The following is a 144,179-nucleotide window of genomic DNA, read 5'->3' on the forward strand; positions in this document are numbered from 1 at the left end:
CATCATCATGGAAGCAATGAATGAACATAATTTCCTTTTCCAAGGGAAATGGTCGCTGCAGTAGAGATAAGAGGTTACAATTATAATGACAATCAATTGAGATGATTTGAAGAGAATGTATTCAAAGTTAAATATTTCTGAAGTTTCTGTATTTTACATATGTGAACTGTGGAAGTACTTCCTGAGCTTGCCTTTTCTCCATAATTAGAAGCAGGTTACAGTGCTTCTGGTTGATAAGCCATTAGTTATTAGTACGGTGCTAAATTTGCCCTTGTATCAAATGACCCAAAGGGGAAAAGCTGTCTGTTTGATTACAATAATAATAGCTTTTAACAATTGGATTTACTTAGCTAGATGTTAATTGATCCACTTACAACCTTCTGCAAAAAGAGTTTGTGAATGTTACACAAGACTGCAGGGAGCTGCAGGCAAAAATTAGAAGATATCTGGTGAATTAAGGGTTATGAACTGCCAAGTTCTATTGAAGGAAAACTGCATTTCAAAAAAGGTCTCAGTCAGTGCTGAACACTAAAAAGAATTATGCAAAGTTTAATTGTGGATAATGGTGTGAACCATCTCTTTATTGTGTAGTTTCAATTTTCACATGAGAAGGAAAATATAGGTGGTGTGAAAAAATTAAGATCTGTTATAAATGAGAAGTTGGAGTTCATTCCTAATTTTCCATTGTTCGCTTGCTTTCCTTGGGGCTGAAGAGTGGAGAGATATCTGGAGGGTGTGCACGGTTATGAAATCAATAATCTGGAAACTTGAAGGAAAGAAGTTTCCATGTCCAATAATCTTTCAAGAAAAACAAATGACTGACGCACTGAAATTTGGCAACTGGGATACCCACAACCTTGTGTAAGGTGATAAATAACATTTTAAGTAGACAGCTATTTGCAATTTCACTTAAGCAGAGCAGTATTTTTAACCGAAGATACACAGATTTCTGATCCTTTTCCCTCCCCCACAACCTTTCTATCTTATTTAACAGTAACCAGTTTTGACCTGTCCCACTCCAAGTACAAGCAAACTTAATCACCATTAACTGCTGGTCTGTATATTGATCAGGAGGGATATTAATTTAGCTATGGAAACACAGCTAGATGGCTAACACACTCTTCCATGAGAGAAAAACAGCTTCTGCATGTATCTGGTTGACTGCTCAAGTATAATTCCCAGAGTCTTCCTTAGGCATGAGTATTACATAATGCCAAGAAAAAAATTACAAGGGAACTTAAAGTAAACAATTGCATTACATATGTCTGTAATTCGAAGTAGTATGAGCCACAGCTTTTGCAATAGTAACACAAGAATTTACATGGAGAGGGAGTATTTTTCACCTGTTTATCACGTGGGAATGCTTAAGTCTTCATGGATAATATTTTCTGTGTACTTTCTGATGTAAAGTAAAACCAAAACTTTACAAAATTGAATTAGATGTCCATTACATCACATCTGGTGTTACACTCACAATATATATAGTACGGTTGAAATACCATAGTTCAGAAAGTTTATCATCCCTGCTGTACTAACTTTATCGTTTACAATGACTGTTTCTGAACCTCCATTTCTTCATGTTAGATCAGGCTGCTAGCTCTTCTAAACAGGCTTAATAATAGTGCATATTTTAAAACCGTCTCTGGTCAGTAGAGAATGGTGGCATTTGTTCCCATTTACATGTCTAAAATTTCTGTCAGTCTCTGCGCTGGGTTCCCAAAGAAGGCAAAAGCAATGCTCTGCACAGGAGTTGCAGCAGAGTAGGGAAAGGTATGTTCACACTTTAGAACACCTCAGACTCTGCCATAGCAACTTTCCCACTGATAAAGTCCCTGAAAATGGCTAATAACAGTTGTTATAGGAGACACTTGTAATGCTGTGTCACGTGCTAAAGGTCTGATCCAACCAGGCACCCTCTATCCTTGTGTCTTTTTGAACTTGATGTGAAGTGGTGGTGCTAATTGTATATCCGGTGTGTTGATAGACTGAAAATATGACAATTTGGTTTGCAAATTACTATAACTAGTGATTAAATCAGTGTTGGAAACTGCGAGGCCAATGCTTTGTTATGCACTCAGTCTGCATGAGAACATGAGGACTATGATGGGTCGTAAAAAAATCTGCAAATGATATTGTACAAAGCAATGCTAGTTGTATCTTTTGTGTGGTGTGTGTACAATTATATACAGTTTCTAGCACTGATCTTACTATTAGTTTCTCCAGAAGAAGAAAAAAAAATGAATGGGCGATATTGGCTAAAGCATTTAGAAAAGAATTGCCCCTTGGCCATGCTTCTGTAAGTACTGTTTTTTCAGACTGTTGATCCATACCTTGACTTATTTTGAGAAATCAGATTTTTATTTTTGGTGGAATACTTTCAGTGAAGTACTGCTCCATTGGAGCTGATGGTAAAATTCTCACTGGCTTCAGTGAAATCAGTGTAAGTGTAAGCCACATACTACAGCTCTCATTTGCTTCCCTACAACTACAATTCAACATCTGAAAACAAGACTACCTGAAGGCCCCTTGCTAAGGCTGTGGAAGACTGATTTCCATTGTAAATAAAAAAATTAGCTTACAAAGTCTTAAACTCCAGTATCTTGTTTTATACCACACAGTCCTGTTTTGTTGTAGTCAAGAATTATGGTATGCATACATTTATAGTGTTTAGTATCTTTAATTGGCATTCTAAAAACAGTTTTATTCACAGTTACTTCTTTAAAAAGATTTGTTAAAAATATTTTATTCTAACTATACAGTTCTAGTATGATCTTCATTTCTGTGTTTGCTCTTGTCACTGATGATGTTCATTACTAGCATTTGGAGATTTGGTGGTAAGCCTGTAAATTCTACAGTTCTTCACTTCTGTATCAGCAGTAGGCTCACTGTACCTTCTTAAAGACCTGCTTACACTTGACTCCACACACTCTTATTTCCTAGGAAGAGAAAATAATTAAAAAAATACAACTTTTATATAGGACACATGCATTATACATTCATGTGTATGTCCAGCTTAATTTGAATCCACAATTTTCTATCAAATTAGATTGGGTACCTTGTACATATTTTAGCCTATTTTTAATTCTTAAAGAAACCAGCTGGTTTGGTTTGTTTTCTGGTGAAAGGTGGAGTAAGAGAAGTTATTTTGGGATCTTAGATCTTAAAGGGCCAAATATGTTCCTGGTGCATTATTCTCTATTTGCAGTGTGTGCAACTGCTTAGGTCTTTGAAATGAGCATTCTCTATTTTGGACACATAAAGAAGTTATTTGGGGATGGATTTGAATAGCCAGTTCTGAATCTGTATGTTGATGACCAGTAGTTCAAACCTACAAAACCAGAAATCAGGTGAAAGCCCACTCTAGCAACACAGTGATCATCGCTAGAAAAGGACAGGTAGTTGTGTACAGAAGATTTGATCTAGGTCTATAAATCACAGCACAACAGTGAGTTTTGACTGAACTTGACCATACTGGATGCCCAATGCTGTCTACTGTTCCTTTGTGTTCCATAAGAGCTTTTCAAAAATCCCTACTTGCTAGTCATTGGATCACCGTGAGCTGCGCATAAGCAGGTGCAATGATGTTTACATCTTGGGCACTGATTTGTGAGGCCTACTGTGGTTTACCTAATCTCACTGAAGATGCAGTTTAATCTTTTCCATTACTGAAACAGTTTAAGTTAGACCTTAGAAGCGCACACAGTATGCGTGGGGATGTGTGGAGGTGTTGACTGGTTTTGGTGAAAGAAGAAAAAGTGGTGGAACTTCTTAAGGGACATAAAGACAAAGGTTATGTATGACCTAGCAAAAGGGATGTACTTTCTATTTCAAGATAAGACTTTTAATAAAGCTGTCAGAATATTTTGAGGAAACAGGAGGCAGAGTTTCCTGGGAAGTTATGCACATTTTCTTAGAGGGGGGACTTTGATAAAATGACATATTATAAAACCTTACACTGAGTCAATAACCTTATTGGCATATGTTGCTAGTCCCTAGTAAGAGAAGGTGCTTCATGATGAATTGATGAAACAAGGAGACTGATGCAGTGATTTTAGCTAGGACCTGTTTTGTTCACTTCTATATAGGTAACCCGGAAGAAGGAGTGTGCAATAAGGGCTAAGAGATCTGCTGACAGTGACAAAAACCTACAGAGCAGAAGCAATCAATACAATAGAAAAGGGCAATAAAACTCAAAAGGAAATGGAGAATGGTCAAATAAGTCACTCACATAAAATAGAATCTAAGGAGGAAAAAGAACTACAAAGTACAGACCATAGAATGAAATGGAGAAAATAGGAGGCGATAAACTACTAAAGGATGTGGTACTACTCTCTACAGAACTGCGGAAAGAATTAAATTAACACTTGGCTCATTGTGTAAAGTTCAACAGGATCATAAAGCTATCGAAGTATCAATTTTTTAGAGGTAACTGCCCATTGTATCAAAGGACTCTCAAGAGTACAGGACCTAGTAATCTTAGCTGGTCAAAAATAAGATACTAAATGAGACTCTTACTCTGTGTTTAATGGAGAGAGTTACATTAACAAGGATTCAGAGAAATAAAGAGGACATCTTTTGAAGTTCATGAAATATAAAAAGTGATGAAATAATTGAAATATTGGGGACTGGCCTCTAAAATACTGGGTTACCTCCTTTGCATGAAGTAATTTTGTACTGACTGTTGTCTACATGAGAGACAGATTGTGATAAATTGTACAAGTGCCAATGAGTGCATGGATGCCTGCATGAGCCAGCAGGTATGATACAGGACTCTTCACAACCTTCTGAAAAAGCAGCCTCAGATCAGTCAGGTTACCTTGGGGTACCTAAAGTGGCACTAGACACATATGTTTGAGCAACTGAATCTGAATTTATGACTTCTAAAATCAAACTCTTGACAGGGTCAAGTATAGAAAGTGGTCTGGCCTGGATGCCCATGGCTAGGTCGTATGGCCAAAGCATGAATCAGAGCAAGGATAGCAGAAATCGGGGCTGAAGAAATTGGTGTTGGAGACAGGAAATGGCAAGAGATAATGACTGTGGAGCTGGCAAGGGACAGAAACCAGGATGCCAATACAGACAAATCCAAGAGCAACTAGTGCTATTGCCTCATATGAGTGCACATATGTGTATGATTGAGTGCAGCAAGGTATATGTTGAACTTCTATGCCAGACATTGTATGGCTAATTGCAACCTGTTTGCCAGCAGAGAATCTGAAAGGGCTGATGCTTGGTGTCATGGCACCAACTGTGAAGCTGGCAGGTAGTGTGGAAATACTGTAGCGTGTTTGTGTATAGATAGAGGGAATATGTGCACACAGGAAATTCTGGAGTCTCCTTTTTATTGTTTCCCCCCTACTTTCAGTGAGCCCATGACCTCAGCTATAAAGTGATCACTTACACATTAACTTTCTCCCTACCTGCATTGTATCAAGTATGTAGTCCAGATGGCAAGATCTGTTATATACATTCCTTTCCCAAACTGGTTTCTGGGACTTCCAGTACCTCCTGAAAATTGTGTTTAGTAATAAGGGGTTTGGGGTACTTTTGCAAAGATTTCATAACTCTGGTACTGATTTGAATATTTAGAGAACATCCATTTAGACTGCTGAATGCTAATAGTACTGAACAGTGAACAGAAATGGAGGTTGGATTTTATTATCTCAGCAGGAAAGCTGCCTTTTACCCACATTGATGAGAGAGTGAGGATGCTATAAAGAGCTATGTGAGAAAAGAATAGGCATCTTCTTTCAGGTCCTGTTAACTTAGAAAGATAAAAATGATGATCTGAAAGAACATGACATTTCAAAAACTTAATTGCTGTTTTAGTTCTCTAGGCTATAATGCAGTCTGGCCTGTAATTATTTTAAAAGAACAATGGTGTATTTTCCCCTTACGGCTTATTGTTGGATGCATAATTTCACCAGCTCCCATACTGTGTATTTCACAGACTGTATGAAGGACATTCCGTTAAATGTCTTCCTCAGTGTAAACATTTCAAACTGGTATCTCTGGACAGACAGTTAACACAGAAAGAGTACTGCTTTGAAATCAGGCAGTCTTTGTAAGGGACATAAAAGCATAATGGCTCCAAATGAAATTGTTGTTTTAGAAACAAGTCAAATGCCGCCCCAATACATAATTATGTCAAAGCAAGCCACGATAACATAGCACACAGCCTGCTGCATTACATCTAACCATTTTAATAGAGTGGCATTTAAAACCTGTTACATGATCTTACCAGGTGCATTTCATCTCCTTCAATCCACTGGGTCCAACCACGACCTTCTTTTTCTCCATTCTGTACACAAAGAAGCTTATCTCCATCCCAAGATACTGTAGTCTAACAAAATAGACATGTTCAGCGTTACTGTAGTATTCTCTGATATTATGATTAGTTTCCTTAAAGCAAAACTCCTCTCTAATATAATAAATGATTAATGTATCTCATAAGAAGAATAATTGTAGAGTGTTGTAACACTTAGGATAATTACAAAAGAAATGAGCTTAAATAGAAAGTTGCTGCCCAACTGCCTGTCAAAACCTGGAAGGATGAGATAAAGCTGTTTAAATGCAAGAAAAATATCATAAAAGTCATTGTGTAAGAGTGCACTCCTCTCTCCCTGCTAACAAATACAGCAGCAGAAGGGATGTGCAGCCTAACACTGTATTTGCAAAAGGAGCTGAAAACTTGAGATTCAGTTTGTGTTTTCCACCATAAGGATTCTCCAGCTGCTCTACCTCAAAAAAGTACCCACCTACTGGCAGCTATGGATGAACAAGGCTTTTAAATGCTGAGCTGTTTTTTCCCCATGTCTTAATCTGCCTTCCGTCATTGAGCAGAGTGGTTTGGAAGTATCAGCAAATTGGTAACTGCCAGCATCTTGCTTTGTGTAACTGTAGCTGGAGAACTACTTGAGCCAGGACTGGCAGAGTAAGAGTGAGAGTAAGGTGTTGCAGGATTCAACATAACACTTTTGTGAATATTGGTGCTGTCCTGAGTAGTTCAGTAGAACTTGATTCATAAAACTACTTAAATGTATGAGGGTGCATCCTACAGCTTGTTACTCTGGTTAGTCTTTACTGACAATTTGCCTTTCATGTCTCCCTAAGGTAAAGAGAAGCAATACTCTGTAAAATATTTAAAGAGGGAAGGGGAAGAGCAGTGACAATTTGTGCTCCACGAGGATAGTTTAACATCAATATTAGCACATGGCTTTTAAACTAGCTTGTTCGAAGTGAATCTGAGGACTACATACAGAATTACTGTCTACCTTGTAAAAGTCTTCAGCCACTGCCTGTATGAGTAGTCAAATATGGAGGGAAGATGAATTCTCATCTATCATTAAAGGAAAACTTACTGCATCCATCCTGTGTAGTTTCTAAGAAAAGAAGTCAGCCTACATTTGTCATTTTGGGAACTAAAACCAGTTCAACATTCAAGAACTATGCAGCCCTATTTATTTGTGTATGTCACAAACAATTAATTCTTAAATGATAACCATGATAGCTATCTTTAAATGTACAGCTAGCAGTCTCCACCCCCGGGAAGCTTTAGACTAAACAAGCATGGAAAATGAATCACTAGAAAGAGTGTCAGCATAATCATAGGCAAAGCATTGTTATTGATCCCATATAGTCTGCACCATATGGGCTCTCTGAAAGACAAACTCATGTATCCTTGCTGAAAATCTCTCTGATTTGGAAAATGCATTCACAAATTCTTCTGTTCACTCTTGTAAAATCACGTATTTAAACCAAGTAGCAGATCACATTTTAAAAAAGCCATATCCTTTTAATGTATAAAATGCTAATGCAGGATGGAACAATACATTTGGGTAAAGCTGTTGTTAATGTGGTCATCATAGTTTAAATCCTCTTCCATATCTGTTTTGAAACTGCAGACGTCCAGTTGGAGATAGAAGATAAAAAATAATACTAGCCGAAGTGAAAAATGTTTAATTTATAAGTTAACATCTCTAAGAATTTCTGGTGATTCTAAAAAATGAATATATCAGAAAATGAACATTATTTCTACCGATGACTTGTGGATGTGAGGGATACTGTGGAACGAAGTGTTTGTATATGCAACTTTGCTTAGTAAATGCACTTATTTTTATCCATTGAGTATTAGCTCAGCATAGTTTAATCATTAGACTAGCTTAATAGTTAAATTTTGTGGGTTTACATGTGAATTCAAAGGCAATATACTATGATAAAGTAAGATCCAACTTCATTAGTACTACTAATATTCAAAGTCAGTTGTGGAAGTTATTAGTCTTGATAATACTCACTAGCTTAGTATACTTGGGGGCAATTGAGAAATGTTTGTTGCAGCACAAGGAAATGTTAACTTTTCAGCTTCCAAGGGTGATTGAAATTGTTTCATCTCAGAAAACGACACACTTTTTTCTCTGGCTTTCTTTTTGTCCAGTCAAGATGAGATAGTGCTTTTGGCAATTTGGTGATAACCACAAAGAGTATATAATACCACAGACCGTTAACCAAGCTGTTTTATCAGCCAATATTCTTGGTTATCATCCTCTGCCTTCCCTTTGAGAAATACAAATACTGAAGGGATATGAGTAAACCATACACTTTCTGATTTTTGTATTTGCTATGAAGGTTATAAAGGACAGAATATATTGCAGGAGAACATAATGTCCTCTTCTTTGTTAGCAGGAACAACCACTTTATGACAGTAAGATTAATCAGTAGCATTTTTATCTTTTCTTTCTTTAGGTCAAATTGTAATGTCTCATATAATAAAAGACACAACTAATACAGAAGATAGATAGAAACTTCTCTTTTAACTCAGATTGAAATAAGTTCTTCCATTCCAAATATCTCTGAGACACACATTGAGTATTAGTTGAGGTTGGAGTTGCTAGGGCTGTTATGTATGCACTGGCTGCTGCTAATAGTCCACCCTTTACCAACAGCTAAGATACAGCAATGCTTGCCTTCAAACATTTCCGAATATTTGAGTCAGAACATAATAATAATAATATTCTAAAAATACCACTGTAGGGAAAATGTTGGTAAATATAATCTCTTTTGTTGTATACAAGAGCAAAGATTTATTTTTAAAGATTGGATCAGGATATTGCCATTGTATAATTAGGAGTCAAGCACTTGAATAGACTAGTAAGGCAGTTCTGTATGAACCTTTAGTTGCTGCTGTTTTCCTCTCCTGGCACACACTTACCATCAAGATAAAGAAATGCTTTACCTTTTACGTAAAGCGACTTTTCTTAGAAAAGTAGGCTTTTATAATTAACCTTGTTTGCCACCATTTTGATAATAGCATTACCTAAGGTTTGCCTGATTACAGAGACTGAGCTGCTGCCTCCTATCTGGAATGACTGAAAATCTTTGCCAGGGTTTGGTGAGCACCACATCCCTGGGCAGACAGTTCCTATTCTTCATCTTCCTCCACAAGCAAGAGGAGGAGGAGTAGACAAACTTAGAGGACACTGGAAAGCTGCAATTTCCTGATGGTAACAGAACCAGCTAGATGAAAATGTGGTATTTCTCTAAAACTGAAAGCTCCTGCCTGTCTGAGCATCTTGTACTACCAGTAGGATAAATGGAAGACTTCATTTATTCCTTTCAACTAGGTAGTACATAATCTAGATTGTCACAAGCAACCTTAAGTTTTTCTTACTTACTACCTGATCATACTTAAACCTAAGATGAATACTTCTTAGGTCAAATGCATATAATTCTGTAGGAAACTTCAATAGAAAATAGTGATTAATGCGATTAGTCAATAGTGTGATTAAAAATACAGAAGGAGCACAAGAAAAGTTAATGGAGTGAGATAAATAAGAGTGAGTCTTGCCTCAATTTAACTTCTCTCAAAAATTCTAACCACCAATATTGCACATCTTTCAGATTATATAATCTTTGTTCTTGAGGTGTAATAAGAGAATGGAGCTCCTCTGGGAGGTGAAGCAGCCTTTGAAGCTTGAGAACACAAAAAATGCTCAAATTTTCTTTAGTTTTATGATATGATTTCTGTAGTCTTACACTTTTTTTGTGTACTTAGGTATTTTCCTTTTATTACTTGGCCATTCACATACTTTTGTTAGTGATTTAATCTCTTTGTGTTATGAAGATTTAAATACATGTGCATAGCAACACCATCTTCCTGAAAATTAAAGCTAGAAGAAATGATAAAGTATTCTCATTACTGTTTTTGGTTATGAGACAAGGTAGATTTATTAAATGAAATATTTAGTAAAAGCAAAACAAATCTATTAACTACGTATTTGCATTTTCTCTAGTAGCAGTAACAGTAGAGAAGTCTTGCAGAATTACAATAGCTATTACTTCCAGCTTCTAGTGGCAAGTCATATTGACCCACAAGCCAGAGATACTGACTTTTGTAATTTACTGAAATAGTCATCAAACTATCTTATCTGAAAACTTTGCATTTCCCAGTGACGTCTAAGTGCAAAACCATTTGATGCCAGCTCTGCACAATCTTTCTCATTCCCATGTTGACTATTCCTAGTGTGCTTGCTTGTGTCAAGTGCTCTGCAGTTGAAGATACATAATGTATTTTACAGGTGAATGAAAGAAAAACCTTTTTTTTTAAAGTAGTCCATGAACATTTTTTGTTAACGCTACATAGATTTTCGACACATTGCATTTACAAATATTAATTGCAGCTACCACCTTTCATCAAAAATATGTTACTGATTTCCCACCTGTAGGAGAAACACAGCAGTACCAGTTTATTTTTCTTCTACTTCCCTTCAGACTGTTGTCTCTATATTATGGTGCAGCAAATGACTGCAATGCTCTAAAACTGCACAACATACTCCATGCTCCATCTCAATCCAGTAATTCTCTGCTTATGAGAATGACCAGTCATTTTACAACTGTAATTATGATTTAAGAAGGATTAAACAGCGGAAAGTAATTGTTTAGGTCAGACGACACAGGAAAATCCAGTTTGAACTGTGTCCTGTATTGTGTTTACAAATAACACCAAAGAAAATATCCTAGAATTTTTGGTCAAACATGGCAATATATGCAACAAGATATTTAATAGCTTCTCAAGATAAAGCATTTTCATCTGTACTAAGTATCAAAGTGATATAAAAACCTCTGGTAAGCAGTCTGCAAGGGAAATTTTTGTCAAATGAAGTACTGATGGAATAAACTAATGTTGGTATCACAGACAAAATCTAATGTAACTGTGAAGGGGCATTCTGTAATGTTGTAGTCACTACCTATGACCTTCTGTGTAGGAGGCATGCTGCACACCGCTAACAGGAGGGCTACAATCATGTCCAGGGTTTGTCATCTTTCCATCCTGTAACTCCTTTTATCTCATCAAATGTGCATTTGGCACGCTGGTGACAGACAAACTACTGAGAAAACAACAACAAACCCAAAAGAAAAATTAGTGGTAGGATTCCTGGACTTTATCTCAAGATACTGTTGCTGGACAAAGGTTATACATATGTAGCCATCCTGTAGCTAGGTCAAATGATAAAGTCTATACTAACCCTTCCTTCCTTTACTAACTTCAGTTCAGCCCTGTAGAAGCACTTATAAATCCAATCTCCCATTTCATCATTCCTGTTTTTTAGCCATGCAGCAACAGAACTCCCAAAGTTAACTCCTAGCAAATGGTTGGTAGTACAAGACAACTCATTTCTCACCTGCTTGTGGGGCTGGCAAATGTGATGTCTCGTAAGAGGTATCTATAACTACAGGACTCTGAAATGTGTTCATGACATTACAAACTTGCTCAGATGATTGTTATTGAAAGGCAAGCTGGTTATAATGTGGGCATTCTGTACCTGACTGATAAGCTTACTGAAGTTCACTGTAGTCAAAAGATGAGACACTTCTAGAAGCAGTATTTTGCTTCTATGATTGTCAGCATCTCCATTGCTAGCAAAGGGGCTTAGGATTGGCTTGACAAATTTTAGATCAAAGGGTAAGCTGCTGTCAGATAGGATCAGATCTTAAATGTTCAAATTCCTTATTTTGAATCCTTTCTCATAAGAGCAATGAAGGAAAGCAATGACTAGAGACATGTTTCAGGGAGTAGGAAAGTAAATGTGCCAAAGCTCCAGGCTATGCAGGTGACAATATATGGGAGGAGGAGTAGAATCAGTATCTTGGACAGTGCATAATGTTTTATTTCTTAGGAATGGTGCATTTTTTTTTCTTACTGAAATAAAATTGTATACAAATAATACAAAAATAGGAAGACTTGTGTATATCCTATGCCAGGAAAAAAAGTACAAAACAGCACATCCAATTCACTTTGTGCAAGGATCAGAATCAATTCTAAGACACTTACCGTTTCAATTAATGTGTATAATTGATTTATCCTCTGTGTAATTTTAGCAAGATGCAATTGTACGTAACACTAATGGTTCGTCATTCAAAATTGGATTTGGTAAGTCTGGTTCTCAGGTTTTCAGCTGATTCTTTCTGATTGCACTTTCTGTATTCATAACTCTCGGAGCTTTTTAGGATTCACAAAAAGCTGAAATGCTAAGCCATCCAAAACCGCCTCCCCTACAAAGCTTCAGTATGTTAGCAGTAGTTTTGTGAATAACTAGCTCAAAGCTTCTGATCAGTCTCAGGTTTTAGACATGAATCCAGCACTGCAAAATTTGAAGTTAATGACATCTTAAATTATATGGCAAAAGATTCTAGAGATCTCATTTGATATCACCACACAAATGTGCTGAGCATATCACTTACAAGTAATAAGCAGTAATGCCAAAAGAGCACGCAGTGTGAAACAACGCAGAAAAAAGGAAACAGCTCCTCTTTACTGAGGCACAGAGACTGAATGAACCAGAGTTTTAGAGAACCTGAGACAGATCCAAGAGTGGACCTCTGTTCTCTGGAGCCGCAGCAGGGTTGACTGGAGGACTGTTCTTCCTCACTTGTGGACAGCAGTTTGTAAAAGGTCAGAAGTATCAACAGAAAACTACATGAAGATTACCTCCTTTAAATTAAACCCCCCCAAAAGTCAGAAGTTATTCCAATGAGGAGCTGGGGAATTTACAGTACTGCAGAGAGGGAGGGGACTAGATTTGAGAAAAGACTAGTATATACACACGGGCAATGACATAAAAACACCACCCAGCAACAGTCATTCTAGAACAATGCTTGTTCCAACAAAGTATATGAGAAAATACTTACAAGCCAAAGAGAAAAGGACAGCATTTGAAGAGGTGAAGAAACAAAATAGTTGAATCAGAGGGATCAAGTAAAGACATATTGCTGATCTTGCATCTTACTAGACAGGCACAATTTATCTTGAGTCTTCTCACCCTGTGGGGGATCCCTACTGAAATTCCAAGTATTGGAATGTTGTTTGTTGGTGGTTGTTTTTCTGGCAGCAAAATCTTCATTCCAATGCCTACTCTAACTAGATTAACAGCTGTGAATTCCATTTGTGGAACAGAGGAACCCTGCCTAAATAGTTAAATAAGCTTCATGAGCCATGTGATTTTATAACAGGGCTTTATTCTGACCTTGCAGCAGTACAAATCGAATTATGTTCAGAACAACTAAACTTCATAGCATTTTTCCTGGACACAAACTAGAGAGGAATCAGTTTCACACTAGGCATGTTTGTTATTTAAAACAGAGCCATGATCAGTTTCAAACAACTTACCTCCTTTCACTAGGATACGGCACATGTAACTAGCACTGGTTTGTGTGACAGAAGGATTGGTCAGGTGCCTATGAACAATCCTTATGTGGCTGTCTTAAACGTTAAATGACTATATATTTTCAGGAAGATACTTCATATGGTAAGATGCATGATAGATCTGATGAGTGAATTCTGCAACTCCCAAATCCCCCTCACCCTACCCCACCCCAGCAAGTCTTAACAATGACTAAAAGTTATATTCGTTCCAACAATGGAACCCTAAACACCCATTTGATAACTTATCCATAGTTATATTCTGCCTGTATTCTGGTTTAGTTAACTAAATGGTTAATATGTAAAAATTCCCACCTTCAGTTTCAAATTCTTGCTGTTTTCTCCATTTACCAGTCCCCAGTCATTGTCATTTCCTTTCCCGCTTCAACGTAAGAAGAAAATTACTATGCCAAAGAGCACAAGGCTCTGAATTACTGAAGCATCCTTCACTCGCTTAGCCAAATATTCAATTCTAATGCAACTAATGCTGCTTTCAGTTATCCAAGAAATTCCACTGTTCTATATTTAGAACAGAATCTTCCCTGATTTTTTAAACAGATCACTTGCCCTTAGTCTCTGTCAAAAGATAGATTTATTCTGGATAGTGTGAGCTAAAGCAATTCAGGCTCATTCAAATACTTGAACAGCTGAGAAAAATTATAATGCAAAAACTTTCTCTGACTTTAGCAGTAAAATTATTAGAAAAGTAAAAATTTTAGGGAAGTAATTTTTGCATCTGAGCTATCCCATTCTCAATCTGCTTTGATTCATTGGATGCAAAGACTTGGAACATGAAACTTCAGCCTTTGTTTCAGCCTTTACGTTTTTTCAGTTAACTTTTTTATAAACTTTTGACTGATGTACTAAGCAAATACACTATGAAGGCACATAAGGCTAACTTTTCTGCTTAGTGTCAGATCCTGCCCTGTTCTTATGTTTACTGGTACATATTTCACATCGCAGATGTTTCCTCAGCTTCACCGTTTATTACTGATGGTGACAAAGGGAGGCAAAATTATCTGGTGATGAATGAGACATACTTTTGGAGATGGTTTTCAATGAATTGTTGTTTCAATAAGGTCTTGCCTCTTCTGTGCACAGTAAATTTTTTCCACAGTAAAGTTTACGTGCATGAAACAAAGTTTTATACTTAGTGCAATACCTGAGACGCTCACTAAATTAATCACAACTAGAAATTACAGAATTTATTTTTAAAATTGGGGAAATTTCATGATGAGACTGGAGCTTCACTGAGAATGAAGACAGCAGGATCAAATACTCAGTTTAGGAAATACCAAAGCCACAGTTATCCATTTGACTTTAAATTTCTGTCTTTGTACACTATGCATCTGATATATGTTACCCATTAAAACAACGAACAAACTTGTCAAAGTAGTAGAAACTTTATCACATGGTCTGATTCAAACTTCGCATCATATGAGAAATAATGTAATACAATATTAATGTTCTAAACTTCTTTCTACACCATCTAATATGCACCTTGTAACATTTGCAAAAAATAAAAGATGCTCCTGAATACGTCAACTTTCATTTTACCTTTGTAGCTCAAACTGCCAAGTTTTTAACAACCCTAAATATTAAGGATGATTAAACTCGCAGAAACACATCTTTCACGGAATTGCCAAACAAACAGAGAAACTCTTATTTAACTTTTATCTAGGAGATAAAATCTCTGGGGAAAAGCTCCAGGAGAAGCATGATAGCATTATGGAGTTAAGTGAATGCAGATGTCTTGTCTTGTCTGCGTTTCTTAAGAGACCAGGCTGAGCTACATCTTGCTCCATACAAAGTTTCAGTAACACTTAGAACACATTGAGTATCAGCTGTCTTCTTGGAAGTACCCTGCACTGCCATTAGTGATCTCTCCTGTGTCTACACATCTGTGTGGTCAACTATCCTGATTTTTGGTTTTACAGAACAGAGAAATTGCATCTTTAACTAAACCAGCAGGGCTTTTGAGTTTCTTCAGATTCCAAAGTAGCAAATTTTCACTTCCCAACAGAAACAAAATCTTACAGGAACTGATGTCACCAACTGCTGTTACCTATATCCCTTAAGAAAACAGAATCACCTAAAAACATGTTGCATACAAGAAAGCGACAGTTAAAGGTCAAAAAAAGGGCAAACTGAAACTGCTAAGGTTTATCCAGCTCAATTAACTCACTGTTCCAGAAAGTTCAGACAGGCTTCCAGGAGTGACCAACTACAAAAATGAAAAAATCCTAACTGAAATAAAGGAGGGGCCCTATACTATCACAGGAGTATCAATTCCTACTGTCGAATCTTCAGCTTACTTCTAAAATAAGTATCAGCAAAACTTTTTAACCTCTACTCATCACAGACAGTATTGATTTGGAATTACTGTAGTTACACTCTACCCCGACTGACTCAAAGACATGTTTTACAACTGAAAGGTGAACACAATTTCAGTGAATTATACACAAGATCTAACCTGTTCACCATGCTAATATTATTTTTGCTGATAGGTTAAGTCTAGTTAGATGATATATTCTTCATTAAAAGAAAAAATGATCTATACCTATTGGATGAATTACTTCTAAGGTTATTTTTCCTGTCTCCTGATGATTGCTCTGCTATACAGATTAATGTTTAATGTGTAATTTGTCTTATCCATGTTACTTTGTACTTCTCATACATTGAGCTATTTGGATAAAACTTGCACAGTGGTCTGCTCAGTCCACAATATAAATAACAATAATTGATTCATAATCTCTCCCATTACACAGGTTGACTATTAATGATTAAGCCATTTATGACATGCAGTTTCGCAAGCTATAGATGAGAAAAGGAAACACCAAGAATGATATTCAACCTTTGCTTTTATGGTGGTTCTCTTCATAACACCACTCAGGGAGTGGTCCAGTATCTCTTGTATCACCTCCATGACCCTTCTCTCAGGGGACTTTCTGGACTGTTGGAGTTACTTTGTTGCTTAACAACTGCAAGTTTTGCCTGACATTATGGTTATCAGATTTGGGCTGAAGTGGCTTCCGAAAGACAGCTCTTGTACTGTTTTGCCTTTGAGAAAACTGAGGTCTCATGTAGAAAAGAAATCTTTAATAAGAAAATGGAACTATAAAGTATGATACATTGCTACAAGGCAAATAGAAAACCAGTGATCAGTGACCTTAACTGTACAGCTGCAGTTGGTATCTGTTGTTGGAGGCCATAAAGGGACATGGAGGATTTCTGAAAGGTTTTGTGGAGTTACGTGCCCAAGTCATTCTTAACAAAACAAACAGTCAGGGCTAGTGACTACCCCTTGGGTTTTTTTGGAAAAGGCAAGGAGATGCTGGTACCTTCTGCTTCGAGGCTTGAGTAAGCATTTTGCACTAAACAGCCAATAGATAAAATATTTAAGCAACCCTTGGAAGTATGGTGAACTAGGTTCCACTCCAAATCAAACAGCTGTTGTAATGACTAGAATAATCTTTCTCTGATTTCTTCTTTCTGGTTCAACATTTTGAATTCTTCCCCATCACTCAATTTGGCAAAACAGGGTAGAGAATTTTGGCCTGTTACAAATAATGAAATATTTAGGGTATTTGTCAGGAAATTAAGAGTTGTGTGTTAAATCTACTCAGCATTTCAAAAGCAGGACTAGGCAAGGGCCACATTTCCATGTCTTCTGAATCTGATTTTTCAGCACAGTGGTTGTCTGACACATTTTGTAAGAACCCATTGCAGGTACATGCTAGACAGCCTCAGAGCACAATTACTTCTTTCTGCCATGTAGAGGATGTTTTAGTCCTCCTTTAGATGGAGTTTAATGGTATTTAAGTACAGATAATGCTTAGATGGAGACAGTTCTGTACACACGCAAACCAGTACTTCACTGACTCAAACATTGAGGACTTCAGCCATTTTTAGCACTCGAGTAGATGTTTTGAACATTGCTATCTTTGACAGTAATTTAGCCAGCTAAGTCTAAGTCTTTCTTTGGGCTCCTAAGTATTCAGTGGATCTGGACCTCATTATCCTGACGAAGAGCCTTCCAGCAGTCAAAAATGCATTATGACATTGGGGCACTTTCCTATACACAAATACACATTGCTTCTGCCTTCTGTGAATTTTGATTCTAAACTCTATCATGCTTCTACCCTCTGTAACAAGGCGTACAGAAGGATTAGTTGATGCACTTGCTAGCTAGCCATTCTTTTTTTCTGATTTTCACCATCTTTCCTGCCATCACCAGAGCAAAAGCAAATTTGCATATCCTAGCATTAGAGAATAGTATCGGTTTTAAATGGCACTATCTTTCTAAGAATGGAAACTTATTCATTCTCTTTTATGTGATTTCTCCTCTATAGTCCCTCCTGAGATAATTTTCTTTTGCTTATCAGCTTCTTCACGGTAGGATATTGCAGGTGTCATGCTTTCAAACCAACAGAAAAGAACTTGGTATTTTCAAGTTTTTCCCCTGTTAATTGGTATTTATCAGTCATATGTTAGAAAATACTGTCTCTCTGGGAAGCAAAAAGAGCTCATAAGGCAGAGTCCTCAGTGTTTGCTTATTGATTGCAATAAGATTTGTTCCAGTAGGCTAATTAACGTGTCTGCTCTAATAAATACACCCAGGAAGGAAGGAGCATAGGAATAAGAACAAGAAAGAAAAGCTGCAATTTCTAAGCACTTGGCCATTCTTACACAGGGGAATAGTGCCTGACCCTGCAATCAGTGGATTTCCTTCACTGTAAAACATTACTCAGTGAAGAGATTCTGAAAGTCTGAACCTAAATGTCTTTTTGACTAACAAATATCCCAGTATAATTGAGTAACGTTTCACTGAAGTTACTATTCATTCATTGATAAAATTGTTTTGTGTTCCTGATTAAAATTAGCACTCATTGAATGTAAAGGGATGCTAAAAACTATGTGCACATCTTGGCAAACTGAGAAGTTGTCACGGTTTAACCCCAGTCAGCAGCTAAGCACCATGCAGCTGCTCCCTCACTCCTGACCCTGCTCCCAGTAGGATGGGGAAGAGAATCAGGAAAAAAGGTAAAACTCATGGCTTGAGATAAGAACGATTTAATAACTAAAATAAAATGCAATACTAACGATAATAATAATGATATAATAATAATAATAATGAAAAGGTATATAACAAAAAAAAAGAAAAAAAAAGAAGAAAAAAGGGAAAAAAAAAGAAGAAAAAAGGAAAAAAGAAAAAAAAGGAGGGAAAAAAAGGAGGAAAATAAAAGAAAAGAAAAAAGAAAAAAACCCCAGTGATGCACAATGCAATTGCTCACCACCCGCTGACCGATGCCCAAGCAGCGATCTGCCCCTCCCAGCCAACTCCCCCCCGTTTATATACTGGGCATGACATTCCATGGTATGGAATACCCTTTTGGCTAGGTCAGGTCAGCTGCCCCGGCTCTGCTCCCTCCCAGCTCCTTGCACACCTGCTTGCTGGCAGAGCATGGGAAACTGAAAAGTCCTCGGCTTAAGATAAGCACTACTTAGCAACAACTAAAACATCAGAGTGTTATCAACATTATTCTCACACTAAATCCAAAACACAGCACTCTACCAGCTACTAAGAAGAAAATTAACTCTATCCCAGCCGAAACCAGGACAGAAGTACAGAAATAATTTTAAGAATAGCCACACAAAATGGTTAACAGATGTGGGCTGTGAAAGGCCTCAGATTATTAGTATTCTTTTTTTTTTGTCCATTGTTACGGTTCTAATTCTTACCATGCATTTGCGATCATCCACCCCAGCTAAATCCTCCTCAAACTCCTTTCCTACATCAAATTCCATGATGTAGTTTCTAAAAGTGCTTAGCGTTTTAATGATCATATGATCCCCCTTCTGAAGGATTTCTTTGTCAGGTTTTAGCAAGTTTGCTATTTTTCTTATAGCAACATTTACATCTGAAAAAGAAAAAGAATTATTTTAATCCAAAAAAGTCTACCACAAAAAGAAGCTTGTAGCTCTTGGGAGAACTAAAATGAACAAAGATAAATAAATGTCCAGATCTTTCAGGCCAGCTTTCTCATCAGGAAAAAGTCCATAACCTAATTCTTTTAACTTAAATAACTTAATGTTTTCATTTTCTGATTATGTGGAATCCTAAAAAATACCATTTGTATTTGACAGTTAATAAGGACTTCAATATTCCTATAGAAATATTAGCACTTTACATCAAATGCAAACACACAAAATTGCATTAAATACATTACTGTCTCTTTATGACACATAAAAATTCTGCTCTTTTTTAAGTTTGAAATCTGCCACCTACCTCTTCAAGCTATGTAGTTTAATGTCTGTTAATGTAAGCTTCAAGACGGTAAAAAGTAGAGGCTGCCTAAGACAAAACAATTTTGCATAAGGCAATTCCTAAAGTGCATTCCTGAAAAAAATATTTCTCAGAAAAATGATTTATGACTGTACAAGAAAAAATAGATTCATGTAAAGACTAAGACAGGTTGCATTTATTGATTATTTATTAAAGAAACATGAAGGGAACCTTACCCAGTGCTTTCAGATACTCCTCAAAATTGTCATTGCTGACCATTTTCCAGTAACCATTGAAATCTGCAGGCATCCCTACTTTAGGTAATTGTCAAAATCAAAGTCTCAGAACAGTGTGTTGATTCTGCACCACACAGCTCACTGCCTTTCTTTGTGGTGAGTCTGAACTCTGGTTTCTTTTATCTCTTTTTTAGACCATGTAGCTATGCAAGACCTTTTAATCCGATTATTGTTGAAGTGTTGCCTTTAAATCCTTCCACAAGGCTGAACCTCTGAGATTTCTAATGACAGCAGGATAACTTGATTTAAACAAAATGAAACATTCACCTTCGATATAACTTCTGTAAGGCTACTGATCACCTGGAGATCCATTTTAACCATATTACTCTTCATTTTTCATGCCACTCAGAAAAAACCTTTTAAATAGCTTTAGTTTAGGATATTACCCAAAGCTATACAAGTGCTTATCCTGTGTGTTTTTTGAGGCGAATCCTTCTTCCTTGAACATGTTCCAGCTACTTTATGCCTTCTTTTCAGAAAATGATCATACAGACTCTTTCAGTGAAAGCAATTTGTGTCTGGCATTACTTTAACTTGTTTCACAAGCTCCTTAATTCTAGAGAACTACCAGTGGAAGCTGTTTGGCCAACTGACGCTCAAAAAGCGCTGGTTAGGTGGAAACTTGTATTAAGAAGCAGTGGTTAATTCTGTATATTGATAAATGCTACATCACTACTGAATACATGCTTTCAGTTAATTTAAGGAACATTGAAACACAGAAGTAGCACTTTATAGAGATTCTATATTTTTTGAAGGTGTCTTCTGTCAAAAATGAGAGTCTGAATCAGCAGAACAGGCAACCAACATAGAAGAGAATGGATTTTTTCTGGCTAACATTAGGGCTCAAATACTGAGACAGCCTCTTAGCTATTTTTATTTATTTTCCACTGTGTATTTTCAAATGGTACAGCTGAAGTTCCTCTTGGATATGTTATCTACTCCAGGGCTTTGGCAATTACTTACTCTTATAGAAGACTCTGGATCAGAGAAGCAAAGAAACCCACTTTAAATCTGGGGATGCGGACTGTCTGTCATTCGTGAATCTAGAGGCTTAAAAATGACATGAATGGTGCATGCACTTTTAAGTGCTTGCATGAAAGAAAGATTTATTTCCATCTCTTGTCCAAACTGCCAAAACACAAAAAGTTATTCAGGGTCCTAAAAAGTCAAAGTTTAGCAGTAATATGTATTTAAATATATAAAGAAAAGTTATGGTTCCTTTTATTTTCCTGCTTCAGAACAGTAAGGCATCTTCATGCTAAAACTGTCTGTAGGATTACAGAATTACAATTCAAGAAAGTACTATGTTTGACCCTTAAGTACTACTGGAGATTAAAATTTATTGTTAAGATCTGATTTCTTTTATTTTCACAAGGAAGCTGTTCTTTACACATTTTAAGCTATGCAGCTGAGCATCCCAATTTGCTTAAGTGCTACCACACACAAAAACATGAACTTAAAACACCACATGAATTCAAGAAATTTTGGACTATGTACTTTCCCCTCATTAACAAGAAACAACTTTCTCAAGAATGTTACATGAAAAAATACCAGGTCTGTCCACTTCACACACTACAGACATCAGTCATTTAGTGGGTTTAGTGTTGCGTTATGCAACTTAAGAGGCTGAAGCAAGTCACCTTCATTCTTCTGCTCACTCTCTTCTGTGTAGATATTATGGTGTGCAATGTAGGATATAACAGAATCTGGTACGAGATATTTTACACTTAATCCTCTGCACAATGCATAGCGTATCTGTGTTGCACTGATTTCATTCTGAATCCATTCTTTCACCAGAAAGATATTGTGCTGAAATTTAGTTAAAAGGTCTGATTCATTGATATACTGAGCAGGATCAGAGCCAGCACGGCTAATACAGACCAAACCAAACTTTTCCACTATTTCTTTGATGTGTTCTTCCTTCCAGAGATTGGGTGTCTTAAATGTCTGTAGAAAATCAGCCCCACAGAGCAGCTTTAATTCTGGTAGAACTGGAAAGACAAAAGGAAATGAGAGATTTCTATACTTGCTTGGTTTTCTAGGAAGTTTATGCTTAAAATTGGTTTTAACTCATCACTTTTTTTTTCTTTTTAAATCATTTACCTTTACTCCAGTTTTCTTTCAAAAGGTTGCAAGAAAAATTCAGCTTGGATTTTGTGTGTCTGGTCACAATTACTTTATCACCTACCTCATCATCACTCACAGCATATCAAATATTATCTGTACAATGTTAAAGGAGAATTATTCCTCCGCTCAAGCAAGCCAAAAAGGGGAAGAAGCAAATAAAGAGGAGAATTATTTTAGCACAAAGACTAGACTTGGTTGAACCTGGCTACTACACCCCAGCCTGCACTGCTCGCTTTGCTCAGGTACTGCGGGACCAACCCCAGCTAGCAAGGCCCTTGCCTGTCACTGTGGCCATATGGCTCCCCATCCCTTAGGGAGTGGCTGCCCTACTGCACTCTGGCACACAGACACGATGTTTGCATACTGTCACGTTAGCCAGAGAACAACCTAGAATTTCACCTGGGTTTGTGCATCTATCATCTAAAACATGACGGACTGTATCTAATCTAACTACCCTTACTGGTGCAATAAGCTAGTTAGTTGACCTACTAAGTTTAATTTTATTTTTAGAGAAATTTGAACCAGCAGAATATTATACAGATAATATTTCGTGTCATGTGGCCATGGCATTTTTGTTCTAGTACAAAGAGATCTAAAGCCAAATTTGCTGTACCCTGAATAACGACCAAGAAAGATACTTCACTAGTATAATTTTTTTGTTTGTTTTCTCTCCATTTCTTATTTGCTGTCCACTGCCTAAGCCTCAGTACAGAACTATCTCTTTCCTCCAAGTCTATTCTACAGCACCCATTGTTATACCATCTGAGTATTTTACAAACATTGAGTAGGTATTTTCACAGCCTTGCATTCATATGAAATGAAGGGGAAGGATGGAGGTATTGTCTCCATTCTACATTTATTTGTGGTTGTAGATGGTTAGCACATCTGCAAGTCTTATACAAACACTTTAAACCAGCGATTTGAAAAATAAGAAACCTACCAGTGATGATGTATGAAAGGCATACCTTAAGTGCCTTAAGATACACTCAGTTTTGCAGAGGTTTAGTATGTACCATTGAGGTAACTATAGCAAGCATTTCTTCTCTTCTTACACCCCTCACTACATACCTTCTGACCCCTACAACAAAGGCGGCAAGGGTACTGCACTGCACCTTCATGTGCTCTGACTGCAGCATTACTACAGAAGGAGGACTCTACAGGACAGGGCTATCTTGAAACATTCGTGCATGACAGAATCACCACAGACTGTCTACATTCTTAAAAATGTAATTCTGGGGGTTTTTTTAGAGTTTATAATTAGTGTATTTGGTAGGAACGTGAAATTTTTGTAACAGCCCCCTTCCCCACAAACCACCCAGTAAATTTTATTTTGATACCCACATCTGCAAGGTTGGACCCTTTGGATTCAATGCTCTCACCTCTGACACTTGAGCTAGTGCAGAAGTACCTGCAAAAGTTGTCTGTGATCCCTGTGTGGACTAGGGCTACAGGAGTATGAAACTCTGAAAGAATGTCCCAGATACTTCTGACGGCTAAGAACCTTAGGATTCACACAACCCTGGAAGCTCTATCATGATAGAGCTGATCTTTTCTGCTTCATCCCTTCCAAGCTGTCCTCTGCCTATCTATTTCCTCATGCCAGTTCCAATCTTCTTGTCTTTCCACTCACAGATTCTACTCTTCCCTTCCAGTTCCCTGTTCTCAGTTCCATGTTTAGACTGTTTCCAGTCCAGGGCCTTACCTGGGTTTCATGTCACAGCTTGCTTTTTACTTAACAGCAACCTCCACAATAAAACAGTACTATGTCCCGAGCTGTATTAGAGCTAATATTACACCAGAGCTTATAGAGTGTTGATGGGTTTTCTCTGGATGTACATGCATGGCAGTTCTAGGTTACTAGAAGCTAAATTAACAGATTGCGGGCTTTACAAAAAGGCTGTCAATTTTACAAATACATCTCCACACATCCCCATATCTTCTGTGCCAATGAGAAAAATGTGTCTTTGGCCTTTCAAGGGCACTTACTTCGCTAAATGATGATCTGCAGCTTCCACTATAGATAATGGTATAAAACCCAAATGGCTGCTGCAATGCTCCAATTTTTGATAAGTACAATAGCCTTTATTTCAGGCCATGGTATGTCTGGATCAGGGAAATTTTTGCTTGTTTTTGATTGGTGTAGCTCAGTCAATGATGGTGGACAGAAATGAATTGCAATTCTTTCAAGTGTTGTTCAGGGAAAAAGGAGAGGGTAAGCTAAAGGAGAAATAACTATTAACACAAAGGAAGCAGCTGGATTTAAGGTCTAATTAAGGGAGACTGCTGTTGGACTATGCCAGGGAAAAGCATTCATGAGGTGACAACAAAGTTGTTCATGTAAGGCAACTGAGAGACTTGAAGTGCAGGGGATTCAATTAAAAATGAAATGAAGACAATCAACCATCTCTTGTAAGTAGGAAAAGAAATATTGCACGTGAAGCTATATTTGGTGAATCAAGGAGGGATGACAAATCCCTGGACACTGAAAAACAGAGAAAGAGAACTCCGTAGTCTTGTCTTTTTCATCTTCGTCCAGAATGACTAGCACCAATAAGCTATTCTAAGTTTATTAAAACGGCAATCATTTGTCTATACCTGTCCTCAGTGAACCTTTTTATTTTCAATATATATTAGTGTGACCTGATTATTTCATGTGTAACAAAATCGTGAGGTTCAGCACCATGCAAAGAAGTCTTACAGTTTAGTAGGCAAACATTTAGTAGAAAAATAGTATATTATGGACTTTTGCCACTGCTGAATTCAGCCATCAAGCTGATCTTCGTGAAAGCTTCCATTAAGTGACTAAGCCTTTCTACAAACTTCACAGAAAACCCCAGTTCAACAGATTTCATTGTTGGGAGGGGTTTTTTGGGGGGATGAGGGGGGAAGGGAGGAGGAATTGGGTAACAGTTGCCTGCCATTAGAAAGTTTGTACTAACCAACATTTATTTATGAGAAAGGGGAGGAACTCTATTCTGCTCTGGAGTTCTCAGTAGCTCTTGATCATTCCGCATGCCCCACGTCATACCATGCTAGTGATCAAAGGAAGTGGGAAGAAACCATTCCATTCCTTCTTGGTGGGCCACATGTTTAATATAGCCAAATCCATATCACTGTCCAGTCAGTCAAAGCACTGAAGGCAGAAAAAGTAAGTAACAACAGGATGCTAGCCTTTCTCTGTTCAAACTAATGAATTGTTCTTTGCGGACCGCTGCCAGATAGAATTAAATAAATAAATAAATAAATAAAAAAATCCAGCCACTATGTACTAGACAGACAAACCTATTTCTTGCCCGTCCTCCATCTCACCCAGTTTTTCTTATGCCTTTTTTTTTTTGACTGTAGAGGAATCCTGTGATGATGACTGATGAATTCTAAACTAAGAATCTTTATTGGGAAAGAAAGACTAGTTTTAACATTTGTTTTCTTGACCATTTTTACATAAAATGCTATAGAGCTTGAAATAACTACAGAAAATAATAGCCAAAAGAATTTTTTGTAATGGAAAATTAAAATAGTCTTTACTACTTTCACACTAATTTTCCTTAGTGTGGCAATGTGGAATAATCTGACTTGTCACTTGCCAGCAATCATTAACCCTATGAGACACAAGATTCCACTGCAGTCCAAATGCCTTGAGACTTTTTTTCCTCTACCATCTATAAAGATACAACTACTCATCTTTTGGAAACTTTGTATAACCATGAACAACTTAAATGTATTATTCATGTCCAAGAAGTGCTGCAATACTACAGGAAAAATGTAATGTATCAAAAATCTAGCAGCATCCTAGCAAGTCGTAGGGCTAAGGAATGTGATAAAATAGGAAATCCAAAACTGACAGTGTTTCCAGAACCTGCCATACTTCTAATGTCAACAGAAGCTTTTCTGCCCAGAAATGCAGTAAACACCAATGCATCAGCATCACTGGTGTGGTATCCATATATTTCATCCATTGTCTAACACTAGAATTACAATTCTAAGTAATCCCTATACTTTTTGATATTTTTTAGTCATATATTCTATGCTTTGCAAAACCAGCAGGGCCACAACATACATCTCTGACACAGCTAAAGAGATGCTTATAAAACCAAGAATTAATACAACTCCAAAATAAGTCTCCTGTCTATGTGGGAGTCACTACAAAATAACTGCACCAGCAGTCATGCTGGCATTTGGCATGGCTTGTTTTTGGCAGGCAGCTCCAACCCTCAAAACTTACCAGCTACTATGTTCAACTTTTTCGTCAATTAGTCTAGTTTGGTAAAGCTGTATTGTTTTTAATGCTAAACAAAGAGTCATGTTTACAGTTATGAACCAACCTGAGTGCTGGTAAGAAAGGGAATCCTCTGTAGATCTTTCTATGGGCCGTTTGTTTTTCATGAATTCCTTCTTGGACTGGAGCAATCTGAGTGATTCATTGTAATGGTGCCTGCATTTAAAATAAAGGCTTCTGTGTGAGGTAATCCTCTCAGAGATGCACAAAGCGATTACCTGGCACTTTCAGATTCAAGAACACAGCCTGCTTTTATGCACTTTAGATTTGAATACAATTTGTTAAGAATTTAGCATATTCATTCTACCATGAGATTAGTATCAATGTAGTTAAAATTTTGCAGAATTCACCAGCAATCTCTGTAATGGCATTCTGGTTTTCAATTCCTTTTTGAAATTCTACCATTATGGTAATTTTGGTAGCAACATTACATTTAAAGCATTATGGAGGTTTTTGCTTGAAACAGGATTAAATCACACTTTGATCACTAGATTTAATTTCTTGATTAAATACAACCCCTCGTGATGATGTTTCTATAACGTGTGCTCAGTTTTCAGCAGGAGACATTCTTGTTCTCTCTCATCCTCTTTTCCACAAAAACATGTTCCTTGGGTTTTCACCTTGTGGTTTTCCCTTTCATTTTAATTAAAAGAATCACAATCCTGAGAAACTCAAAATATACAATTCTCATAAGATTTTTGACATCTGCTATGCTTCTATAATTACTGAGTTCAGATCCACGAAGGCAGGCAAGGACCCTTTCGTCAGTTTTTCCAGGTTTCTATTACTTTATTCTGTTGCTGCTCCTGATCACTGGTGCCCCACTGCAATACTGGTACTATGACCTCATGGTAGTGGCCCCTTCTTTGATCATGAAGGCAAGTGCCAGTCTTAGATCCAAACACCTAAACTCCCTTCCTTCCAAATCAGCATGGCCTTGCCTGTTTAGAATAGTCCCTGACTTGCAACATCCTGAGCCATGCTTAGGCATTGCTCATATTGGCACAAGCCAAAATAGTTTCAGGAAACAAGCTCACGGTTAAACAGGACAGGTAGACACAGATGCAAGCCAGTGTCCCATCTCTGTCTGGTACATCTATAGCCAAAGTGACCATCAGGTCTTATATAACTGTATCAAAGCAAAGATTATGAGTTACAAGGTACAGTCTGAATTCAGTACATGTACAAAGCCATAAATAACCCTTTGAATGTCTGGCCTAAGGAATGAATTTATAGTTTAGTGATTTAAATGTACACGCTTCAAATCATGCAAATACTTTTAGCCACAGGAATAAGTTGCACAAGTGTCAAGAACCTACACCTAGACAGGCTGCATAACAATCTCCAGTCATTTTTAATGCTCAGCCACTGGCTGAAGAAACTGCATGGACAACAGGTGAGGGACATACGGCGGTAGAGAGTAGGTAGCAGTAGCTTGGACTGTGCCTTCCTACATTTCTGTTTTTAACCCTGCCTTGTTGTAAACATGCTGATGCTATGTATAGTCAAGTACACTAACTTCATAGCATGGACTGACATTCTTGGGCCATGATTCAAAAATAAGAACTCTTGGCAAAGAGCTCACTGCAGGACTAATGTTACAAGTACTGCAAAATCGTAACTGCCAAAAGGTCTGTTCAGCAGGCGTTTCAAATGCTGGGGCAGGGAGGGTTATGTTATTTTCAAGATACACCAAAAAGGACAAACCAATCTGTCAGTTTATCAAGCATTTTCTGAACTGTGTATGAAGCTTTGAATAACTATATAATTAAATCACAAGCACAATTCAACGAAAGTTGGGTAAGATAGATCTTTGCCAATTCTAAATTAAGTCATAGTATATCTGTACCACAATCAAATCTACAGTACAAGAGGAATGAATGTAGTTCTTTGGTTACTGACAATACTGTTTTCTTGTCTAGGAAGAATATTCAGGAACAGCAGCTAAGTGGGAAATAGCTCTATCATGTTCCCTCCTCTCTAAAAAAAGCCTTGAGATAGTCTCCAACATTTCCATGCTCACTTAATGTGACAGGCAACTAATAGCACCACCACAAGTGGAATATGAGCTTTGCTGCTTAAAATTCTTTTATGTCATAACTATTTGGGAGCCTCTGCAAAATCCACAGGTTTTGATGAAATATGACAATTTCACTGCACTCAGGTAAAACAAGTACTGTAGGAAAAGGCCATTCATGTGTCTCAGGACACAATGTTCTACTGCAGTTAAGTGTACAATTCAAAATACTGATAAGAGGAGGCATTTAGGTACAATAATATTTTTTGCCTTTGCCTTGCAATAGCAAAATCTCTTTCTATTGGTACTGAAGTTTCCTACCTGAGGAAGCTTACAGTGAAGGCAGCAACTGGTTCTTGGTTCTTTAACCAGGGAAGAATCTATAGATTAACCTTCAATGCTTGTGAAGAAGCACAACTACACAATAAACCATTGCCTATTTATACTTGGTAAGGATCTAGCCCTAAAGCCACCTCTTTTTTTAATATTCATGTGTGACAGTTAAAATACAACATAAAGCCAAAATACCTACATGTGCTATTTCATCAGGGTGCTGCTTCTGCATTCAAGGGACAGGGTTCAGCATTAGATTATGGCACTGGTTCAGCTCATTAATACAGGTCATCATTTGGGAAAAAATGCTTTAAGCTCATTTCGCTCCTTAACAGGCATCCATTTTAACATTTTGTGAATTTATTTATAAAACTAGAGGTTCACTTTCTAGAGCGGCAGGAAGTTGGGCTGTTCATACCACATTGATACTACTTTCCGTGAGCAGAAAGTTATACATACAGGTTTTATTTATTGTACCTCTTATACTAAAGGACTCTGAAGTGGATTTACAATTTACAAACCCAATCTTGCAAGCAGTACTCACTTCAGCTGGAGCTGTGCAAGATCAAAGCCTTTGTAAGTAGGATCACCCGATCTGTAAGATTTGTGGCTGCTTCTCTGGAGGAAAATAGTTTTACAACACTGAAGTTTAGGAGAAAAATCCCATACCCGACCAATACTGCAGGACAGACCCTTTGGTGATTTCTCACACTGGAATATACAAGCGTGATTACAAAAAAGAACAGAGAAGTTTTCTGCAAAGACAGGGTAGTGTTGCTACCCTGTTCTTCCTCCCACCCTGATCCTATTCTGCTGGCTGGAGGGAAGAGGCAAATGAAGCAACTGGATGTCTATGTTCACTCAGCGAAGCAAATAAAAGCAGAAATAAAAGGCTCTACTAGGTTTTTTTGTAAGTATGTAGGGTATTCTTATGTATGCTTTTGTAAAGTAACAGGTCTGGTTTTTAATTGCTTTCACAGAGCCATAAGAGCTTTCTGGGCAGTTGCTGGAAGGCACATTTTAGAGCCTTAAGCTATACAAACAACTGTTTCCAGTTAGAAGGTAACCTAGAAAATGTAGATAGAAATGAACAATCATTGATAGTTCTTACAGCACACTTGCTTTCTTGAAAGACATCCTTTCACTTTAACAATATCTGTTGACTTCTCCAGCATCTACGTTTCCAAAAAGTGGCTAGCACAAGAAGTTTGTATTTTCATACCTTGCCCCATAATGCATTTATTACCAAGACCAACCATATGGGAAAAAGGCATGTTTTAACGTCCTTACATCAAGTTAACAGGTTTTGGACAAATTGTTTTATTTTTCCTTCCAGCACAAACCCACAGCAAACTCAGTGATTTTGAAGAAAACATGAGCAGTTATGGGCTTGGGTTTAACTTGCCATTAGAGTTAATAAGAAAAGTTTTCAAGGTTGTGTGAATAGATAAACCTGCAGGCATAATAATGCCAACATAGCTAAGCTGGAATAGGGATGCTCCTGAAGAATAGGTTTGTTTGTAAACTCTCTTACTTTCTGATTAAGATCTCTATATTACATGCTTTGAGACTTAAAAACAAGAGAAATAACATGAGAGCCAGGAACTTTGCTGCAGAACTCTTTCAGTTACTACAATTTTGCAAGACCCTTTCTTGGCAGAGGCTTTCCACATGCATCTAACTACTTAAATGGCACAAGTGCAGTACTGTGGTGTATTGCATACATCTGGGGAAAGCCTATCTGCTTTGCACTAGGAAAGGAAAGACTCCAGATGGGGAATACTGACTATGCAGCCTTTCTGAAGGAAAGTGATGTGAATTTTCATTGCTCACAGATCTAATACTTTATCTCATAGCAGATGATGCCATAAACAGACATGTTCTGCTTTGCTTGGGTGTTTTACATGAGTGAGTTCTGTGCATTGATCTGGTAGCCTGAGAGATTTTTGGCAATCAGTAACTTCATAAAGAAAGGGGGGGGGGGGGGGGGGAAGTAATTACCTTAATACTTTTACTGTCTCTGTCCACGTCTCCTGCTCACTCTCCCATGGATCAACTCGAATCCAGTCAGATGTCTCCAGTGCTAGTTTAGCCATTGCTATCCGGTGCCTTGCTGAAACCAAGCCTTTCTTTCTGTAGTCATCATTAACAGGAGACATTATGCCTTCAATCACCTGATACCTTCCTTTTGAAAAAAAGAAAAATAAGTCATCTTCATGGAATCTTGAAAATTTAGGGTGGACGGGACCTTGGGAGCTCATCTAGTCCAACCTCTTCAAAGCATGGTTAACTTGAAAGTTATAAGAGGCTACGAACAAGCTGATCTAGGTATTATTTTTAATACAGAAACAGCAATATACAAAATTAAAAAGCAGCCTTCTTGTTCCTCTGTGAACTGCCCACAATTGCCATCGATGTTTATCCTATTAGATGATTCAAAAAGGAAAGCCGGATGAACATACAATTTTCAAGCAAGTAGAGACGTTTATAATTTATGATGCAAACTATCAAAATTGCTAGTATAATTAAGTTTTATATTCCAGTAAGTACAGCTTTTATATAGCCAGAGCAATGGATGACTTAACTGACCACTGCTTTGTTCTTAAGCATCTGATGCTTGTTATTTATCAAAATCACTGTGCCTTTTCATTGTGTTAAAGCAAGAATTATAGCATATTACTGCAGCTGTGATTAATGTGATCCAGACAAATCAGAAGATTCAAGAAAAAAGATGGGGCTAATGGAGTCTAAAATGAGACTTACAGCACTATGCTCCAAACATCAGCTTAGCAGCCATTAAAGACCCTTTCTATCTGGCTGATCATGTTAATTAAATTTGAAAATATGCCCATATTTTTCTACTCCTGTAACATAATGTAATCATTAACACAACAAGCTCTTTTTGTTAGACTTTGCAGTTCTGGCTTCAAATCGGGAAACAAAAATGTAGCTCTCATTTTAATAAATCAACAGGGAAATAAAGCGCTGATATGAGCTGCATCCCTCAAGAAACAGAGAGGAGAGAAAGGGTGTTTCAAATAAACAGAAATGAAACAACATGATTTCTAATGTAACATATGCATTTTAAATAACTATGATAAACATGATACCAAAGGGGGAAAAAAGCCTCTTCCTTTTTTCTAATTCAATTGTTTCAACAAAGAAACTTAAAGAATGCAGCAAGTTCCCTCTATTGCTTTGTAATGAAAATGATACCCCTGGACTCATAATTTCTGGTACTGGCACACGACAATTTAATATTCTAAAATGACAACTTAGTAACTTCACATTTATTTTGATGTAATAGGGTAAAATTTTCAGAAGAACTTAAGCGAGTTGGATTTAAAAAACAGCATTAAAATTCAATGAGATTTACAGGCCTGTCTCCTGTTAAAATGTCAGTCCAAACTATCCTGTATTTCAAAACATTTTCATTATAGGCAAAATGGTCAATAGAGCAAGATAAAATTTTCCAGAAACATGCAAAGATGTGTACATACATCTCTTGATCTGAAACTGGAAATATTACCACTTGACATATGAACAATTATTCTCTGATACTTTGATAATATACAATGCGATAACAAATTCTATTTTAAAGGGAAATTACAGTTTGAATTCATTAATGTTACCCTTATTAAAAGGTTTTTCTTACATAACAATTTTCTTTTCCACATTTCAGTTCCTTTCTTTTCAGTTTCTACAGATATAAATTGTTCCCTTATATTTTAAATGAACATATTAAATGTAAAAATTAAAATTGTGTGAGATCATGCTAGCCAAGAATGATTTCAACTCTGCCATATCCTTGAGAGCTGTAAAGATTTCAGTCTCTAGTCTGGCCTAGAACTGCACAAATTGGATGAGATAAGAGCTTCTGATGCCACATCAGCTTGTTCCAAAGCAGAAATGAAACCAAATGGAAGACAAAAATCAAGGTTGCTAATACTTAAGGTACCAAAAGTCAAATACAATAACTGTTTGAGATGACTTACAACAACTGAGTAACCCAGCACTATGCAAACATGATGCACATGAGAACCTTCCACCTAAAAATACAAGATTTACCACTCAAAATACAGGAGAATATTTTATTACTGGCCCTAAATAACTTGTGTCCTCTACAGTAATTTAAAAGTTCACCTATTCAAATAGGTCCCTCAATTTTGGCAGGCATACAAAGAGGAAATAATTAAATTCTGCCATCTTGGGTGTTTTTTAATTTCCACTGCAATTCTCTTCTCTGTCCCATAAATTATTACAGGTACTTTCAAACCTTGGTACAGAATTATCTTCAAATTCTATTCCTTTGGAATGCTATTTGTTTTCATCATGAAGTGTGTTATCATTGCTTGTCCTAAGTAAGTGTAAAAATCCTCCAGGCCCTTAAGTGGCTTTTTTTTTCAAAACGTACCTATCAAAAGCAGCAAAAAATTTCCTCTTGCTATGAACTTACATCCTCTAAGAACTACTTAGGATAACTGCTTAGAAAACTAAATATAACAAAAGTAATGAAACAAAATATGTCCCTCAAACATGTTAAAGTAGTATTATTAATTAAAACAGGTATTTAGTATTCCGTTATAAAGGTCACTGTAAGTTGTCACAAACACTAACACAAATTGTAATGTTGAATTAGTTTATTAATATTAAATCAAATTTATCAGATGCCAATTTCATATAAAATTGTATGTGTACTTTGGTGGGGCTTTTAAAGATATAATTTCATCTAGTAGTAAGTCTGTGATTTACTATGAGAAACTATACAAAAAGTAAATAATAAAAGTAAATAACCACTATAGAAAACCAAATAAAAGAAATACTTCCATACATTTAACTCTCGCCCACTACTTATCTTCCTCTCAGTGTCACAGGAAAATCCACAACAGACTGGAAAGTCCTGCAGCTTTATGGTGTTATCCTACCCAGCGAGCAGGAATGACCCCATTGCTGTTCCTCCTTCTGTCGTCTCCTGAGCAGGTTGCAATAGGACTTTGTGCCTGAGTGCTGCTTTATTTCACCCCTTTTCCAAGATGCTGTTAAATAAGTGTTATGAAATAGTACTGTCTTAGTATAAACAAAGTTTGTATAAACTTTACTCCCTGCAGAACAGTGCCTACAAAACGTAAGCCTCTTGCATTTCTATGACAATTGAGAATTAGGCACATCTGTTTATCCAGCCTGATTCTTTATACCACAGTAACTACCCCAAGTAGTATCTTCTAGATAAAAGTTTAGATTTACAGCACATCACTATGAACAGGCAGTACCAATGTACATTAGTCATAAGCAATGACAGTATCAAAAGATGCATGTTTCATGCTAAGTTTACCATGTGGAAGATTTTATGGTTTCATATGACTGAAAACAGCAGATGAGCCAACACACTTATTTTAACATAGTTTGGTACCTTCCTGTTAAAACTCCAAAGCTTTAAAAGTTTCACTGATGTAGACTTACGTAAAAATATTACAGACAAATGCCAATCTCATCTCTAGGTTACAATGAAACTCCTTATCATTCAGTATTCAGCTCTCCCAACTTATACTTTATAATAGAAAAAAAACAGAGTTAGACTTGCTGGTAGTTTCTATGACATCAATTAAATGTGACACCAACTCAAATATGCAAATTTTCCCTTCCTGCAGATAGGGACATTAGTTTAAAGACCATATAGCTCTCATCCACAGGGAAAAAAACCCAAAAATCAACACCTCCTCCCAAAACCACACCTGAACACCAGAAAAACCCCAAACCACCAAACCAAAAAACCGCAAACACCAAAAAAACCAAAACCGAAACTACCTCAAAGCCCAAACACCAAATAAACCCCCCAAACCCCCAAAAACCCAAACACCAAAAAACCCCCACCAACACAAACACCCCAGAAAACCCGCCCACTGAAAACCAAACACCAAAAAACCTCCCCGCAAATTCCACACACGTTAATCATGATGACAGTTTTTAAGTCACTGCCTATCTAAGGTTTCTGTCCTATGTATCCAAAGTCTGTAAGCATGAGCCAAAGAAAATTCCCTGGGCTTTATGTTGTTCTCTGGAGACTGCCCCAATTTCCTTTTCAGCACTGGACAAGAGACTAACTTCTATTTAGTAGAGCATTAATGTGAACAATTGCAGGACATGGGATTACAAATTTTTGGTTTGAGTTTTGGAAGGTTTGTGCAGGAATAAGCCTGTTCTCTGCTTCATTAAGCCTGTTCTAAGCACATAAAGTTACCTATATATCTAAGATTTAACAAAATGAGGCTGATGAACAGTTCAAATTTTACTGCATAGTACGTACACAACATCAAATACATAAATAACAAAAATCACTTTGATTGCCGAGGAGTCAGTCCTCCTTCATGAGGGAAGTGGCAGGTATTTCAAAATGTAAAATGATGTAAAACTCGCTATCAGAAGTGAACAATGTTGGAAAATAGTTACAATACAATCTCATGTTCTAACCAGCTAAGATGCAACAAGAGCTTACATTAATGTAAGTTTTCATTTCTTCACTGAAACAACCAGTGGCACATTTGCTTTTACAAATATGGTTAGTTAACTGCATTATTTAATTTCTTTAGAATCAGCCTTCTATGTGTGACTATGCATACATTAAAATCACATGATAACATTCTGTATTGAAGTAATAGTAATAGTTTCCTTTGAACCCACAAGAAATCAACAGTTATCCTCCCAGAACTCTCAGCCTACTAATGCTAGGAAAACAAATACAAGGATTTGTCATTGTTCCATTTAAACCAAAATGTTAATTTTATTTATAGGTTATAATTGACTAGGGTGGAGGGAGGGATATCTAACATCTTTGTGCAGATGCCATGTAGGGGAGAAAATGAAAACAAAAACCACCACGTAATGACTAGATACAAGTAATCCCAAATATTTGAGTTGTTCAAAACGATTTACAGACTAAATATCAAAAAAATACCATCCTATGCTTACCTTCCCATGACATGTATGTAGAGATTGCTAAGCATGAAAAAGGAAAAGAAAATGGGCAAGATTTTTTTACTTCATGTTCAGTCACCTTCTGCGAGGGGAATTCCACAAAAGGAAAATCAAAGGTGTAAACAATTCAGCAATCATTGCATTGAAAGGCAGCATAAACAACAAATATATCAGAGCAGTAATGGACAATCTTTTCGGATAGCTCTCTATAGGATGGATGACTTTACCTTCACCACTTCAGAGTGCCTGAAAGATGCATTCACTGAATTAGATGAGGTGTGCAAAAATTGTAGTGACAGATGCCATACGAGTACCTAGACAAACATAAATCATATCCACCTGGTTGAGTGAACTACAGGGCCTGAAGATGCAGATTTACCTCTGTAGTCAGACAGCCACTCAAATACATTGCGACTTCAGGAACTCTCCTCAACAGCTGAACTGAGCATGCACAATGATCAGTCCTCAAATAAAAGCTGAATGATCTCCACACATCACATCCATAATAAACGTTTCGTATCAAGACCTCAAAATACAGCTTCACTTCTATAGAGTTCATCGGATTTGGACAAAAAGAAGGAAAGGCAGTTTCTTGACAGCTATGAAAATTATTATTTCCTCCAGAAAGGAAGGCTAAAACCACCATCTTGAGAGTAACAATGTGAATAATAAAGTATTGTAGCTCTACTCACAGGACACCTTATTCTGAAATGCTCTCATCCAAGCTGATTTCTGCCATGTAACATGACTGGGAAGCAATGGTTCTCTTCAGAGATGCTACAAAACAGATGACTAGGATTCCAAAGTCACACACAGGGCATAACCCAAATACCACTGCAAGCAGGGGATGTCCACCCCTTATTCCGCTGGGTTTTAGAGTAAGACAACAAAACTTGTGGAACAGAAAGATGCCTACACTTCTTCCACTTTGAAAAGCACTCCTTAAATTCCGAAAAAGGTTAGGACCTAAACTGTATGCACTGATAACAGTATTCAGAAAACTGAGTTTTATGTAACAACAGAAGCATTTTCTTTAGGGATGTGGTATATCTTGAGATGTCTTAAGATTTATGCTTTTGCTGCTTTGATTTGCACCTCTGCAAAGTGCACTCTATAGCTTAAATTCTTTCTGAATGCTACGCCACACATGCATCCCTCTTCAGGCATCTTTCAAGGGTAGGGCGTAATACAATTAACCAAGTACTGCTTTATTTAAGCAAGCACTGCTGTAAATCTTGTAATAAAAAAAAAAAAATCAAAGATTTGTTTCCTTTTGATTTTTAAAGTTCAGTTAATTTTAACTAATGTCTGTCAATATTTATTGTATATGTAGTGAGTAACTACTGCTGATCTAATGCTATTCCAATCATATATCTGTATTGCTATACACACTACCAAAACAGTAGGATCAAACCAGGGTTATTTTGTGTTGTTTTCAAATTCCAGTTATCAGAATTGTTGCAGGAAAACAAATTGAAGTCTGTGCATTTATGCTGACTTAGAATCACAGAATTGTTTAGGTTGGAAGAGACCTTTAAGATCATCGAGTTCAACTATAAACCTAACACTGCCAAGTCCACCACTAAACCATGTCCCTAAGCACCACATCTACATGTTTTTTAAATACCTCCAGCGATGGTGACTCAACCACTTCCCTGGGCAGCCTGTTCCAATGCTTGACAACCGTTTCAGTCAAGAAATTTTTCCTAATATCCAATCTAAACCTCCCCTGGCACAACTTGAGGCTGTTTCTTCTCATCCTATCACTTGTTACTTGGGAAAAGAGACTGACACCCACCTCACTACACCCTCCTTTCAGGTAGTTGTAGAGAGTGCTAAGGCCTTCCCTGAGCCTCCTTTTCTCCAGGCTAAACAACCCCAGTTCCCTCAGCCGCTCCTCATACGACTTGTGCTCTAGACCCTTCACCAGCTTCGTTGTTTTTCTTTGGACACGCTCCAGCACCTCAACGTCTGTCTTGTAGTAAAGGGCCCAAAACTGAACACAGTATTTGAGGTGCGGCCTCACCAGTGTGGAGTACAGGGGGACGATCACTTCCCTGGTCCTGCTGGCCACACTATTTCTGATACAAGCCAGGATGCTATTGGCCTTCTTGGCCACCTGGGCACACTGCCGGCCCATATTCAGCCGGCTGTCGACCAACACCCCCAGGTCCTTTTCCACCAGGCAGCTTTCCAGCCACTCTTCCCCAAGCCTGTAGCGTTGCATGGGGTTGTTGTCACCCAAGTGCAGGACCCGGCACTTAGCCTTGTTGAACCTCATATAATTGGCCGGGGCCCATTGATCCAGCCTGTCCAGATCCCTCTGTAGAGCCTTCCTACCCTCAAGCACATCAACACTCCTGCCCAACTTGGTGTCATCTGCAAACTTACTGAGGGTGCACTCAATCCCCTTGTCCAGATCATTGATAAAGATATTAAACAGAACTGGCCTCAATACTGAGCCCTGGGGAACACCACTTGTGACTGGACACCAACTGGATTTAACTCCATTCACCACAACTCTTTGGGCCCAGCCATCCAGTTAATTTTTTACCCAGCGAAGAGCACGCCTGTCCAAGCCATGAGCAGCCAGTTTCTCCAGGAGAACGCTGTGGGAAATGGTGTCAAAGGCTTTACTAAAGTCTACGTAGACAACATCCACAGCCTTTCCCTCATCCATTAAGCGGATCACCTTGTCAGAGAAGGAGATCAGGTTAGTTAAGCAGGACCTGCTTGACTTGACTTGCTGCTGTTACAATCTGTTCCTATCCCTTTCTTGAAAATATCGGTCCATTTTAATCAGATGCAGCCCTCGAACAGCATAAACTTCTAAGTTCCCAAGGCTGGTTAGTGACTAATTACTCCTTGGACTTCTCAGCTCTGCTGTCCAGCGCTGCATCTGACATAACCCATTGATTGCGTCACATTTTTCCAAAGTTTTCATAAGATAGTAATTCATTTTCCTTCACCTCCCCCTTGCATCTGTCTTGTCACAGATAGAAACATCTTGCCTTTCATACCCTCCTCCTTTGCCCTCTATCCCTTTTGGTCTTATCTGGAAACTTGGTGATGTAAGTATCCTCCACTGGCAATACTTGGGAAACAAGGTTTTAAACATAGGTTGATTCTAGTGCTATTTCTTTGGACTTTATGACCAAATGAGAAATACAGTCGAAGACAAATAAAAGCATCTGGCATTAGATATTAACAGACTGGAAAGGTATTTGCCACAGTCAGTGTAAGTTTCAAGAAATAATTTTAAAACAAGTGATTGAATCTGAGAAGATTCTAGCTATGTGTAAGGATGTGTAGAGTCAAATTCACATGAGTAGACACAAAAATCCAGATAAAGAGAATCATTAGTTATTCAATCACACGTAGCTATGTCTGTTGTATTTAAAAAGCGGCATGACAAGATTTGTCGACTGACGTAACAGAAAAAGGATGAATTACTTGACATGTGGCAATGAAACTGCAGATACTGCTTAAAGGATCAGAAACTCAAAAAAATTCCCTACTTAAAATAGAGATATATGAAAAATAAGATTAGACAGCATTTGAAACTGAAGCGATATGCAAAAAGCTGGCAGACAGAATTACTGGAGATGTCAGTCAGGATGCACATCAGGGATAGTCATGTCATTCGTAACAGTAAAACCTGACTGTGAAGTCAACTCCAGCCAAGCTATTGCGCAACTCATCGTTTCTGCCCGATTTGTGATTGAGTAGAAATACTGAAGTAGCACCAAAGTCATTCTCACAGCCTACAAAAGATCGCCTTTCATGCTAGTTAATTCTTCACTCATGCTAGTTACTTTTTCAGGCATTCAGTGTGTATGTTAGCTTGGAATTGCATTGTTCTCACTGAGAAGGGAATCATTGTGAATATGGCAGACCACTACCTCACTTCAAACAAGCTTTAGTCATGTACAACCATTGTCCTCCAGCCCTACTAGCAGCTCCCAGTCTGCAACTAGTGCTTCTTCTCAGCAAATAAGCTCCAATTTCTCCTCTCCTTCCCTGGGTAATCGCAGAAGCAGAAACAGAACTAAAAACATGAGAGAATGACCAACTGATTTCCTGGGTGGGAACGGTTCTGCCATAAAACAGGCATCCAGAATCGATCATTTTTATAGCATGTTGCCAACCCCTTCTGTTTGAGAAACTGTCTTCACCATAGCAAGAAAGACCATATACCAGATTTGTATGTATCCATACATATAAACACATATATCTACATTTATAGTTACTTCAAATAAAGCTGCCTCTACTTGGGATGGGTAAAGCTTCCACAAGCTAACTGAGGATTCTTGGTTTGCAAACATCCTGGGTTAAGCATTCAGAAAGTGCAATGACGACACTGTAGGCAACCCAGACACAAATGAAGGCCCCTTCTTTAATGCATGAACTACTTATACTAGTAAGATGCCACACATTAAACTAAGAAGTCAAAAAGTAAGTCACATCCTTAGTTAGTCACAACTAAGCACTGATGTTAGAGAGGTGCAATGTAATGCACAACTTTCATTTCAGCCTTTCAAAATTTCATTTTAAATATGATTTTCACTAGACTTGTTTAAGTAAACTGCTCTGAGTAAGGGGTGGAGTCTTGTTACACAGACCCTGGAGCAGACCAGACAATGAATTGTGATTTAGACAGAATGATAATTCATTTCCCAGTTCAATTCTTCTTTCAAGGTAAAGAAATAAGTTACTGTACTATAACATATGACTTAAACAGAAGTACCAACTGGTCTCACATTGCTTTTCTACTCCTTGCACACCTAGGCAGCAGAAGCAGTTATAAAATTACAGTGAGAAAAGCCAATTCAAATCCTTTTTTAACCCTTTCTTTCTAGCCCTGCAGGAGCAACAAAATAATTTTAAAGTTACAATAGAGACTCATAGAGACAGCTCTCAGAGCCGGTTGTGTAATTCTTCCTCATGAAAGTCAAAGTGTTCTCACAGTACATGGCGAGCATGTAGTTGCTGCTTTTACTGCACAATGGTATCAGTGGGTTACCAGATTCTTTCACCCCCTCCCCACAATCTGACGGACAGATTTTTTTACTGTTCAGGTTCCTACTGAATCACTTCCCTAGGAACTTCTCTGTCAGGTTCCAATAAACTATGATTCCCTTCCAACCTCTTCCAGAAACATATGTGTATATTTTAGCTGCCAGATGGAAAAAAAATAAAAGCCTCAGCAACTAAGTAGTTGATCAAGCTTATAGTTCAATGCTTCTCAGTAGCTTTTCTGATCCTTGCTTAAGTTCCTGATGTTACTCACCTTTCTCCTTTGTTGCCGAAACTTTCTAGCCTGCTGACATCTAGCTTTTCTGATCTCCTTTATGAGGAAATTATTTTGCTAGGGGAGATAACTCGCACCTCTTAGTGAAGATGGATAATGAATAATTAACATTTCATCTTTTCTCCAGTTTCACACGGCTGTCAAAACTGCTAACTGTAACACTTCTTCATATTAAAACACAATGTATCATAAAAGCATGAAATTTGAACATAAATGTTTCTTCTCAGTTTCAAAATTGTTAAGCATACTCTTTCATGGATCACGAATATGATCCTAAAACTGCTGATAAAACTTTCAGTTTATTTGCATGAATGCTTGCTTATGGACTGAGTCAAAGGAAAAGGTAATGCTAGACTTTCTATATTGAATATGCCATGAAAGCCTAATATTGAATGATTAATAAACAATATTAAAATTAAGCCAGCTGTAAAGTGACAGCTTATCTATAGTGAGTGTTAAAAATCTTTCTTCCTTTTCAGAGTAAAACACCATGTATGTGGTCCTAACAACACCTTACCTGTTTGGTGCAGGTGATCTCTCGCCAGCTCAAATAAACGCATATGCATGTTTGTAATGGGGTTAAAGGAGCCACAAGCTAGAAGAATGAGAGGTATCCTGCTCTTCATTCTGACATCAAAACATTAAAACTCCACCCTAAAAAAAAAAAAAAATTAAAATAAATTACAAACTTGACAAAGAGCAGTCTGCCCATTGTTCCTTAAACTAAAAGCAGCACTGTTTTCAGAACTGGAAACTAGTATTCCTGGAACACTAGTAAAGTATCAGAAGATCAGTCCTCTGTATCATCACAGCATACAGGAAGTACTAGCTCAGAAACACATGTGTTCTTTGATAATAATTAGGAGAGCATTAACAAATTCTGTTTCCCCACATACAGAGATGGCTAGAAAGTTTTTCTAGAAATTCATATTGTCACTATTATTAAAAACTGTCAGATTTTTTTTACAAGTTTTTTATTTTTAACCTGCTTTTGTCAGAAAACAAGGTTTCATTCTGTCTGTGAACCCTCTATTAATAACCTTGGAACCTGCAGGCCTGCTACAAAAGCAGATTTTTTTTTTTTTTAAAATAAGTTCTTACAATGGACCTTTGCAACATATGACAAAATGCCACACGCAACACCCAAACCTACAGGTCTGACTTCCTTAGAGGTGGGCAGGCAGCGGCTGGCGGCCAGCCAGCCAGCTGGCAAATACTTCTAGCCAGATTATCAGCAATTGCCTGTACGGTTTCTTTGTTGGATGGCAGAGCAAGTGATGGTGGATCAACGACAGGGAACAGCAGGGAGGAAAAGCTATAGCTGTTACAGGAAAACATCAGGGACATTAAAAAGCTATGAAGAAGGTGAATGGGTGGGGAGCAATGCTGTTAGGAGCCTTGCAGGTGCACTGATAAACAGCCCTCATATAATTTAGTTGAAATGTCAGTCATCTCAATAAGAATGCAGTGGAAATCAGTTTAAGTTAGTCACTGTGCTTGGAGCTACTTATTTGCATAGCTCTTTTTACAACTGATCCAGAATTTATCTGGCATGATAAAAACAGTTGTCCCCCACATACATATCTGTGAATCTGATTTTTAGATGGGGCTCTCTTCTTCTAGGATTTGAAATCTCTACAATGCTCACACCCATATATCATACATACACCATTCTCTTCCCTTCCCCTGGCCTCCAGCCCTCTCCATCAAGTGTAACTGTCTTCCTGCAGAAGACACTTGTGTCCCAAACTTCCGAAGTCAGTCTTGGGCTAACAGACCAAATCCGGTACGGATTCTGTGCTCTGTTTAGCCAAATCCTATTCTCCATCTGCAGTGTACCAAAGCACTGTAGCTCAGAGCCTACGTCTCATTGTTCCCAGTCCTTATATTCCCTTATTTTTTTTTTCCCCTTCTCTTACTTACAAAAATTTAACAATAATGGTTAAATCAATGTCAAGTTGATGTTTTATAGCTGCCAACTCTATCACTTCATTTACAGAGGATTTATAACTCTGAAGACTAGGACTGTACCATTTAACAGCATTCAGTGCACCTAGCAACAAGTTTTAATATTTTCACTTGGGACATGTTGGCAGTTTGCAAGTTTTTTACAGAGAAAATTCTTTGAAGCATACATGCTATCTGTACCTTGACCATCTAGTACTGAATATACATATAAAGATTCTTCTATAATGTTTTCATTTTACTTTACTCATTTCTCATATCTCCCATCATACTAAGGGAGATATACTGGGGGAGAAAAGACTGGCTGGCTATAGAGCCATTAAAAGTTAGCAACAATTTTATGGTGTACAATTGTAGCAGCTGTAGGAAGCACATTTCATAGCACTCTCTCTCTCTCTCCTCTGATTTACTATCCCTGTATAGACACTAACAAACTCATATGTGAAAACTGTATGCAAACTTTACAGGTTCTTTATTCAGCAAAATCAAACTCAAAGTGTTCTTTTGTTCAATATTGGCAATTCTGTAAATGTATCTTCATTGTAGGGGGAAAGGTCTTTTTGCCTTGAAACAGGTAGCAAAACATTAGTATCTGTGATTAACTGAAAAAGAAATCATTGCTAGAACATCTAAGTGTTCTCCTACAGTCCCAACTTTTTGCTAGATAAATTGTGTTGCCACAGATTAGTCAACACTAAACTCTCAATGATAAATCAATTAATTCCAGACTAAGAATTTTCTAGAAGCAGAAACTTTTTACAGTCGTAACTACAATGATGTTGCTCAGCATCCAGCCCTGCAAACAGGCTTATACAATCTTACGTGACAACCTAAAACCAATGACAGAGTCACACAACCTTACCCAACTGCCAAGCAGTATCAGTCAGCACCTCACTCAAACAAATACGTGTTAAGGGGGAAAAACACATACTCATTCTTCCTGTTACACTTATCAATAGCAGCTCTAGCTCTTACATCTGCTAGTTGATGGCTCTGATACGCTCAGTTCTGTTTGATGATGTGTAGTTTACATTTCCTTTGCTGGTCTTTTCTTTGCCATCTTGAAAGTTATAAACGGAATTATTTCTCTTGTTTTTTTAAAAGCAGCTTTTAATTCTATAGACTTCTCTATTTCTCACCTGAAACAGATGTGTTGGATGGTTTGATTGCAGCTCTTATTCATTGATACCTCGGAGACTCTAGGGAAAGACTTCGATCTGTAATTTGTACTGATAACCAGACAGTACTGCTAATGGAAACTGAAAACCCAAACCAGACAAAAAGTAAAAAAAAATCAAACCAAGAATGTACTAATAGTAAACATGTAGTAAAGAGGCATTTCAGAAGACGTTTTTATACACATATACACCCCCCATATATATAAAATATCTATATATGTAAATAAAAATCAAAACAGCACCATTTTTATTCCTACCATCCCTGATATAGTGTAGCCTAAACTTATTCAACAGGTATAGTACAACTTTTAAGATTTCAAGCAAAACTTTCTGATGCAGCCACTATCTCGACCGGTATTAATTAACTAAGGGTTTAAAATCATTAGAACACCACCGAAAAGAACAGAAAAAAAGAGAGTTAACTGATTTTTCAGCTAAGCTCTCTTAAGAAATCAGAGGAGAAAACTTTAAACACAGAACTTTAAACAGAGGAGAAAGCTTCTTGACCTGTTCATCTTATGTGATGCAGTGGCAGTCACACTTCCTTTAAGTGCTACAGCATCCCAGCCTTCCTACAATTACAAGCTTCTACAAACATTCAGTTCAAAGTCATATGCATTTTACCTACACACATGAAGCACACTGTCCTTAACTAGTTTCACCAGCTGAATATAAACTACAAACAAGTAGGTGACCGTGCTGTTATCAGGCATTTACTGAGTGTGCACATTGTGCCAGGGGACACATGTTCCATAAAAATAAGCCATTAAGCCAGTCCTGAATACTTCAATAAGTTGTCTCTCTTGCCAAATGGCCTACAGACCAAGAAAGCAGTAGTTTCTGCATGAATTTAAATATGCTAATACCAATTTGCACCTATTAGTTGCTATATGTTTGCAAAAGGTCACCCAAGTGTAACATCAATAATGTACTTTGTTAAATAAATAATCTGTGATTAATTTGTTCCCTAGCAATTGTCCCTACACAATGCATATTCCATTAACTGCGCCCCATAAAACATGGAAGTGTTTCCTCCTATTGCTGCTCCCAAGTCTAGCTAAAATATGAAGTACTTTTGAAGAAGTTGTGCATGGATAATTCAACTGTTAATCCAGTCTTGCTGCAAGGCTGTAAAAAGAAATTCCAATTAAGTCAAACATGTATCTGGATCTCCAATAGGAAAGGAGAATTCAAAATGCACAATGCACATGGATTGGGAGGGAAAGAAAGGACAGAGCGTGACATCTAAAAGAGGGCTGCAACCAAGTACGCAAACTTTCTCTCTGGGATTTCCTTGGTACCCAACATTAGGAGTGCTGCAACGTAATGATGTTATCAATCAGCAGAAACGGCAATTATTCAGCACTTCCAGAACTCAGGTCCTTATCTCTGTGCTTCCAGTTCCGTAACTGTGAAATCAGAACTAATGTTCAACTATTTCAGAGGCTGGACCTGGCTTCACACATACCTTAACTGAAGTGACTGCACCTGTAGATACCTTCTTCATGTCGTCTTCTCCCTATTACATCTGTGACAAACCACTGCTGTTATGTATAAGCTACATACATGTAAGTGCTCCATAATCACTTAAATGATCGTCTCAAGAATCCTCTGAGGGCGATTAATTCTATAAAGGAATCACTTTTCTACTTACAATCACTCTTGCATCAAAATATTCTACCTACCCAGGAACTGAAAGGAAGAGAAAAATCTAGATATAAACAGGCAGTATTTATTTTGAAGAAATTCCAATACTGGTATCACCCCTATTTTAATAAACATACCATATGTATTACAAGGAACAATGTATTGTTATGCACATGCAATTTTAGGACCTTTTCTGTCCTACCCAACAGCACTGTGTACCTTCCCAGTATATTTAGACATTGATTAAGCACAGGCTCCAGAGAAGGAATGCAACCAAAACTTCCAAGAACAGGCTCTTCATTTCACATCATTTTCTCAGCATTCCCTTATTGAGTTTATAAAGTGGTATTGTTAACAAATCAAATTTGTTATAGGAAAAAACCTCAACCTTTTTCTTTTATAGTCTCTCTCTCTCTTGTTAGTACTAATCAGTAATTTTTAGATGTTAGTGCTAAAAGAGACAAACCCCCACAATTCTGCATTTACTGCAACTGTCAAACTCTTATTCAAGAAGCAGAAAAAGTAAATTGTATGGTAAAATTTTATATTGATTAGGTATTCACTATCTGGCAAACCAGTTTCAAATCCTCAGTTTCTTGAGAGAAGGGGCAGAAAATCATTGAAAAGTTACATTTGTACTGAGGCTCTCCCACTCCCCCATAACTACTGTACCTCTGAACTACCTTCATATGATTGAAGTGATTTGCTGCTGCCTTGCTTAAAAACGGCAAGATTTTATGGAGTCTGCTCTGCTATTCAAGTGTTTGCTGCATCAGTACCATGTCTTTGTGTGCACCTCAAAGGATCAAATCAAATTCAAAGCACCTGAAATCCCACTAGAAAAAACAACAACTGTATTTCAGAATTTTAAAGAAAATACTTACAGTGTGTTAGTGAAAAAAGTTTGTTAAAGCAAGAGACACAGATGCCAGATTGAGCTATGAAAGCATTTTTTGGTTGATGCGATTAGTATTTTTAATTGCCTATGATATTTCTACAGCAAGACTGCACCTTCTACTTTCAATTAGGTTAAAAGCATTTGACAAACCTTGGGAGTGAGTTAACATCACTATTATCAAGTAGTATTAATATGATTTGTATGTTTATTTTAAGAGCATAATAATTGACTTAATTTTTAAATGTAATTCTGTTTTTAAGAAGAAACAACCACGTTTCATTTTTGCGCGAAGAAAAGTCAGTAAACTCTGTAAATACATCTCCTGTTAGTTCAGCTTTCCTCCTGACATGACAGACACTGCCTTTTGTTGTACTTCTAATCAGTAAAAGATAACATATCTTTTGTCATCTTTGCTGTCTTCAAAATTCATAAATAATGGAAGAGAAAGCACAGCTCTGACCAGAGACTGTGAAGGCTTGCTGCTTTGGAACATTATAGGTATTGTTTTTAATGATGAAAGAGATGACTTAAAGAATAAGGTTTGAAGGAGACAAGTTACAGTATGTTTCCATTTCATGCAATAACTGTGTATGGCTCCTTCTGGTGAGCGCTTCCGAGTCCGTGTGCTCTGCCCTGGGCATGTGTACCAACAGCCTTGGCCAAGCAGGTATCTTCTTATAAATGCCAGTTACCTTACACGTGAGTGTCTGCAGTTTAGAAAGCTTTCAACAATATGGTACATCATGTGGCTATACATAAAAGGGCAGGTACCTTCAAATGAGGAGGCCACACTTAAGCTATACAAAAAATGTTCTATGGTGGAAAAATCATTATAATTTTCATTAGAAAATTCCTGCAAGTTCTTTTTCTGTTGCCTATATTCCTATAATATGTCAATAATAGATGGCATTACAGATGACCACAGTTAAGTTCTGCTGAAAGTCAGTAATTAGAGCCATATCTGATTAATTATCAGAAGCACAATGGAGTGCTGAGCAGTGCAGTCTGATTCATGAGCTGTTCAATTAGTAAACTGGAGGATAAGACACTGATACATGCACACTACGAGGCGGACTCACCCTTGAGGTAAAATTTCTGCAAACAGCAGAAATAACACTTTTATCCTGTGGTAGGATTCAGTTTATCTCCTCCTGTGAGGGTGAATCTAGACTAATTTAGATCAAATTTAGATTTGAACAAGTTCAAAGCTGCCCACATCCATTCTTTTACTGGGCCACATCATTACCTCGTATAAATTCATGTAGCTGCACTGAGCCCAGCTGAGTTACACCAGGTGTCATTAAGGATGTTATGGCTGCAAGACACATTTTCAAAGTCAGAAAATAAAAAGTACATTTTAGTAGCTGACCCAAATCATAGCAAACCACAGTACACAAATATCCCTTAAAAATATGACCAGATATCAGATTTTCTCATGCTGTTACTAATGAGAGTCACTGCCATAACAAAAGTTACTCCAGTCAGTAAGTTCCCAGCATGTGCTGTCACTGAAATCAATCCTCCACAACAGTGACAAATATTTACCTGTATATCCCCATCTTCTACTTTAATAATGAACATAAGTATCTAGGTGAGAGAAAAAATGAAAAATGTACAATCTAGGGTGATATTTATTTGCTCATCAAAAAGTTACTCACCCCAACCAAGAAGAATTTTACAAGGTGCACATAAATATTACACCTAGCCTAATATGACACTCTAATCCTCTAAAATAGCTTTTTCAGGGCCACATGATAGATCATATTATTGTTAAATTCCAGTGACTCAGGTGCACCTCATTTCTTTGGCTTTCATTGGAAAGCCATTAACAAAGTGTATGATAGGACACGATTTTCTATCAGACTCAGCATATCAGAAGTATGAAGTTGCCTCTTCCAATCGCCACACCAGACTTTTAGTCAGAAAATGCAAGTCCCATTGCAGTTTCTAAATCAGCTTGAAAGAAACCCTCAAATCCGACCACCTCCAAGCTCACTGCAGTCTTCACTAGAGCAGCAGCTTATACAACCTTATAAAAATCATCCAGGCTTTTTTACAGGTACCTTTGAAAATGGCCCAAAGCACAACAAACATTGTCTTTAGTAATGCATTGGGTTCTTTTGCTTAAGATAGAAGATTGGCTTAATTTTGGGGTACTTGCCATTTTTTCTTCCGCTTTGCCCAGGCAGCAACTTTCCCAGCAGATGGTAGTGACTAAAAAGCTATCCATGGACAAGTTACCTCACAGAAAACTGCAATATGTCTGTGGCCCAAATTCCAAGTGCCTTGGCAGCTAACAGAGAAAGCAGCCTCAGCAGAATTGTCTCTTCCTCTCCTGAGATTAGAATCCTTCAAATCACAGTATGATACTTCACTCTTGCAACTTCTTTATTTCAGGCTGTATCAGTGGGGAAATTCCCCTTCACAGAAGAGCCAACAAGACCTCTTCATCAGTTACATCTCTGAAATCAACTTAAACATGACTTACACTTGGTTTGTCCTTTTAATGATTTTTTTCTTCCAAATAAAAATTAGTTCTCTGTTTTTAATTTCCATTCCCAACTGTTTCTGCTCCACTGCTAAAAAGAAACTCCAGTTGAAAGGCACTAAACAAGAAAATTCACCATAAAAAGTTCACATGGACTAAAAAAAAAAATGACCACAGGACTCATACAGTCTGAAATACATGCTAAAATTGAATCTCCAGTTAATAATGAACATGGTTATCACCTTAAATGATTTTCAAGTGCAAAAAATTTGAGCAGAATAATTCCTTAGCACAACCTTAAAAAAAAAAAAAAGGTATTCTCAACACACACAAAACAGTGCCAGTGAATTCAAGTCCACTACAACATAATTTTTTAAGCCTGTGAGTGGTTGCAGGTTTATAACTAGAATTACACAGTGGGACACAAAAGTGTCCGGTCCCCAGAGTCTAGCCGATAAGATGTCCACAGAGATACTCCCACGATAGTATTCTGTAGGATATATTTTTCTTAATAGTCTTAATTTGGACCCTCATCCTGCAAAATAATCATGCCTACAGGCTGCCTATTGCCTGAACAGCAACATGGAATTCAAAAACCACCATTCGTGCACATCAACAGTAAACTCCCATATTGTTAACATGCATAAGTGCATTTACTAAATATTTTGAGGTTGTCAGATTTATCTGTTGTCCTTAAACAGTACAAATGTAAAGACAAACCACAGCATAATGCTCTTACGTTCTTTCTCTGTATTCTCTGGGAAAATCATGGAATAATCCCCATTTTGTAAAAAAGGCATTTCGTTCTAACTGCCCATAAAACATTCAGCAATGCTTAGACACAGAGCTCTGTAACAGTTTCATCTGGTTACAAGGCCAACGATACTACACTAACCCAGAACTATGCAGAAAATAAGTAAAAAAAGACCAGCTTGGCAAACTACACACATTCAGCGTTTGCTGGGTAATGCAGGATCTCAGCATGCATGACACAACAGCAGTCCCTGCACCTTTTTGTAGCATTTCAACAAGGTCAAGAGAATACAATTAGCTCCTGGCGTCTTCTTGTATTCACTGCAGTATGATCTTTATAATTACTTATCCAATAATCCCTAGGGATCTCTCAACATCTAACACTCAACTCCTTTCCTATTCCTTGTGCCCTTATCACACTAATGAATAAGCTTTTTCTTTTTCTACAGTTGTATAAACTATTCTAAGTAACCAATAGTCATCCTTCTATCTGCATGTATGAGTCAGTCATCCACAAAGAACAATATATTGATTTCTAGAAAAGGAGGACACATGCAGAACTGCAACCTAGGGTGGCTATTTTTAAGCAAACAAACTGCTGATTTAGTGAAAGCACCAACTTGTCTGTCAAAACAAACTTACTAAAACTTCAAGAGCTCCTTTTCAGAAGCCATTCAGAGTGATTTTTCTTCTATCAACATCTTCTGCAATTTTCGTACAATTAGCAAAATACATTTAGCAGAACCTAAGGCAAATCTAGTAACAGAAATACAGCTTGCACGCAAATGGTGGATATTTAAGCGGTAAAGAAAGCATCTTCAATCACTAAAATCTGTTCTTATAAAGCTGGCTTTAAAAGGCAGCAAACTAATGAAACCCCTAAAAGTACTACTGCAGAACATTCAGATGCAAAACAATCATGTATAGTAACCACAGGGTAATGCAGGATTTCCAGAACATCCAGCAAGACCAGAGTTAAAACACCAACATCCATAATCCCACTGCTTACTTTTCTGTTTCAAAAAAGGGATAACTATTTGTTATCTACTGTGTTAGGAGCAACTAACTCCTGACACTGTTTGTGTAGTTAGGAAAGAACATCTCACTGCCTCTACAGTTATATGGAAGAGGTCTTCTAGCAAAGTAAAGAATTAAAATAAAATGAAAAACTTGACTAAGAGGGCTATCTTTCTATGCTTCAAGGTTTACCTGACCACCTCCAGGAAGCAAGAAGGAATTCTGCAATATATAGAACTGCTTAGCTTGTTAAGTGTATGATAGGTCTCCTTTTCCTTTGAAACTTCATCTATTAGTTACTGCCAGAGGCAACAAACCCAATTCAACAGTTGAGGTTAATAATGAATATATAAAGCTGCTGTTTGCAACAACATGCCCTCCTGCACCAATTCAGTAGCATCCAGGTGTCCCTAAGTGTAGCATACTTGACAGTGAGAAGGCTATTTGCAATTAAATTTTTAAGACATCAAAATGAAAAGCCTTACGTGCATTTCCTACACTAATATATGAATTTGCCTAACACTGAGGATTTTGCATAGCAATGAGGCAGTTTAAGTAAATGGCTCCTAGGCTCAAGAGTTCACATCGCTTGTTATCTTTACATTTTAATTAAATGATCAATTTAGAATTCTGCTTGCTTCATCTTGTACAACCAAAGAATTCAAGGAAATTATACAAACATGTATGTGCCCTGCCTATTGTCCAAAATGTTTTGCTTGCTCTTTAAGAATATCTCACCTGTATGGGGATTTCTATCTATCCAAAGAAAAAGAAGTGAGATTCTGAAACAACTACAATGAAATTAGGTACCTAATTACAACTGCAATCACATTGCAGCTATCACCCTAAATGTTTATAAGTTCTTATAATAATTGAAATAAACATTAATAACCATACAGTTATACCATCTTCAAAACTTTGACTGCACCTCCTCTGTTTTTTGGTGGCAGCCAAAAAGCCAACACAATGCTGGGCATCATGAGGAAAAGTACTGAGACCATCGCACAGGGTATTGTTTTAGCACTACAGAAAACCTGGATGGGCCCATGTTTTGACTACTATGAGCAGTTCTGGTCTCAGCTCAGGAAGGGCAGTTCAAATGGTCAAGTGAATGGAGCTACCGCTATTCAAGAGAGGCAAAAAAATGTCTGGGACTGTTTGGTTTGGAGAGGAGGAGCTCGGGGGAGGCTACAGCTGAGTTTTACAAAGGATGAAGGCACTAGATAAACTGAATGCAAAACTTCTCCCTGCTATACGAGATCTAGGGGGCAGTCAGTGAAAGCAACAAAAAAATTTAGAACAGGCAAAAGTGTACACTGGGAGGATACATGCATGTACGGTGTCCCTAATGAAGCAGCTGCGGCTGGTGGCAGGAACACAAGGGGAAGGAAGTGGCCAGGTGAGTTTCCCCACATTGCATCTCCTCTCTCCATTGCCGGAGACGGATCGCTGGGCTGGACAGGCCATTAGTCTGACTTAGCGGCATTTCTTACGTTTTTGAGGATCTCCATTATACTTTGTAAGCCTATATGGCTAATTTCTTAGTCTCTTCTTGTTAAGAAAAATACACAATGCTTGGTGGGCAGAGGCGCTTCTACAGCATTTTTTGAGTGGTGCATTGCACTAAACCAACAATACAGGGGAAAAAAAATACTGTTGTGAAGTTGGCTCTTGAGATTCCGGCAGCCCTCCTTCAGGGCAATAGCACCGTGCTATGGACAGGGCAGACAGCTGGGGGTTAACAGCTTCACCCAGCCAGTTTAATCTGCTACAGCAGATGCAGCAGTAGCTACTTAAACATTTTATAAATTAAGACCTTAGAAATCATCACTGCAATGAAATCCGATTTGTCTCATTATTTTAAAAGGCAGAACCTCAAACAGCTCAAATTCCCCTTTGACAGGACTGTCACCTGTTGTGTCCTCAGTGCTCCCCTCAGACACCTCTGGGCTTCTCAAAGGCCTTTTGGATCATCTGAACGCTAATTAGCTTATCATAGCTACGCTAAATTCTAAAGTTTGCATTTCTGAAGTTAAAGGCATGAAGCTAATTTACTGCTAAAATCACACAATGTAACTAAAGTAGCAAATAATGCTGCCTGAAAAATGAACTACTCACACGTATTGTATTGCTACAAAGCTTATGAAAACAAACATCACGGATCATTTATGAAACCAAACAACAGCTGTTGCACAAGGGGGTAAACAACCTCTTAAAGTGGAGAACAAAGATGAGGAAGTTACACAGTGAAAGCCAGTTAGATTAAAAAAGTAACCATATATCCTCGTTTTCTTTAACTCTCACTGGCACTTGAGTAGGTGTTCGGGGGGGGGGGGTAAGCTTTGCTATTTTAAATAGATATATATACGGTCCTGGATATATGTTTATCCTGTATTTGACGTGGAGAGTACCACAGACTTCAGTTCCTGAATTCAAAGGCCTACGTGTTTTTTCACAGTGTTCTAGGGATAAACTGGCACTACTGGCAAAACCGACAGACGCTCTTCCCACCCCGCAGCTCAGCTCCTTTCCGCCAGTTCCAGCCCGTGAGCCGACACGGGCGCACCCAGCAAACACCCGTTCCTTCACCAAACGCTCTGCTCCGCACTCGGACGGTACCACGCTAAGATCTTGTTTCCCTCTCTTCCGGGTACACGGGGCGGGCGCACCCGCGCAGCCCCGGCTCCGGCCCTCGCCCTGCAGGGCGCCGCGAGGCTCAGGCCCTTGCCGGGAGGCGGCCCGGCCCCGCCGCCAGCCCGCCGCGCTCCCCGCTAGCCCCAGCTGCCTGCGGAGGGACGAAGCCCGAGCGCAGGCGGCAGCGCGGCCTCCGGAGGGCCTCACCCGGCCTCGCCGCAGGGACGGGCGGCCCCGCGGGGCACGGCGCCGCCCCACCTCCGCGCCCGGACACCGAGGGAAGGGCAGCGGCGCGGGCGGGCGGGGGGAGCCGCTCGGGCAAGGCGCCACCCCCCGGCTGCTTCCCGCCGCCGCCAACCCCCGCGCCGCTGCCTTCTCCCTTCCTTCCTTCCTTACCGCGGCTGGCGGGGCGCAGGGGCTGCCGGGCCGGGCCAGCTTCTGCCGGGCCGGCTGTGGCCGTGCAGGACAAGCTCGCCCCCCCCAACCCCAGTGTCTCTCGCCCTCGGGGCTGGCTCCGCACTGCCACCTGCTCCTGCCAGCGCTGCGCCTGGGACATCGTGATTTGCCCTTTACCAAGCGCTGTTAGGCGTCCTCCTCTTGTTAGAGAGCAGGGAAGTTGCTTTATTCACCTGAAGGTGACGTTCCAAACTTTTGGCTTCCTGCTGTTTTTTCTGTTTTTAAGGATGGGCTCTGCGGCTCCAGGGTTGTGCTTTCAGGGTGGCGAGGTCCATTTGCAACCGAAAAGAGTTTGTGAGTTCTTGTGGCTTTCTCAGAGGCTTGGAATAACGAAGCTCAGCTTTCTCTGTTTGATGAGTAGCCTCATGAGAGTCACCTTGTTTTCCATCAGCTATTGAATATTTTGCAAAATACACAAATGTCATAAAATGTGTGTTAAATAGATTTAGCAAAAAAGTGAAGTCCAGAGACACTTAAGTCATTTGCTTATTCTCTTTAATTCTTAGGAATGTAAAATCCAGTTTCTTGAGATGTCAGAATGTCACCAGTTAGTTTTAGAATCTACCCCAAACCTCCTGTTTTTTATAATGTTAAAAGGAAGCACAAATATTCCTCTTGTCTGACATTGTGGTAAAAAATAAATAGGATTGTGGATTGTGTTTTTAAGCTTTACTGTGTGAAATGCACATGCAAATGATAAAACTTCACTGCTGCGTGGGAGCCATGAGCTGTACTTCAGACCTTCGGTTGGCCTTGCCGAAGGCTGGCCAAGGGATGGTTTCAACATTTGGGTCTTTGGCTTGTGACTGGGAGCAGGGTATATACTTTTTAGGCGTAACATTAGGCAGTCTGAAGTAATAAATTAGACTCCCCAGACAAGGCACAAGCTTAAAAAAAAAAGATCCAGATATGTGTATAAAGTATTGTGTCTTCTGCTTTTAAGCATATATAAATGTGGTTTTGGGTCTGTCTTCTTAATGCTAAATTTCTCACACAAGCAGATGATCCCTGGAGCTGATACTTCAGAATGATAAAAGTGGCAGTGTGGGCAGTGCTGAAATTGTTGTTTGCCTGTGTATGGCTATGTATTTCTCCATGACATTTCCTTGCCTTTTCTGGTCCTACCCTGTTCCCATGAAGTTGTATTTTAGAATACAACTTATAATTTAAGATGTTAGGGAAATACTGTTAGTGGTGGAGTGATTTTTTTCATTGTTTAATATGGGAAAAACATTGGACAAAAAGACTACACAATTTCTTACATGTAAGCAGCCTAGACTATAGGTCCTCAGGCTTTAAAATCCTATGGGATTATATAATGATGAAAAGCCCGATAGGCAGTTTTGAAATTAACTAATGTGTATATGTAAAGAATCTTTCTTATCAAGGGATCTACAATGTTATAGAAACAATAATTCCCCCAACTCCCTTTGAGAGAGAAAAGTCCATTTTAAAAAACTTTATGAAGTTGACATCCTAGTGCATAATGGATCATTTATTTTTGCTGACCAGGCTTACTGAACATACAAAGCTTATTCTGAAAAAGAGTAGCTAGAATTAAAACCTCCTCTTTGTACATTTTGAATTACTGTTACGTGTTTTGGGAATAAATAAGATTCCCCATAAAAGGAAACATTGTGCTTCCTTTACAAAAAAGAAAACCAATCCAAAGATTAAATCTTGTGCATCAAGCTTGAAAACTAACGGTGAGCATCTGAGTTGATACAAATTAATGTGGCTGCACTGATCTCAATGGGAACTGTTCTATGCTAGCTGAGGTTCTGTCCTTCACCGTTTTTGTTGTAAACTGAATCATAGTTGTAGTAATAAGCATTTGTTGCTTGTTGTCTTTAAACATAAGCCTTCCATTTCAAATTAGAGTTTTTAAGAAACTATTTAATAAATAAAATGCTTTTTGAACTGGGTTGTATCTAGAATAATTTGCTAATGGTAAATAAACGGAGCAGTAGGTCTGATCCTAAACTGTGTTCTCCATTGAGCCCTCTTGAAGTGGATGAAATTGCAAATTGTGCCTGAAGTGCAGTGATGTAAAAGAGATGATACGGAAAGAGATGGGTATCAGACAAGAAAGTGTGCAAGAGCTGAAGCACTGAGATGCCACACCACAAGGGAAGAACAAACGGCCACAGAAAGTTCCAAGATGATTATGAAAGATGAACTAATTAAAACCTGTCTTCCAGCAATTAAATTAAGACAAAGTTACCACTACAAAATCATGTAATGTTCTGACAATTACCTAAAGATAATGGCAATCACTGGACCAGCTTCTGCTCTTTATCACAGTAGTCTTATTTTCATGGGTTTCGGTTCTGGACTAGTTCCAGTGGGAGTTCGGAGCAACAATACTATTCTGTTACTCTTCTATTACTATTAAGTAAAACATAAGTTAGAATACCCATGTCAAGGTGTAAAACTATAAGTATGAAATTCCAAGCCAAAGTTGTTCCAGATGCTGTGAATTGGTAGCTGTACACAGATTTGGCATTCGCTGCAGTTCTTGAGACACAAAACTCCCAGGGTCTTACATAAGTTATGCACATCAAGGCTGTAGAATTAGGCCTTGTTACTGTAAAATCTGCCAAAACAGCAGCACGGCAAGTCAGCATAATCTCTCAGTTCTTGGCATCTGGCCTTTACTGATGTGTAGTTCAGATCTGAAAAAAATTCTGTTGGGAGGAGATGGAGAAGAGAAACATGAGAGAAGTGTTCATTAACCTTTACCCTCCATAACAGAATTGGAAAGCATTAGCTTGAAGTCTTGGCTTGGACAACAAGGCGATCATTCACTGAGCTTAAATCTATGAAGTAAATACACAAGCTTTTATTTTTAAATTACTTAAATGCTGTAGTTATGGTTAGTTTGAACATTAAATCAAATCTTACAAATACGGGTGGACAAGAAAATGTTAACTTCCTTCAAATGAAAATCATTCAGTTGCTTGATTGCTATTAGAATTAAAGGCAAACATTAGCAAATCCGTTATTACTGAGGCGAGCAGTAGAAATCAAAAGGCTAAAATGCAGTACAGAAACAAAGCAAAGCAGGCTCCAGTGTGCTATATTCCTCTGAAGCTGCAGAAGATAAATGAGCAGAGGTAGAGACAGGGCAGAATACAAAGCTTTATTTGAAAGCTAAGAGAAAAAAAACAACTTAAAAGGGCTGAAATAACAATCATAAAACTTTTTAACTTGGCTGCAAGGAAGACTTATCTAGAAGATAAAATACAAACACTGAAAGGCAGATAAATAAAAATTTCTTGCTTGTTTTAGGCTCCATGATGACCAAAGCATTTTTTTGTCACAGGTGAACAGAGTGGAATGTTTGGTTCATTTCTTTCTTTTGCTCTTTTATTAGAGACTATGTCATACATGCATTTTTAATTGTTTTGGGGTTTTTTCCTCTCTCTTTCCTTAATCCTCCACTGTTTGTAAAATTCTGTCAATGTATATCAATTGTATCTTGGTAGGCATTGTCTTCCGTTTGTTTTGTCTTTTCCTTTTGGTCATTGATTTTACTTGCTTGTATTTTGAATTTTAGTGAAGTTAAAATAGCTCGGTTTGTTTGCATAGTGTTTCAGATAACATTCCATATTATTGTTCCAGCATAGTGAGTGGTATTATTCGTTGACAAAATCTCAGCATTAGGGTTATGTTTGGTAATTTAATGACTGCTAAAAAAATTGTGCAGGGTTGTATGTGGAAGTAACAACAACAACATATATGCAGTCGGAGAGAATTTTTGTAAGACCATTTAAAAATCAGTTTTTTAATATGAGAAACTTGGCAGTGTTTTTTCCAAGTGGATTTTATAAAAGTATTTGGCACCTTGCTTTTCATTCTGTAACTCTTTGGGATATCTGTTGATGGATGTTAGCATGCTACTGTATTCTTCCTCTGTAATCTACAGAATTTTACCCGCAGGTATTTTTAATAATTGTACTGGAAACCACAGTGTCATTTTTGTCAAATGTCAGCTTTCCTATACCTAAAGCCTCTACATCATTGGAAGTTTGAGATTTAATAGTTCTGCTGAGCTGAAAGTGGGAGTAATACTGTTATCAAAAGGAAACCATTCCTGTTTTCCTGGTATGGCTCTGTTCTAATTCAGAAAGGACCAATACAAAAAATACTGGTACTTTAGTACGTTTCTGTACAGCACAGTTACTGTACAGCAAAGGTGCTGTAACGTCCCCACTGTGGTACGTGGGCAAACCAGCAGAGTTAAAACTTCTCTCAGTTTTAACTGAGATCACGCGGTCCAATATGGGCGCTTGCTGGATCTCTGCATGTTGATGCGGCCGGACAGACAGCCCTGTGCTGCGTGGGGCAGTGGCCTTGTGAGAGAAAGCCGGTAGGAGCACTGCTGTGAGCAGAGCAGTACGTGGGGAAGGCCAAGTCAGCAGAGTCTCTAGAGCAGAAACTCCAGTAGTAAAAAAGGTTGTAGTGAGAACACAGTATAAACTTTACATCTGTTTACCAAGAATGAAATTGGATCAAAAGAAACATTCGCTTCTATACTGAGAGATGACAGTAACTTACTTCTTTGCCGCCTTAGCCCGAACAGAACCTTTGTAAATTTACACTGGTATACGTGAGAGGAACAACAAAGCTTTGGGCATTAAGTTCTGTTTAAAGTGCAAGGAACGGTCCTGTAATGATTGGAATAATTTTAATTAAGTTACTTTTAGTTAAAATACAGCACTAGTCAAAATTGAAATCTACCATGTTGGCATATTTGTTCTGATAAAAGTTTTGACTGCATAGTATGTGCTGATCTCTTGTACAGATAAGGCAGAGAGAAAAGAAAACAAGTCTAATACTGGAAAGCATATGGGTTTTCATAAAATTGGATATCTGACACAATTCCATTCTACAAAGATACCGAGAGGATTTTGTGTTCTTTCAATGCAGAACAAAGACTAATTTCAAAACCTTGAAGGTTTGTTGTGAAACAGAGCTGTCATCTTTTGGGGAGCTCTGTAATTTTTAGAATAGCTTCTCCATAACACGGAATTGTGTAACATAGAAAAATGGGTATAATATGTGGATTTCATTATTGCTTATTTGAGAGGAATTGCTGTAAAGGCTCATCATTTCCCCACTCTAAGTAAAGGAGGTAATCCAGGCTTTGATACCTGCTGCTATAGCCACACAGGTTTGCTGAAATGCTCAAGTTTGTTGCTATTTTCTAAGAGCAAACAGGGTTTTTTCCCCATGTGACCTCCTTTTCTTCTCCTCTCCTACTGATGTCAGGAGGAAATTGAGGGAGTTTTTGCCTGCTCATAACCGATCTTACAGTTAGTACACCAGGATTTTTGTGGAGTGGTCAGTAGTGTGGTTTTTGTGTTTTGAGGAGGCATTGCAGTGTCATTCTTCCCACAAGAGAATTCCCTCTGTGCGGACGCAGTGATGGTACTCATGCTCTTAGAAAGCTGTACAATTTCACCAGGCAGTGGAAAGCGTTACTCAGGCGATGGTCAGCTGCAGCCCCTTAATGTCAGTCAGCTGTCTCCCTTTCCTGTGTAGCTGATATTGCCATCGTCCTCAAGGACTATTGATGCGCAACATGGTTTTAATTAAAAAAAAAAGAAAATTAAATTTTTGTTCATATTTGTACATTTTTTAAAAACATGTAATATTATACTTTAAAGCATAAAAATTAAATGAGATGTAAATACCACATTTTACCGATTTTTTAACATAGTTCTCTTTCTTGGTTTCTGTTATCTTTGTCAGCTAGGGGATTTCTCTTTCTGTCAGCTGTCACCAGTCTAGTTTTTAATGACTTGGCTAGAAGATTATTTAATTGTTTTATATAAACTTTAAAATGATATGATGAGGCATAAATATAATGCTCAAAATCTTGATTTCAGTATAATTTAATATAAAGGATCTTTTACAAAGCAGTATTGTGCAGCGCAAAGCATCAAGGCTTTCATCCATCTTTATTGTTTCTCATTTAGGCCGAGATCTACACTTACATGCCAGATGGCAACTGCAGAGGAGTTTCAAGTTATAGCTGCAATAGATGAGAAGATAAGTGCCTCTTGAGAAAGGGAAAGCCAGATTGCATATTCCTTTCAATTGCACCTGATGACTTATTGCTAGTCACTAATTGGCTTGTCCGTGCACAGGCAATTCAGAATCTGAAGGCAGTGCCTAACTTTATCTGTAGCTCTGTTCTTCCTGCAGAGATCACTGGTGAAATAAACCCTTGCAGAGAAGAATATTTTATATGAAGCTCTGTGAAAAGCAGACCTAAGGGGTTTTTTTCTTTTCATTACTGCTGTGTCAAGATTTTTTCCTTCAGGAGAGCCATAAAATCTTGCAAAACTGTCATTGTTAGTTATTATTGCAAAATAGAGTAGCTGACTATGATGTGCTAACAATTGTCAATGTATGCATATTAAAAAAAGAGACAGAAAACTATGATAAGTAGGGCTTGGTCTATTTGTCATTAAAGATGAATGTTTTAATAGCGATCTTCCTTTCCCACATATTTTTGAGTGCATTTTCATTTTAGTCCTGGATGGGGCATTTGACCACTTAGACTGCATGCAGAGAACCAAGAGAGCCAACTATGAAGAGCACAAAATAACTCAGGAATGAGAAACTGCTGGTTTATTTTCACTACTTAGAAGCCATCAGCAGCTGAAATTTCTCTAGAGCTTTAGAACAGCGTTGTTGCTTGCCATTGTTGTTGATGAAAGACAAAATCTGTGTGTAATGGTACAGCGTATAGCCAACCTTGTAATAAGCCCTTTAAAAGGTGAAGTATCCACTTAGAAAACAGCATCCCTCATGCAATGAAACATCAGTAATTTTCCAGCTAATGCAGAACCTGCATTATCTCCCAAAGTCTTCAATTGAAAGCATTTTCTCTTTTATCATTTTCCCTAGATACATTTTGCTAAATGCAGTGACAACAGAGTTATGTGCAAACAGAAAAAAACCAGCTTTCTGTGTTATAAGTGAATATTAGTTGTCCTGAAGAAAAATCAAGGAAAAACAGGCTATGTAATTAAGATCTTAATGTTCAGTATCTTTGTTGCCCATGCATCTGTAATCACAGTCCCAACAAAAACAGAAGCATAGGTGTGAAAGTGCAACATATCAGGGCTGTAATGCCATATAAATAGGTAAAGAGCATATCTTGTTAAATAAACATGAAGTAAAATAAATCACAGGGAATCAATGGTGCTTCTCAAAGGTATTCTCAAAAAAGAAAGGAAGGTGTGAAAGAGTAGAAATATTCTTAAGTACAACGGGACCACATTAAACATCTAGAAAAGTCATTGGGGAGATTCCTAACACTTTAACTGGACTGTGAATTGAGTCCACATCTTCTAAGTTATTGTTTGCTTCAGAAAATTGCTAAATTGACTTTTCCTGTTGAGAGCTCCACCAGTAACGGATGAGACACAATCACAGACACGCATCCAAGGAAGAATGAAGCTGTTTAACACTTGGATAGCTGCATAGTCAAACCAGCCGTCCTCAGGGAAATGAAATTTAGACATTGCAAACGTGTCAGAAGTCAATGCATGTAGATTCCTAAAAATCCTGGGTCAGGTCTTTTCAGTGTTGTTTTTTTTTTCTCTACGCAGGATCCAGACCTAAAAGATAATGGGGTACTTGCAGTGGCCGCACTGCTACAGCTGAGCCAATAGCTTGCAGCTGACAAGACTTTAAATCCTTTCCATATATGTGAAGGAATTAGCTTGCTTATCAGTAACCACAGGTGGGTGACAAACAGCACTTACTTAACAGAACACAGCAGCTCTGTTTTGTTGGTTTGATAGCAGCAATGAAAGGTCATTTATCCAACTGAACACACAGGGTATCTGTAGGTAGCCCTAAAATAGAATTTAACAAATGTATCAGGCTGGGTATACCATGAACTTGCAAGTGTGAGTTGTTGCTGTGATGGTATGCCCCTTTGAGTGGGGCTTTTGAAACTTTGGAGAGTAATCATCGTAGTGGTTTCTATCATAGCTTTGGCAAAACTGTGATCCAGTTTAATGAAATGCTGCTCAAGATATGGTGGATAAAAATGTTTGCAGTACCCTTTGTCATTTTGCAAAATAAGGGGTACTTTGTAGTCTAAAGCATTCCTTAAACCCTCTGAGGGAGAATAAATAACTGCAAAGTACGGGAAGAAAGTCAGTTATGGTTTGAAGTGAACACATTAAGAGGTTAAAAACAAAGAATTGGGATGGATGACTGGGAAGACAGCAAGAATTAAGGTAAGCTTGCCAAGAGATGTTTGAAGTGGTAGTATACGCTGCGGTTATCTGAGAATAAAGGCTTGCTAATAATAATGATAAAGTAATAGCACGTTCTGTAACTGAAATCTCTTAAAATGCTGAACTGAATATTATCATTTGTTTACCATATATTATAACATAATTTATGTCAGCCTGTATACGTTATAAGATAGTGTATCAGATAAAATTATTAGATAGAAGCAAGCTTTCACCAGATTTGACTGATGGAATCAAAACTATGAAGGGTTCATGAATTACTTCTTAATCTTTCTCTACCCCAGTGACCAGAAGTAACCCAAGGTGAAAGTGAAGACAAGCAAATTTGGAATAATTAAGTGAAATCAGTAAGACTTCCTGTAGTCCCTAATCATCCATAGGATATCACTGACCTGTTACTGTGTTTGGGGGGAGGGGAGTGTCTTATAAGAACTGGATAACTGGCTAATAAATCTAACATTTGTGATTTTACAAATCAGAATAAAAGTGATGCCTTACTTCAGGGCATTGCTGTTTTACTTCTGAAGCGTTAGGCATTGGTTATAGTTGGAGGAAATTCAAAGGCACCATTGGGCCAATAGTGCAGTTATGGCAAAGTGACATGAATAGTTTCTATGTGAATTTATTGCTCTTAAAGGTGCTGGCTTGACTGACATACTATAGACCAACTTCCCCTTTAGACATACAGCTTCCAAAGATGAAAAAGTCGTTTGGTTACTGTACAGCTAAAAGATAATTTTTCCCAATGGAGAAAAATTACTGCTCTTTCTCCTTGAGATTAAATGTCATTTGTTGAAAATTTTAGAGATTGTTTTCTTCAGTCTTATTTTTCATTCTCAGCTAATACTGACTGAATTCAGTGGGGTTGTGTGGCCTAAATCAGTAAGTCTGTGCTTGAAACTATGAAGGCTGATTGACCTTGGTTCGGATTGTTCAGTGAGAACAGAGGTGATGGAGATGCTTAGTTTTTGGTGAGATGAAACATCTTATATTTGCGAATAAGCACTTTGTTACAAACTTTTTTTTTCTTTTTCTGAGTTGGTAGTGGTGGGGTAACAGGTCTGCATGGAACAGTGGGGATTTTCTTATGTTGCTTTTCTGCCATAGAGATATTCATATGTATGAGTAATAGCAATAGTCTCTGTGGGTTTTTTTAAACTTGATATTTTAAATACTCTAACCACTGGTTTTATTTGTTAATACACCATGTCACACACATCTCTGCAAATACAGCAATGAGTAATTCCGTTTTCAAGGTCAGACCTGTTACAGAAGGTGCTGTTTTCCAGATAAAGGTTCAAGGTGCTTTTCAATGAATCATTGCTCTAATAAATCATATTGTATCTATACTAGCATATCCAAGTTAGGATATTAATTTCCAAGCAGTGCCTGTCATGAATATGTAGTTTAAAAAACCTGAGATGAATAAAGCATATGGCCTTTACATTTCAAGACCATATCTGTAATTCACTGTACATTCATGCTGATACACAGACAAAGGTGAATTAGTTCCAGACAAAAATGCATCAATGCTCTATTGAATAGTCAATTATTAAACACATAATGGAATCTGTGGTTATCAAGGCATGCTCAGAATGTGCACAGGGTGCATAATTTGCACCAGAATGGAACAGAATCAGTCTCTTTCTAAAAAATCCAGGCAAAATTATATTAACATGGGATTAAAATGAGTTATTGCTTCTGCTGTACGATGAATGGGCTTACTTTATTTCATTTACCCTCCCAAGGAGCTAATTTCAGAGTCTTATTATATGTACAAACCTAGAAAAATAGCAGTAAACAACATTATTTTCATTGCCCTCAAGAAATAATCTATCCAATTTTCAGTGTTCCATTTTGTGGAGAAATAATGTTTTTAAGAACCACACATGAAAGTAAATGTTACAACGTAAATGTCCTGGCAACTGTTCTTGTAGCAGTTCGGTTGAATAAAATGAAGAAAAAAGTGAATAAGTTATTGCTGAATAATGAGAAAAATATCTCATGAATGTCACCTGCATGAGGTTTTAAGTATTGTTTCATTCCCCTAAATCTATAGTAAAGATTTTATTCGGGGGGGGGAAAAAGTGTTAGACAATTGACTGTTGACAGTTGACATTGTCGAGAAACTATAAACGTTATTCCAGCTGTGGCTGTTTATTATTTTACTGCAATTATATACCATGATTAATGCATTGGATCATTGGTCTAGTGCATATTTTTGATTAACATTAGGCAAGCTGCAGATTTATTGCAGTATGTTTAAGGGCACCATTTAAATCAACAAAGAGGTGTGTCAGGCTGGCTGTATCGCTTCAAATGGGTTTTAGTAGAACTTTATTCTCAGTTGCATTAAATGTAATTATAAGTATAGTTAATTGAGATATTACTACATATTTTCATGGTTTATAAAAAATTATATTTCCTGATCTGTGACTTTCAAAAATACTTTTTACTAACATTTTTTGCAATGTAAGTAATTATAGTTATTTGCATGCTCCAATAAAAATTGCGGAGTCTCTCCTTAGCGAGATTCAACAGGTTGCTGTTAGTTTATTTTCCAAAAAGAGCTGGACAGTCTGTGAGACGATATTCAGTTATTACTGACATTTTGTGTATATTAAACAGGAAATATGTGTGATGGAGAGCTTTACATGTATAAATTGGTACATCCAACAAAAAGAAAAAGCAGAAATTGCATAGCTGTTTGTAAAATATTGCAAGAATTTCTTGGCTATGAGATTACAAGTGCAAGTTAATTTATCAGTATGAAAGTAGAGGAATTCAGAGGCAGAAGTTCAGAAGTGGAGAATGTCCATACATTGCTTTCCGAGATACCTTTTCTTCTAGAAATTTCTGCTTGAATTTGAATGCAAAAATTAGCTCTTCATTCTGCAATCTGTAATTCATTAGGGTATTCTCTTAAACATGCTGACCCTCACTGCATGATCGTTGTTTTGTGAAAGACGCTTAAGACCAAAATGATTTGTATGGTTATGTGCAAAAAATTCTTAGCTGAGTTACTTGATATGTGAGAACAGAAGGAAAGTTTGCAAAAGAGGTGGGATAACATTTCTCCATTTCTGCATAAGATGTTGAAATGCATCTCCAAGTGGATAATGCGGGTGGGAGCTTGTACTGCAGTAAAACACACAAAGAGAACATGCCATGATTGTGTAAAAGCTGGTGTATCATGTTTCTCATCATGATATGAAATACTTAACAGTAACGCTTAGCTGTTTAAAACAGCTCTCTGAAATAGCATATCTTGTGATAACTTCTATTCCATTTGAGTTAACTTCAAGACTTTAACAAAAGACTTTAACAAAAACTTAGCAAATGAAGGTAGTTAAAATTACCAGTCCAAATCCTCAACATATAATGTGCCATTAACCCCCAGCACATCAATGTTCTAACAAAGCTCTGAGAAGAAGTATCTTTGTTGCTAACCATTTGTTCCACTGGGGATTCTGTAACCGAGGCCTCCAAGTGGGAACCCGCCATTAATAGTCATGAACTTCAAGCACTTGTAGTCAAGGCATTTGCTGTATCTGTCAGTCAACTAGGCTTTCACTGATAAGCTCATTTATCCTTCTGTTCCAGTCATTGATCAAGCAACTTCTGATGCCATTTTTTGAGTACCTTGTTGATACCACAGCAGATGTAATTGCCTGCTATGATGATTCATGCTGATACTTCTATTGACCTTTCAGTATTGTTTTGTTCTTCCCAAAGAGGATATTTTGTTAGCTGTGGGGCCTTTATGATTAATGATGTGATCAGAGTACGGTGAGAACTGTCTGGAATATGAAACTATCTTGGTATGAAGGAGGGGCTCCTTTATGTCAATGAGATTTTTTTGCTCCTATTTTTGTAGCTGCAGGTATAAACCTCAGAATAAGTCTGCATCTGCCTAGTTGTACTTCAGGCAATGATTGTCTGTTATATTAAAAGCCATTCAGGAGGGACATTCGTTCCAAAAGCTTTCTCATGGATATTCTATCATGTCCTCTGAAAGAAAAGATACAGTTCTGCTCACAAATTCATTAAGTCCTGGAGGAAGTCCTGAGGTAGCTCAGACTTGGGAACAGTGTGTCCTCATGTTGGCCCTCACTTTGGTACCTCTGTTTAGAGGGGAGAGGAAGATGTGACCAGTTACTACTCTCCACCTTAATGTGAAATCTGCATGTTTTTTTATTACCTGTTTGGGTTTTGGGGAAGGTGGTTATTTGAGTTCTGCCCTGAACAAAACTTTGTTTCCAGGAGACCAAGAGAGTCTGAAAAGATATCTCGGTATCCCCTGTTTAAACAGTGCAATATTCTAACATAGTAGCTCCAGTGACTAAGGACTACTATTCTTCCTCCTTAGCTCAACTTTCATTTTGCTTGCAACTCGCCCAAGTCTTTTCACATGCCTTTATATTTTTGCCTGTCTGCATTACCTGTATTGTTCTTTTCAGGTTCACTTTCCTCCTGCTCTGCTGAGCAATTTTACTGTTTCCTCTAGTGACTGCTTATGCTAATCTATTAAATGTTTATAATAAGAAGACTCCTCCAAACATGCGATCATAATGACGTGGGTTTTTTAATGTAACAAGACAGACACAAAAATCAGGATTTGCATACTTAGTTTGTCAAAATTATAAGCTAAGGCTTGTGTAAACTAGTAGCTGTTTCAGCAGCAGGAGAAGGAAATTCAGCCCATTTTAAAAGATATTGCCTAAGTGCTGCTTGGATTAGAAAAGGAGAGAAAGGAAAAGGAAACAATTCTGCTGAAAATACTCATAATGTGCAGAACAGACTAGTTAGCTTGCTTTTTTCTCCCCTTTAGACATCTGTAATACAAATAAACAAACCAGCAATTCCATTTGTCCTAGCATCCCCTGAGCTTTTCCAGGCTGCAGTATCTTTACCTTAGCAGAGCTTCAATCCTGTTGTTGGTTCTACATGACTAACCCTTTTGCAGGAGGGCCACGTCTGCCTCTCTGGATCCTGGTGCCTGCATGGTCAAAGATTGCATAATTACGTAATGTAGAGTGATGTAACATTACTGTAGTGTCATGTCTTTGTGCTGCTAATCTTATAGAAAAAGAGAAGAATGTACTAAAACAGCTCTTTGTCTTTCTTCTGTCCTATGCGGACTTTTCTGCAAATGTTTGTTTGAGACTCATGAGTGTAACAAATAGATTTTGATTTTTTGTTAAAGCTACAGTAAGTCTGCACCCCTTATGTACTACTGAAATTTAGTATTTCATTCCTTCCTGTTTTCAGTTTCTCTGCATTCCTCCCGGTAGTAGTATTTGTTGGTAGCAGAGTATGATGCCAGCACAGAGCCCTTAGAGTTGCATAAGTGAACAACTTCAGTGCCAGCTGCAGGACTGTTAGTCTTTTGGAATCTAATATTGTAAACCCCAGTGGAAACGATGACAGATGTCTTTGTAAGATAAAAGTTATGAACCTTCAAGGTAAAGCATGGCATTTAATAAAGAACTAGTTAAAAATAAAATTGCAATTATGCATGAGAGGAGCAGTGTCTCTTTGGAGGAAATATTACTTGCATATGCAAAAAGGTTAAAACATTTCTGTCTTTAACCTCTTAATTTTTGTTTATGTATACAACACAGACGGTCAAACAACTGCAGAAAGGGACAGCCTCTTTCAGAAAGGAAAGAAAATCAGAGAGTAAAACAGTAGTAAAGACAAGGGAAACAAAACCCCAAAACTTTAATGTATGTTGACATTGAAATGCAGTGAGTTCAGTAGTGCCATATTTAGAACGACTCCATTTCTTTGCAATTTGCAAGAAATGGCACAGCAAGGTGAACAGGATTGAAGAAGAAAAAGTATGCTTGATGTTCTTAAAGATAATGGACTTTCCTTAAGGGAAATCTTAAAAAACTCCAACAAAATACCCAGGAAAAAAATAAAGAATGAGTAGCTAGGGAATGTAATACCCTATTTAAATCTTTTCACATCTAAAATAAAGCTTCTTAACCCAAGAACGGTTTGACTATCTGTGGATATGATATTCCTAGAAACAAGTATATTAAAGGAGGGTTAGGTTAAAGGAAACATAATTAACATCTAATTTATTCTCCTCCAGAGTTTCCTGAGCCCATACATAGTAATGCTGAATTGCGAGCTAGGCAATAAAGGGCTCCTCTTGTAGTTTTCTGCAGTGAGGATGCGGGTGCTCGTTATCTCTGAAATTGCTTTATGGAACTGAATTCGCATTTCCTACTAATTTGGCTTTCTTTAAACATGAAAAATTTGAATCAAAGCAATAGTAGGAAAGGTGGTTTTTTTTGCCAAGACTTGCAATTCAGTGAGGTTAATGACAGTGGTACTGCTTTATTCAAGAAATGAATTTGCCCTTAAGTTAGAATAAGAATTCTTCAAAAGAGATGCTTCAAAAAACCTAGGTAACTTTTCCTCCTATCAATCATTGGCACTTGTTACAGAGGAACTGATGATCTTTAAAATATTTATTAGCTTAACATCTGTATTGGGTAAGGATATACTGTCTACATTTTAGAGAGGAAAAAATGGATACAGATTCTTAAAACTGTTTAGGTAGATAACCACAAAGTAATCTATGGCATCTGGGTAACTTTTGAAGGTCTAGGTTTGTGTGATTTGGTCAAGGTAAAATAGGAAATTTGTGAAATAATAGAAATCCAAATTTGAGTCTCAGGCCAACTCTCTGGGCAATGGACTATCCTTGCCCTGCAGAACTCCTATAGCTGTCGAGTAACAGACTTCTCTGTGTGAAGATGACGTTCTGATGCCACCACTGTCGGTAAGAAATACTTTTTTTTCACACTTCCGTCTGAAGTATTTATTTAGTGAACAATATAAATATTTTTGAACAACATAACTAGAATTTCTTACAGTAGTCGTGAAGAATGATTTTTTAATTCCATCTGTAGAAGAGGCTATGTCAGTATGGGCTTAGAAACAAGAAGGAATCTAAGAAAATATAATGCAACTATTTTAAAACGTGGCTGCCCCCATCTTGCCAAAGGAAGGGTTAAAATAGTTTTTGACTAGCAGATACAGAAGTGAAGTATGTAACACAATAAAGAATAACTGAGTCATGTCGTTCCTTTTAGCAGTAATAACAGGCAATGAAATCTTGGTCTATATAATTCAATATTCATCCCTAAGCTGTGCAGTGTTCAATACCTGAAATTAATACTGAAAAAGGAGATAAGCTAGAAAAGGTTAAAGCAACTGATATCAAAATTAGTAGGAAATTGCACCGAATGTTTGTATGATGAAGTTTATTGGTAGCTACTTTCCACACATGTACCTTTCTGCAACTTTATATACTGCCTACCAGACTGAATTGTCTAGAAAATGTAATGTGGTTCATGTATCTACAAGTGAGAATGAAAGAGAACCCACCAAAAAAATCAAATATTATGAATACCTCTTTGTAGAGTCTGTAATGGAATATATGTCTAACTTTGTTAAAATGATACATCAGTAAAATCCTTGTTAACGTTGAAATTGTGCCAGTAGTGCAACTTATACAGAAGGTCCAGTGAGTGATCATTTGCTCCTCAGATACACTTACTGGATTAGCGTGGAAAGTACTGTATAGTTTGATTTTGATACATTTAGAATAGAGTTCTCTTTAGCAATATTTTAAATGAAACATTGGCACCACTAATAAGAAATCCACACAATTGTTACAAAAAGACCATAACTATAGAAAGTATGAAGTGGGGAAAAGCTAGATTTCACGCACTGGAGAACAGAACAATAGTAAGCTGCTTCAGAGAGAAGACTGATTTAATGAGAAATGCAGGTCTGAAAAAATGCATTTACTTTGTAAGGAGGTGATTGTTGCATATGGTGTTTAGCCTCCAGTTCAACACAAAATAGAAAAGCACCCAGCTAACCTTCCCATTGTGGGTTGCTGTGTTAGCTTCTGTGGGGCTTTGCCCGTTACGGATGCGCTTTGGTACTCCAAAATGAAGTCCCGTATGGGTCATTCATATGCTGTTCCCTGATCCAGTTCTAGTGTTTGCATGTGGAAGTATGTGATATTAAAAGTTAGGTAAAACCACTGTTGCCCAAGAGAGCAGGACAAATGTAATGATCCCATTTTTTTGTCATAGATTTGCATTTCACATAGATACTTGTGCAGTTCAGTGTAAGTGCCAGAGCTGGTCTTACTGTATATACAGTGGTAACAGTATGGAAAAGGGTGGTAAAGTGAGAGGACTAGTTTAATCTGCCCTGAAAACAGAGAAAGCTCCTAAGATACCACCAAACTTATAGATACTGTGTTTTTTATTTGATGTGTGGTCTTCACCATTTCTCCCCATATCTGCTATCACCAGCGGTTTTCTTGCGCAAGTTACAAATGTACTTCTCCCCATATCATAAAATTCAACAGGCAAATAATATGTTGTGCTTCTAATAAATGTGCATGACCATTCTGCTAACAACTTCATATACAGTTGACACTGAAATAACTTGTTCCCATACCAAAAGAGTTGTCATAAGTGGCACAGTCCTGCCATAAGGGATGTAGATATATTTGTCTCTTCCCTTTTGAGCTGATTAGTACAATTTTCCTCTCTGAATCTGTAAAGCTGGAATATGCTCATTTTCCTGCTTTATTCATCCAGATTCTCACTAACATTTACAAATACAGGTATCCAAAACAGTTTAACAAGCTGTATCACTTAGGGAAATTGTTTCCACCTCTTTCCTGTGCATTCAGTCATTTTCGATTGGAATTATCCACTTTTTACCATTTGTGTTTTACTGTTGCATCTTGCTGAATGTTTGGCTGTTACGAAAACTGCATGAAAACAACTAGCTCAAGCTGGGATCAGCTGCTGAATTAAGGAAAATTCAGACAGCAGAGTTCCCAGTGCTGTACTGGCATTTTGTCTGATCTTGGATTCAACTGAAGATCTTGTGCTTTAGTCTTAAAGATTTTGCAAGGTATTTCAAAGGCCATCCCTCAGGAATCTGCTGTAACAGCTGTGATAAACACAGCTAAGGACCTTTGTAGAACAACTACTACAAGAGATGAAGAGGCAAAGTCTAATTATGCTTAAAGTCTATTGCAGGATTTTTAAGTCACAGTTTCTTCACAACATAATGTTTTGTTCAAGTTATTTCTCATGGAAAACGCTCAGATTATCCTAACTGAGAAATGACCCAAAATATAGGGAAGGCTGTCATATGCTGACCTGTGCTTTTTAATAATATATGTGAAATTAAAATACTAGGAATATTTAATGATATTAGATTCCTACAAAGATAGATGTAAAAATTACCTATTTTAATGCTAAGAAAATTAGCATGTTTATTTACACTTCTTCATTCTAAATTTTGGAGGTATTATTAGAACCAGTTCTTTCTCTAAAGTGGGAAGTTATACTCTTTGGTCTATTCTGATTCATGGGAACTAATATTACTACTCATCGCACATAAGGAGGAAGGACTTCACATCTGTAAATATTTTGTCTTCTGCACATAAGAGTTTAAGATTCAGCTTGGCTTTTGGGACCTTTGTTAAGATATTTGCCATGCTCATATTTTGGAAATATGTATTTTTCTTGATTTCCCTCACACATCAGTATGCCTGCCTGTCTCCCTGAGAGTTGTGCTCTGAGACTAAATTCCATCTGATACATAAGAGAGAAAGAAGAAGCAAACAAGACAGTCTCACAAATAGATAATGAGATGGCCTACAAAAGTGAACAGTCCATATTGGAAAATACAAGATGTTCCAGCTATACTCCAAAAAATGAAACACAAAAAATGTGGCAAATGTCACATTCACTGCATGTTGTTTTCAGTTCCATAATACAGTTGAGGAAGTTCATGTTATCTCAGTGGCACCAGTATATTGTTGCAGCTTTGCTCCTCTTTGATACAGAGGAGCCAGACTGCTTGCTATTCACTGAGCTAATCAGGATTTATGGCTGATGTGTGTTGCCACAGTGGCTCAGACCACTGGAGTATGTCAGCAAATCTGATCTTTCCTGTCTCTGATGTCAGAATGAATCTGGCATACTCTCACCTATATGAAGTTGTCCTGGTACAACTGAAATCAGAAGCTGTTATTTGTTTGGATATTGATTGGTTTTCATTGGTATTGACTGTACGGAGCTATCTGTACAGCTTCTGCTTTTTTAGGGGAATAATAAATATTAACAATAAGCTGTATGGTTTAATGTACACATCTCTTACAGATACTAAAATACTGCTAAATCAAAAACTACAGCATTTAGATTTTAAAAGGTTAAATGAATTTCACTCGAAACAGTTTATGTGTTCAGAAGTGAAACTTGTTTCCAGATTGGAGCCTGGGTGCTGTTTACAGCCTCCGTAGCCGCTGCAGAACACCCTGCTGCTCACACTTGCTCTGTGGCCCTGTTCTTGTCTGTCCTTCCATCCCATCTCGTCACTCTCTTGTGTGCAGGTCAGGAGCACAGGTCACGAGGCCAGCACAACTGCTGTGACTTCCACCCTTGCTGTGTAGAAGCCCCGGCTTTAATTTGCACTTTGTATGTGCCACCTGTGCTATGCCAGGAAGAATTTTTCTCTCTGAACAGCTGGTGGTAGAGAACAGAGTTCCACTTAATGTGAGGTCAGGCGTTCGTTTGCTGCTTTTCACTATGTTGTGTCAAAATACTTTGAATGAAACAGGTCCCTAGGAATAGGATATTTCCTCAGGCCTTCTGGTTAGCTTGGTTAGCTAAACACTAGAGGAAGAGGGGTATGCTACAAGCAGAAATATGAGCTGTACAAGGTCTGGCAGGTGGAATGGAAGCACATTTATTTTGCTGTGATGGATGATTGGTGTCTCGGGTTCAGATCTGCTTTTAGGTTATGTTTGGAATTATCTTTGCATCCCTTGTTTCACTCACAGTATGAAATCCTACATGGCTCTCTGTCTTTCCTTTAAATCATTATGCATGCTGGTCTTTTGCTAGTATGATTTTTCTTTAATTCTAACATTAAAACTTGAGTTTTATATGATGTTATTCATTATTTAATGCTTTTATGTAATGATGAGATAAGAAACGTATTACCAGAGAGACTGGAATGCTGAGCTCTAACAGCTACTCGTATAGTAAACCTGGGGCTGGGTAGGATGGTGGAGTACTTGAGAGCTTAAATTGCACAGCCTGAAGAGGCTAAAGTTGTCTGTAAGGGTCCTAGTCCCCACCAGATCTGTGGGACTGCGTTGGAGCTGACTATGAAATTCTCATTCCTTGAGGCAGGGAAATGGATCCCTGCAAGTCCTACCGGAGCCCAAACACCTACAGAACACAATGGAAGTTTCCTTTCTTTGAGAACTAGGCCAGAAAAATTCTTATACTCTGAGACAATGCAAGTGAAGTTTGACACAGAAAACGTACTCAAGTTAGAAATGGAAATGAAGGTCCTTAGCCATGAAATAGTCTCTGGAGCTATGACAAACCCAGAAATAGATGCCTTTATTTTTATATCACTAAGTAACTCATGCCTCATGTTCCTTTTGATAATTGTCGAGGATTTCTGTAACTCCTGGTTACTTTGACAGAAAAAAGTTGAAGACCAGATGGGACTGATGGATGCCATCCTCCAAATCACACAGTATAATTCAGCAATAGGAGCTAAATAATGATAGCCCATAAATAGGTGGTTTGTGTCAACTGGAAAACAGTGATTTTACAATACCTATCTTTGCTGGATAGCGCTTAAAAATTAATCCATTTGCACTCTAGATTTTTTGGTTGGTTTTTTTTTTTTAATATGAAAGTGGAGGAAGGTAATATGAAAAGCTGGCAGGACAGATCACTGAATTTCATGTAGCTGCATTTAATAAGGGTGAGTAAGAGAGACTTTGAAATTCTGATTGCTGTTGTCATCTCTGTTACCTGAGCGTGTGATACAGCAGGATGAGTCTGGCCCCAAATCTTGGTGGCTCTAAGGATCCTAAGGGGACTCTTCCACTGTCCAGCAGTATATATTTCAACTTCTCATGCTGGCCTGGCTTGGAATTCTCCCGAAAATGTACAGGATTTCATCTTCTTTTCACCACATCGGCCTTTCCCCTCACCTCAAGAAAATCCCCACTTGTTTCCCATTTGAAGAAATCTAAAAAAAAAGCACAAATGAAGCGCAGCTAGACATAGAATCATAGAATAGTTTGGCTTGGAAGAGACCTTTAAAGGTCATCTAGTCCAACTCCCCTGCAATGAGCAGGGACATCTTCCACTAGATCGGGTTGCTCAGAGCCCTGTCCAACCTGACCTTGAATGTTTCCAGGGGTGGAGCACCTACCATCTCTCTGGGCAATCTGTTCCAGTGTTTCACCACCCTCATTGTAAAAAATGTCTTCTTTAGTCTAAATCTACTCGCTTTTAGTTTAAAACCATTACCCCTTGTCTTATCGCAACTGGCCCTGCTAAAAAGTTTCTCTCTGTCTTATAGGCCCCCTTTAAGTACTGAAAGGCTGCAATAAGGTCTCCCCGGAGCGTTCTCTTCTCCAGGCTGAACAACCCCAACTCTCTCAGCCTTTGCTCATAGGAGAGGTGCTCCAGCCCTCTGATCATTTTTGTGGCCCTCCTCTGGACCCGCTCCAACAGGTCCATGTCATTCCTGTGCTGCGGGCTGCAAAGCTGGACGTAGTACTCCATCCATGACAATAAAAATATCTAGAAGAAAGTCTTCTGCAAACACTGCCTTTTGTGTATTAATTAGCAAAGGAGAGAATTTTTCATGACTAATTGCTTAAATTTGTCTAGTTTTTTATATAAGGGAGTTTCAGAATGAGGGAATTTGTATTTCATGCGGGGGAGTGAATGAAAGAATATCAGAAATGCAGCCTGAAATTCAGGTCAACCAAACCACTTCTTATTATTGAAGTGTTGAAACTACCTTGTATACACCAGGAGAGGGAGCCCAGCAAGCAGAGCCAAAGTTAACCTGTCTCTCAACATATAGAGGACTACAGAGTTAAAAATTCTATTTTGTCTGTTTCAGTACATTTATGGCATGAAACAGGTAGCAAAATGTTTATTTTTTATGTTCTATATGAGTTTATGTTAGTGAGCTGATCAGAAAGGATAATTTTCTTACTTCATGTGTTGACTTCCCATAGAGGCCTGAGACAGCGGTTAATAAAAAGGCAATCTGTTTTAATGCTGCAGCGGCTTTACAAGAAAAGAGTGCTCTCTGTGTGGGTTTGTAGGCCTTCCCCTGGCACAATCATGTTTCATTGTTTTGATCAAGTCACCACTTTACAGGGTACACATATGGCATGATTTTGTAACTGGAAATATGTCAGGCAGGACTAAAGGATCTCTGACTGGTGTGTTCATAAAGGTCAAATTGTTCTCATTAGAGAGGAGATAACTGTTCAAAACTCCTCATTATTTTACTGGAAAGATTTGCTTGTTTCAGGTGCTTCTGGAGCAGTCCTTCTTGCAACTAATGGGTTTAAGTATGCTTCTTGGTAGGAATACTAGTTTTTTCCCCTCCCATACCACCCCAATCTGAAGTGCAATCAGTTAAGTTTTAGTTTCGAAGTGCTCTCAGATTTCAAATTTTGCTGTGTATGTTTGCCAAGTCAGTACTAGAACAACTTATCCGAACCAATATGGAAAATGCTAGGTATGCTAGTGAAACATTTAAAAGCTTTTTAAATATTGCTATTTATTTAATTTAGTAAAAGGTAGGGAGTTTATATGAAACAGCAGCATGACAGGTCTTATGCTCATAATGTACACTCTCAAATTGCTAGTAGACTTATGTTATAACTTCCAGAGAAATAAAAGTGACCAGAACCTGCACCACAAATTAAGTCTCTAAAAGCCTTGCTTTAAAGTTCCTTGCCTTTGAGCCTATGAGATGTATAGCTTCTGCTGGGTTCAGATATAGCCATAGGGGAAGTTTGTTGTTATAATATCAACAGCCTGAACAGATTATCGTTATAGATAGGTCTTGTTATTTAGGCACATGAAAAATGAATGGAAGTGATGGTGGAAATAAAAGTGCTGTTAAATCCTTCAAATGATGCAGTGTATTTAACATTAATTCTGTGAAGAAATAATCTATTTACACTTTACGTGGATGTTTATTTAAAAGGAACTAGTATCCTTGTGCCTTATAGCTGTCTTTGTGTTGTGTTGTATAGCTGTGTTTTGTGTTGTCTCATACTACATGTGTTAAGGGGACAGCAGAGTGTCACAAATGTTTGTGTAAGACTAGGTTGTTTTAAATCTATGAGCATCCAGGTAATTTTTGTATGCAGAGAACAATAGAATAACTGCAAACTAGATACATCTATTTTTTTAGCTTCCTTTCAGACAACAAAGGAATGTAACTTCTTTGGAGGCAGAACAAAAAAAACCCCTATTGGATGTTAATACAGGGAATTGAAAATGAGAAGGTGTGAAGGTCACCATGTACAGTTTCACATGATGCTTAAAGCAGCTATTCAAAGGGTATAGCTCTGTTACCCTTCAGGTCTAGTGATTGTGTGATCACTTGGTGAGGTTGATAACTTAGTTGCTCCTAAGGAAAAATAACGGGGCGGGGTGGGGTGGAAAGAGTGAAGTGATTTCCATCAGATCAATGAAATTATGTGGTTCACTGAACCCTGACCGCCCATTTATGAGATCCATGCAAGGAAGGAAATGGGAAGCTGCAGATGGCAATACATGCATGGAAGGATGTGGGGATGGAAATGGACAGCTGTTTTGGCAATTGGCTCACAACGTGAAACTATGCCTTCAGTGGAGGGAGTCTTGAAGGAAATGAAGCTGTAGGATTTTGGGTTCTTTCACTCTGAATTAAAATAAAGTAGAAAAAACGGTTGGAGAAGAGAGATGGAGAAAATACAGGGACACTGGTTTTTTGGAAGAATCCATATACAGAGCAGTAAGGGAAAAGATTTCTCAAAGAGAAGACTTGAATGGAAGAAGTGATAATCAGTCTGTAGCGCCTGTATTTGCTCTACCTAGATGACTGAGACCTTTCCAGTCACATAATGCAGCTGCAATTGCCCAGTTTCTACATCTAGAGCACAAGCATCTTTGGGCTTTAGGTCTAAACCCAAAGAATTGTCAAGAGTGTTGAGGAAACTGAGGTTAAGAAATGCATATAGTTGTGGTTTCTTTCATGCATGTGCATACCTTTCTTTAATGAAGAAGGGATCAGCTCTAGACTTTAAAAAAGAAAAGTCTGTTTCCATTATGTTGTGTCTCAAAAATGTGAACGTAAAGAATGCTTATCAAGTGTGCGCTGGTAAGTGTAAGCCTCAGGAATGGGAGTGCCTGTAGGCTCCTTGAGCAACTAGCCTATGAGTCCTGTTGCTGTGAAGGTGTAACTGGTAAAAAGCCCATGCCAAGAAAACGTTGGAGAAGCTAAGAAAAGAATCAATACTGTGGTCAATCCAAGCCAAGTAAGCCTAACAGTTAAGAATTCAACTTGTATTCCTCAGAACATCAGTATTTTGCAGGGTCAGCAGCAGGAAGCTTAATCAGACCTGTGACATTGTCCCACGCCTTATCAGACCTTTGGCTCGCTGTGCAGACTGGCATATGATGGAGGGAGGGTAGAGCCCACCTTAGCTCTCTGTCTGTCTTATAGTTTTTCATTGCTACCCATCTATGCTGTGTCAATCTGTAGCTCCTCCCTTCCCTCTTTTTGGGGTAAATTCAGGTAGAAATACAGGGACAAGGATATACCAGGCACAAAAAAAGGAATATTTTTGCAGTTTCTTAGTGGTCCGTCTTGTGTATCTGTGCAAGGATATAAAATAATGTCACTAGATTACTGAGAGGATTTTACCACCTTATTTTGTAGATTCAAAGTACTCTGAAGTTCAGATACTCAAAGCAAATTTATGACATGCTCTTGGCTATGTCTCAATGATTGTTCTCTCTGCCCATCTTTGACTTGAGTCATACTATACAGCAAACGCAAATCATGTCACTCTTGAAATTTTTAGGTGGAGATTACATTTCGATAGGTGGGGAGAACTAGACAATACTGAGGTTGATGTGGTATTGGAAGGTGCATCAAGGAGACAATGGAGATATTTGTGCCTGAATGGACTTGAATGAAAATTAGAAAAGAATGTTTTGGGGCAAGACTGGAATAGTAATTGATACTCCTTCTCTTCTACAGGGGCTTTAGGCAGTTGTGGCTATACTATGGTGAACAGATCCTATGCTAACTTCTCTAGTTCATGCACACTGGTTGCTCAACTGAAGTTTCTTTGGCCTTCACGGACCCCATTGGACTGCTTTGAGGCTCAAGAATCAGGGAAATATGTGCCTTTTCCTGTCATAACAGATGTCTTTGTTCTCCCTTTTACTTCATTATGGCATATTTCACCACCTCAGGCCTAAATATTTGGATATCTGTCTGACAGTGAGTAAATTCTATTCCTAAAGAATATTCTTTTGTGTTTTCATGATATACAATAATTGAAAGTTAAGGTTTCCTATGAAATGAAAATATTTGTCTTCTACAGGTGGTGTTGTATGCATGTTGCTTTCTACCCTTGTCAATCATTAGGGAAGAGAAGGAGATCTGTGTTATTCCTGGTTTTGTACAATAGTTCACAACATCTATTTAAGGACAAAGGAGGAAAAAAAAAAGAAATTTCTTATTGCTGTCAAGGGCTATTGCTTATCCTCTGAGCACAACGTTAGTCATTGTTGTATATGCATAAATTATAATCATCATGTAAGTAACTGAGGCAAGGCGTTCTGACTAACTTTCCAGAAAGCATGTTGGTTTTTGTTTTGTTAGGGCAATTCTGATGCATACTTTGAAGTTATAAATGATGAAAAACTGAAAGAAAATATAGATAGAAAGGGAGCCTGGCCTTATTAAGGTATCTCTGATGTCTATGATATCTCTGATTACCCTTACTACATGTGGGAATACAGATGAATTAAGTGTGTCATCTTTAGGATTAATTCATTCTCTTGGGTCCACTTTGTGTCTTCTAATCTTTTCTCAGATGATTTTGGGCCAGGATACTACCATTGTCAATACACATTGGCTTTGACGTGGTCATTGGTTCAATTTTACTTTTTAAGTGTATCAAAGACCAATTAATATTGAATAGGCTGAAGTCAAGAAGTAGCTCTGGTCTTCCCATCTTTCAAAAATATATCTTCCTCCTCACTCATCTATCTGTATGCTTAATGTTTCAAGCTGACAATGACAGGAATTGAAATAACTCGAACTCTGCCGTTATTATACTGTTCCAACCCCAACTTAAATGGTGCTACTGTGTTTCTTGCTGAGTTAGGTTCTCTTGAAAGAGTTAGGATAGTGTTCTTTTGAATGCCAAATCAATACCAATAACCTGTTGAGCTCTTGAGCTCATGCAGGCTATGAGAAAATCAGTTTTATTCTTGGTGACTTGTTCTTAACAATCTGTAGTTCATAAAGAAGCTTTGGCCTGAGCTTGTAGAATTTTTCCCAGATAGAAACTACTCATTATATGTTTTATAGTTGTTAGATTTTTCCCATGTAGCTCTGGATATTATAGTGCCTACAGAAAGTGATTGCGTTTTAAGTTTAGCAGAGGGAGAGGTGGTGGTTGTTCTTTTCAAATCACTTTAACACGGAGCACTTCCTACAGCAAAGTCGTATTTCCATTGTTGAGAAAGCTGTTATGTCTAGCTATATGTAGTATCAGTTAAATACGCTGGAAGAAAGGCAAAAAAATTTACTGAAGAAAAAAATTTAATGGTATTCAAAAACTCAAAATAAGTGGGGCCCTGTTGTTCATTAGAAAAGAATTTGGATAATAAAACTTAACCACAATATGTATGATAGTATAAAAATAAATCATAACAAAGCCTATTTGAGTGATCTTACAAATATTTCCATGGTCTTTCTACAGTTTCCAGAATGTCTGCAGGCGAATCTTTGTGAGGGTGAATAGAAACTGTAGGATGATTTTTGTAAAAGTGTGAAAGTCTATTCATCATACAGTTACTCCAGATTTATGCTACTGTAGCACTACAGTTTTCAAAGTACAGGGAAGCTTAATATACTGTTTTGTACTAAGGGTGGTCCCGGTTCTTCTGGCGTCTCAGTAAGAAAGGTCATTCATGGATGGTTAACTGGTTCACTGTGTAAACAATAAAAATAGTAGAAAAGGTGATTGGAATTGTATGCCCCTTCTGATATTAGAAACCCTGGTGTATGCAGCATTGGACGAGACCCTTCACGTTGGTCATGGCATGCTGCATGGATCCCATCTGTGGTGAAGTTCACCAGCCTCACTGTTCTTCCCATCTTTAGACAGTTCTTCCAAATGAACAAAGCTATCAATCTTTTACCTTTACAATACTGAACCTTCTGGTACACTGAGATTCAGTGAGAGCATTATGCTCTTACACATCGCCATAGGAACAAGTTCTTACAAGCAGTACACACAGGTGGTATTGTTAAAGGCAGGGCATACTAATGTCATGGTATGTGCTTGGGTTATATAGCAGTCACTCGTGTTAATGTACAGGTCTCTACAATCAAGGACTGTGGTTAAATCTCTGCCTAGATTCTACCTGAAATCACTTTCTCCTTGTTACAATGTCTTCTGTGGTGGCCCACTACAGATACTGATATTATAATGTGGAAAATAACAAACATGCTACATTCACAAAAGTAAAAATTATCTAAGGAATGCATAAACTCATGAGTTTGACCTCAATGATATGCGAAGACTCTAGGTTTTGAATGAAAGTAATCAAGGTTTCAGAGGTAAGCGGAAATGGAATAACATGCAATATACTTTCATCAAGTGCAGGTTTTATCAGACTAATTTAATATCTGGATAGGATAGCTGACTACTTAAACAAGGGTAATGCAATGAACCTAATCTGTTTAAATTTAAGCAAAGTATTTGTTATAGTTCCCCAAGGGAAATTATTATTAAGGAATGAGAAAATGGGGATTAATTCAAAAACTGTGAGGTGGATAAAAAGCTTGCTAAAGTAGAAGCTTCAGTGAATTATATTGAAGGGAAAGTTACCAGATTGAAGAGAAGTTAATAGTGCTGTTTCTCAAGGTTTGGTCTGGAGAGCAATCCTGTCTAATATTTCAATTAGCGACCTTGTTACAAGAATGAGGTGGGTGCAATTATAAAATTTGTGGCTGACACAAAGTCAGAAACTGTTACCAATTTTGGAGGAGGACTGCATCATAATTTAGGAAAGATTAGATGGATTTAAGGGAATAATTCTTTCTGAATTATGATCCAGTCTTCCTCCAATACTGGCAATACTTTCTCATTTTGTCATCCACAAATTTTATATGACCTCCCCATATGTAGACTTGATGGATGGAAATGGAATGAAGTTTAATTATACAAAGTCAAACACATAGAGACTAATTACAATAACTTTTGCTATGAGATGGGACCTTATCATTTGAAGTTGGCTATTTCATAAGTTGTGATATGCTGGAGATGGATGATGAGAGTATATGTCTGGTTACGTGTACCATGCTAGGGATCTAGAGTTTATGAACTGAACTTCCATCTAATCCTATGCACCAACATAGGTGAGAGACTATCAAGAAAAAATTGACTAAAAAGTCTGTTTTGTGATGGACAATGGCTACATCTAATTTTTCTTTAGCAGGACTGTAACTGGAGATGGTTAGTTCAAAGAGTACCTTATTCTGTATATTCTAATTGGGAAGCACAAATAAGCTGCAGCTAAGTTATGCTGTTACTCAGACTCATAATGACTGTAACATAATGAATCATTTCAAGTTTCCTTTCCAGGGCTGACATTGTTAGGGTCTTTTATGACGTATGTATCCATTTTGGGCCCCTCACTACAAGACAGACGTTGAGGTGCTGGAGCGTGTCCAAAGAAAAGCAACGAAGCTGGTGAAGGGTCTAGAGCACAAGTCGTATGAGGAGCGGCTGAGGGAACTGGGGTTGTTTAGCCTGGAGAAAAGGAGGCTCAGGGAAGGCCTTAGCACTCTTTACAACTACCTGAAAGGAGGGTGTAGTGAGGTGGGTGTCAGTCTCTTTTCCCAAGTAACAAGTGATAGGACGAGAAGAAACGGCCTCAAGTTGTGCCAGGGGAGGTTTAGATTGGATATTAGGAAAAATTTCTTCACTGAAACGGTTGTCAAGCATTGGAACAGGCTGCCCAGGGAAGTGGTGGAGTCACCATCCCTGGAGGTGTTTAAAAGACATGTAGATGGGACATGGTTTAGTGGTGGACTTGGCAGTGTTAGGTTTATAGTTGAACTCGATGATCTTAAAGGTCTCTTCCAACCTAAACAATTCTATGATTCTATGATTTTTTTTTTTTTGCGTGTGTACTTAAGAGTCAGTTAGTGGCTGAGAGGTTACCCTCACAATCATGAGGTTACCAGAAGATTTTGCTGGGGAATAAAAGTTAATGCTTTTTTTTTAAAGAGGAAGATCCATGTCAACAGTGGTTTGTCATAGTTGCTGACCTCAATAGGTGAGCTGTCCTTATGTTGTCACTCATTAGGAAAAAATGCAGCTAAATCGGGAGTTCAGTTTTGAGGTCTTATTTCATGAGAATATTAGAGAGAAGACTGCTTTTAAAAAGTAAAATATCAGTAATGATTTCATGGTGTTATTTTTAGCTGGTTAGTTTTTCTTAAGTGCCAGTGTGAAGATTACATTACATTATTAGAAAAGCCTGTATATTGCTAAGAATGAATGTTAGCAAATACATCTCAGGTTCCCTTTCAGTCATGGTAAGACATGGTATTTGAGGGAGGGAGATAAAATAATATGAGGCTGGTTATTTTGAGGCAGACCTAAGCCCACAGAAATCGATGAGAACTTTGCTAGTTTTTTAATAAGGCTTTTCAGTCTTCCAGAATAACTGATGACTGGAAACTCATGTTTACCCAAGACACAGGAATGCATGATCTCTTGTACTTAATCTAATTCTGATAGCTCATCGAAGGTATGAAATCTACTGATTTGAGAGTACTTGAAATGATGTGGAATGAATTTTTTTAAATGAAGCACACAGTGAATCAGTCACGAATTTGTTGTTTCTCAGGTCATAACGTTCATAATACTGCTTGGAATAATTAAAGAACTGCTATTGCTATGATGATTTTTTTGCCTGTCTGCTGTGTTTTCATAGGTGTCTAAAAGCTCATTATTTATATCTTATTAAAAATTCTCTGCTGATCTTTATTGTTCAGTATTTGGTATTGTGAAGTTTTTGTGCTTACGGTAAGGCCGCAGACAGACAGTGACCAACTTGTGTTCTAGAAAGGGTTGAGCCTAGAAAAGGTCAAATTGCAATGAAGTCTGCCGGTAAATGGTCTACCTAACAAAAACCAGTATATAGTATCGAATTATTCTGACAGTACACAGTATATAGCTAGGAAAACATTGTCTATATAATCTTCACAAAATTCTCACTGAATTCTAAGTTTACTGCCAAATGTTAAAAATGATCAAGAGCCCTGATAAAGCTAGAAAGTTGAACACTGAGGGATTAGAAAATGCCACACCTATGTGAAATCTGAGCATATATAAACTGAGGTGTTTCTAAAAATAAAAATTTGATCGTATGTATACAGTTTTCCATGGGAACAGGCTCAGACTTGGTACCAGAAATGCTGCCTTGCTGAATTTCATTCTGTGCTCCAAGTAATGGCACTGCTCAGGATCCTCCAAAATAATTCTTACAAGCAAATAAAAATACTGCAAGTTTTCCAGAACATGTTCATAGAAATGGCAAGACTATGTTTTATTTGACCTTCAAAGGAAAACCTCCCAAAACCCAAAGAAAATTTCAGATACGGAAAACTTCACTCTGCATGCTTAACCTTTCAGAACACACTGGAAATCAGAATATGATAATGAAGAGCACTAAGTAATCTCTGACAGTGTTGTGGTTTAGGCCCAGCCAGCAACAAAGCACCACGCAGCCGCTCGCTCACTCCTCCCTCAGTGGGATGGGGAGGAGAAAATACAACGAAAGGCTCATGAGTCAAGACAAGGACAGGGAGGGATCACTCACCAATTATGGTCACAGGCAAACCAGACTTGATTTTGGGGAAAAATAAAACAATTTAATTTGTTACCAATCAAATCAGAGTAGGATAATGAGAAATGATCTTAAAACCACACCTTCTCCCCACCCCTCCCTTCTTCCCGGGCTCAGCTTTGCTCCCAATTTTCTCTACCTTCTCCCCCACAGCAGTGCAGAGGGACAGGGAATGGGGGTTTCGGTCAGTTCATCATACGCTGTTTCTGCCGCTCCTTCCTCCTCAGGGGGAGGACTCATCACACTCTTCCCCTGCTCCAGTGTGGGGTCCCTCCCATGGGCGTCAGCCCTCCACGAGCTTTTCCAACTCAAGTCCTTTCCACACACTGCAGTCCTCCACGAACTGCTCCAGCGTGGGCTTTCCCACGGAGTCACGGCCTTCTCCAGGCCCGGCCACCTGCTCCACCGTGGGGTCCTCCACGGGCTGCAGGGGAATCTCTGCTGCACTGTGAACCTCCATGGGCTGCAGGGGGACAGCCTGCTGTCTCACCACGGGCTGCAGGGGAATCTCTGCTCCGGCGCACATTCTCCCTCTCCTTCATTGCCCTCAGTGTCTGCATGGTTGTTTCTCTCACATCCCACTCCTCTCTCTGCTGCAGTTTTTCAGCAGTCTTTTCCCCCTTCTTAAATATGCTATCACAGAGGTGCTACCGCTGTTGCTGATGGGCTCGGCCTTGGCCAGAGGCAGGTCCGACTTGGAGCTGGCGAAGCTTCTAGCAGCTTCTCACAGGAGCCACCCTTGTAGCCCCTGCCCGGCTACACAAACACCCGCCACACAAACCCAACACACAAAGTTATCTCAAATGTCTGTAATGGTATAGTATAGGCCATTACCACTGCTGTAAGCATTGTATTGGGCACTACTATAAATGCTAACTGGTTATATAAAGGTTTTTATAAGGTTCTAAATTAGACCGATATCTGAATATACATATTAAGGAGTAGGTATTCAGTAGGGTATATTGCATTTCTACAGCATAATTTTTTATCCGTCGCATCTTCATACATTATATTAACAAATGTAAGGTTTGTCAAAGCTTTTTGAGATACTTAGTCAGAGTATAGTCTGGTAAATCATCCACACAAGCTATTCCACTGACCTGAACAGAGCTATTTCAGTGAGAAACTGCTCATCAGGATCAATAATGTGATCACAGTATAGCTCATAAATAACAAGGATTTTGATATTGCTAGGGTAGTTAATTAAGATTAGAAATGCAAATTTTAATAGCTAGTATAACTGGAATCATGCAGTAGTGAAGTACATTTTGGATTTGTGTTTAATCTCTTTCATCAGAAGAACAGAGAAAGTAGGGTTTTGTATTGATACCTTCTAGAAATTATTATGGAATATTGGTGACTTTGAACAATTGTGTTACATAACAGCCAAGGAATTTCTGAGGCTTTGAGAAGCTGAAAAGTAGCTCTTAAGTAATGGGACAACGTGCACTGTAGCCTATCCAGGGATATTCCAGCCAGAAGGGGAACTGATTTCTGAAGGTAAGGCTGCCTCAAAGAAAACTTGGTACTAGAAACAAGCCCCCTCCTGCTTTGTTAGAGTTCCCGCTCCCTGCTGCAGACACTGAGAGAGTCTCAGGCTTTAGTGACTGTCAAACTCTTTTGCAAGTGCCAAAACATTTTTTTCCCCGTATACTCTGAAGAGACAGAAGCAGAAGTACCAAAACTTCTCAGCCTATTTTGTGCCTGGCAAGGGAAATTTGTGGGCCTTTACCCAGTATTCATCTGTCTCTAGGTACTCAACTTGTTTAGAGTACAGGACTTAATTTTAAGTGGCACAATGTTCATACCCAAGAGAAATCAATTGGATTTTAATCTGCAGTTGTGTTTCATGCATTAAACCCACTTATAGTTTGAGTCTGAAAGATCTATTACTGTATTTTTATTTTCTAACCTATTATTCTGTGTTCCTTTATTTCTTTGTTTCTATATTCTATTTCTGTGCTCTGTTTCTATATCTCTCTAGGAGATAAAATAAAAATACTGTGTTATTGGATAAATATATCAAAATATGGGAACATGTAGGAATATACAATAATTCATTTTCTTTGACTCTAATTCCTTCTGGATCATAAATAATAGTAATACAGAGATCTCATCAGAGTTTGGGACTAAAATGGATTCAACCTACTTATCTTCTGAGTGTGGCTAATACAATCTAATATGCTATTAAGGTGAAAAAGGTATTCCATAGGAACGAGGCTCTGTATTTAGAATGTGAAGATAGGTGCATGATCTACTGAGGTAGCTCTCTGCTTTTTGAGACAGTCACGATATTGCCAAATTAAAATCTTGGCACTAACAATTTGTGCTATTAACAGTTTTCCTCCAGTAAATACCTCCTACCTTGTGTTCTTTAGTCAGTGACCATGTCACTGATTTTTATATACAACTTAGGCTATTCTTCGTGCTGAATTCCTCCAGTCTTTGAGTTTATCCACCATACAGCCATCCTTGCAGGCTCTCCACATGCAGTACTTCCTCTCTCAAGTTCAAGAGTCTTGAAACAAGACAGAGTTTGGAGAGTCTACAGTCCCAATGACTTCTCATATTTAAGTATTCCTAAAGCTGTAGCTTATTAGAATAAGCAGTAACAAGTGCTGGAGAGGAATCTTTGTTTCAGTTCTGAATATGAAAATAGAGTATTTCCTTTGGCATAATTAAATTCAACCTCCTCACTGAATATTTCAGATCTAAGTATCAGCAATGAAATTGTTAACTATTTTTTTACATATGTAAGATGCAAAGCATTTAAACATGCCTTTCTTGAAAGAAGGTTAGTAGTTGTGGCCATTGTTTCAAACTGCTCAAGCAGTAGTCAGCACACTTTACATAGCTAGGCTTAGTGCCAAAGTGAAAACTTTGATGTTGAAAATTCTGAAAGAAAACCTTGAAGGATTTATTTTTTTTCCATGTCATTGTTTTGGACCAGGAGGTGATGGTTCATTAGGATCCCAGTAAAAAAGGGACTTGGACTCTGTAAAGTATTGCTTAGAATGTTATATACAGAAAAAGAGAGTAGTATATAAAATCTTGCATCCCTCCAGATACTGGGAACCTCAAATTGTGTGAGATCAAGTGGGCTTCCAACCAGGGTGCAGCACACCAGGCAGATCGCATCTGTGGAAAATTTGCCCATCAATTTGTTTTTTTGAGATCTTACAGGATTTTCTTAAAAGAAGACAATCCTATTAATTATTTCTACTGTCAAACAAAAAGGATGTTCACATGAGAACTTGTTGTGGCACTTTTAGATAAAGGCAAGGGCATGCAGGTAGTGTAATCACTGGTACTAAGTGGGAGCTGCCTACAGCCTCCTCTGTTACAATTAGCTGGCTAAGTTTATTCTGCAGCCAAGGTATATGTGCAGCACAACACAAACCTGAAGGCCAAGCTATACATGCAGCATAGCACAGCACAGCCTGTGCCTCCTTGGGTTAAACTGTTAAGTGGATCACTAAATCCTTGATTTACAATGGCCTTCTGGTTAGCATCACTACAGTGATGAATTTTGATTTTCACAGATCCTATCTCTCTACCTGGAGGGACCAATGCAGTGCCTTCAGACTTAAAAATGTAAGAGTCTTTTATTGAAATTAGGATTAGGTATCTGCTGTCGTACTGGACAGTGACTTAAGTGCCTTTTTCAAATTTATTTCAGGTGGAATGTATACTATTAGGCATTGTTTAAGTGTCCTCTAAATTTCAGAACTTTAAATATCACTGTTCTTTGAATATTTATGTACCTTCCCCATTTTAGAAAGGCAGATATTGCCAAGGAAAAATACATTACCCGATTCCAGAACTACTGGTAGTTACTAATCCCTTTAGGGATAGAACAGAATGTGGATCTTTTTGCTTACATATTAGTGTATTTTATGGAAAAATAGTATAATTGAGCTGATAAATTTAGTGCTGTCAGTGTAATTCATACCTTGGCAATTCTAGATAGCCTTGAAGAAACAGTGCTTACATTACTCTCTTACCATGCAGTAGGCTCATTGTATCACTGTATACAGTACTGTAAAGAGATGATAACGCCCATTTCAACAGATACTCATAACACTTGTACTTGGTGGAACTGCCGTGGAAGGCAAGAGGAGCCTCACCTCAACTGATTGCAGCCAAAGTAGCATGAGACTCCATATTTGGCTGATGTGTTTGTAGGAGTTTCATTCCCGTAGTGTCTAACAACAGTAACAAGTTTTATGGATTTGTCCCCAGGACAGTCTTGTGAGCTGCCTAAATTTAATTAGACTTCATAACTGGGGTTAATCAAGTCAGTTAATCATTTATGTGTTGAAGTAGAGGAGAACTATCCAACCTAATTACCAGAGCCAAATAATGGTGCAGTAGGAAGGGGCACCAAAATGAAGTATTCTTTCCCTAGGTTTTGGCAGCAGCTGTTGTTGAAGACAGGAATAGGATTGGTGGACTGTGACTTGTTTAATCGTTTAAAGTTAAAAATACAATTTTGCATGATTATATATTGATTGTTGTAAGCCAGTTGAGCTATTTATTTATTTATTTTAAATGGACCTTTTTGGAGTTTTGGAGTCTATTTAGGGCTTCACCTTACAAACAATGCATTACCTTTTCAAGTCCTCCTCCCCTTCAGTTGCTAATGTAAGGGTACATGCAACTGAAATAGTTTGTAATATTTACTGGAGGCACCATGGACTTGCACATCCACATTGTATTGCATATACTCTCTGGATGATTTTAAAATAAGGTTCTGTATTTCTGTATTGAAGTCCTGAGAATGGTGTCCTACTTGTTTAATCGTGTAACTCTGACAGAGTATTTTTTTATTAGTATGGGTCATTCCAGAACTTCTGTGTGAGAATAAACAAATAGTTTGTCTCATGAAGCCTAGAAAAACTAATAACATTTGTAGTAAACTTAGGAAAAAAAACCCCACCTGTATTTATGTTCTCAAGTTACTTCATATTATATGTATCTCACATATAATAAAGCTTGCAGTTATTCCTCTGAAACTTTGTACTGAGGATGATGCCCATTACATATGAACTGTCAAAATCATACATATGATTGGCAACTTCAAACCAATGTATAAAATTAATTTCTCTGACATTGTGCCCCCTAGTTATTAAACCAAAATTATAGCTTTATGCTGACTAACTTTGATTCACCAAAATCCTTTTGTACAAACACTGGGGAAAAATGTGCTGTATCAACCAATGAAGGAAAAAGATGTTTCCCTTGAACAATATAAAAAAAATAAAATCTAATTTCTCTGTGTATAACTACATAAGCACATGTGCCTGAAAACTAGAGTTAGAGAAGGTTGTTCCCATTACTGCTGTCGTAGCTCTTTTCAATTCAGCATATTTTTCAGGAGGGAATGAGAAGGCACTCTGGGGCTCTAATAGATAGGTGAACAGCTTTGTACTTTTGGAAATAGCAGTTCATAATTGGATGGTTTCACACATAGAATTGCTTTGGTGTAATCTGAAATGCCTAGGTGACGTTTGTGTTTGTCACATAGAAGTTGACATAGTTGTCAGTTTTTGATTGGGGTAACAAAGAAACTACATCTCTTGTACAAAGTGCAGGACATGTGTGGTGAAGTTTCCGCATCTGTGCACCATGTTTTGCTCAAGTTCAGTGTTACTGGTCTCAGTTTTCTGAGAGCAAAGGTCCTAATGTTAAAAAGCAAATTAATTCTTGTCACTAGAAGTGGAAAAACTTTACTGAGTGTCATTTCACAAAAGTATAGCTCAATATAGGCATAAAATTGCACAAGTGTTTGGCCTGTAAGAGTTTTATGTTTTACAATTACTTATACTAACAACTGGTGGGAGATGTCTTTTACAAAAATGCTACCAAATTGGCTGTCCACCATGAATGTAGCAGGAAAAACAAGGAATTAAGAGGTCTGGGTTCTAGTTCTGTGTCTTCTATAGACTCAGTGTGGTACTGGGCAGTCACCTCACTTTCACTGTCATCTGTAAAATGGGAAAGATTGTAGGTCTTTTGTGAAGGACTTTGAGATATATGTGCTTTGAAAGTACAAGCTATTTTTACTGACAAATTAAAGGGCATTGGCATTGTGATCTAGGTTTTATTTCCTTATTGAATAAAATAAAATGACATCTCTATGAATAAGGAATTCCTCAGCAAGTTAAGGACATACATTTTAACTGTTTATTTTATTCATTTGCATCCCACAGTAAATGCTAGATTAAGTCTAGAAGCTGAAGGCTCTTGCAGTTCTGTGAAGAATATCACAGGTAGCAGACAGCATCCAGTTAGTTTCTTTTATCTCAACACAGAAGAGCTGCAGTAAAATATAAAAAGACATTGTTTCCATGGCTATTAAATGTCTGACTTTCTGAATGTGCCTGGCAATCCAGGCATTAACTGTGACGAGTACTTTTGTAATATGGACACCGGTCTGTTTTGAACTGTGCTTTGCACAAACTCTGATCACATTGACCATTGAATAGCAATCAAACAGGAGTGAACACCTATCAGTTACTACCACCTAGACCTCCTATGAATTGGTAACTGTTATTATTTTATTGAAATAAATGGCACCAGCCACTCCTCCTGTGCATCATGCTTTTTCTGTACCTGCTGTTGGTGTTACTGAATATTGTATTTCTGGCAATTTTTTTGAAGCTATGATTTCAAATACATTGATCAGACGTCTTTTTCTTGTTAAGTATTAAGATGTTATTAGGGCTGTTGTAGAAAAATCCTGGACAGAGCGGGAGTTTAATTTCATGTGTGACACCTCAAAATCCAAATAGTAAAGCTATTGTGCAAAACAGATCTGTTCCATAAAAACTAAACATTTGCAAATATGTCTCTCCCGTAAGAGCTGAAAGCCTTTAACTTCATCTTTTAGCCAGCAAGAACCTGAAAGCTTGCACCATCTAATGGAAAACATCTTTCAGCACTAATAACATAATAACAACAAATTGGGCAATGTTCACACATAAAACAGGATAGATAGCACCCTGGGAATATGATCTCTAACAGATTGTTAAAGGTGAGGCTGTTTACTGATTTCCAAAGAAATGCTATTTAGGAAGTGACAGCTGCAGTCTCTGCAGGGGATACTGCTGGCTTCACATTCAAATGCTGGCTTTGTGGTACTTAAAAGAGGATTAGGTAGAACAAGAAAATCCCTAAACAGGCAAGAATACGTCTTTTAAATGAAATGCAAGGTTGAGCGCTGTTAGAGTTTAGACAGCACTAGACCCAGTTCCTCTCTGTGTTTGCTGTTAGTTAGCTTTTTCCTTTCAAATACAGTCATAAGTATATTTTATTATTTAAAATGATCTTTGGGATATTGTTCCTTGTATTGTTACAGAAACATTTGTCTGTATTTTCTCTCTCATTTATCAAAATTTTACAAAGCTGCAACCACGGGTATGCTATATACATTGCAGTCAGTTTGAAAAGTGGACCTGGTGTAGTTTTCCCAACAATATTTCACCTCTACTTCAAAAGCATAGCTAAACTGGCTAAAAGGAAATTGAAAGGAAGGAAAAAATCAGTGAACTTGAAGCATTTTTTCCTGACAGATTAAATTTTGTTGACATTATATTCTAGGTGAGGAGAACCTAAGATGGAGAATTCAAAAAACCCCTAAGAGATGGCCTGCTTCATTTCCAAAGCTACTCCATTTAAAATGATTAAACAACTACCAAAGTGCTATTGGCTGCGACATTAAATCTGCCAGTTTACACTCATAGGCTATTTCTTCTCTTCTCATCTTGTTTAATAGTTAGCGTGAAGCTTTATTGGTCTTTTAAAAACCATGTATTTGAGTTGCTGTGATGGGAATGTGGTGTTCCTGCTGCTAGAATATGACACATATGTCTGGCCACATTGATTACATATCAGTCCTTCTCTCTAGCGTCTATAGATACCTGCCTGGAAAAATTTGGCTCCGAAGGGATGTCAAATCACTTGATAAATGGTGAAAAATAGTTTATGCCCACCTCATGGTCTTCACAGCTGAAGTCTGCTTTAGAGAGAAAGGCTGCATTTTTTGTGGAAATGGGGAACACATTGCATGTTTAAGACAATGGAAGGGAGAGAAATCATGGAAGACAGGAAATGGACAGATTGGGGCAAAGCCTGGATGTCAGAAGCATCTCACTAAACAATATAGCTAAGGCATATCTTGACCTAATACATAAAGCAAGGGTAGCCTCCCTGTTAGCACTGGTCTGCACGGTGTGGATTCTTGAATTACATGATATGGTCACAGCAATATCTCCACACAGCTTTCCATTTAGGCTGGGGTTCTCACCAAACTTGCCTTGACTATATGAACTACTGAACAGGAGACTGAGGGTATCATGTCCTAATTATCAGTACTTTGTTGATCTGAGCTCAGATTTTTCTTAGCCTAAATTCCAACTAAGTCTGCATGAATGGCTGTTCTCACGGTCTGGTTCTGAGTCTTCAGAGATGTCTGGCCAATAGGAAATTCAAGCCTCAGAGGTTTAAGAGGAATGTAGGATGGATTATCTGGGTTTCCTCTGTTTGAGTCTGCACTTCAAAACAAAATGAAGAATGGAAAAGGTGGTTCCTTCCCTTTCACGCTTGTTGTTATGATTTGTAAAATAGGAGGACCTATTAGGAAAAGCCTTTTTTTATGCCAGACAGTGAAATTAGATGGGCAAGTTGACCAGCAGGAGGAACCAAATGTTTCTAACAAAAAGGATAGCTAAGGCAGTAAATATGTTGCACTATACTACACTGTCAGTGAACAGAACAAACAGTGTACTCGAATCTCTTGAGTTTCAGTTTTGTACAATAAACACATGACTTTCCCATCCTGTCAGTTCATTTTAGTATGGTAAGGAGCTACATCCTCTTTGAAACATTATAGTGTGTAAACTGAGAATTCATGTCTTTATCATGTGTTGATAAATCTAGTAAAAGGTTATACTTGAAGCTTTCATCTTTTTCTTCATTTGATGCCTATTGATGATGCAAAAAGATAGCTACTGTTATTTTATTACAGTGCTAACATTTGCATTTCCATTATTATAACACCTCCTGTCAGTATTTATAGGTTTGAAGTTGTGAAGTTTTACAAGTTGGACATAAAATAGTCTGTTCTTACTGAAATTTGGCAAAGAAATTCTTCAGCCTTGAATGATTCGAAACCCATGTACGTGGAAAAACAACAACAAAACCCCAAAACGCCTCACAACTCCAGATTTTCTTAATTAAAAAAACCCCCGAGCCATATGGAGAAATATCTGGTTCCATTTCCCTGTAGCTTAGAAAGAACAAGGCAAAGTTGTTAATAAAGGCCCATTTCTAGTGGCCTTAGGAATTTGTCAGCTCAGTGATGAATCTTCCTGAAACTGAAATGATTCCGTAAAATTTGAACATTTTTCGGTGCCAGTTGGTTACAATGACAATCTTTAGAAGAAGAAGAAAATTCCTGCTTTAATTCAATGTCGTATCAGTGAACTCTGTAAAGCATTCACTCAGCCACACTTACTGGTGTAAACAGAAATGTAGTTAGATGGCTAGACATCAGTAGAATATTATTTGTGGTCACATCTCAAGTAATAATAAGGCAGCCTTCAGCTTTTTTAGTACTTGCATGCCATTATATATAATTTATTATGCTAGGTGAACAGTAGTTTCATAGGTTAGCAAACTGGGTCCTTGAGCTTATCTTATTTGCTTCTTTAACAGAAAGGTCAATTTTTTTTTTTTAGCTTTTTCTTTCATCAAAACATCTGTCTCCTCTAAAAGTCATATATGTGGGGTTTTTTGAGTCGGACATGGTACTTCCTAATTTTCAAAAAATTTGTTTGATAGGCACAGCTCTTTCACTGCCATGTGTACAGATTCATAGTGTATAATGTGGGGATAAATCTAAACATCAAGGAGTTTCCACTGCTAGCTAATTTGGTGCTTTTCATGAACTCTGATCTCATTCTTTTTTAGTAATTGTTTGTCTTCTAAAGTAGACGTAAATCTTGGCCATTGGAAAATTCAACACAATCAATATTCTATTGGTCTTCCTGCTAGCAAGATTTAAGTACAGTTTTCAGTAGGATCTAATCTATGTCTTTTAAGTCCAACTCTATGCACGTGTTTTTGCCTGCCCTGCATCCAGACTGCTTAACTGCACTCCGCATAGTTCCCTGGATATGATTAAGTCCTGGAACGCTATAAGGGAGAAAACTGATGTCTGTCCCATCCTTTTTCAAGGGCACACCCAATACGCCTGATTACAGTGTAGGTGAGATGACTACGCTCATTCTGCATGTGCCATATAAAACTAATAGCAACATTGCTGATATCAGGCAGACAAGGCTGACAATTCTTCCTCGTGGAGTTTAAATTCTCATGCAGCAAGGGTTGGTGTGATATGAAGAATACTCAAGTTTGGCCTTAGAATACTGTGGACACACCAGTTAAGCAACAGCATCTTAAAAACATGGACATGTGGGCATGGGTTGTGTAGCAATTTGTGCTTTAGCTTGCTTTGTGGCCCACAACCTGGCAATCAGTACAGACATAACCAATGAATTTGTGGAATTGAAAGGAATATTTTTGTTAATTGAGCCTGTCCTTGAGTCTGAGGAAAAGATTATACTGAAAAATGGTCAGTCTGGATCTTCCTCTGCATTTCCTGTGAAAACTCTCAGTGTGTCTGCATCTTGAAAGATCTGTGAGAACTGCATGCTGGCCCATCAGGTGGGGAACGCGGGAAAAGGCCAAGAGAAGAATAGCAAGACATCCCCAGTCTTTTAACCCTCCCAAGTGTTTGTATTGCTTTAACAAGCTGATGCTTAGGCTTCCTGTTTCCAGGAAGAGAGAAATTGAGAGCATATTGATTATATTGTAGAACTAACTAGTGCACAGTTCAGTCAAGGCACTGCTAGCCCAGTAGCAATTTTGGCTAGGCTAGCTAATTTGCTTAAGGCAATGTGCTATCAAAGGGAACCCTTCTACACTTCATTACAAAAAGCTTATTTGGCTTGGAAAAAAGAAAAATTATTAGGAGAAAAGATACACATTATAATCTGAGAGAAGAGAGGCAGGCTGATTAAGAAAGCTTACTGCTTTGTTGAATCAGAATTTCAGAAAGATTTGGCTGCAATGCTATCCTAGATTATATTTGTAAATACCTGAAGAAAACTGGCTTTGATTGTCAATAAATTTGAAGTGTGTTTTGTCAGCTTTATGAGCTCTAGGCATTTATAATGCAAGGGATAGTAGGAGGACCAAAGAATGACATGGATAGTTAAAAATGAGCTAGTGGGGAAAAAGTCAATGAAAAACTTAGTATATGAGAAATACACAAATGAGTCTTATTCTTACAGGATATAGGATAATAAAAAGCCTGTTGCCCAAAGTTAGGCATCTAAATTTAGTTGAATGTTTGTTAAAATTGAATTCCATACTCTTGCATGTTTTTAGTGGCCAGTGTTGTCACTAACAGTCACAAGTGTCCAGCACTTCTGAAAATCAGTTCGTATATTTTAGAGACCTATAACTGGCTTAAACATGTCTTCTGAGTAACTTTGATTTTGAGAATGTTGGCCTAAAATTTGTTGAATTTGCATTTTCATGAAAACTGAATAAAATATTTAGTAGCAATTATTATTTACTGGCCAAGACAAAGGTAATGCTCATTTTCACACATATTCCTTCCACTTTTATTTTTAATATTGACTAGAAGTTGCTGCAGATACCTAATTTGAAACAAAGGTGAGCAATGCCATCTCAAGAAACTGCTTTAGACATGTAGTGGTTTACATAAATGGAATCACATCATGGGGTGATGCAAGACAGGATATCATATGCTAAGGAAATTATAGCTTTGAAGTAGGGCACTTGAGCCCATTACTGACAATGTTCATTTAGTTCTGAACTAGCAAAGGCTGCCAAATCTCTAGTGCCTGGAAGGACAAAAATCTCTATTTTGGGACCATCTCCCACCTGCAGTTAGTTGTTGAAGCTAGATACACACTAGGCAAGTAATGGGAGGGAGTCAAACATTTTTGAGCATGCAGACTGCAAGTTCTAACCAACAGAGTCATGAGGACTTAACCTCATTGTCCTGTGATTTAAACTCGAAAAAAGGAGGGGGGGAGAAAGAAAGAGCCTGGCTGTTAAGCAAACAAAAAAAGACGAAGAAAACTCTTGAAAAAAATTTGGCCTGGCAGAGGAAATTTAAAATAAGAACATGTGTTTTTGCAGAATTTAATTGAAAAAAAATCTGATACTGGTGCCCTAAAAATTAAAAAGACCTCAACTTTCACATGCGTATTTCATAATGGGAAGAGATGGCAGTGCACCTCTGTGTGTGCATGCATGTATGTGTAAATATAATTAGATTCACGAAGTTTCATTATATAGTATACGCAACTGTGATGGTGCTGCACACAAAATCTGCAGATTCAGTTCTCTGGAACCGTCCTGCTTAATGATGACAAGAACTCAAGTCCCAGATTGTCACTCACTAACTGGGGCGGGCTTCCAAAAGACCTTCACGATGTCTACATACTAGTTGCAGTATAGTAATGACAGGCCTCACAACCAGATGAAAATCATAAACCATAATTTATTGCCGTAGGTGATCCAGTACCAGGCAGTAACTTGGCAAGGAATTTAAAGCACCCAAGCTAGAAGATTGCACCACTAGTTGAAAGTGAGGAATTAGAGTTCAAAACCTAATCTTATTTGTCTTATACAAGCTGTTTAGGGGTTATCCAGGATAAAATCAGACCTTAGTAGGCTGGTAGAAATTCTGAACTTGTAGGTCCTCATTCTCGGCTATGACACAGAGGATAGGTCTTGCAAGTTAGATGTGTCCTAACTCATATTTCTCATTAGCTTGAAGAATTAACTGCTGTCAAAATCATTCTTCAACTACTGTGAGCTGCTGTTCTGGTGCTGTTTCTTCTGCTTGTAAAGATTATATGGGTTTTGAGCAAAACTAATCTTCAGTATAACTGTGCTGACATCAGTCAGAGATGCATCTGGCCAGTGACAAAAAAAAAAAAGAGAGTGAAATAGTTGAGAAAGACAGTTACAGTGCCTTAAATCTGTGTTTGCAAGTATTTCTTTGCTTTGTTTTTGTGTGCGAATCACTATATAGCAGTAGAGCTTGGTACAGGTTTTTTTATGTACTGAGGTCAGGTCTGGTTTATTGGATCACTCATCAAGGCAGAAGCCACAGTTCTGCATAAAATACAGAGGAAATACCTTAGCAGGAAGGATAGATTTAAATGTGGGACCTATGAATAAGCCAGGGATCCCATATTACAGCCTCACAAACCATAGCCTAAGAATTACTTCTGTAAGGCACAGTAGCATCCCTAAGAACCCATATGAAGCCAGGTCAAAGGTATGAGTAACACATTAGATCCTATGCAGCCAGTGGACCCATACAAAAAAGTATAATAACAAAGATATAGTAATTCTTCACTGGTACACTTTTGCAGTTTCTTCTATCATACAGTGTTGTTTAATAATCTTTAGTTATTTCTGCCAGTAATTTATCTAAATCTTTCTTGAATCATATAAGCTGTTGACATCAACAATATCGTACAGCGAAGACTTCCATAATATAATGATGTTGGGTGAAAAAACCACCTCCTTTTCTTTGTTTTAAAACTGTTCCATTTGATATTCCATAATTCTTGTACTGGGAGATATGGTGAAAATTGCTCACTATTCTCCCTCTTCTTGCAGCTCTTGATTTTATACATGGTCTGATACATGCAAATTGACTACAACATCTGGAGTTTTTTCTTCGGCTAGAAAGTTGTCTTCAGTATAATAGGCTGTAAATTTAGACTGCGTTAGCCACCCTATACCACCTTCCAGCCTGGACGTTCCCCTGATCTTACCAGGACTAGCAGTGCCTGGTACCAGATAGTTTTGTTTTCTTTAAAGGGGAAGTGAATTGCCTGTACTTACTTTGCATCATCACTGTGCACATGGGGAGATGCCATACTGCACGCTAATTTCCTCATATGACAAGCTGTAGACACCTCACTGCAAACCTATATTCCATGGTCACTAGGGCCCTGAAATCTGAGAGATCGTCAGTATTAAAGGAAAGATGATCAATATTAAAGGAATAATTGGAAATACTTTTTCTTCTGTGTACCAAGCTATGGGTAATCTTTTTGGTTGCCAGAATAAATGAAGTGGGTGTTCAGTGTGGAATTTTTCACTTTCAAACAAATAATGTAGTAGGATTTTGAAAGCATTTAAGAATCCTTTGATCAGTAACATGTACAATTACTCAAAATTAAGTATAAAAATCAAGCCCCAGTGATCTTGGGCTTAAGTCAGGAGTGGGATTTTTAACCTAATGAAGGACAGTTTGCTAGCTGTTTCAAGGAGGAAGGATTTTTCTCCTACTGAAATATTTGGTGCTTCTAGCTGCTAAGGGTAAACATTTAGAACTGCCAGAATAACGGCCTAATCCAGGATGGATACTTCAATCTGCCTGGCTGGATGCCACAGTTTGAGGCTATCCATTCTCCTGTGTCATCTGGCTGTCCTGTATCTGGCATTGTGTTGCTTTGTTTCCATTGCAAAGCAACAAAACAGAATTACATTTTTAGCAACTGATGGTGTGGGAAAAATCCCCAGCCCACTAAGTGCAAGAGCTTTTTGGAGAAGTGTTCCTTCAGACAAGCAGGCCACCTGCAATATGGGGACTTACAAGAAATGCCCCATTTCCCATTATGGAATGGCTTTTACAGAAGAAGGCTTTATGCTCTTTTGTGTTCTATTTCGATAGGATGAAGTTAACGGAAAAAGCTGATAATTACTTTGTGGTGCCTATTAGTGGGAGAAAGAAACAGGTATGTCATCATTTGTTTCCAATAAAACAGCATCAGTTTTAACTGCCTTTTTAGCAAATGTACACTGATGTTTCTAGATTTTATTAGTTAAAATATTAAAGCTATTTTTCATTGGTGTATCTGTAACACTTTTCACAAAGTAGCATTGCAGAGTGTTGTTATCACTTTGCAAAGAGGTTCATCATTGATCAGAGAGAGAACTGAGACACAGACTTTGTTGACTACACTGGCCAAGAGTTTCCTGCAGTGTCCCCATAATTCTGATTTCAAGATGCACATCTCGCCATTTCCACCCCACACTTTGATTTCCCAGCAAATTGCTGGGACTTGCTCACCATCAACAGAACAGGCTGATAGCAGAGCCAAGCATAGACCCCAAAGCCCTGATTAAAGCCATTTTTCACCTTGGTGCAATGTCAATGCAAAGCATAGAAGTGCAGCTGAACAGAATAGCCTTCCTCTGCTCCATCAGAGTTCTTGCTCATTTGCTGGCTCCTTGCATAATTTTCTCTGTGTTGTCTTCTGTCGGCTCTCCATGCAAACTTTGATCTCTCTGGGCTTCCTTGCATGTGTTCTTTTAATGATCCATTTCTACTGAATTCCTTACAATAAATAAATGTGACATGTTATGGCAGTGTATAAAAGGCTCATGCCTGTCATTATGGATGCTAGCATATGCATGGTCTTGACCCCAAGAAGATATATTCTTAAGAAATGTGATGTGTATGTAGATTAGCTTTTTTTTCTCTCTCCTCATAATCTATGACCTTTTCCTAACAGGTAGTAATCCCTGCTGATAAATCATCTCATAATCTACCAGAAACAAAGAACAAATAACTGCCTCACAGGCTGCTCAATAAAGCCAAACTTATAAATTAACAACACAGTATTTTCTCGACAAACACGGCCTCTTTTTAATCTGGTAATATCGAATTACATTGTGATTTTTATCAAAATCTTGTCCAGATAGCTTTAAGAAATTAACATTTTCTTAAATTGTTGTTGTCTCTCTTTCTCTTAATCTCCTTTTCTTTTCTTTCATAGACTAACTGTAAGCAATTATTTCCTAGTTCTTTCCAGTACCCAAAGTTTGAACTTGTAGTTGTTTTGGTGACTGGTCATTCAGCTCAGATACTGGTTGGTGTGTGGGTGAATTGCCTTACCCTTGGCCATGTTTGTACTAAAACCAATGCACAAGGCAGAGAGCTCTGAGCTGCTGCTAAACATGACTGTGCTGGAAGAGGAAAGCATTGACCTGTGTTGACAGACCACTTGTGTTCATTAGCCTTTGCTATAGCATAACTATACAGCAGTGGGTCCTAAGCAAGTATCAGCATGTAGGTGCTGCATTTTGCTGTGTGGATGTACTGGCACTAACTCAAGGGTTTTTGTTTGACGTCATCCTGCCCAAGGTCACACAAAGTAGACACCTGAGTGAACAAGGGGTTTGGGGAACACAGATAGCAAATTTAAGTAGCAATTCTAAATAAGAAGATTTTTCCTTGTCATTTATGTATTGTCTGTTTTCATCAGGAGCTCCACATTCTCCATCAGAGAATGCCTTTGCTATGTCTGTACAGTACCTAGTACAACAAGACCCATCCTCTGTTAGAACCTGTAGAAATTACCAGTATATAAATAGCAATACCAAAGGCTTCACAGGACAGAAAAGCTCATATTAGGACAAAGGCAAGCAAGTTGTATAGCCAATATAAAACTGGAAAAGGAAGCCAGGTGCAGTTGTCCATGCTAGTAGCATCTACTAGTATACTTACTAGCAAGATTATGTAAGACTACAGTGCCTCCGTATGACAGACAGGTGTACTTACATGCACACACAGACTGTGTTGGTTCAGGCAGAGTTGGAGAGCTCTTATTACAGAGCAAATAAGAACAGTTCCACTCCTCTTTCTATTCAGCAGCTGAGCTGAAGAAGTAGGTGATAATATAGCCTATTCTGTTTCTAATTGTTATTTGTTGTGTTCAGACTGTGAGCTGCAGGAAAGTTCCTGCCCTTCAAATTTTGCAATTAAAATAGCTTAGATGTGGAGACAGTTGCATACCACAACAATCTGTAAAAGGATAATTTTTTCCCATCGTTGAGATGATTAATTTATTTTGTTGCATACTAAGAAAATAACACCTATATTTTTTGTTTCTATCAGTTAATCTCACTCTGCAAGGACCAATATAATTTACAGGGTCTTGGAGAAAGACAGTGGCTTTTCCAGTGTTACTCAGCTAAAGGGCTGGAGCAAAGAATAGAAATCCGATCTCCTGCATACCATCCCAGTGCTTTGTTTACTGGGCCAAACTCTTGATTGGTGGGTGCAGAATAGCACAGAAAATAAGATGACATATCAGAAATGCCCATTCAGGGGACAGTCTTAGTCTTTATGATTCAGTGACAAAGGACAAGCTGGATGCCTCTCTGTGTTCTGCAATGAATGTGGGGGTGAGTGGACCTTTCTTCTTGTTATTGCCACGAGCTCCCATTGCTGTTTGGCATTCCTCATCCTTGTCATTATTCAGTGGCTGGCAAATAGACTTGCTGACTTCCGGACTGACCTACTAGACTTTATGTTTTATTGATGTCGTATGGTTTTCATGACTTCAGAATTCTCCATTCACTTTAATTAGTTGAACCTGAGTTCACAAACTCGGAGACCTTTTAAAGCATTTGGCAAGCTGCATGAAAGTGTCACGGCAAAAGTCTGTGAAGTGCACAATGTAATCCATGTTGAAAACACAGGGAGGCTTTATAGATAGCTTTTTAAATCTTGAATATCAAGGAAAAAAATACATGAGAAAAAAATATGCCTACTCCTCTGCTGAGCATCCCAAGAAGAAACTCAGAGTGAGCTTTCCCAGGTACTCAGTGTAGACCTAATGCAGCTCTCATTGATTTAAATCAGAATGGAAATAGTCTGGGTATCAAAAATCTCCCCAACTAATATGTTTCTTGGTGTCTTGTCCAAAGTGTGCACAGCGACGTCTCTGTAATTCCACCTGTTTGTTCCAGTGAGGTCAACGTGCTGTACAGGGTATGGACAGACAATCAAAAGCAAATGATTTCCCATGGTGTAACAGCTAGCTGTCTGCACACTGAGCCTGTATGGTGACATGCTCACCATGGATGTGCTCTTAGTGGTCTCAGTTATGAGGGTGGTGTAAGCTAATGCATACAGCTTCGTAACTGGGGGAAGCTAACAACAAACGTTCGGTCATGTATTGAAGCTGATGGATGATAACCTATTAAGTCATAGTAACTTGTTGACTTTGAATCATTTACTGTATTCCCATTGATATACTTAATGAGTACTGAGTAAGGACTGAGTCGCGTTTGGGTATCGTACTGCAGGGGCTCTCTGTTTCAGTACTTGCCTGCCCTTATTACCAGTGCAGAATGACAGCGTGATGTTGATGTACAGGCAATCAGTTGTTCAAGTTGCAGCTGGTGCCCCAAGTATAATTTTAAGTCTATCAGACATTGCATTGTATTTTTAATTGCCCGTAGTATGTTTGCAATCCAATTGCTTCCCAGTGTTAGTTCACCAACAAGTAACAGCCATTAAGGAATATAACCATCATCCATGAGCCTTGTGGATTTTGCCTCTGGTATCACTGTTCTAAATCAACACAATGGTAACTGAGCACTGAAAGTGTAGGTACAAATCTCTTGAGGCTTTACGGAAATACAGTGACAAAAATAAAAGGTCATGATCAAAAGACTAGAATAATTGCTGTCATAGAATTTAAAATATTTAAGATTTACTTAATGAATACTTAAATATATTAAAGCCTTTGATATTGAAGTGGTTGTGCTTAACAGAAACTGTTCCAGGGCTAGTATCTGAATTTCAGGTCAGTCTGACTCCAGACTATTAATTTGCACTTTGGATAACTGCATCTGTTTCATTCCCTGGTGATCATGACAGCTCTCATCCTCTTTGCCGTTCTGTAAACTACTTGGTTCTGTTTGCTCAACTCAGTTGCTGACATATTCAGATCTTAATCATACAAAATGGGCATAATGAAAAGAAGCAGCTGATTGCATGTAGAGTTTCAAGCAGAGTCAGAGTAAGCTGTGCAAGGGGAAATCCCCAGCTGAGGCAGGTACTCTTCCAACCTTGTGAGAAGATGGTGGCTATACTGAAGATGTTAGATTGCTTGTGTTATTGTATACTCTGAAATTCATTAATGCAAATTGGGACTGGAATTCCAGCTTAAAGATGGGAAGCAGACAGTTTAGCTCAATTTTATGACTGCTTGAGTAAATAACATGTGGCTGATTCTTATTAAAGGCGCAATGAATAGAGAGGACACTTTTTAAAAATTGTTATTAATGTGACGGGAACTGGAAGAATCCTAGAACCTCTGGGTCAAATTGTATCTTGTCTTATATTGCTTGGGTGGCTGGTTTTTTAAGAGAATGGAATTTCAGAGGGAACCAGCTGGAAAGGAATATGGACCATTGGAGGCTGTGCTTTCACAGTCTGTCTCTTGTACAGAGCTGTAGTGAGCAAGTCGGGGAATCTGACTTCCCTGCTACTCTGGTCTCCGACTGTTTCCGTGGCAACAGGTGTCAGTCTGCTGAAAATGGAGTAAATGAGAGTTTGGAAACAATTATTATTTTAAATCACTTAGTTTTTGCAGTCTGACAACTGTTCCTGTGGCAATAGCAGCAGGTAACAGAGCAGTTTGGTTCCCAGTTGTCAGGTTCACATCCAGCTACTAAGTGACAGCTGAAAAATCTCATTTTGTTAAGAGCACCCCCAGGCCTGTGGATCTGAGAAATGGGAAGTGGTTTTAAACTGTTTATTAGACAAAAAAATAATATACCTGCCTCTGGAACAATATAGAAGGGGAATGTTTTAAAAAAAAAAGGGTATTTTAATACTTCAAGAAATCCTCACACTTCTTGATGGAGAGAGCAGAGCTGGTCTTCTCACACATACTTACCACTTTGTATCACCATATGTTCAGCTCTTGTAAAACTAACTTCAAGATTTCAAATCCACTCACCTTTGAGGTTTCAAAGATAAGCAGTTAATGCCAGTTTTTCTAGATTCCTGTTATATCTTGGAGAGTCTGTAGGGAGTGGGAGAAGAAGCAGAAAAGGTTTAAAAAAAAAAAATAGGAGGTGTGTGTAGAAGACGTAGCAAGGGGAATCTGTCACAGTATCTAGCTCAAATTTTCATTAAAAGGGAATAAATACTGGCAACACTTTCAAGTGTTTGGGAAAGGAATTTGCAATATTTGCAGCTCCTATTTCTGCAAAAATGGATTCCAAGTATGCATTTGCTTTACCTGTGGACTGAAACCTCTGTTGCTTCTTTTTTGTTTCTAACGTAACCATTGGTCATGTTCTTGTTTGCCTTTCAGGACCTGGTCTGCATAAATAAAACTCAGAGGTATCATGTTGGATTCAGTCTCTAGATGGCTGGAGAAACCTTGAGCTGACCGGAAGCAGCAGTGGAGGTATTTTATAGGAAGTAGACACAAACCCAAAACTCTGTGCCAGGGGTGTTAAGGTCACATAATATCTTGTTGATACTATAACTTTAGAATTGTCATACTCAAATTGTGCATAAACAGTTGTTGATTTGGAGAAATTGTAATAATGTTTTGAAAAGTAAGGACATCTTAAAAAATAACACCAGGTTTCTTTTCACTGCTTCTGAATTTTGTAGTATGATTCAGGAGCTTATGTCCTATGGCAAACCAACGTGCATTAGATTCCAAACTCATTAGGTGCAGTATCTACTTGCCAGATATTTCACTCTCATTCAAATCCCTCTCTCAAATCCGCATCTGTCAGAAAGCTTTAGAAGAGGTAAACTAATTAAAATGTTACGGTGAAATAATTTTGCTCACCAAACTGCCTATGATTTTACAGAGGCAGGAAAGTCTTATCAGTAAGATACTTCAGCATTTTAAGTTCAACTGTCCATCATCTCAGCTTTGCTGAGTTCTTGAATACAGAGTTCACAAGTCTTATGTGCCTTGTGAGATACCTAGGGCATTTGTGGGCAAGATATGATCAGTAGTGCTAATTGATGAAAATTTTCGTGGGCATTTCAAATGTGATTTTCTCTTTATTAATGTTAATCAGTTAATATCAGTCTTATGCTATATGTAGTTTCTCCATTATTTTTTGTACTAATTTACTATATAAAGATCAGTGCTTCTATTTTTCTCTTACAGTCTCTCAGACAGCTCTTAATCTGCTATTCTACACGTGAATCTTTTGTGCTTTCCATTTTCTCTGCTATTTCTTTGATCTTTGCTCTATTTTGCAATTTAGAAAGTTTTCATTCCCCTAGATAACGTGCAGTGTTATCATTTTTCTCAGGAGATATGCAGAATTCTCTTTACAGGCCCCAGAACAATTCTGCAGCATGAATCTGATAATTCTGTGGAAATGCCAAACCTCAGGTTTGCATATCATAGGATTCCCTCAGTTTTGCATCCCTGATATCTCATGTTCACAGTGCAACAACATCTATGCAAATAGTAAAGTTAAAATGCAGAAGTCAAATCAAATAATCGCCATTCTGCAAACACCTCCCACCAAGAGTCAGCCTTAGCTCAGTGGAGCAGCTCCTCAGGTTGTCTTAAATCCATTGCTTGAAATTGCTAGAAACAAACATAAAGGCATTTGTGGAAATAAGTGCGTTTGATCTTTAAAAAAAAAAAAGAAATTAAGTTAAATCTTAGTAAATTAATAGTAGGCAGGCTGATCTGCATTTGGAGAAACCTACAGCCATTTGGACATCTGTCTGAAATTAGCAAACCTTGAATCCGAGTGTATTCCCCCAACTTGATCTGATAATGAGTGTGTTTATTGGACACTCTGGCAGAATTTCAGGGTAGAGACTTAGTGGGTGTCTTCAGCACTGGGTTGTTCTTGAGACCTGATGCTGCTGCTTCCCTGGAAACTCTTCAAGGGAAAGGAAGAATTTGAAATCTGAACATTTTAGTGGAACTGTAAAGCTGTTCCCTTCCTGGCTCTAATAATTGTATTTTTAGAGTGAAAGAAGTTATCACGGAGGTTGTAGAAACCTGAAAGAATAAATTTATCATTAAAAGACTAATTAAAAAGTTCTATCAAGTGCGTTGAAAACTCTTACCTGGTTGTGTATTGAGAGGAAGATGGGGAGCCCATTGTTTTTCACTTCCTTCTTCCAGCTGCCCTGATGGAATTTCTAACAGCACAGGCTTGAGCATTCAAAACACAAGATTTTGGAAAATGCATACTAATCTGCTCATGGGTTTTGTTAAGGTGGCTTTTAGCTCATGTAACTGAGCTTGTTGGTGTTTACACTGTAAACTTTGTCTTGATATGAGGGAACAAATACTCTAGAGATTCTTTCATAGGTGATGCCAGTCTGTATTTCAAGAGGTGTTGGCTTGCCCCTCACAGTATTCTGCAATGAGACATTTTAGTAATTTTTTATCATATAGTTTTGTATATTTAATACAAATAAAAGCCTGATATTATTTATTTAATCCTAAGGACAGGTGGTTTCACAAGTGAGTGACCATCTGTGTTGAGTTGATAAAGAGAGTCTAAGATTTAGAAAAGAGTCTATGGATCTCTTGTTGGCTGTTTTGCTTAAAGGGTCCTTTGAGTTGTGTTTTGCTGTTGATAAGTATTTGGTCAATATATTGATAGTACTAATTGTTTTGTAGCACTTGGAAGAAGGATATGATGAAGGGTGGCCACTTTTTCATCTCTCATTTTAGGCATCTGGTATTAGAAAAGGAATATTACAAGGTAGCTTTCTTTTCGGTGTGATACAGCTAAATGTTTGTTTGTTTTCATTCTTGGTTTTGTTGTGTGTGTGTGGTTTGTTTTTTTTTAATGATATGTAGTAGTAGTGTGCCATAGTTTCTTTCAGCCAGTAAAACTTATTAATGGAGAGGACAGAAGCATGGAAAAATGAAAGCAAATTGTAGATAAAAAGCACATTAGACTTAACTTTCTCTCCTAACTATTCAGGCTTGATGTTAGCTACATTTTGCACAAGAGTTTCAGGTAGATGATACTTCAGTTTTAAAAATGGGTTTTGTGAAGAGTAGGATATTTCTGTAACTGCAGTACTGTAAGACAATGAATGTTCCACTTAACAGACTTTTTATAAAAAACCCCCTTATTTTTGGTGTGAATGCTATGCTATATACTGTTCTTCCACTTTGCACTGCTTTCTTTATTCTCTTTGCTTTAGTAATCTTAAACTTGGTGGAAGCCATCAGGAAGTTCTTTTACTAAAAGTAAAAAAAAAAATAAAAACCCCTTTAAGTAGGTTTCTAAACTATAACAGTAATGGCTTCTAGAACAAACACTGTGTAGATGATGAAAGGAACTGATTAATATCTCTGAATACTTGAAGTGAAGACTGATACCCACGAGCTGACAGAGTGATTTAAAAGTGAACATGAAGCCATAATATATTCAAAGTAGTGAAATGGATATTACTGGGGGGGAGGGGTGATGTACTAATTTTGACTTCCAAAATAAATAAAAAAAAAAAATTCCTGAGAAGTATGATCTAACTGGAAAATACTTCTCTGTTCTTTGGAAGCACAGTTTTGATAAATCTTTTTCAATTCGTTGACAGACTTCCACTGGCAACCTTGTTGATTTTCTACCACATTGGCTGGGAGGTTACTCAGGAGTCAGAGCTTCTATGAGCTGCTGTTGCAGTCATGTCTTGCTATGTGAATGATCCCAGAGCCAGTCGCTCCTCACTTCTGGGTGGCTGGTGCTGCTGGTCCTTACCACTTGGGGAACCAGTTGGGCCATGTCATGAGAAGGTGTGGGTGTTCCTGTTTCCAAGGAAGTCCTTGTAGGAAGACTGTGCTAGACCAGAGATACAGAAAAAAGTACAGAAAGTGAACATCTCTTAGTGGATTACCTGTAGATGGTGTTCTTTTATATGTTGCTGTTGTCCCTTACCAAATAATTAATTATGGAATGCTAATGCTATGTGAGCTGGAGTTATTCAGCCCTAGAACTACTGCAAGTCTCTCCCATTCCTATGATTTTATGAGGTTTGTCTAAATACAGAGAAGAAAAGACTGAAGTTTCAAGTATTACAGCTAGAGAAAATAGGGGTTTTGCTTGTCATATCAGCTGAGGAGACCAGGCTAAATGGAATTGCAGCTATAAGTGAGACCTGTTCTCAAGTGTCACAGTTAACAGAGCTGTTGACTGTAGAATGGACTTTTGAGGTACCTGGTGTTGGTATGACACAGTGAGGTGTGCCACAGGCTCTGTATTGGAAACCACTTGCATTCTCCACCTGGGCCTTGGAGTCATTTTGGGCAATCCTACACCAACAGTCTGTTCCTCTTTTCATTGACACAGTACAGAAGTGTGGAAACTTGCCTGGGGGCTTAATATCTTCATCATGACAAATTCCTTAGAATAAAATTGTAAGAAAGTAGGCAGCTGGAATTTAGTACTGGAGAGATGGTACTCAAGGGAAGAACAACTACAGCATTTGTGCTTATAGAGGGTAGAATTTTCTCTTCATTTGCCCTGGTGCTGTATTCAGACATTTGATTTTTTTCCTTGCACAGTTAATTATACACAACATAGGAAAAGTTCATTTGCATTGCATAGGCACCATTCTGATTTATCTATATTGAGTAAACAAAAATGAAGGCTTAACTTGTAAGTCAGCTAGTCAACAAAACACACACTAAAAAAAGCTCACCACAGTGAAACAGGCATTGGTCTCTCATTTGGGATAACAGAAACAGTTGGCAATGTCTAGCACAACAGGGATTGCCCCAGTGCAAAACTTCCTTGTGCTAGTCCTGGGTCACTTCCACTATAGTAAATATGTTTATTAAATGTCATATTATACACAGTAGGAACTGTGACATTATATTCATAGGAGTACGAAGAATTTGCCATCTAAAACAGACAATACCATATATTCTCCAAAACACTGAGAAACTTGCTGCATATATACCATGCTTTAGTATAGCAGAAGTATGCCATGTAAAAATCAGACTTCACAAAAGGTATATATTTTTTTTTTTACTGGTGCACTTAGTGCTTGTAGCACTAAGAAATTACCCTGGCTAGTTAAACTGTAAAGGGAAATTCTATTGTTAATATGCTGTTATCATCACAATTCATATTATTCCACTTCTTCCCCCAGCTTCCTCTTTGTTCCCAAGATATAGCAGGCAATGTCTATCAAAAAGGCTCCATGAAGCATGCTCAATGATTTTCTGCTACTTGTACTACTATACACCAGTAATTTTATAATCTGCATGCATATTCATATATAGCTGTGATAAAGTGCACACTTGTGGAACTAGGAGAGCAGGATTTGATTTGTTTTATTGAGGACAGTAGGTTGGACTGTTTTTACCAGGCCTTCTAAATCAGTTAAACTTTGGAAAATGGACTTGTTTTCTTCTGGCTGGTCCGGAATATCCAATTAACATTTCAGTGACTTAAGTGCATCTTATAATAATCCATCTCCTGGAGCTGCCTTAATTGCTTATAGAAAAATAAGTTTGTGCCATAAAAAAAAAAAAGTATTTTTGGGCTGGAAGATGAGCCTGGCAGTTTAGAATGCTGAACAGATGGTGGTGCAGAATCCTGGACTGCAAATTCAGCTGTGCTTTGGGGTGCCTGCAGATTAGGCCACCCCTTTGGAATGCTGCAGAGCCAACAAGAATCCATTCAGGACCCTTTTATAATAGCTGGTGTTGCATCCTATGTTGAACCACAAAAATAGCAGTTGTTATTTTCATTTTCACATAATAATAGTGCCACACAAACTGCTGGATCTGCTTTCTAGCTGTGAATATAGGTAATCAGATGCTACCTAGCAGCTGTGCTTCTGTGGGAAGTTACTGTAAATATCTCAATTAAGTATTTTTATTCTTTGGATAAGAAGTGTTTGTTGAATAATGCTAAAATATGTTAAGGTTTCATGTTGTTAAACTGGAATCAAACTCCTGTGTTTCATTAATTATGTACAAAAGTATTCTGTTAATGCAACATTGTAGTTTGTGCTAAATAAACTAGTTTTTGGGCTTTATGTAATTACTGTAAGTGTTCAATACTTGGAGATCTTAAAATCCACTAGTATATAATAAAAATGAAAATCTGTAGCTACGCTGTTCACACACAACTGAGCCTTAGATGTTATTCTCCCACCAATGATCACTTCAAATTGCATCTTCCTCAACAGTTGGGCAGGAGCAGAGAGGAAGAAGTTTGTGGACATTATCGTACATTCTAAGCATTAATACAATTAGGTTATTTCTTGCAACCCATAAGCAAGGATGGAACAAATCAGAGTCAAAAATCTTTCAGGAGAATGTTATCCTTACACCCTGCTCATTAATTAGAAGAGCATCCAGATCAATTGCTTCTATGGATCAGAACTACAGCATTTGAATGAAAAGGGCTATTTCTTAGCTTAAAACCAGCACCATATCCTCTGTACCCACAAAATCTGAGAAGCTGCTCAAAATCACTAATATGATATTCTTTTGATAGCAGTCTCATTTTGAAGATGGGGACTTTAGTCTTGCCTTAACTGTAAGTCACACCTAAGGAACACTTCCCTAATAAAAAGTGATGCTACATTCTCTGCTACCTCTAGCTAAAGAGTGGTTTTATGATATATATATATATATGCCCATATAGAATGTATAACACTAACTTTAAAAACTAGTAGGCTACAAACTCAGAGCTGGAGTTCTGTAAGCAAATGTAACACCATCCTCTTTTTCTCAGTTGTGTATAATACTTTGTACTTAAGGATAATGACTTTCAGGGACAGGTATTTCCTGGCAATTGCTGACTGGCTGGAGGAGTTGATGCTCTTGGCATTGCCTGAGGTACTTAACCTAGGTGGTCATTAAATGATAGGGATTGTCTGATCTGGAAGTAGTTATTGGCATTATAAAGAGAAATAAAAATATGATTCTCATTGACAATGAGAACATTGAATATGACATCACCATAGGTGTAGATTTTTGTACATAGTTTTGGATTTTTGCTAGTAATTAAAGAGCATAAGCACTAGTAGAAGCCAGATTGTCTTTTTTGGAGTCTATTAAATTTATAATTCTATTTAAGTTTTACACCCTCAGGTATACAGTAGTAAACTGAAGAGCAGCTATATAAGATGGCATCTCCCTACTCAACTAATCTACTTGCTGTAAATACAGAACCACCATAATCTCACTCTTCTCAGTTTAGGCATGTTTGTTTTGTCTAGTTTACTCCTTTCAGCACTAACCAACCAGAACTGCTGCATAGAAGCTGAGTTATCAGTGGTGCTGACACCAACAGAGTCAGCATAATTCCAGGGGAGGAACCTCTACATGTAGAGCATGTGAACCAGGGAAGCACAAGTTCTGAATCACTGATGGCAATGGATTTGTAGCCAGGGAAAATATTAAAGCCATTAAACAAGCCTGGAACTAGTGTGATCAAGTGGAGATTTACTGTAAAATTTTTAGAGACTTAACTCTATCATGCACTCAAAGAAAGCTCTCAGTTCTGATCACTAGTGTGTTTTAGAACAATAAAAAAGTGAATCTGATTTTCATACTCAGAATTTCATCTGAACCAAAACCTAGTGGACTAGGAAGGAGCCTTTCAATTTGCTTCCCTTGACTTTGGACAATATTGAAAAAAACCCCCATAACTGCAGTGAAAGCAGTAGCTTTGTATTTGTGTTTTGTGGCAGAGTCATTTTGTAATATGGTGTGGGTGCTGTAGTGCCCAGTTCTCTTCATACAGGCATTAGTAGAAGCCTTGAAAATGGATGTCAAAACAGAAGAGAAGGGATAGAAAGGGAGAGACACAGAATAATAATTTGATTTGCCATAGGTTCTGCAGCAATACAGAAACACAGCTGAGTTCTGCTCAAGTCTTCTCATTCTCAGTTTAATCAGCTATTCATTAATCATTCTTTTTTTTCCCAGTGATGGTACATTCCTTACAGTTTTGAGAACTTGCATCTTTGCTGAGGAAAAAAAGGGATTTAAAAATGAATTAGTTTACTCATTAAAACAGACAGAAAGGAAGGTTAAAAGAACTACGATAAACTGGACAATCAAATAAATAAAGACCTTAAAAAATACAGATGTGCCTCCTGCAGATCTGTGTGCATACAGAGTGCAGTCATGAGGTAAAGCATCATATACATATGCAAATTTTTCATCCCGAGGCTTTTTCTTTGAAGAAAAATAGCATGTATTCATGACTTGAGGTTCATGCACACAGATTTCTTTTGGCTGAACATATAACCTGATGGCTAGGGTTGCATCTGCCTATCATCTAGATTACACTGCAGATTTAGGTATGTAATCAGATTTAGAGCTTTACTCAGTTACTTGAGAATACAGTTAAAAAGAAGTGTCATTAGATGTGTGCAATCTGTATGTACTGAGGTTTTTATCTTCAAATTTATGACAGTTGATGGAACTCAGTGACCTCTTGAAGCAGCTTATGTTTCAGGGTGATATTAGCGCAAGAAAAAAATGCTACCGAATGTAACATCATGCTGTTCATTTGAAATTAACAGAAAACCTCAGTTTGCACATAAATTATAGATTGAGCCAGGTCTACAATCATCTGTTTTAATATAGATCTGTTTCTCACAGTTACATCGCAATGAGTACAAGAATGCGAAGTAATACAGATCTTGAAAATGCTATATAGATGCAAAGATCTTTGTCAATGTGCTATGCAATTTGTGCACTATTCACATAATGTGCTACAATACTGACAGATTAAATAAGTGATTAGAGCTCCGTGCTTCCAGTTTTAAAGTGGGTACCTTTAAGCTGAATGTGATTCACCAGAATTAGTTTCATTACTTTCACTCTCCTTGTTGCAGTGCCCCAAAAATTATTATTGTTCCAGTTCAAGTCTCTCAATAGAGCATTTTAACCTTATTTAGTGTGTATATATAGTGGGAAAGAGTCAGCCTTCTACAACACTTCACAAGCAGATGTAGTGCATCTCAGTCTAAAGAGATTGTGGTATTCTTGGTATTTTGCAAAGCATTTTATAAAAAATCCAATTGACAAAGTTAACTGATGAGAACAAGACATTAATACAAAAGTCTAGGAACACTTTTTCTTGCCTGAATTCACTGACAGATTTATTTGATTGTTGTTAGCACTAACCAGGTGGGGATGTCACTTGAAAAGCTGCATGATCTAAATATATCAATCTTCTAACTGTATTGGGGCATATTAAAAAGCAAACCCAAAAGCATCCCCATCTGTGTAAACAAAAATCCATGGGCTTCCTAGCACTCAACACCTTTGGGGAAGCAGGGAGGAGAAATACTGTGCACCACTATGCCAGGCTAAACATCCCAGCCTGAACACCCCCTTCTGGGACCACAGGACAATATTTTAAACAGTGACAGTCAATGCTCATGAGGGAAAAGCAATTTTTACTATGAGTTAGAGAAAAAGCACAAAATGATTCTAAGAGCTCAGCAAAAGAAGACAGCAGATGAAAAGGCTCCACATTTAAGTGGCTTATGATTTTCATGGGACCTGACTTACAGTATCTGAGTGCTTGATGGTGGCAGTTCTTCATTTTCTGTCATAATTAGGCTATCATTTGCTCATTTTGCTCTTGTTCTCAGCTACTCATTATGTTACTGGCCATAGCTTATTTGCATTCAGGGCCTCATATTCTGTTTCAGTACCATTTTCTCCTGCAGGAAATCTTCCTTTCTGGTTCTTTGTTGGCTTTGTGCACTGAGGAGGACCTAGACCTGCAGGTGATACCTTTATCTTGAGCAGAAAGTGGGTCACTGGCTTTTCATAAAACTGGGGATGATGCTTTCCTAGATTTTACCTTCACCTGCTGCTCCTGCATTTTTAAAAACATTAGACACATCCCAGCTCCCTGGGAGACACTTCCATGTTATTTCCCTCAAGCAGGCCTCAATTGCATTTTCATCCTCCAGCTGGGAGAGCACAATGAGACTTTCCCCAGAAGTCTGTCAATGCAGATCATTTAATTAGGCCAGATGGGATCACTGTAGCAGAAGCACAAAGCTCTTTTTCCCCTTGGAACTGCTAATGCTGCCTTCCCAGTGTTCAGTCTTGGTGGTTGGGGAGATAAAGTTAAGACGTAATGCATCCTTCTCACTCCGGTGCATGCACTGTGGCTTATTATTATAGGTCTAAAAATATTCAGCCTTAACTTCCTGCCCTCTTGCACTTCAGTGTTTTCCCATGTTTGTACATGGCATAAGAGCAGTGCCATTATTCAGCTGTACTTGTAGAACTCAAAATGTTTTCCCAGGCAAAAGAAGCTAGTATTGTAGTTGAGTACATCTTGACAGTTGAAGACTAAATATGACAAAGGATTTTCTATATATCCTAAACAAGTATTACAGATGAAATGTATTCAGAGTTAAGGCTATATTCAAAAGCTAGCCAAACAATTAAGAAAAAAGTATGTAGCTAAAGCACTCATACAACTTCATTTGCACTGTCATGATGTTGTGCAAGAACTATAATTATGATGCAGTTTTAGTATTTGTAGTGCTAGATGGCCTGAAACTGGCTCTTAAAGATACAGAGGTTATGTCTGTCCATTTATTTTTCCTATTTGTGTTATTGTTAAATGGCATAGTTAATATTGTCTCGCTGTGCATTTCTTACCTTACAGCTTAACTGAGACCAAAGAAATCTTGAGAGATCTTAAGTTTAACAGTACAGCCTTTAATAAGTTTAAACTATGGCTAACAGAAAAATCCTTCACTATTCAAAGATAACTTTATGTTCAGAAAAGAAACTCATATTTGGTTATACAAAACTCTGATGTAAGCAAAAGTATATCCAAATTGAAGTCATGGAATCATGTATGCTTATCTGCTGTAGGTACACTGGAGAAAGGTCAAATATATATTCTCCCTGCTTATAGGAACCCCACTCATAGGCTTAGATCTAATCTTAGAAGTAGCCTGTTAGTGAAAATAAGGTTCTTTGCACCTTTTGTTTGGTATTTAATATTCTTGATGAACTTACTTGAATAATAGCAGTTGTGGTGATGGCCTATTTGTAGCTGTTGATCCTCTACAGACCTGGACTGAGGCAATCAACAAAATTAACATGGGCAACTAAACTGCCATTACTATTGACCTGAGCTGGATTCACAGCAGTGACCCACTGCGAAAAGACCCCATTATCCAGTCCCCAGAGCCTCACGTTCTTCTGCAGTGTAAGCTCAAGTATAACACAGAAAAATCAGCCAGTAGAATTTCCATGCTAGAAATCCTGTGATCCACTAAAGCAGAATTATGATTCCCTTAGCCTTTTTTTTTTCTCTCCTTTTCAGACTTAGTGACAATTAATGGAAGGCAAAACTTTTTTCTGCCAAGGAAGCTAAACAGAAGTATGGTTCAGTGATCAGTACAACCTGTCACGCCAGGGAGAGGACTTAATTTTTCTACACTGTCACTTTCAGCATAACCATGGATGAATGGTAATTTAGGGACTGCAGAACCAGTTAGGATTTGCAATACACTGCTACCCACAGCCCTGACATAAGTATGTAGGCTCTATTGCAGTACCTGGTAAGCTGGATGCCCAAAGTTTTATTAAGTGGGAATACAGCCAAGAAACCCCATGGGCAGTGCTGGCAGGGAGGCAGCACTGTTATGGTTAGTTATTTAGTAACTCAGTTCCATTAAAGGCCAACTTCTGAGCCTGCTTGAAGGCCATTGAGCTTCAGTAATGAAAATGGAGTCAGTTAGAAAGCTAAGGTATCTCCATAGTTAGACAGCAACTGAGCAGAGGTGTTGAGAATGTACAATTGAACTTGAGTAGCTATAAAGTTACATGAGTAGGACACTAGTATTTATGTTTTTCTAAAGAAAAAAAGAAAGGACACAAAAAGAAAGGATTATAAGGTAAGATTCAGGTATGCAGGAGTATCTCAGACATCTGTGTGAGGCTAATAATGTAAGAGAACAATCAGAACAGAGAGTTATTTCCTAAAGGAAGGCAAACAGAAAGCCAAGGACAGCCACAGCACTGGCCAGGCTACAAGCTCACCTGCAGGGTACAGTCCTACAGCACCGGATTCAGGCAAAGAAAACACAGTGGTGGCAGCAGTTGTTCCCATCAGTAGTACCAAGCAAAAGCAAGGCAACAAGTCAGGTCTGATGTCAAATTCAAACACCATAAGAACAGGAAAAGAAAGAAGCCACAACACAGCTTAAGCTAGGACTGAAGGCCCAAGTTGGAGCTTATATGGGGCTCTTGGGCCCACAGCTGGAGGGCACATGGGTGGAGGTCCCAGGTGAGGCTGCTCAGGGCAACTAAAGGCTGTTAAAGACCTTTACAATGTGGGAGGTATGGGCAATCCACCCACACCTTTTGGCGGTGGCAGCTGGAGGACAGATGAGTTAGCCTAGAGCATCTAAATGGCATTACATGCCTGTGTTTAGGCCACTGAAGCCCACCTGCAGTGACTAACTGCAGCATGAGCATTACAGCACTTCCTTACTCTTTATTAGTATTCTGAGAATAAGTAAATTAGACTGAGGAACTCAGCAATTATGGCATGGGAAGCTGCAGGAGCATCTTAATTTGGAGTTGGATAGGATGGGGTTTCCAGAAAGAAAATTGACAGTTAAGAAAATACATCTGTGCTTGATTGGAAGAAACTCTGAAATTGTTTCTAATTTTCATAAACCAAAAATAAAATAGATTATTTTTATATTAATGGTTTTATTTTTTTCTAACTCCAGTTAGGGAAAAAATTTATATTAATACCTTTTGATGAAGAATTTCCAATTGACTGTACTGTTGAATATGGGACACTTAAGAAATTGAGTCAAGAAATGCATCAGTTCCTTTTCTTCAAAGAGTTATTCTTTTGACAAAAAATGCAATAAACAGAAGCATGCTTGACCAGCTGAGCTTTAATAGAGGTTTTGGTGCAGATTACATAACAAGTTCTTAAAATACGGATGCAGTAACTATTCTTTCTTCCCCTTTTTGTGAATTTAAAAATGGCTTTCTGGTGTCTTAGTAAACTAGCTGTGGTGTTTTTTCCTGTTTATTGGGTTTGCTGTTTTCGGCTAAGGTATCAAACCGAGTTCTGAGTTTACTTAGAGGTAAAAGATTTTATTTAGTCAGTTCCTTATACCTTGCATGAACACACTGCATGCGAAGACTAGCACTTGAGATTTATCTGTGTCATCATTAAGGTAGAGAGAATGCATTAAGAAAAGCTGATAGACTGAGTATTGAGATTCCTGATGCGTTTTGTGAAGAACATAAAATCTGCTATATCTTTTATTTTCATCAGCACTGACTGTGAGTATAGCTTCTTTCTCTACTTACAAAATCTTGGGGGAAAAAAGCTCCAATTCCTTATTATTTATAACTACCTAACTCATTTTTGCTGCTATTAGTAATTATTTGAATTGAATTTAGAGATGGTAATTGGTATTTAATTCAGGTGTTTGAGATGTGATAAGTCATATAGCGGCTCTTCTCTTCGGTGTGAGAGGAATAACTAGAGGTGGCTTTGATTAAGTGTGGGCTTAAAACCTATCCTGGAGAGTAGAGAAAGAATGGCTATCACAGACTTTTAAGGTATTTTCTGAACCTTTTTCTTTCTTGATTGCTAAGGCCTACTCTGGGTACCTATCCTACAGAGCAAGTAAGGCTATGTGCACGTGTAGGTTGAAAGACAATTGGGGCATTCTCGCCAGGCACATAAAGCTGCAAAATGGCCAGCTTGCCTTACACAGACACCAATACCTGCCTCTGTACTTTGGCATGGTGTGCACGCTAGGGTTTGGTCAGAGAATAGGCAAGACTCCATGCTTTATATTTTTTTTTTTCTGATCAGCAAAGGGTTATTTCCTATAGTAGTTCAGAGTTAGAATTCTGATACAATTCAATTGCACCAATTAAGTCTAACCATAATATCAGGGATAAAGCAGTGTATTTCCATCACTCAGTTTCAAAGTGAAATGACAACAGAATGAGAAATATAATGATGACAGAATGAGGAATATGCATCATTTATTATCAGGATCTGTGTTGTCTCAGTTCCTGATTGGTTTCTTTTTTCTAAGAGAATGGTTAATGTGTGATATTCTGATTTTTAATGGTGGCTAATACAAAGCTAGGGTCTGGTGTAAAGCTGTTATTTAAACTGTTTTAATTTATTATGAATATATAAAATAAGTAAAGTACTTGATGTGCACTGTATCATTAGAATTTGTGCCTAACTCTTTTTAATCTGATTAGATATTTTATATGCGAGTAGAATTAGATGATTGCAGTAGAAATGCCAAGAGGTAGATTTGATGTCTTTGTTTAAGAGAGAATCAGTTAATCCAATTTCCCAGAACATATGCTAGTTCTGTTGGTTGTAAATCCTTTTCAAGATGACTTGAGTTTCCCTCTGCTTACTCTGAACACTTTTTCCTACTGGAATCTGAGAATTATGTAATCATTATGATTTTTTAAAAATTAACTAAATTTTTTACAAAAAAAAGCCAAAAATAGTCACACACACGCACTCCATTATTGGAAAATATACAAATATGGATATTTTGAAATACTGTTATGATTCTGAGGACTAGTACAGCTTTGGACTTCTTCAATGCAAATAATGAAATTCAATTTAAATAAGTTTCACTGAAATTTGTTTTAAAAGACCATCAAATAGCCTATGTAAAAAATTCATAGATTTTGTTTTTGTTTCCAAAACACCAATCCTAGCCACCACCCTGAAAAAGTATGCAGAGACAAAGTACCATGCATGTATAGCTTGTAGTATCTCCTGCTAGGGAAGAAACTCGCTGCCTTCCTACAGCAGGGTTTTTCCAGGACTTCCAAGACGCTTTACAGAATTACTGAATGAATCCTTGCCAGACAGTTTCATGTGGGGAAGCCGTATCCTTATTTTACAGATTGGCCAAGAGTTTCTTTATACTTAAAACTGAATTTGGGTGAAGTTAAGGAGATCATTTGGAACTATTGTGAGATAACTCCATAGACAAAAAAGCGCAGATAGACTTTTGCAAATTTTATAGTTGACCACAAAGACAGAAACACAACTTCCCTCGTCTCACATTGCAGCCTGTAAAGCATACATCCTGCAGTCTTACACAAATCTAATGTATCCAATCTAATTCATAGCACTGTTTAATTAATATGAAGTACCTCAGGAATCTGTATCCTATTGTGTCGCAACACAATGACACCAGTATGCAGTCTCATTTGATATATCTGCATATCTCCAACTGTTGGTAACAGAGTTATACACGTGGATCAAATGCATTTTATAGCAGGTGACTTCATCACTTTCCCTTTCTGTTCATGTCAAAACACATGTACTGTTATCCTGCTGATTCTCTAGATTGCAACAAAATCCAGGCTTGGAAGTTGAGATATTATTTATACCTTTATTTGTTCTAAATATGTTTCCTTATATTCATTTTAAGAACACAACAAAACCTCATGCTCTCTTCTTATCTTCTGTTTGAATGACACAGTCCAGTTAATTAGTTTAACTTTATCATGTTGTCTAAGAGCTCCTTGGCCTACATAAAAGTGTCCACTTGGAAAATGCCCTTGAATTCAGCAGACAGCATGTGATGTATGAAATAGAGTAAAAACAAACAAACTTTCTGAGCACAAGTGGAGAGGATTTATGATTCAAACTTCCTTCTGCAGGAGTGCATGATTGGTGGATTTGGACTGTTATGAGTTATTTGTATTGCAGTGAAATCTAGAGATCTCAGGAGATATTGTATTCAGAGCCAGCTCTTTCACTGGATACGTTAGGAAGGTGAACAGAGAGGTGAAGTTCCTCCAGTTCACACAATAAATGAATAGCCAAGTTGGTATTTTGGATGCATGGCTTGTTAGGGAGTGTCTGTATTGACTGGGGAAAATACAAATGAAAATGTAAGGACTGAGATCTGTTCCACTCTGGTGGAAGCTGTCCAGGAATTTGGAGGAAGACGACTAATGTGGAAAAAATAGAGGCAAGAAAGATAAGAAAGAGGACCATGAAAATGATAATTTTAAACATTTTAATTTGTTAGTAAATACTGTTCTAAGTAGGGAGATTGGCAAAGTTCTTAGATGTTTTGCCTGTAGCTTGACAAATACTACAGAGAGGCTTCATTTGTAAAATGAAAATCCAGGTTCACTTTTAAACCCCAGCTCCTCTCAAACTGGGTATTTGTATTCCAGTTTCCAGTTCAAGCCTATTTCTAACACATTTTGCTGATAAAACACAGAGGTGCTAGCAGTTGAAGTGGTTATGCATCAAGTCACATTTTGTTTAATTCCTACCTAAAATAATCTTTTTCTTTTTCTTCCCCCCGCCCCCCCCCCCCCCCCGATTTAATCAGAGAGTCTTAATACTAAAACACTCTGGTCTACTGAAACATTTGATTAATTTTGTGTGGTTGCAGTTTTGTAATGAAACCCTGAAAGCAGCCAAGAAGCTTTACACAGCTCCACTGAACATAGCTGTGAATTATTACTGTGGTAACACTCCAAGGAAATAACTACAGCATCCAGTCTCAGTGGAAGGTTTCTGTCTGATTGGTTTTCCAGTCACAACTTCTTACTCCTTATGCTACAGAGGCTGGGATTCCTGTGAGGGTGCTGGGCTCAGTCTAGGAGAAGGGCAAATATTTACAGTGTCCAGACAGCTTTCTATTCACCTATAAAGATCGGTGACCATGGCACAGGGCTTTGAGAGAAGATTTAAGTGAAGAAGAAAATACCAATGAATCTGACTAACATGGATGGGAATAAAAGTTGAAATTTGCAGACAAATACACAGCTTTTGAAAACATCATAGTAAATTATGGGAAAGTTTGGCTTGAAAAAAAACAAGACACCATCTAGTCCATATCTTTCCACAAGGCAAGATAACTTCTACCAAGCTTTTCCTGATAAACATTCCTGTAGTATGTTCTTCAAAATCCTTCAGTGCTAAAGCAATGTATGACAGTTCTTCACTGTCCTCACTTCACAAGTTTTCTTACTGTCTAGCCTGAATCTCTCTTGCTGAATGCTAAGCCCATTATTCCTTCTTCTGCCCTCAGAGGATAAACAATTTATTAACTCTTTCTCTTCTCCTTTGTATCTTTTACATAGAGATTTAGAATCAGAATCATAGAAGAGTGCTCTTTCAGAGAATATACAATTGTAATTCTTTCAGTCTTTTTCTTAGATGTTTCAATAAACCTATGATTATGTGACATCTAATTGGGTCTCTGGTAGTTCTTATCATTCCCCTATGGACATTCTGTGGTTGATTTTAATCTTCCTTCAAATGCAGTGCTCAGATGATATATTCCAACTGAGACACTATCAGGCTGGATAGAGGAATTGCTTCATGTATCTTACCTATGATACTTTATGTTTCCTAATATGATGTTTGCTTTTCAGCAGCGATATGATAATGCTGATTTCAATTTGTGATGTGTCATAATTCTGGTATCCTTATCTGGAAAATTGGTGCTTATTGCATTGTTCCCCCCTATTGTTGGTGTGTGGTGTCTTTTTGGTGTTGTGGTTTTTTTTTTTTTTGTAGTTGGTTATTCTTAACTGTAATGTTTTGCATTTATCCTCACTGAGTTGCACCTGTTTATTTCAGACCTTTTTTTCAATTTCTCAAGATTATTGGGTATTCCAATACCATTCCCCAAGCACTCATAGCTTTTTCTGTTATCACATTCCATGTTTCTACTTAATTAACAGCATTTGGATTTTCTTCCTAAATTTTGTTGTGCTTTGTTATTTACAGAAAAACAGAAGCAGACTGCTAAAAATATATGTGCATGCATTTGCATGTGCTGTTTCATTTAAAATACTGTGTATTAAATAAAAATTCATTTAAAATTGTGTCTGGCAATATTTGATACAAATAGGAATGTTCAGAAAAATATGTAGGAGCAGATGGAAAAATCAGTTTGGAAATTTTGAGGGGAAGAGTGAGGCAGTAGAGCCTTTGAGTTCCATGTATGATAGTATTCTCCCATAGTTAGAAGCTTGGAGAAAGTGAAGATGGTCCACCATCTTTCCTCATCGAGGTAACTGTTAAAGACAGGAAACTTGAGGAGCTAGCTCAAAGTTCACCTGCTCTTTGGTAGGTGTCACTAGGCGCAGAAAGGAAAGAGTAATAAGAAATAGCGGTTTACTTGCTCTTAGTACAAAGGAATGATATAAAATTTCCATAAAAGATATCCATCTTTATTACTGAGTTATTGGTCTGAAACTTCCTTGCTATGTAAATCATTCTGAGGTATTATGAGAGGAGTGAGAGGTATATCTTTTTCCAGAAGCATGTTGTGCTGCTTTTCATTTACCAAGTTGCTAATAGTCGTGAGACAAGAGTAAAGGTAGTTCACTATTTTTGAAGGGCTGTGTGCAGAGATAACTCCCCTCAGCATGATACTAGTGGTGTGCATTGGGAGGGAACTCCTGCTTTGCTTAGATGTTATGCCTGACATTTGACTATTCTTGCTCCAAAATAGGAATGCCAAATAAAGTTGGATTCCAAAATGCTTCAACTCCCCTGAGCAAAGCAGTATTTACAAGAACAAAAATAGATTTAACATCATATCACCAGCCCTTTAATGCATGTTTTAAATACTAGGAACTCTTTTGGTGGGAAGGAATAGGGAGAGTTGTAGTTATGTATAAATAAAATGCCTGAGCTGTAAATAACAGAAGAGAGCAGAGGTGGAAAATCATGCTTTTCAGATAGCCTGTGACTAGACCTTAAAAATTCCTCAAAAGTATGATTTTAGAAAAGTTTTCTTCATTCTCTTTTTCATTTAAAGAATTTTAAGATGGAATGATTAATTGGGATCAGGTTGCCAGTGGTACAATTAAATACAATTTAATTATGTGGTGTTGCTTCTAGATGACCTTGAAATTTATTGACATAGAATTACCAGTCGCTGGCTTTTTCCATCTTTTGCATTTTTGCAGCACCATGAAATTTTTCCTACTCTAGACAGACCCACCTGGCATCTCAGCTATGACCGCAAATCAATTAAATGGTCTTGCCAGGGTTGCAGAATTTTACAGATAGAAATCCAGCAGTTGTCATTTAGAGCAGGCTGTGGAGAAAGCTTTGTAAAATGTGATACAGTAGGAAACACCACCCTTTTGGGAGCCAGGCCAGCCTGTGTGAGAAACTAAGACCTGAAAAGTCATCACTGAGAAATAAGGATAATTGAGGAAAGGAACTTGAGTATATAGTGTGTATGTGTCTATGGGCAAAAGAGTGGTGGAAAAATTTCAACTGACCAGCTCTAGAAATCACCAAAAAAGGACTTCAGAAAATAGTTTAGATTTTTAAAAATTCCTCACTTGTGTTTGAAATGAATTTGAAACTTGAAAATGTTTGATATATCTGGGGGGGGAAGAAAGCTCCAAAACAATGAAGACAACACTGTCATTCTAGTTTTAAGCATAGAGCACTGGCAATCTGGGAGGCTAATGTTGTCTCTCTGACTGAAAGCAAGGGCCAAAACCTCTGAGGCTAGCATGATGGTGAGTGTCTTCACCCAGAAACTATGGACTTCCTTTTCCTTAGGGCATTTTTCATTTTCTATAAATGTAAGGTTGAGTTGGTCATTCAGGGACCACAACACAGCTTCTTATGCTGTGGGTTTGAATTTCATCCTGAACCTCAGAAGCCTTTTCTGATAAAATTTTCATGAAAATTTAGTAGGAAAGTATCTGTTTCAGCAGAGTAATATTTTTCTGTTGAAAATCCATTTCTTTATAGAATTCCTAACCATTTTTATTCATCTACTACTGAAACGGAATTGATACCCTTCGTGCTATCAAAAAACTCCATCCTCTAATCCAAAGCACGTATGCAAAGATTTCCCAGAACCAAGCAAAGAACAGCAAAAGAGAGATGCCAGAAGTTCTTGAAAACACATCAAATATCTGTGATAGTCTTTATAAAGGGAATTTGTGTAAAATAATTTTAATGATAACTGTAGTATTTTCAGAAATTAGGCTTTGTAAAAATCAAAAGAAACAGGGCAATGTTCATTTACCTGGATTTGAAAGGAACTGAGTAGAACAAATACAAGAAGTGTTATTGACTCTGTTTGCTTCTTTTAATTAGTATAACCCCCAAATTTCCAATAATACACTAGCTGGGCTCCCTCCTTCATTGCGACAGTTGATACTGCTCTGTTTTCATAGGTATTCCTGATGCATATGCCATGTTTTGAAATATAATCTGCCTTCATTGCCCAATGAGATGTCATTTAAGAGGGAATTAACAAAGGTTAGGAACTAACATAGGTTCCTGGCCAGCAGTTGCTAGTAGAGGAGGGAATAGAAACTTCTCAAGTGACAAATACTGAAATGTGTGAAATGCTTTCAGAGTAGGGTTGGATGGAATGTTCTTGTGTGGAAGAATCAAGTGACAGAAGTATACATATATGCATCTTTGGAGAAGAGTGCTGGGAACAGAGTCTTGGAGGATGTTGACAATTAAAACAGAAAGTGTGACTGGAAGCAGTAACCACATCTGAGTTGCTCGTTCCCTGAAGGGGAATTTGCTAAGACTGGCAGCAGAGCTGCCTGAGTGGAGGGTTTGTGTCTTTTCATTCACTCTGCCTCTCAGATCTCCGTGACCCTCAGGGACTGATGCAAGGCTTGTTCACTTGATTTAGTCTTCCTCAAAGTTTCCTTCTCCCCTGACAGTTTCTTATACGTTTCTGGTGGCGTCCAGCAGTGATTGTTGTTTTGATATGGTGATAGTTCTTCATGCTGCATGCTAGATAGCTCTGAATAATTTCTGCCTGTTAACTTTCATGTACTCCAACAGTAATAAGCACTTTTTGATGGAGTCATTAAATAAACCTGTAAAATTCCTTGTATAACATTTTAGGACTGCTTCATCTGGACCGTCACAAGGCTAAAAACTCTAGTTATAGTTTACAGTATGGGGAAAAGCAACTGTCTGAAGTCTAGAAAGCCTTGCTTTAACATATGGAAATAGTTAAAACAAAAGTAACATTTAAAACATCTTTTTTTTTAAGCAGACATTATGTACTGAGACCACTCTCTAATATTGCAGAGGACAACTGCCACAATCTAGCCAAAGTCTGTCCTTCCTTTCTCCCCAAGAATAAGAAATGAATTGTCCTTATTTAGATCAATTTTGCAGAGTTGTCAGCTCATTTTAAATAAAAATTTATTTTGTCACTTCAATTATGTTTTTCTTAGGCCTTTACTCATTTTTCTGTAGCTAGCATGTGTAGCTGTGCACATACATGACTTCTGACCAAATCAGATCTTCTCAAAAAATACTACTTCATTGTTGTTTAAGGCATGCAATATTAAGCCTTTCATGGACCACAAAGCTGACTCCTGGCCTTTATTTAAAAAAAAAAGAAAAAAAACAAAACCAAGAAAACACAACAAAAAAAGAAGGTGTGGGAGGAAGGTTCATTTCAGAACCATCAGGATTTTTGACATTTCAAACTTTTTTTTTAATTAAGCTCAAAATATTCAGCAGTTTTGAGCCAGATACAGAACCAGTTTGGGATTATCAAAGTCTGCATACAAGTCTGCTTATAAACTCTTCTACTGTAATCACTCTTTCCAGTTCTCAGCCTTTCTGCAAGGTGTTGAGATGCATCTGTGCTGCATGACTTGGTATTGTCATGCCTTCTTTTGGGCTTTTTCCTTGAAGGGAGAAGCTGATGAGGTAATGGGAGAGGAAATGCATCAGGGAAGCCAAATGGGGGGACTTTGCTTTGGTACATCTTCATTGTTCTTGAAGGAATTGGGTGGGGAGAAGCAGCTGGCTTTGGGTGGGGAGAATGACAGGGGAAAGGGAGTCAGAAACAGCACCTCAGCACAAGGAGTCTGTTGTTGTGAGGATCTCCTCACATACGTGTACTATAAACATCATCAAGTAGTGTGAAGAGTTGAGGCTGTCCCTCTTGTCTCTTCATGAAGCCAGCTCCACCCTGGCCTGGATTTGCACAGGGGACAGGGAGTTGTGTTCAGCATTTGCTGGGCTTTGCTTTGGCAGTCATGTGATTTACAAAAAGCTCTTCTACACTCTCACTGTGAGGGATGTGCAGCCTCCCCAGGGACCTGCTGTAAGCTCAGTGTGCTCAGGGGCTGGCTGGCAGGTAGCTTCCCAGTGCGTTGGGAGGTCAGGCAGGAGAGTGAGTGTTCTGGCTAAAGGTGATAAATGTAACCGTGCAGCATCCTTTTGCCAGAGTAACTAATGACTATGCATTAATATGCATGGGGATAGTCCTGACTTCCTCTTACAGATTTTTTTTTTCATCTGATTTTGTTTTTATGCTGTGATTACTTGTTCTAATCCAGTTCCTGACAAGATGGAGTATTAGATTGAGTTCTGACATCTGAAAATAAGACTAAACCCCTGTAATATTTATGGCAGTGCAGAATAATGAAAGCATAATACACTACCAGGCAGCAAATCAGAGAGATCTGGCAACACTTGGATCTGGAAGTCTGGCCTTTTTATGTGACAGTAGTAGAAATATGGATTACTTTTGGCTACTTGGGTGTAGGTTTCCAGTTGCAACTTCACTTAATTGTCATGGTTACCCCTTGCTGTTTGAAAAAAAATTTGGAAGCCTACCTTATTCCTGAAAAACAAAACCAAATTTCTTACAAGAAATAAGGGTCAGATTTTAAAAATATGTGATATGAAGAGCCAGTTTTCCAAAGCGCAGAAAGCCCTTATTTATAGATAAATCCTTTGTTCTTTCAAAGATCCTGGCCTCGGGTCTGGCTGCAGAATGCGTTAGAAAATCCTAGCTAGGACTTCAAGTACATTTTGCTTCCAATTGCTGTGCAAAAGGCACCCATGCATAGCCACGGTGCACCTGAGGAGTAGCCACAGTGCACATGAGGAGTAGCCTCAATGTTTGTATGGGTACAGCTAAATACACAGTGATATTTTTCAGCTCATGAGCAGAAATCTGTCTACGCCCAGGGCATCTCACTGGAGAGCCTTTCCTTATAATCATAAAATACAGGAGAAAGCCTAGCCATTTAAAACCCAAATATTTGGCACCTCCAGTCTCCGTGCTGCTCCTCCACAGCCATGCTGGCTTTTAACTTCCTCTTTTTATTAAACTATTAAATTGGGAATTTTTATTACTCCCAATTTAGCACTTCTAATAAAAAGTTATAGTTAAAAGCCTCTGTGGGTACTGAAACTTGCAGCTGTGATTGCTCTTGATGGAAATAAAGACAAACTCAGCTTTTAAAGCTTGCCTCTGTCAGGTGGTGGCTCCAAATCAGAGGGAGCTGGGTGGGATAGCAGCTGGGAAAGAATTACAGCAGCAGGAGGGGGATGAGGAGAAAGGAGAGAAGGTGGCAGCAGAAGAGAAATATTAATTATGTGTTTGTGGTGCAGCTATAGTTACAGTACGAAAATACCTCAAAGTTTGGAAATAATCAAAAGCCACTCACTGCTTTAATGCAGTACTTATTTAAACATGACATCAGTATTCAGTAGTAGTGGCTTGAACCTCATCGGAGACTTTGAATAATTTTACCATTAATGTAAAGTTCTGTAGTATACAGTGGTCCTGACTAGTGTATACCTCAGAAAAATTGTAGCAGCAGGGTGAGGTAGCATGTTGCTACAAATCCTGGAAAGTGGTATTTGAGACTGTTACAATCTGTATAGGGTAACTGGACCTCTTGAACTGGGGATTCAAAGCCACAATAAAAGAAATTTCAATACAAAGAAACTTCTTTTACATCCAGCTTCCTAAGCTGACGTAATTATCTTTTTTAACAAATGGGAAAAAAAAAATATAAAAAAGTGCAAGAATATACTTTTAAACTGTGTTTCTGCTGGAAATAAATCTTTTCATTAGAAAAAAACACTGAGATGGAAACGCTGATATAATGATCTAGAGTTTTCTGTCTTAAGTCAGACTGTTATACAGTCCCTTTTTCTTTCTGTAAGTATAATATGTGGGAGGAAGATAGAACCATATTTTCAGTTACTAAAGTTGAATTCAAAGTTACCTGACTGGACTGCAGGAGTCAGTCCTGGGATGAAAGGAATATTGCAGGGATGAAAGGAATATTGCAGGCATGAAAGGTGTCTCCTGCAGGGCCTTGGAAATCTCCAGGAATACTCCTCTTCTCTGCTGACTGCTTATCTCTCTGCCTAGGAAATAAGGCTGCTTCCCTGGGGGGAGGTTATATACCTTGTGATTTAATTTGTGTTTTGTTCCAAAACAAAAACCGGAACTGTAGACCTCTAACATAAAAAGTGTAGCAGCATAAAACTGCCCACTCTTTCATTATATATTTGATGACCAGAGCTATAGCAACTGGGCAATTGGTCAGATGTCTCATAGTTTACAAAGCACTGCTGAAGGCTTGAGGAGGAAATATTCTTTCATTGAAGACAAAACTCCCTTTGACTTCTTCTGGAGCTGTATTTCATGTTTGCAATCTGATGGTGCACTCAGTTATGTCAGAGAACAGGTCAGCCCATCCAGATCCATTTTCAGAAAAGCTCCTTAGATTGCACCTTTCAGCAATGTGACTGAGTTAAATTTAGCTCCACTGATTTTGCTGAAATTTTCTTGAATGTAACAGTGCTGAAATTAGTTGATAAACTGTGGGGGTTGCTGAGTCAGAATAACCTTTGGTGCTGTCTATCTTTCCTCAGTTCTCCCATCTCTTCTTCATATTATGTGAACATGAGGCAATGTTTTTTAATCAATTGAAAGTCTACCTGAACCCAAAGCCAGCATGTGCACACAGTATTCGGGCGACTTAGGATGCCTCTTAGGACAGCAGATTTTAAGTGATAGCAAGTATCAGCAGTAATGCATATCTGCAGCAGTTTAGGAAATGACTGTGCTCCCAGCTCCTCCCTCGGTTGGAGGCTGCCACCGCTGCACCTGGTGGCAGGAGAAAGTGGGTGTCCGCTAAGCTGTCCCAGTTTAGTCCTGTGCTTTAATGCATACCTTTTCTGTCAGTGGTTTATGCTAAGACATTTCTCAGACTAGGTCAATATTTGTGTTTCTCTCTGTGAATCTCCATCCATTTTGAATAACTCATATTAGTTGGTGTTCAGGAAAGAGGCATATCAATTAAAAAGAGTTGTTTTATTACACTACCGTGCTATTAGTTGGTCTGATCTACAACACAGACTAACCAGTTTTTCAAAAGGGAGAAAAAGGTGTATTACTATGGCCAGTATTTAGATATCCAGCAGTATGGCTGTCTGACTTAAGAACAGTGACTCAGGCATGCTTCTGGTGGATGAGGAAAATACAATTGCAACGAATGGGAACAGTGTAGAAGTGAACAAATATTTTGATGTGACCCAGTGAAAAGTTAAACAAAATTATTCTGATGTAGGCAAAGGGAGAGAGGAAGATGCCTTTATGATTGCACTAATCAACCATACTCACTGTTTGTATTTCTCCAGGGCTAGAATTGGGGCGGAAGGGGACACAACTGATTCTTATGAATATTTAATATATATATTTTTTAAATGTTTAATCAACTCAGTGAATTAAGGAGACTTGCAATGAACAGATGAAGTATTAGACTCTGTGGAGTGAAGACAAGCATTTAAATTAAGAAAACAGCATGATAAGATTGTGCAAGCTGAGTCCAAGAACCCTTGATCTAGAGAATTAATGGATGGAAGGGAAGACAAGCAGGAATATATAAAAAGATTCTATTAGTGCCCTGAGGTTATCTGAGGAAAAAGGACTTTTCAGTGTGAGAAATTAATTTGAAAATGTTTACTTTTCGTCCAGATATTTTATGGGGAACCCTATGGCAAAGTACAGAAAGAACAGGGGATATAAAAATAAAAGTAGAGAAGGAAGATACAATATTTTAGAGGCTCTTTTCCAGGATTTTTTCAGAAAGCGTAGCTTTCTGCCTTTTGTAAAGGGAGATCAAAGCTGTAGGAGAAGCATAATCTAATGAAAGGCATCTGGGCCTTGGGATAAAAGGAATAAGTGTCTGAAAAAGGATGACAAGTGTATAGTTATTCCTCCTGTCAGATCTAACATAAAATTGGAGAAACACGAACACAACCTGCACCAGTCTACCTCTTTTACACCATCAGGAGTGGAGATCTGAAGCAGTGGGAGGACACACATAGATATATTGTTAAACTCATAGGGGAATAAAAATGCTGCTGTTGTACAATTGAAAGAAAATGGCCACAAATTTTCAATATGTGTACTATTTAAGAATGGATGCGATCAAGTTTTTGATTGAAAACTAACAAATACAATCAGAGAATGATTCATGGAAAGCAAACAGCTTTTAATTTTTGTCTGTCTTAAAACATAGGTTTTGGTTGTTAATGTAGATTTATAGGGCTGCCATATCAAAACATTTCTAAGCTTATGTGACAGGTAGCAAGGTCTCTGAAAGGTCATTTTCAAAAAGCGGGGACTTGATGTGTGTAATTTTAAAATAGTGTTACTGTAGCATTAAAGCTGAAATTTTGAGGAAGTATTAGTTTTTACTCTTTACCTCTTTCTGAACTTTATGTATAAGTAATGTAGGCACCATCATAAGGGCTGGCCAGGTCCCTGGACCATGCTACTGGTCTCTAGCAGCAGACAAATATTTCTTTTAGAAACTCAGAAATTCCCAGTGTTGAGAATAATTACAGATATGTGTATTCTGATTCCCAGCAGAGAATTAATGTTTTGCAATAATATCACTTCACCTTTTACCCAAGATTAAAAGGCAGGTTGTTCATGGTCTGCCTTGTGATCGATGACCTTAGCTCTGTCTGTAAAAGCATCATCTCTTGGTCTCATTGCCACCCTTCAGCATTGAGGTCCATGCCAACTTTGCACTCCTCGGCATTCATTTTTGTGGGATTGCTTTTCTTAATAAGAAAAGATGAATAGAAGGACATCTTCTTCCCTTTTGCTCCATGTGTGCCTGTATGTAGTGCACTGTGTACTCTGTTCTTTACTTCTCTGGAGTGCTTCGTATTTTCTTCATCTTCCTTCCTTTCCTCCTCTCTTCTTCCTTGACAGGTATTTCTTTCATCTGTGGTTGAAACCCTTCACTCTTTCAATCTCTGTTGTGTGGTAGAGAGTAGGACTTAATGATCAAGGTGGAGAGAAGCCTTCAGCCCCTGCAGTGGCCCAGGTGCATTTCATATTACTTCCTGGTCTGTTATTGAAACAGCTTGATATTTCTCTACATGTATCAGGCACTGCATCACTGTGCAGCAGTGTCCTGTCCTGATGGCCAGGTTCATAACAGCGCCATTTCCACTAAGCTGCATTCTTTTAGAACCAACAGTGTTATGAATAAGCTGAGAAATTATTTGCTATGTGTATGGCCCTATATTTTTTTAATCTAAATCTTACCTACTGTTTTGTTCCCTGATCACTTGCTGTTAAGCTGGTCTGGAATTTCTTACACCATCCCTACTGTGAATATGATAAAATTATTTAGATCTTTTCAAATACTTTGTTTAGACATGCCTGAAGTTCACTAATGCATAGCTTAAATAATTGGTACACTTGATGAACATACAAAAAAATAATTTTTTAATATCTCATTCAGCCCTTTGCTGTCTTGAATACTGAACATTTATTCTTTTTTTCTTTGCTGTCTTTTAAACTGTCCATTTTCTATGTAAGGGGGATGGTCAGGTGGTGCAGAATTAGCACAAGCAACATGGTTGCTATCTACATGAACCACTTCCTCGCTCAGGATGAAGATAAGCAATGTTAAAGGGCTATATCAGGAGTCCCTGCTGGCTTCAGGATACAATGTTCGTGCCAGAGCTCATTGAGCTGCAAATTCAGAATTCCTGCAATGTCCTGATGAATTCACTTTCCTTCTGTTGCTTGCTTTTCTGTGTTTACATTCTACAAATATTCTAGTAAATGATGGGATGCTTACTGAAACTTTATAGAATATTTCCAGAAAGTCATCTTCTCAGCTCATAACCATCAAATCTTGGAAGTGTCTTGTGCTCTTTATTTGTCCAAGTAAATTTCTGAGACAGAAATCTTAAAACAACGTCCTAGTTTGTTTTGAATTTAAAACAAACATAAGGAAAAGTCTGTTCCTGGGAAACATGCACATGGGAAGTGATAGCATCTGATAAATAGGTTATATTGAAATATTTGCACAAAAACTTCGCTGGGGGCTGGGTGCAATTTATTTGTGGACACACGGAACAAAGACAGGACACTAACTCGTGACTTGACTTTCAGATATTCCCTTGGAGATTCTTACCAAAAACTTTTTCAGGCAGAAGTAAAGGAGACTGTGGAGAGGTTGAAACAGCAATTGTACTTCTCCTGTCTTCCAGGCTGGTCTCTTTATTCTTTTCCCTCTGGTCTCTAATCTCCCATTTGACCAATTAGACACAACAGCACAGTCAGACTTAAAGGACTAAGTGGCAGTATGAATGCCTCAAGCCCAGCTGAGAGGTTTGTGCATCACTCTTCCATCCTGGGAGGAAAAGAAGGAGAAAAATCCTGTCTCCAGCATGCATAGTGTCCTAGTTCTGCTGACTTCATATAGGGAATGCTGCAGGCCTCTCTTACATTAGAGCAGATTGCTGCACAGGCTCTGATTGCATGCTAGCCTAAAACTCTTTACCAGCTTTAATAGCATGCGTTAGCAGTAATTGTTATGTGCATTCCCAAATAACTCTTTAAAGGGAAAGTGCAGATATGTTCAAAGTAAACAATAAAAATACTTTCTCAGTCAAGGAAAAAATCCTGGTGAAGTATAATGATGAAAATGGTAAAGTTGCTTCAGGAGCAATAGGTCTTATAGCCTATATATAGTTGAACAGGGTGCCGTACAATAGCCCCATACAATTATTTAGGCTCTTCACTTGTCTTAACTAAGAGGTCTGGAAAGTACCATCTCTCTCCACCATGTGCTGTTGTGTCCTACAGCAAGTGGCAGTGAGTGTGTGACCATGTTTATGCATAGATGTATATTGGAAAAATTTCAGAGGTCTGGGATACTAACAATTTGTGGTTTTGCAGACCCTTCCATCTGAAAACACTTCTCTGGCTGCTGTTGATCTCCTCTGGGTCATCCTGGAGGAAAAGAGGGGAGCTGGTGAGCATGGTGATACCCATGTACAGCTGCTATTATCTTGTAGTTACTCTTTTCAATAGAAAATTTTGAAAGACATTTTCTTACACACCCACAGAGTCTTATTTTCTCACTTTTTTTTTTTTTTTTTAAGGAAAGGGAAGGCATTTCATAACAACATAAGTACTGATGGTGGGATATAAAAACACCACAGCTGGATTAAGCAGCTGAGTCCTTGGCTTGGAATAGAAGAATGCCTGGAAAATTAAGAAACAAATGTTCTGTGTAAGAAAAAAGAAAAATCTTTTCTTGTCCCAGATAAAGTTCACCTAATCCTAAGTGTGCAATACTCTTCTCTCCGTTGCTGACTGTAACTCATTTGTGTTATATAACTCCACCATTCTGATGACCATTTAAAAACTCAGAAGAAATTACTTAACTGTGTTCCTTTTTTGTTACAGTTATTCTTCTTTACTGTCTCTGCTCCAGTGTAATCTCTGAATAACACCTTTTAGCTTGAGATGGCATTTTTCCTTTCTTACTTTTGTATGTTTCTAGTTGTTCTGTTTTATGGACTTACTTTGTTCTATGGGATCGTGAAAGAGAGAAACTGTTGCTAAGAAGCTGTTTTGAAAACATCTTTGCTGTTCTGGCCTGAAAGACAGTGTGCTAAAGCATCAACTAAAGATCTGCCTTATGGTTCCTCTAAGATACTCTTCTTTCTCACAAACACTGGCACAAACGTGCACCTGAAGAAACCACATGCTGAGACCTTCTCTGGTTGGAGGCTGTACCTGTCCTGCAGAGAAAAAGCAGCCTTTGAAACTGGCTGTAAACGTGTGGTCCACTGAATGCGGCTCGTCTCCTATCAGCGTTGCTGCTTTGTGGCAGCCTGCCTGGCGGCTCACGTGCTGTGTGCTCTGCAGACCCTCCTTTGCCTTGGAGGACGTGCTCTAGCTACACTGACGGTGGCATGCGAGCCTGGCCTTTAGCCTGACTTCAGGGCTGCCCCGAACAGACAATGCAGGTTTTCTGTTAATTTAACTCTCAGATGAAAGGTATTGAGTGACTCCACAGGCGGTTTTATAAAACTCAGCTGAACACGTGGATGAAGCTCCTCTGTATCATTACCCAGGGGATCCTGGTCAGATAGGTCTTTCCACTGTTGTGGTGTTCTTTATGGTAAAGTTTTCTGTTACTTAGATGACTTCCTTAGGTCTTGTGAAGGTGCCTTTTACAGAGATTTTGCAAACAAGTTTCTAAAGAGGGATCTAGTGGATAACACCACCAAAGAATTTGGTCCCTCACCTGGCAATGTAAAGATATTTTCATCTGACAGTGTTTGGGGGGTGGGGTGGGTGGGTGTTGTTTTTTATTGGTTTTGTTGGGTTTTTTTAGAATAGCAATTTGGCCTTACTTTTCTTGTAAGTAGCTTTGCCACTAAATAGCTTTTATCAAACCCTTGCTAGTCTCACCAGCCTCCTACTTTTCCAGATTTTCTCCAGTAACAAAGAGTTTGGGGTTTTCTCCTTTGCTTCCATTCCCTCCTCTTTCTCACCTTTTCCCCATTCCAGTATGATAAAATAGACAATAACTAGAAGCCCTTCTCAGATTAAGACATGCAAAAATATAAAAATAAGGAAAAAAAAAAAAAGGGAAGTCAGAAAACTGAAAGGTATAATCAAAAACAGGATAACTCTGATCTGGACTCTCTCTCTCGAGTAGTTTGAATTAACTTTCGTGTATAATTTTGGCCACTGGAATCAGATCACTGTAGAGCCATTGCAGTTTGGATCTAAATCAGGAATTAAAGATACTGGTCAGATAACCAGGTCGCTTGGTCTCTAGATGAGAGGAAAGTGGCTGAAGCTTGGAAGAAAAGGCAAGATGGTCAACACACCCATTTGACCATTTAAATGATTTGCTGTGAAACATTTACATTGAAGAAAGTCTTTAATTCATGGTGACAGGTGCAACATGAAATCCATTTTGTTTCTTACCACATATTTTACAGAATTGGAAAAATAAACTAGATGTTATAAACAAACCGAACAATGTTTTTGTAAACATGACAGATTCTACTCCTGGTTCACTTTCCTGACCAGTCTTGACAAAGGTTTGCTGTGAGGTTTGTCAGGAGATCATCAGGTACTTTTAGATGCTGACAGTGACTATTGTACATCTGTCAGTTCTAATGTCACTCTGACAGAGTTGCTTCTTTGCGAGTGGTGGAATTTCTTTGATTTTGACCTTTTTTCCTCTGAAAACCTGTGCTCTTGCAATGCTGTGGACTTTGCTATATTGTAGTATTGTTTAATACGGCTTTAGGTATCATTAAATGAGTATGATATAGGACTTGCACGAAATGGAGAAATGAAGACGCATTTGCAGCTCGGAGTATCACTGAGAGTCTTGCACAGGCTTGTTTAAATTCTCGCAGTGTGAGAGGATATGAGGACTTTAAGATCAGTAATGGCATGAAGAAAAAAATTAAGTAGAAATATATATACAGAAAAAATATCCGTGTCTCTCAAGAAAAAACCTTGAGGATTTTCCACTGAGTTATCAGACAACAGTCTTAGAAAAACAGAGAAAGTATCTTTCACAAAATCATGGTGGATCAATAGCTTTTTTAACACCATTGTGTGCATCTGAATTTTATCTCAAAAAGCTGCTATAGTTTAAGGATGGAACCCATAAAAATACATTTTCCTGGTTTTGTATTCTTTCCTGAATCATTTCTTACAGCAAACAGGCTTCTTGGCTAAGTGGACCATGTCTGATGTGGTGTGGCCATTCTTGTGTTTTTACTTGTGCTCTCTTAATATACCAAAGCGTGGAATCTGAAATGAAGGGGGATAGAGCCTCCTGGAGATGAATGTCAGCCTCTCACTGAAGTCACTTGTGGTGGTACACAGGGCACACAGCTTTTAGATAAAAATCTCTGGAGAGATTATATGATTGTGATACTGGGCCAGGTCCAGAGGCACTGAGACCAGGGAAAGCTTCTATTGGATCGGGCCTCAGTCCAGAGCCTTTCATTTGCATCTTTCTTTACTCAGAATATTTAGCAGCTTAAAAATCATTGTTACAAATAAAAGAAAGTTGGTCTTAAAGCAATACATAGGCTTTGACCCTTTCTTTGACTGCAGTTATTTTAGCTTTCATTCAATTCTGCTGGAACGGCCACTTCAATCGTTGGCTTTTGATTTAATAGACCCCTGTCAAAGCCTGCATAAAACTGATTTAAAATAACCATAGAAACAGACAGAGTGTATTTTCTTAATCTTTCAGATTGATGTTTTGTTCCTCTCAGATCTTTGTAAAAATTCAGTAGAGGGACTTGAAATGCTGCATTTAAATAAAACAAAATCTAAAATAGAAGAGAAAAAAACCCAAACCCAGATTGCTGTGCGCTGAAGGTATGATTTTATGTGTTACAGTTTAGCTAAGACCCGTTCAAGGAGAAACTTCAACAGCTTGCCAGGGGCAGTCTCCATAAGCTGTGGCTGCTGTTAGAGCCTGCTGTAAATATTCTGCTGTTTTACAATTGGCAACTGTTAAACTTGGCACAACCCATGTAAAATGCTTAGATTAAAAAAAAAAAAAAATCTTTTCTCTCCCTTCAGAGGTAATCATGTTAATAAATATCAAGAAGAACAAACAATCAAATCAGTGGCGAGGACTCATTAGTAAATACTGTTATCTCACTCATTTCATTCATAAAGCTGCATCAGCCAGGTGCTTGGAAACCAAACAGGTTTCACTTTTTAACAGCAAATCTACTAAACTGCAGTGGGTCTGTCTTTATGGCACATCTTTATTTACATTTGCTGAAGTAAAGTGGTTGTCCTTGGCACTTTGAGCAGATGGTCTGGGTTCTCCAGTTCTACTGAGAACTATGTTTGTAACTAATGCAATATCTGTAATATAATTTCATGTTATCGTTAATTTTTTAAAATGAACTGTTTATAAAGAAGTTTCTCAAAGCTAGGACTGACCTTTCTGAATCCTATCTACAGAACTTTCTACATCTGAAAACTATGGCAAATATTTTTACATCGATTTATAAGCCATACTTTTACCATATTTTATGGTTTAGACTTCTGTTTCTCCTGAGTTCTCCTTCCAAGTGTTACACGATCATGTACTTGCAATATACTCCACATGCTATAAAAGTAATAGCATCGATGATTTCTCTTTAGAAGTTACCTCACTTACACAAGATAATTCAGGGAATATGGTACCTGTGCTTGATGAAGTGGAATGGAAACTTTTATCTTAATCACTGTTTTCTATTTATTGTCATTAATTCTGAAGCATTTTTAGCTGCTCTTGCACATTCTCAATTGCATTAGTGCTGCCAGGACTAGTTGCCTATTCCATCCATTCATCTCCCTCAAAATATTTCTTCTGTTTAACATGTTTTAAAAATACATCATGTTCAGTGGCCAAAAGATAGAAACTTCTCGTTGCATCCAGCACATGAACCTCATGACATGAGTGTCTTCCTATATGAGCACGGAAATTTTGGTACTAGCTGCCTCAGGATTTGACTGGAGGAGAATCTGGTTCCAGAAGAGTGCCTGCTGGCAAGGCGAGTGGCATGCTGGACTTTTTGTCAAAACACCTGTGTCTTATATTCAGCTTTGCCATGAAGCTGCTGTGTGAATGTAGATACAGAAATTGTCACCAGCTAATTTCCTCTGTTCAGGCCTGCCTCTCAATCTGTGTCTTAATCAAGACCTTATCCTATCAGCACCTCAAGGAGTTACTCCAAGAAGCAATAGTCCTTCAGTCCCAATAGTGAAGAATGCATTGTTTGATTAATTTTTTTTTTTTTTTTTTTTTCCCATGTCATAATGCAGGCTGTTGGCTCTCAAACTAGGAGTGCTGTAATTTTTATGGGAGGTCTGGGAGCCTAGCTGCTATAAATAAACATTATTTCTTTGGCTTGAAAAAAGCTCAGCGCCACTCTGTTTTCAAGTATCCCTGTAATTTGGGGGGACAGGAGGACAAATTTAAGTGGCTATATTTACTTGTGAAACAGTACTACCTCAGTTCTCTAAGAGCAGATTTTAGTTATGAGCTGCTGCCCAAAGAAATACATAGCTGAGGAGAGGCAGATTCCCAGCAGATATCAATTATCTCAGCCTCATTCACTTGAGTGGAGCTGCCAGTTTACTGCAGGATTTGCTGCAGGATGCTGGCAGAGAAATAGGGGATATCAGAAAAGACATTAGTCACTTGTTGCACGGCAGTTTGTTTGGCATGTGGCCATTTGCTACAAATTGTCCTCAAAAGTTTTACATCTTCTTGGAGCACTGGGCTATTTAGTATGTTAAACTTCATGCACTTTGGTGTCCTAATAGAATTCCTTATGTAGGCAACATGTAATGTTCTAGCTGGCAACGCGCATGTTTGTGGATATGTATACATGTATACAAAATCAGGAGTCAAGGGCCAAACAAGAGGAAACTGGGTTCTAGTGTTAAAACGTCAATTTTTCAGAGTTTTCTTTGCAGCCATAGCAGGGTTTTGAAGCCAAGAAGCCATGTGGGGCTAGAAGCTTCTTCAGGAAAGACACAAAGAGGGAGAGAGAGATTAGTTTCTCCTGTCTCCAGGTTTCTGGACTATCACCAATGCCCATCAGATGTCCTATCAAAAGTGTTTTCACAGTTGTGTAAATTGAGCATAAGACTTTGGCTTATTTCAAAAATCCCAGTTTCACATCCTCTTTAACTATATGAGTCTCCTTACCTGTAATCTGTCTGCTTTTGACTTCAAAAAGTTGCCAGGTAGGAAATTCCAGATTGAACCTCTCATTAGCTGTGGGTGCTATGAACTCAGAAAAAGATCATGAGAAAAACAAACACCAGTTCTCAGTCCTCTTTCATCTAAGAAAGTTCAGGTCCTGCTGGCAATTTGCATATTGGCTAATAAATCTTGCTCTTGGGACAACTTGTTCTTATATTTGATGATATTATTGGGCTTCAGAGAACTGTATCTTCTTCCATGCCAGCGTATCTTCCATTTTGCCTGTGTTTACAAGAGGACATACATTTCCAATTTCCCTTTCTCATCAGGCATCAGCAGGAGTTTCCATCCAGCTCCATCAGAACAGACACCCTGGGAAGATCTCAACTCCTTTTCTTTACAGAGTTTGTCATAGTTGGTCATACAGTGACAGTCAGATTTTTGGGGAAAAAAGGGCGATATCATATTCTTGTGTTTCTCCACTACGTTTTCTTGGTATGGTAAGTGCTCCTTGTTGTATAGCAGAGAGTGGGTGCACAACCCTCCCAACCACATAACAGTTATATCCAGCCTTGTAAGTGAAACATATAAAGCTCTTCCTAATGTCATTGTTTGCAAGCTTTTGCTGTAGGGGTTTCTCTGCTCTGTTCTTAGTATTTTCTATGTCAGAAATTTCTATCCTTTTTGTATTTGGCAATTTTCATATGCATGTATTTTTGTATGCCTGTCCATACCTTTCTGTGGAGCTGTGATGCAGAAACTGTAAAGAGAAAAGATTACTTAGACACTGTGGAGACTCCAACACTCGAATCATATGATGTTCACAAGGCTTTTTGTGCGGAGAACTGGGGTTTTCTGGATTTTTAAAAATATTTGAAAATACTATCTGGTTAACTTTTTCCATTAGAAAAACTAACAGAAAAAATCAGCAGAAAACCAAATGTTTGCATCTTTTTTTTTTTTTTTTTAATAAAGAAACCAAGTTTTTCTATTTACAATCTTTGACAAAACTGGTATTTTAGCTCATAAAATAGCAAAACAAATTTTTTTTGAGGAGCTACAACAGCAAATTTGGGAAAGTAAGGTTTCCAGAGCAGGAATCTAACATGATCATAAAAATGAATGTCAAAAGAGTCAAGACATGCACAAGAACTCTTAAAATATACTGTAAAGCCCATTAATAAGTCAGATGCATACTCAGGTAACCCCACTGATTCTAGGCCTCTTCTTTATTCCTCTTGAAATCTAGAAAACTTTGCATAAGGAAGTTTTGGAGGATACCTTTCTGTTTTGCTTCATCCCACAAAGCAGTGACATTACGTGTCCTCCTCTCTCTCTCAGGCCCTCTATTCCCAGCCATAAGCTTGCACTCGCTCCTTTATGACCTTTGCAGGATATTTGTGTGCTTTACCTCACTTAGACTGCAGCAATGCTCTCAGCTGCCAAACTGCTGATTTACTTTATTTCCGAGTTTAATGTAGCCCGGTTTTGTGGCATGAAACACAAACAGTTACAGGAAATTTAATTGAAAACATGAACGTATAAACTCAGAAGGAAGCACAAAATGGAATTTATGGAGATAGCTGAAAATAGCCACGGCCATATGGATTTCACTGGGTATGTGCAATATGCTACCATCTTTTTTTTGGTAGCAATTGTCTACTCTCTATTTTCAAGTCCTCTAATTCTTGTTTTGCATTTAGCATCTCAAAGCCATTCAGAAGAAACATACTTTAAGCATCATTACTATACAAATTGGTAAACTGGGTGTAAACATTTTATAAGCAACATGTTTGGTCCTATTTTTTGTCGTGGGTTTTATTGGGTTTTCTTGGTGGGGTCTTTTTTGGTTTTGTTTTTGTTTTTTTTAAATGAAAACATGATTTCACAGCTGCTAGCTTACTGGGTCACAAGTTAATAGTGTCTCTGCCTAGCAATGAAGTTGGGTTATTACTGAGTGTCTCATCATGAGTTAGGCTACTGTGGATTTTTTGATTTTTTAGTAGTAGTTTTAAATGCTGTATCATCATTGTGAATCTCTTATATCATAAAGTATATTTGATGTATTGTGAATCTCTGTTTTCTGGTGGAATATCAGCTATAAGTAACTTGAAATAGTAATTTGAGCATCATATTTAAGGAACAGAGTGTTTTAGGATGATAGTTATATTCTCAACTGACTTCACATTTGAATTTCCTGGATTCATAGGAAAAAATGGAAAATGTTGTCCTATGTGCTTGTAATAATATTTTAAAAGAAACTTCAGGGAGATAACCTGAGTGATCTATTGCTGTCATGAACTAAAGCCACAAGAAGAGGAACTTCAAGAAACTCTGTGGGATTTCAGCTGTGACTTTCTATGATGCTGTCATGAGAGGGGAGATAGCATAATCAATGTATCTGCAAGTCCAGGTAAAAAGTATCTTCTTGTATAAAGCACCCATTTCCATTTCAAGGTGTAGGATAGATGATCATTGTACATAATAGGAGAAATGTTGGAAGATTTATTAGCATCCTCATAAAGTCAGGACAGCTGTTAAGTGATACAGTCCTGCTTTTTGCTTCTCTAGAAGCCATTTCTACAGGCTGTTAGCTCCATGTCAGCAGCACCCTTTGTTTTACAGGCTGTTGTTCTCTGCATCTATCATAAGAGTTGTCCCCTTCGTTTGCTCTGTGGCATGTTCTATAAATCATACTTCGGCAAGAGACATTGGAGAATTGTTTTCTTTAGAGGTAATAGTACTTGGCATTGATGGGGCACATCAGAGAATCACATAGAACTTTACTAAGAATAAACTGAGCTTCATAACATCCCTCTGGAGCAAGTAAATATCATCATTCTGATTTTTTTCAAATATGAAATTCGACATTTTATTGTTTTATGGGATGTTCTCTTCAGCCTTCATATTCTGATCTTAAACTTGTGGCTGAGTGGAATCCTTGCATCCTTCACATGGTAAAATTCTCATGTGATGTTTATTGTTTATGCTGCTGTCTGGGGAGTCATGGGCAACGTGTGAGATGGCCTTGGCTGCCTGGAATTGACTCCAAAGGATGTCTTCTGAATGAGGCTTGAGGCAGAATGCCTCCTCCTCTCTGTTACTCCCTGGTCAGCTGTCAGAAATATGTACATTAGTTCCAATCTCATTTTCCCCATCCATGTAGAGTTGAGTTTCTCAACCCAGTGTGTGCCCAGTGGAGGTTGGGGAAGCCAGCTGAAGCAGGGCCTTTACAGCTGAGTAAGCCTAAATGTATTTGTACCAAAGCTCACGAGACACGTAAAGTTGGTATGTCTCTGTGTGATTCCAGGGAGAAATGCTGGATATGAGATCTTGAGCGCATAGAAACTTGGAAGACTCAGCTTCATATTTATATTTACAGACACGAGGGAAAAAAGAAACGTGAGCTGTAAGGGTCAAATGTCTTTGTACTCCTGGCTCAGTAATGCAAATCCCTAGGCGGGTAAACATGATTAAGACCCATGCTGTTTTGTTTCACTTCAGGAAGCTGGACAAATGAAGGTGGGGAAGGATTCAGACAATTAACCTTGACCTGAGATCACAATCAGAGGTGGCTCTTACAGGACAAGGACAGAAGTAAAGAAAAAAAACAACCCAAAACCAAACAAAAACCAACAGCTGGTCTTTTTTCTGAGCATTACCTATAGGTGATGGGGATACATGAACAACCTCTCTTCCCGTAAATGGTGAATTATGATGACATGAATACAGAAAATTGGCTATGCTCCATCACTATCCCAGAAAGCAGTAACTGTTGAGTCATATCTGGAAGGGATTGTCACAACGACTGCAGACTTCAAGCCCTGGTCTTCGAGAAGAGGTGGGTGTCCACTTGAGAGACGCATTACTGGAGAATGTCAAAGAATAAATGACCAAAACTATGCCAGAGACAAAAAAGCCAGGATGAGAAACTGCCATGTATTTTAGTCAAGGGACTTGTAAAAACATGCATTAGTGTTAAACTGCCAGCTAGAAAGATAGAGTCAATTAGTGTCTCGATTCAATTACATTGTGCCAGAGCCCTAGCTGGCATGAAATGGCACAGTTCTGTTAACTTTACTGGAGCTTCAATAATTTGCAACAGGTTAGGATCTGACTTCTTACCAAGTTATTACTTTGGAAAACTCCCATTGAGATCTATCAGGTTAAGGACAACTGTATTCTCTGTCCGTAGCATTTACTATAGACTCAAGATTGAAGAACGTTATCTTGGCTTTAAACAGTGGCACTAGCATTATAAGAAAGTGTTTCAGGATTTCTTTTGTCTAGCTGGGAATATTCCATTTTTTAGTATTTCTAAAGGACAATATGAAAAACTGCATGTATCACAGAGAAGCAATTACCTTTGAACTCAATGTTCTTTTTGCTCAGCTTCCCCCCCCCTTTTTTTTTCTTCTCACTATTTCACAACATTATGCCCAAACTATTTAAACATCAAGTGTTTGTGGAAAGATAAATATAGTGTGCATATAGCCATTAAGGCTGAAACGTGCTTTTAATACTAAAGGGAAAAGGTGTTCCTATAACTTGATAGTTACTCAAAAGAAATGGAAAGGCTTCTAACACAGAGAATGGTCTAGTCTGTTGAAAACAGATCTAAGGGCTAATTTTTGTTTCACTACTAAAAAGAGTTCATGATAATGAGGCTGACATTTGCCAGTTGTTCTTCTCTATTTTTTACTCGGAAGGAATCCTAACTAGCCTTATGGC

General features: G+C 38.0%; 2 protein-coding genes and 1 long non-coding RNA gene across 7 annotated transcripts; 1 reads left to right on the forward strand and 2 right to left on the reverse strand.

Moving 5' to 3' along the window:
* Positions 1-2,711: 2,711 nt before the first annotated feature.
* Positions 2,712-20,685, reverse strand: RBP1 (retinol binding protein 1). The gene is made up of 4 exons (XM_050902351.1): positions 20,219-20,685; positions 19,439-19,617; positions 6,242-6,343; positions 2,712-2,936 (listed from the first exon to the last, which is right to left on the reverse strand). The coding sequence occupies exons 1-4, from the start codon at positions 20,289-20,291 to the stop codon at positions 2,883-2,885; spliced, it is 408 nt and encodes a 135-aa protein (XP_050758308.1). The 5' UTR covers positions 20,292-20,685; the 3' UTR covers positions 2,712-2,882.
* NMNAT3 (nicotinamide nucleotide adenylyltransferase 3) lies at positions 20,686-54,128 on the reverse strand. Of its 5 annotated transcripts, none has more exons than XM_050902346.1 (6): positions 54,102-54,128; positions 44,419-44,538; positions 41,832-41,968; positions 31,033-31,216; positions 26,728-26,837; positions 20,686-22,269 (listed from the first exon to the last, which is right to left on the reverse strand). In XM_050902346.1, the coding sequence occupies exons 3-6, from the start codon at positions 41,938-41,940 to the stop codon at positions 21,860-21,862; spliced, it is 813 nt and encodes a 270-aa protein (XP_050758303.1). In that variant the 5' UTR covers positions 41,941-41,968; positions 44,419-44,538; positions 54,102-54,128; the 3' UTR covers positions 20,686-21,859. The 5 variants fall into 5 exon arrangements, with proteins under 5 accessions (XP_050758303.1, XP_050758304.1, XP_050758302.1 ...); XM_050902347.1 differs by lacking the exon at positions 54,102-54,128 and adding an exon at positions 51,453-51,487; XM_050902345.1 differs by lacking the exon at positions 54,102-54,128 and adding an exon at positions 45,926-46,034.
* Positions 54,129-62,227: 8,099 nt separating this feature from the next.
* On the forward strand, positions 62,228-109,072 carry LOC127020220 (uncharacterized). Its single transcript, XR_007767033.1, has 4 exons — positions 62,228-62,617; positions 99,491-99,554; positions 104,940-105,035; positions 108,179-109,072. It is a non-coding gene; the product is annotated as an uncharacterized LOC127020220 (long non-coding RNA).
* Positions 109,073-144,179: the final 35,107 nt, after the last annotated feature.

This window comes from Gymnogyps californianus, chromosome 10 (assembly GCF_018139145.2).
Source record: "Gymnogyps californianus isolate 813 chromosome 10, ASM1813914v2, whole genome shotgun sequence".
Lineage (NCBI taxonomy): Eukaryota > Metazoa > Chordata > Aves > Accipitriformes > Cathartidae > Gymnogyps > Gymnogyps californianus.

Excerpts from the sequence above, each read along its gene's own strand:
- RBP1 (XM_050902351.1), bottom strand. The coding sequence starts at position 20,291 with ATGCCTGCAGATTTCAATGGTTACTGGAAAATGGTCAGCAATGACAAT. Across the intron at positions 19,618-20,218 it reads GGAGTATCTGAAAGCACTGG|ATGTAAATGTTGCTATAAGA; the intron begins GTAAGGTTCCCT and ends TTTCTTTTTCAG. Across the intron at positions 6,344-19,438 it reads TGGATGATCGCAAATGCATG|ACTACAGTATCTTGGGATGG; the intron begins GTAAGAATTAGA and ends CTATTTTGTTAG.
- NMNAT3 (XM_050902346.1), bottom strand. The coding sequence starts at position 41,940 with ATGAAGAGCAGGATACCTCTCATTCTTCTAGCTTGTGGCTCCTTTAAC. Across the intron at positions 31,217-41,831 it reads AGATCACCTGCACCAAACAG|GAAGGTATCAGGTGATTGAA; the intron begins GTAAGGTGTTGT and ends TTTTTTCAAAAG. Across the intron at positions 26,838-31,032 it reads GAGACAGTAAAAGTATTAAG|GCACCATTACAATGAATCAC; the intron begins GTAATTACTTCC and ends TTTTAAATGCAG.